Source organism: Phodopus roborovskii, unplaced genomic scaffold, assembly GCF_943737965.1.
Source record: "Phodopus roborovskii unplaced genomic scaffold, PHOROB, whole genome shotgun sequence".
NCBI classification, from domain to species: domain Eukaryota; kingdom Metazoa; phylum Chordata; class Mammalia; order Rodentia; family Cricetidae; genus Phodopus; species Phodopus roborovskii.
Window position 1 is genome coordinate 14,565,230 of NW_026126511.1, and position 144,179 is coordinate 14,709,408.

Sequence of the window (144,179 nt, forward strand, 5' to 3'; positions counted from 1 at the left end):
GACAGGACAGGATGAAAATGGCAGGTTTGTGAGGTGTTGGGGGAGGGATTCAGAACCTGATGGGCCAGAGCTTCAGCTTTGCCAGATGAAGAGATCTGGAGAGGGTCAGAGGTGATGCTTGTGTAATAGCAGTCTCTCACAGCGATACATTTAAAACGGCTAACGTGGTAAATTGTGTTATGCATACTTTGCTACAATAGTACAAGAAGTTAAAGGAAAAAAAAAAGTTTAGCTTTGTCCTATTCGCAACAGAAAGCAAACATTATGCTTGCAAAGGGAGAGAAGATAGGTTGGTAAGTATTTAGTGCATGGGTTTGCAAATCCGCCGTGAACACACAGCTGATCCCAGCACACCTGGAAGAACGAGGCTGTCGCCACTGCTGCAGGGAGACTTCATTGTTTCTGCTTAGGTGGAAAAGCTGACTAATAGTTAAAAGGATTATAAAAACATAAAAGGTCAGTGACCAATGTCAGCAGAGGTGGGGAGGAATGAGCAGATTCACCCAATTAAAAACACTCCATTTAGGGTAAAGTAAGAGGTAAACGGTGGAGTGGGCAACTTTTGGCCCACTTTGCACAGAGGTTCAAAGCCAAGCATGAACAGACAGGACATAGTAGCCCTCAAGTTAAGGATGTTGGTTGGATTTGCAGGATGCATCAGGAAACTTAGCCACCATCATAGGGAGGAGAAAGGAGAGTCTAGAAAGCCAGGGTACAAACGCAAACAAGCAGAAGAAAACAGCCCAAGAAGCAGCTGAGTACACCATCAGTTGGTTTTGATGGAGTGTATACATAAGTTTGAGTCACATGTTATACTTTAATTTTTTTAATCCCCAGGCTCTTGTGAAATGGAGTTTATGAACTCTGAAATTTTGTTTAACTTTCAAGTACAGTTGAGCCGGGCATGGTGGCCCGTGCCTTTAATCCCAGCACTCAGAAGGGAGAAGCAGGTGCATCTCTTGAGTTTGAGGTGTACATAGCCAGTTCCAGGGCAGCCAGGACTACATAGGGAAACCCTGTCTTAGAAGGAAAAAAAATTTTGAAACTTAGAATATTAGACGTAAAAGTGACCCTTTGAAATGTTAATTTGCATTCTAATGCTTCCTTCTAGCACATACCTTGTTGACTTATAAATATTCTTAATGTAGTCATTCAGTGATTTATACAGATACAAAATGAACTCCAAGGGTATATTTATAGATTTTTGTCTCATACTGATTTGTTTGGGCATCTTATTGTAGATTATAGCTTCCAATTTTGTGTTTTTATGGTGTGTGTGTATACACCCGTTAGTGTACGTATTATGTTTCTTGTACTTTTTCTGTGTTTTTCATCTTTGCTGTTTTTTATTGGGATTTGTTTGTTTTTTCTCAAAAGAGAGAGAGGAAGAAGGCATGGAATTGGCTGGGTGGAGCAGATTTGGGAGAATCTGGGATAGGGGAAACCACGATCAGAATATATTGTATAAAATGAATTGTTTTCAATTAAAAAGAGAAAGCACCTGTAACAACCTGTATGGCCCTGTGGTGTCCTGTGAGGACCTCCCCACCCCCGCCTAAGGATCTCAGCACCAATGGCTAGAACAGAAAGGCATCTTTGCCATCCCTTCCTCTAGGGAGTGAGGTGAACAGTGGACTAGAGGTGTTCAAAGAAGCAAGGCGTCAGGGCTGCACAAATAAGACCTGAGAGGCAAGAATGAACAGTGCCAGAAGGAATCACAGGTGTAAGCATTTTGGGGGAAGAGTGGTGAATGATTGGGTTGCTTGGTTAGTAGTAGCCATGTAATTAGGAGCTCTGTTCGGCATGCTGAGGTTTTGGATTTGGTCCTGAAAGCAAAGGGTCTCCTTTATTGCCTCTAAAATATGATTTGTTAACTGTGTGTCTGAGGTTCATACAGGACTGCAGGAGATTGGAGACACAAAGAGCCGCTAAAGAGAGTGACTACATTCCTGGCAGGAATCTTACTTGTCAGCCCAAGGCAAGGAAGGTGTGGCCTTTCGGGGGTGGGGTGTGGCAAAGACAAAGCAAGGCGCCCAGGAAAGAAGGATTTCCAGGTAGCAGTGGCCTGCCTGAGGATTCAGTGTGTCTGCAGAAGGATCTCAAAAATGGAAATTTGAATAAAATGCTCAGATAAAGCTAGTGGTCAAACCAGGTGTGGTGACCCAGCACTCAGGAGGGGGACGGGCAGATCCGGAGTTAAAGACCATCAGGGATACATAGTGAGATCCTGTCTTGGAAAAAAAGAAAAAAAAAATCAAAAGAAAAAAATGTTAATGATTAGTCAGACTTGAGGCCCGCCATTACAAACTCCTTATCAAAGAGTTTGAATGTCATAAAGGGAGAGAGGGGATGCCACTTAGAAAACCAAGGAGAAGGCTTTGATTAAACATCAAAGTGTCTCAGTTGTTCCAAGGCAATCAAGACGCCAAAGGGAAAAAATCAATAGAGAACCGGAGAAGGACTAGAAGGGATGCAAGTCAATGCCCCAGGAGCGGGGAGAGTGCCTGTCATTCAGGGAAAAGACTTCAATAGGAACAAAGGGCTAAGAAAATACAGACAGGAGAGGGATAGGGACATGGGTTCAGGAATTCTAGGTGTCCTTGCTGGGCTAGTCCCTTTTTCTGGTAGTGAGAAGCCAAGTCCTCAGCAAAAGCAAACGTGCTTGGAAGCCATGATAATGGGGGGGGGGGGGAGAAGAGGGAGGAGAGAGAGAGAGAGATGAAAATGGCAGTCTCTTGGGGAGTTCCACTGAGTTAAGATTGTAACAGTTCCATGTTGCATTGTAACAGATACCAGAGGGCACAGTTGTGTTCTTTCCTTCGTGAAAGGTTGCCCACATACATTTGAAAAGATAACGAATACATGAATACATTTTTAGAATAAGTATGTTCTGATGATGTTGGAAGCATAAACTCAAGATAGTTCCTTAATTATTTGAAATTCAAATGTATCTGACCATATATTTGTTCTGGCATCTCTACATAATGAGAGCTTGAATAAATCAGAAGTAAGGATTATGATGTTATACGTCCAGTGAAGTTAGGAACTTACTATGCAAGACATCTTCATGTATTAGTATTTATTATTTGTGTGGTGTTTTGAAAGAAAATGGCCCCCAAATGGAGTGGCACTATTAGTAGGTGTGGTTTTGTAACAGGAAGTGTGTCACTGTAGGAGATGGACTTTGAGGTCTCCTATTCTTAAGACACTGTCCAGTGTTTCAGACCTCTTCCTGTTGCCTTCAGGTCAAGAGGTAAGAAGGCTCAGCTCCTGCTCCAGCACCATGTCTGCCTGTACACCACCGTGTCACACCATGGTGATAACGAATTAAACCTCTGAAATAGTAAGGCACTCCAATATTAAATGTCCTTTCTAAGAGTTGCTGTGGTCGTGGTGTCTCTTCACAACAATAGAAACCCAACTAAGACAGTTTAGAAGCATGACTCACTGTTAGCCCAAACAGCCACAAACACATTCATAGCAACAACCACAAACAACAGTGATTAGGTCATGGCTACTGTGTCTCTCCTTTCCACCTGCTCCTCTCCTGTTCCCAAAGGCATCTACCTACCTTCACCCTGGGCTGTGGACTCACTGTTTCCTGTATGACTCTTGATTTGACCAGGATGGAATCATTCGAGCCAGCAATAGCCTTGTGTTCATTGCAAAGCTTGAATTCTCACAGAAGATTATATTTCTAGTCAAGAAAACACTACCCTCAACATTTAAAGTTTCTGTCTTAAATGTGGAGACTTTACCAAGATACATTTGTCCTGTCACATCACAGCTTAACTGTTAGAACATTATTTCTATAAGACTAAGAAAAGCAGATCAAATTATGTCAATAAAAATTATGTATTTCTAGGCTAATTATTAGTGCTACAGTTTTAAAACGACTGGGCCAAGAGTCGATCCTTATATACAGGCTGGCTTCCTAAACTACCACTTTGGAGATAGTCTATGATCCATAAATATATAAAATGACAATGTATGTGTATTTATCTATACATCTGTGTACTAATCACCAGACTCAGATGGCTAGCAATCTATCTTATTCTCCGAACTCAAAAATCTTAGTTATGTTGCTTCAAGCGAATTACAAGCACATAAACAAACTTCAAGGAAACCTACATTCCACTGGTCCAGGTGTACCATTACCACTGGGTAACAATGAAGACCACATGGTTTTGGAATCATGCTTTGATCAACTCAGACCTTCATTATAATGGCAATGTTCATGTCCTGGTCCATCATTAATCAAAGAGACACACTTTGTTAGGAAACAAAGCCTTGGCTTTTATTGAAGGTACAGACAATAGACTAGAATGCATTTCCTTTGGCCTCCTTTTAAGTGGATATCTAGCAGAAAGGCTTGTCAAGAGAACAACCACTCTGTGGGTCTTTCTTGTACTTTCCATTGCTTCTGGTCTGGGAGGTCTAGCTTGGTGTCTGGAGTCCAGAAGTATTCTGGGACCATGAGAAACTTTGAAAGTAATAGCTGACAATTGCATAGTAGAGATCCAAGAAGCTGGTCCCCCAAAGACTATGGTGACTGGAATCTAGACCACTCACCCTCAGTCTCCTTTTATTTGAGGGAAAACGTATTCAAGGTTGTCACTCTTAATGCTTGCTACTAAATGTCAACCCTAGCCAATACAACTGTTAATTGGGAATATTAGTAATCCTAGGTATTTCCTGGATTTTGCATAAAAACAAAAATTTTGAGTACTTATTATGTACCAATCTCTGAAATATCCTAAATATTATCCTATTTGATATTTATACTACTCTATAAAATGGGTATTATAATTAGCGGTTCTATCCTAAGAAAACTAGGTTTGGAAATGTTAAGTAACCTGCTCAAGGTTACATAAAGAGGAAGAGGCAGTATTAGGACTCAAACCCAAGCAAACCCTCTCAAGGCCTGAGATGAAAGGAAAAGCATTCCTAGGCAAGAAAGCAAATGAGGATTTGTAAATGTTTAACAAAGTGGCCATTCATTTGGGAAAATGTCACTGAGCATTTCTTATGGGCTGTGCTTGTTCACAAGCTACATGTGTGTAGAAATGAACTAGACATGCTCCCCATCTTTTGTAGTTCATAGGCTTTGGAAAGGTTTTCTTCCCCAATTATGACTTTTGTTGTTGTTCTGTTTTGTTTCACTTGCTTTTTCGAGACAGGGTCTCACATAGCCCATATTAGCCATGAACTCACTGTGAAGCCGAAGGACCTTCACCTTGTTATCCTTTAGTCTCTGCCTCTGAAGCGCTGGAGAATCAGAGACCTTCGTCCTCACTCCATCTGGTTCTAATGCATTTACTGACATCTACTGCAATCCCCTCGGACTTCAGTAACACTTGGGAAAGCATGAGACAGGATGGTCTCCTTCAGATCCCTCAGAGTCCTTGGGAACTGCTGCTTATAGGCAAGGGTGTTGTGCACAGCTGTGCAAGCTTAAACACTATAGGCAGGGCTGTTGTATACAGCTGTGCAGAGTTAAACATGGAAGGATCCAAAGGGTTCTGTTTACACTGATCTTTATTATTGAGTACTGATATTTATAGATACAATTTTCTATTAATGGCACCAAAATTTCATAAGAAAATATTTGTTTTAATTTGTTCAAATATATTCCAAGCTGATTGCAAGGCTTCTATGAACTTCTGCTCCTGACTTCATGTTCCCTAGCAGATGAACCCCCCCCCCCGTTTGAGCTTGCTCTAGTAGCCTAGCCCCAGTCATACCCTAATTGAAGCACCTCTGTCCCAGATAACTAGACACTATAATTTATTTATTTCTACTTTTTATTGTTTTTCTACTGGGAATTGAACTTGGGGCCCAGAGTATTACAGCACTCACATGATGACTCACAGCTACGTGTAACTGTGATTTCATAGGAGCAGCCACCCTTTCCTAGCCTGTGTGTACTAGACACTCATGTGGTGTTCCTAAGTTTGTGCAGGCACTCACACATACAGTACATATATTTATAAATAGCAGTGGCTCAATAGGTAAAATCACTGGGACTCACATGATGGAAAGAAAACAGACTCTCGAAAGTTGTCTTCAGACCTTCACACATGTTGCGGCATGTGCATGAATGTACACACACACCCACTTACATGAGCACATTCACACATACACACACACAAATAAATAAAAAGTAATAAAATAAAGTTGGTTTTTAATAAATTGGCTGAGACAACTAAATAACTATAAAGATTTCCATCTTACATCATACAGAAAAATAACTTCTAAGTTGACTACAAATCTTAGAAGAAAATATTGGTGAATTCTTCTTTAACCTTGATATTGTGAAGGGGTTCTAATTATGTCTCAAAATCTAGGAGCACTAATAAAATAGTGAATTTTACTATATAAAAGCTTAATTTCTTTTTTATGATCAACCAACCCCAAACCACAAGCAAAGTCAAAGTATACTACCAAACCAAGAGTACATACACTGATGATGTGTGATACAGAGTCTAAAAGTCCAATATACAACCAACTTTGAAGTTAAAGCAGTGCTTACTGGGACATTTACAACATCAAATATTTATGTTTGCAAGGAAGAGATGTCTCAAATCAATAATGTTAGCTTCCAATTTAGGAACAAGCTAAGGAAGAGGAAAATAAACCCAGAGCAAGAAGAATGAAGGAAATAGTGAAGATTGGAGCAGTAATGGAGTTTTGAAAACAGGGAATAGTCAGTGTTAACGAAACAAAAAGGCAATTCCTTGGAGGAAATAAAAGTAACACTGATCACCCCGAGCAAGACTGGCTAAGGAATAGAGCAGGATACAAAGTATCAACATCAGACACAGAAGAGGAAAACTGCAAGTGTAACAAATCCTAACACTTGGACAGAAGGGTCAGGAGTTCAAGGCAATCTTCTGCTGTTGGAGACCTTGTTTCAAAAGTTAAAACAACAAATCAAAGCAAAACAACCCAAAAGCCATGAAAGAGAATATAGTACTACAGACCCCACAGACAGCACAAAGATCATAAGGAAACATTAGGAACAACTGTATGTACACACATTTAATAGCCCTTTTGTAAATATAAATTCTTTGAAAACCACACGCTACAAAAAAGAAAAAAGAAAAGAAGAAAAAAAAAAAAAAAACAGTTAAGTAGAAATAGGCATCCTGAATACTTCCACAACCACCCAAGAAATTGGAGTCACAGCTTAAAAATCATGTGGAAAAAAAAATCTTTAGGCACAGAGTTTTCACAGGGGAATTATTCCCAGTGTATGGAGAAGCAACTGTTAATCTATGCAATCAGAAATCCTCAACACACTGGGACACCTAGTTGTACCAACTGGACTGACCAGCTCGTTCCCCTTCCAATACCTCACCTCACATAGTCCCAGGTTTCCTGGCCACTCCTGCTATATAAGCACTCTGCTCTCCCTCTCTCTCTCCCTTGCTTTCTCCCATCTCCCACTCTCCCTCCCGCCCTCCCGCCCTCCTTCTTAAGCTTGCACCTACAAACCTGCAATATGCTCAGCAAAATCTTAGCAAATAAGATCCCCCCCCCAAAAAAATATACAGCAACCAAGTGAGACATACTGGGAAAATAAAAATTCAGTCATGGTAATTTAGTGCATTAACAAGCCTAAGGAAGGCACAACATACATTTATTATTGTTCTGATAAAGCTTGATGGAGGGACCTTGTGTGGGGGACCATGGCAGATTCCCTGGCAGGCAGGGTGAGAGGTGGGGGAAAACGCACCAGGCAGATAGAGCTTAAGTGAGTTTTATTAGAGAGGGGAGGGGAGGGGGGAAGGAAAGAGAAAAGAGGTAAGGAGACACAGAGAGAGGACAGAAGAGGGAGACAGGAAAAGCCCTGTCTTCTCAGGGGGACAGCAGGAGAGAGAGTGGAGAAAGACAGGAGCAGGAAGAGAGCTGGAAAAGAGAGAGCAGGAAGAGCAGCAGAAGCATAAGTGGGCAGAGGTCTTTCTTTAAAGGGTTCCTTTGTCCCTGCGAGCAGACTAGTACTCATGGTGAAGGGCCAGGCCCTCACCCAGCATTTTGGGCATGTGTCTTCTTCATTAGTGGGAGTGTCAATGAAAAAGCTACATTTATTTCAATCAAAGAATTCTATATTTGTTTATGTGCAAAGTTTGGGAGCTGGGGACTCAGTTCATCTCATAAGCCTCTGTTAATTCAGTTTACAACAATTATAACATTGCCATTGGAACACAACATTTTCCAAACCAACGACGACAAAAAGAATGCTTTCATTTTCATATCTCTTATTTAAAAAAAAAAAACTAAGGTACTTTTATATTTTCTTTTAGAACATAATCAGAGTCAAAATTCTAAGAACAATATAAAGGAATGTAATTGATTCAATTTAGTCCCCTCTGAAAATTTCAATGTTGGAATCCTAATCCTCAGTATCTTTTTGTTTGTTTGTTTCAGAGACAGGCTGTCCTGGAACTCACTTTGTAGCACAGGCTGGCCTCAAACTCACAGAGATCTGCATGCCTCTACCTCCTGAGTACTGGGATTAAAGGTATGTACTACCACCAACAGGCTAATCCGTGTCATCTTAAAGTGTGATACTGAAATGGGGTATGTCTTGTTTTGTTTTAGATATGATTCCAATATATAGCCCAGCCTACTCAGAATCTACCTGCTGATATTAGATGTATATGCCATATGTGTGCCCTTATTGTGGAAAAATAAGGATCAGGGAAAACAGACTGATGGATGTTTATTGACAAGACCTTTAAAAAGTTAGGTTTCTATTGCTGTGAAGAGACACCATGAGAATGTTTAATTGGGGCTGGCTTTTTTTTGGGGGGGGGTCTTGTTCATTTGAGACAGGGTTTGTCTGCATATCTTTGTAGAGCAGGTTCACCTTGAACTCACAGAGATTGGCCTGCCTGTTCCTTCCAAGTGCTGGGATTAAAGGCATGAGCCACCACCACCTGGTTGCCTTACTTTCAGAGGTCTAGTCAATGAGTTTACAGGGACCAATTACATTCGAACTACAACAATAAGGTTATGTGGGTACACCCTAATTAAATCTCACTTGGGAGGGGTTGGGGATGTAGCTCAGTGGTAGAGTACTTGCCTAGCAAGCACAAGGCCCCTGGGTTTGGTCCTCAGCTCCAAAACCAAAAAATATGACTGGGCTTCTCATAAACAGGAAATTTGAAGACAAGCATGTGGGTACATAGAAGCAAGACAAGGTGTAGCCACAACGAGAAAATGACCTGTGTTTTGTTTAAGGCAGCCATCACAATAGAATACAAGGAATTTTTCATGTTATCTTCAGTGAGGATTAAAAAAAAAATGTTTAAATTATGCTAGACACTATGGAAAAGACAAACATTTAAGTAATTGTTTCATTTCTTAGAATACTCAAATTAGGCCAGATGTGATGATACATCTGTAATCCCAGAACTTGGGAGTTGGAGGCAGGAGAATCGGGAGTTTAAGGTCATCTTTAGCAATACAATGACTGAAGGCCTGCCAGACTGCAAAGACTTCGTAAAAACAAAAATCAAAACACAGAGTTCATGTCAGGTATAGTGGCACACTCCTTTAATCCTAGCCTTAGCACTCAGGAGGCAGAGAGGCACTGACCTCTACAAGTTCAAGGCCAGTCTGAGCTACAGAATTAAGATGGCTGAAGACTGCATTTATAACAAACAGAAAAGAAAATTGAGTTTTAATTTCATACTTCTAAAATAAATTCACAATGTGTGCTTGACCTATATTCAAGAGGTAAATGTTTAGCTTCAGAGAAGGTATTAATGGAAAGTAATTTTTCTAGCTCAGCTGCATGGGAATCATGAGAAATGCAGAAGTAAGTTTTGAAACTGATACTTACTATGTTTAACTGGAATGCCCCCAATAATCCCAAAACAGGTGATCTTTATTTGTTGAAAACTCATAACCTGAAACCAGGGAACTGGTGTCTAGAGTTAAACAGAAAACAGAGTCATAACACGAACGGAGCTAGCAGCCTATCGGTTACACATAGACTGTCACTGTTTTACAAAACAAGATTTCTCTTGTGCTTGCAATTGTTTGGGGGAGTAATATCAGAACATTTCTTTCCATTAAAAAGTTTTATAAGTTGAACAACTTCTTTCCACTTTAAAATTATCCAGGCAATTACTTAAAAGAAGAAATGTTAATAAATCAGAGTTTTGCCTAATCTTTGTGGGTCTGGTACAAACTATATAATGTGTCCCTACTCACTCATCTGCATTACTCATCTGTTACTGAATAATTGAAAGTTGGCCTCACATTTGAGCACTTACTACACTGTCTTCTCATACATTCTTAATACGGTATCACTTATTAAGTTGATGATGTACCACCCTTAAGATAGAAATAAATAATTAACCCGAGGTGCTGAACACTGGTAATATGAGCCACCACTCTCTCTGTGTCCCCAAACACTGAGCTCAACCTCCCCTCACTTTGGCCTTTGATGAACATTCAATAAGGGCTTTTGATAAGGCTTCTTCTGGAAATGAATTGATTTTAATCAGAAGGGAACAAGGGCATATTTACAGACATATTTGTAGTACATACTAAGAAATATTCCCAATATAGAGTTATTACTGAAAATGTCATGAAGCCTTCCCAGGCTGTTTATACATTATATGGTTCACAACTACATAGACTATATTTCTTCCTTTATCCAGACACTTCATAAGGCTTACTGAATGGATAGATACTGTAAGATAGTACTTATTGGGGCTGGAGAGATGGCTCAGTGGTTAAGAGCACTTGTTGGTCTTACAGAGGACTGGAGCTTGGTCCCTAGCCACCATATGGTGGCTCACAACCATTCATAACCCCAGGTCCGGAGGGTCTGATGCCCACTTTGCTTCTGACTTCCACAAGCACCAGGCGTAGATATGCTGCACATACGACAACGAAGACAAAACTCATAAAATTAATTAATTAATTAAATATTTTTTAAGGAAGAAAGCACTTATCAACTAACATGTAGATGTTCTTGTTGAAATGATTAGCCGGGAGTGTACTCCCAGAAGGAGCAGGGAGGAAGAAACCGGAGCTCTTAGAGTGTGTCTCATGGGGTTATTACATTCAGCACAGCTTAACGGAAAACTGGCTTCCAGGGGAGAAAGTGTGAATGAAGCCCGTTTGTTACTAAACATCAGCTGCAACTCTTCAGTGGGGTGCCCGCTTAGGTTTTTCTATTGTATTAAGAAAGGGAGAGCGATGTTTCTGGAATGATAACATATTTAAACAAGAAAAAGCTGGAGGGGTCGCATGTGCCCCAGCGCGCATGTGGAGGACAGAGGACAACTTGCAGGGGTCGGCTGTCTCTTCCACCACGTGACCCGGAGATTGAACGTCTTGGCCAGTGCTTTTATTACAACAAAGTTCCCAAACAGCTGTGGGATAGCCAGACCAGCCACTCCCATGCAGCAGAGCACTGGCAATGTCCTCAGTTTCCCTGGATGCCTGTGTGAGACAGTTATGACTGACTGGGCCTTGGAAAGTATGGAGCAGCTTACAGGTGAAAACATCGGAAACCACCGTTCACTCTCCACGTAGGGTCTGGAAATACAATAGTAGTGGAAACTATTTGCTATAATGTGAACTAAATCGCAGATGTGACACCCAACAAGTACAGCTTTATTATGCCCCGACTTACTTCCAAGACAATCTTAGCTTTTGGTTAATGCATAAGTAGCAGGCACCTCTGTCTACTCTCCACGCCCTCTCCGACTTTTAAAAAGAACTAAGAATCTGACATGTCTTGAGCCGAAGTATTATATTAGACAATAATCCACTACTCAAAACTAGAGAGCTGGATGAATTCATCTTGCAGTGAATTTCAGAAGAAATCAATAGCAAAATTTAGATGAGAATGCAAAAAAGAAAGAAAAAAGGGGTTTTCAACTAGAAATAACAAATGAGAAATCAATTTCTTCCTACTATAAATGATGAGGCAGGAAAACCCCAGGTTGGAAAAATGCCCAGGAACAAAAGATCTAGAGAGCGCAGAGAGCCATTTTTTTTTAAAGCACCACTGAATATACACATTTTATAGGGAAGGATCTTGCAGGATACAGAATTGCGATTCTATTTTCAAGTCACTAGAGTTGACATACCAAACCAGAAATGTTCTGCTCTTCTCTTCGGTTGCTTTCCATGTGCATTTACTCTGTCAGAAGGGTTCTGTAATAGTATCAGGAACAGGATGTGAGAGTCATAAATTCTGTTAGGAGCTCTACCCCTGCCGTTCTTAAACAAATCCAGAGGATCTCCCGACTTGATGAAAATATTGCACCATTGTTTCCAGTAACATTTAACTGAAATTTAGATACTCTTTTAGGTATGGACATTAGCAAGTATCTTGGTCTCTTTGACTTTGCCACCAATAGAAATCACAGATGTGTTCACACCACAGTGAAAAGTGTTGTAGATATCTCAAAGTATTATTTATTAAAATCATAATTTTATTATTAAAATTATTTGTTGTTATTTATTTATTAAATTATTATTTACTCTTGTCATTCAGTCAAACACACTCTGCATTTAATCTTACAACTCTGCCTACAGACACACTCACACACTGTCCCTGGGTGACTAACAAGGAGCACGGGGCCCCCACATGGTGATACTGTATAAATTCATAATAACATTTCAACTCAAACAGATCCGGGGGATTTGGGCATTGTCAAAGGACTAAACGTTTGTGTCCCCTGCCACCAAACTCTTATGCTGCAATCCTGCTCCCTGAAGAGAGCCTGTCAGGAGATGAGTAAGTCAGCAGACACTCACATAAATGTGATTCCTGCCTTTACAAAAAGACACAAACGGGCCAGAGAGATGGCTCAGCCGATAAAGCGCTTGCCATGTACAGTGGTTTGAGTAAGATTAACCCCCATCAGCTCATACATTTGAAAGCTTAGACACCAAGGAGTGGAACTATTTGAAAGAATTAGAACTCTTAGAGATGTGGCCTTGTTGGAGGAAGTGAGCCAATGGGGACAGGCTTTCAGTTTCTCTCTCTCTCTCTCTCTCTCTCTCTCTCTCTCTCTCTCTCTCTCCCATACTCCCTGCCATGAAATGGACTAAACCTCTAAAACTAAGCAAACCTCCAGTTAAATCTTTTCTTTCATAAAAGTTGCCTTGGTCATGGTGTCTCTTCATAGCAGTAAGATAGCATGCATGATTGATGACCTGAGTTCGATCCCCGGAATCCACAGTGGGAGGAGAGAACTGACTGCCACAAGTTTTCCTCTGAGCTCTACACACTTGCAACTGCACACACGTGTGCACATTGCCCTGGCAAATATATTGCACTTGTTCATGCTAAATGACAGCAGCCTTTATACAGGATAAATTGCAGAAAATAAGCTTTTATAATAACTTGACATAAAATTTAATCTACTGTCATTTAGCATGTTTTAAAGTCACATGCACTATTGTATTGAAGGAAAATTGCTTTTTTTCTTGTTATTGTTGTTTTGTTTTGAGACAGGGTCTCACTGTGTAGCTCTATCTGCCCTGGAACTAACTCACTCTGTAAACCAAACTGGCCTCAAACTCACAGGGATCTGCCTGCCTCTACCTCCCAAACGCTAGAATTAAAAGCATGCACCATCAAGCCAGGCCCAAGCATTATTGTTAATGAGGATCAAAAGCATTACCATACCACTAAATGGTCCCATTCTATAACAATTCTAAGAAACTCTGGTTTAGATGTAAATGCTTATATAACTCTGATTTCTGGCCACTTTTGTATTCTTACTCAAATCATTCTATTACTTCCATAAATTGATTTTCCTACTTTTATTACCTTTAACAAGGTATATCCTATATCATATGTCTAAAATTTACCATTTCTCATATAAAATTCAATAATTATAAAAATTGCCATCAAAAGCTACAAAGTATCACTATAAGCTGCTTGAAGGCAATTTTTACTCCCCCTTTGAGATCCCTCATACATATAACTAAAAAAATAAAAATGGCATCCCACCTGTATATCCAATTGCTTAAAATTTTCCTGAGTTTTTTTCCATTTTATTTATTTATTTATTTTTCTTATTTTACATATTGATCCCAGTTCCCTCTCCATCCCTCCCTCACTCCCATCCATCCATGCCCCTGACCACCCTCCCATCCCATCCCCCCCCCAACTCCACAGGAAGGGTGATGCCTTCCAGGAGGGGGTCAACAAAATCTGTCAAGTCATTTGGAGTAGGGACTAGACCCTCCCTCCTGCCTCTATGTTAATGGAGTATCCCTCCATGGGGAATGTGCTCCCAAAGTCCTTTTGTGAACCAGGGATACATCCTGGTTCCACTGTCAGAGGTCTCTTAGACTGCCCAGGCCTTCTAACTGCGACCCATGTTCAGGGGGTCTGAGTTGGTCCAATGCTGGTTTCCCAGCTATCAGTCTGGGGTCCATTAGCTCCTCCTTGTTCAGGTCAGCTGTACAACTGACTCTTAAATGCTTCAGAAAACTGTGTGCGTGCGTGCGTGCGTGTGTGTGTGTGTGTGTGTGTGTGTGTGTGTGTGTGTATACAGGTACACACAGAAAGAACAAGAAAATGAATGAATGGGACATAAAGAAAGGAAACTATAAACATAACAAAAGTTAGCTTTGGGAATCTGAGTGGAAGCTATTCTGAATTCTGTATCCTGGTCTTAACATTTCATTAGTACAAAACTGTGTTAAAAGGGAAATGCGGTGCTTAGTCCTAAATATCATACCAAACACCATAAATCCTCACATAAATCCTCACTGCCATACCAAACACCATAAATCCTCACAATGAAATTTATCCTCCACAGTTAGTTTTTAGCTTCTGGTAAATATTCTACATAGATTTTTTTTACCATGAGTCCCCCTTCTTCATCTCAGAATTTGTTTTTCCCTAGGGCAGGTGATGCTCATTTTTAAACATATGGTGATTTTCACTTTCTGCCAATCACTTACAAAAACACAACAAATTAGACCAGTCATTGCAATAAGCTAAAATAAGATACGGAAATGGACAAAAAGGATGAGTCACAGTATTTTTTTAGGAGTCAGCAGCTTTGGCTGGTCACTGATTGAATTCATGACCTTGAGCAGGGGGAGGGAAAACATTTCTTGCTTTGTACAAGTCCTATCCTCAGGGCCTGTTCCTCGGGAGCTTGTATTACAATGTTGAAAGGATCAGTTTGTGAGTGATCTCTTTGGATCTCTGGGATTCAAGTGTTAAGGAAGCTCCCTCAAATAAGCACCATTGTAAACAGCACTCTTCTGCAAACCCCCTCCTTGGACTTTGCTTGCAGCTTTAGAGTAGCACATGCTTTTCATGAAGCTCAAAACAGGAGGAGCGTAGGCCTGCTGTGCGCTTTCTCTCTGTGGACAATGCCAGTAAATATCAGGAAAGGAAGTTCGATATTATGAAAGGGATCCATTAATCTTCAGTATTTTCCCTTCATGTTTCTAGGCTGGAAATACCTATTTTCCCCCCTTTCAAGTCTTTGCCTTCTCTACCAGTCACGCTATCTTCGTCTGCCTGGAATCTGTGCTTTTCTGGCACCAACCAGCAAGTTTCCTTCAGGAAACTGCTCCACTCACTCAGTGTGGTGATATCTTGCTCCTACAAAATAAAGCCTGTCTGAAAGTCAGAGAATGGAGCTTGCCACCTCAGCTTGGTCAATACGACTTAGTGGAAGCTGACCTCAGAGGGTGGGGTTCATGCAGTAAACATGAGAGCAGTCTGAGCGACACTTGTGTGGTCTACATCGATTGACTCAGGAATGGGCATACCCATGGCCACAGTGCCTTTCACAATTCACAACAAATTACTAAGAAGTAGGTGATTTCTTTCCCAAACTAGAAGAAAGCAAGCTTTGTGTTCCTATAGCTTTCTTACTAGTCAATGGAGAGAACATTTTAAAATGTATTGCCATCCCAAATAAATGGCAGAACAGAGAGAGAAAAAAAAAGCAGTTTCCAAATGACCATTTAATCACCAAAATTTGGTCTGCCTGCAAAGACATACCTGATACTTGTGAAAGGTTTTAACTTTAACATAGGACTACACACAACAAAAGAGTTATCAAGTAAGAATTACATGTACAATATTCACTCCATTTGTATTGAGCAAACTCAGAGAAAATACTCCATTATCTATCTTACCTTAGTGATTATAAAGTTGTATATCTAATTTACTTTCTATCATGAATAAGTAAAACTGTAACTCTAATAATTTAGTCTTTAACTCTTATCAAAGACACCCTCAGAATAATGTAATATTACCTAATCTTAGAGACATTTGGCTTCCTGGATAGTCACCCAAAGTTTTTCTGCAATGTTGGGACGTCCATCATAAGCATAAAATATCTGATGGACTTTTCAGTAAAGCAAGAAATGTGAAGAACTGTCTCATCTTATCTTGGGAAAGTTCAGCAGTCACTGTCCTGTGGGTCCAGCTTGTAAAGCATATTGTCAGCAGTCAAAGGCAAGAACAGTTTCTTTGCCCAGTGCCTGACCTCGCCATACATAATGAAAGCAAACTCCATATAGAGGTTCGTTGATGCCCACCATCTTTTTATGAAGTAAATTGGTACTGCCAGAAACAGGTGTTTCCCATTGTCATGAAAAACCTTAGGTTATTAGACATCTTAAATGCTATATTCTGCAGGTATTTGAAGTGTCTGAAAATCATCTGTCTAAAATATACCTGTTTAACCTTGAAAACATACCTAATGTGGCTACAAGTTTGATTATTATAGATTAACTATTAACCTCATTTCTTACTCATACATTTCATTTTCCAGTGAGCTAGGAAAGCACAGTACCTGAAACAAGAATATAAACATAAATACAGTATCAGAAAACAACTTTAAATTTGTATAAGTATACCCAAATCCATACCAATGCAAAATGTCTGAGATTAATGGTTGTCTTTTTATCCTATATTCCCCTAAATGATAACAAACATGTATAATCCACCAAATAACCAAAGACCATCCACACCCTCCAACTCTTGGGAATGTGGGCATCCTGTTATCTGGGGGTGTGTGTGTGAAGGCATCTTTAGGGGTGCCTGAGAGAAACTGAGATAATGGCCAAGTCCTGGGAAGGGCATTGGCAACATTTGTTGATATGCATTACCTGTCAAGATTCACGAGGTCTCCCTTGATCAAACCTGATCCATTTAAAAAAAATGATATACATTTTTTTAAAACTTCCATGTTAAGGTTAATGCATTATTAAAATATCCAGGCTGGTTTATGTCCACAGTCCCTCTTTCAATCCCATGTCTCTTAGCAGCTGTTGTTTGCTTATCAGCATTCAAAAAATTCCAAATCAACACAGTGCTACATGGGATCCAGACTCCCTATGTGTTTCTTACCTTACGTGGTTTTTACTTTTATATTACTTTTACTCCACCTTTAAAGTCTTTTGTATTATTTTAAAAGCTTTTTATTTCATTCAATAACTGTTCATACCCCCTTTTTCTTTCTTTCTTAAGCCTAGACACTTTGTGAAACACTCTGGAACCTGTTTAGAGGTTGTGTCCATCTGGTTCTCTTTTGCTGTGTATCTCTAGTTTTCTTTGACCATGGGAGCAAACTTTAAACTGCTAAGCTACAACCGGGTCCTCCTCCATGCTCCATCTGCCGGCTCTGCCTGCTTCTTGGTTCTTGAAAGCCAAAGCCTAAAACGGGCAGCCCGGTTGGAGTTCCATGACCAGGAACTGCATTCAACCTTCCCATCGGTAGGAAGTCTGTACCTGCACCACTACCACAAGCGATTTATACTTAGCTTGCCCTTTCTGTTTAGTGCTGCAGACTGATCAGCAGTGCCTCTTAAAGGAGTCATGTCCTCCTCCCCTCTCCTCCCCTCCCCTTCCCTCCCCTCCTCTATTCTCCCCTCCTCTCCTGCCCCTTCCTCTCCTCTCCTCCCCTCTCCTCCCCCTCCCTCCCCTCCTCTATTCTCCCCTCCTCTCCTGTCCCTTCCTCTCCTCCCCTTCCCTCTCCTCCCCTCCCCTCTCCTCTCTTTTCTCCTCTCCTCCCCTCCCCTCCTCTATTCTCCCCTCCTCTCCTCCCCTCTCCGCTCTTTTCTCCTCTCCTCCCCTCTCCTCCCCTTCCCTCCCCTCCTCTATTCTCCCCTCCTCTCCTCCCCTCCCCTCTCCTCTCCTCCCCTCCCCCTCTCCTCTCCTCCCCTCTCCTCTCCTCCCCTCCCCTCTCCTCTCTTTTCTCCTCCCCCTCTCCTCTCCTCCCCTTCCCTCCCCCCTCCTGTATTCTCCCCCTCCTCGCCTGTCCCTTCCTCTCCTCTCCTCCCCCTCCCCCTCCCTCCCTCCCTTTCTTTCTTTAGCTTTCTCGGGCCCTAGGGATATTTGAGCCCCACATTATGTGCCAAAACGTAGTTGTTTTTATTTTACTTTTTGTTCTTTGCTTTTTTGCAGGGCCCACCGCCCAGATCCCAAATAAATACACACCGAGGCTTATTCTTTCTTATGAAACCCACACTTAGCTTCACTTGTTTCTAGCCAGCTTTTCTTTACTTAAATTATCCCATGCATTGTTTTGTTTTGTTTTCCTTCTGGGCTTTACCTTTCTCTACTTCTGCATACCTTTTCTTTCCTTGTTACTCCGTGGCTTGCTCTGTAGCTGGGTGGCTGGCCCTGGGGCCCTCCTCCTCTCTCGATCCTCTCCTCTCAGATCTCTCCACCTATTTACGCTCCCTGCCTCCCGCCCCACCTCTCCTTGCTCCTGCCTTGCTATTGGCCGTTCTGCTCTTTATCAGACCAGTGGATACGCATAACTCCAATGAGGTGTTTCGGACAGGCAAAGCCCCACAGAGAGAAACACATGCAACACAAAAGAACGTAACACATCTTCGCATCCTTAAACAAAACGCCCCACAGCATAAACAAAGGTAACACGTGTTAAAATAATATTCCATGACAATGTCTCCTTTTCTCCTTACTTTCATCTTTTCACACCACCACTTTTCTTAAGTTGCTTGCAAGGCTGGAAGTCATTTGGAGTATGTGGCAGACGGTGGGCTGTTCCTTTTATGTCCTCTTTTTAATCTTCCTTCATTCTACCTAATGTCATTTTTACTTATTCAAGGTCCAATGCTCCCAGCTTAAACTATGTACCTCTCATCTTTTTGTATATGTAGATATGTGTACACAACTGGCCAAAGTGGTATAGGCAAAGGTTATGAGTTTCCCTGGATGTTCTTATTTTTATTTTCATTTATGTATTTCTATTAAGTAGAGGTTTTTCTATGTAGCCTTCTGCTTTCCTGGAACTCACTGTGTAGACCAGGCTGGCCTCATACTCACAGAAATGCAAATGCCTCTGCCTTCTAAGTGCTGGAATTAAAGATGTGTGCTACCATGCCTGGCTAGATTTTTTTTTATTATTATTATTAATGGAGAACTTATATTGGTTCATCTGTTCCCTGCCTTCCTGGTTGTTTTTACTTGGATTGGACACGTGGTGGCCATAATCCTAATGTTCCCTCTTGAAGCAAGAACATGTATATTATCACCAAATTGTCAGCCCTGAAAACACACACACACACACACACACACACACACACACACACACACACACACAAAATACAATACAATTTATACAAAGAAACATGGGTGTTTTAGTTAGGGTTCTATTGCTTCAATGAAACACCACCACCACAACAACAACAAAAAAGCCACTTGGAGATGAAAAGGTTTATTTTAGCTTGCAACTCGCAGATCACATGCCATTCCCCAGGGAAGTCAGAACAGGAACTCAAGGTAGGAACTTGGAGGCAGGATCTGATCCAGAGGCCATGGAGGGGTGCCACTTACTGGCTTGCTACCCATGGCTTGCTTTCTTATAGAACCCAGGACCACCTTCCCAGGGTGGCCCCACATACAATAAGCTGGGTCCTCCCCGATCAATCACTAATTAAGAAAATGCACCACAGGTCTTCACACAGGCCAATCTGGCCCAGGTGTTTTGTTTGTTTGGTTTTTGTTTTCTTGGTTTTTTTTTTTGTTGTTGTTGTTGTTTGTTTATCAAGTGAAACCCCCTCTTTTCAAATTGCTATAGCTTGTGTAAAGTTGACATAAAAGTACCTAGCACAAAAAGCCACTGCCATTGTGTTTGGCTGTCCACCATAACTAGATGGGAAGGACTTACTTGTAAAGTTGTTGACTGAATATTTGCGTTGATGTCCGCCGTTCTGTGTTGCTGTCACTGTTGGTCAGAGTAGCTCTTTTTTCCAGTGAGTAGTGGTTAGTGCAGAGCATCCTAACTCATCGAAATGCTAAGTATAAGGAACTGAAGTGCTCAGGTGACTTCTGGAGTCCACATGGCCGAAGCCATGAGTGCAAAGGGTTCACTAGACCCAAGATAAATGATGAGTGGGAGTTTTATTGTGAACAACTTACACAGATCAACAAAGAACCACCACAGAGAGGGAGGAGTGAGTGATGAGCAAAGGGGTCAAGACCAGGCTACAGAAACCCAGAGAGACAGCTGACCTGAACAAGGGGGAGATAATGAGCCCCCAGATTGACAGCTGGGAATCCAGCATGGGACTGACTCAGATACCCTGAGCACTGGTCTCAGTTAGAAGGCCTGGGCAGTCTAAGGGACCTTTGACAGTGGAACCAGGATGTATCCCCTGGTGCACGAAAGGACTTTGAGAGCACATTCCCGATGGAGGGATACTCCCTTAACCTAGAGACAGGAGGGAGGGCTTAGTCTGCACTGACATCCTAAAAAATAATTTGTTGTGTACCCAGAATTGAAACCGCAACAACACCAGCTACCTAAATTAACCAGAGAGTAATCAAACCCTGCAAAGACACTGTAATGATTTGATTGAGAATGTCCCTGTAGGCCCAAGCATTTGAGCACTGGGCCCCCAGCTGTTGGTAGCATTTGGGGAACGCCGAGGAAGTCTGTCACTGGGGTAGATTCTGAGGTTGCAAAGCCTGGTGTCATCCTCGGTCCTCTTTCTGCTTCCCACCTCCTTCCCTCTCCGCCCTTCTCTGTCTCCCTCCCTGTCTCTGTCTTTCTCTGTTCTTGGTGTTGGCCATCCACGATGTGCGTTGCAGCTTCTTGCTCCGGCCTCCACGCTTTGCCTGCTACCTCTGTTCTCTGATCCAGCATGCCGGGCAGACTCTTGTCTGGAAGAGCAAACCATAATCAACCCATTCTTGTATGAGTTGTCTTAGTCAGGGGTTTTGTCACAGCAGGCAACTCTCGAAGGAAAATAATAGTAACAGATAAGAAGTAAGATTATAAAGAAATGAGCTGTGGAGTCCGGCGTGGCAGTGGGCATGAGACACAGGGTCTTTGCATGACAGTCAAGAACTTTATCAATGTCGTTGGCCCTTAAATACATATTTCTCAGTGAAAGAAACTATGTGAAGGAGCTAATATTCTATTATACGCGTGCGCACATACACACTCACGCACGCGCACACACACACATGCACACACACGCTATTGGGAAAATAAATTGAGAGGATATAATTTTAAAACCACCTCTTAAATACAAGTAACAATATATTTTTACATTGCAACAATTTTAATTTTAACGGCCTGTTTTGTTTACTACTGCATTTTTAGTGTATCAATAATAATGACATTCAGCAGTTTTTAAAGGAGGAAATTTTCTTTACTAGCTAACAAAAATATGTGAGCTCCCTCTACTGGATCTATAGTATCATAACCAAATATACAGTTTGGTGTGTGTGTGTGTGTGTGTGTGTGTGTGTGTGTATACAAACAGGCACTTTGTAATATAATCTAAAAGATAATATAAAAGAACAATTTTAAGCAATTTTTCGTATATTTATAAATGTGAAATTATTATATATGACATTGGAAACATTAACATTTTAATATAAATGTTAAAGTTTTATTTGAATTGTGATTGAACAGTTTGATACTTCTCCAAAAGTAATATCATATAAGCATATTTTCCATACAAGGTTTCTTTCCTTATATGAACAAGAGGATTGTAGTTTTTTAATTTATTGTGACTTGTAAATGTCAGGAAACAGAAATCCTGTATGTTGTATCCATATGTTGATAGTTCATAATTCAAACTGAATATGAAAACAAAGAGGAATATAAAATATTTGTATAGTTAAGCAGTGACTCCCATAACTCTGAGTATTGTGAATGAAAGTTTATGGAGAGATGTTGCACATTACACCTTAAGGAAGATCAACGGTGGTGATATTTTGTTTATGATCTAAAAACCTAAGCTTGCCTGAAGATCAGAGTACAAAGCTAAGTGCACTCATCAGCCACACAGGCCAGGCCGCGGTGGCTCACACCTTTAATCCCAGCAGCCACACCGGTTAGCCATAGAAGCTGGGCAGTGTTGGGGCACGCCTTTAATCCCAGCACTGGAGAGGCACACAAGGCGGGTGGAGGCAGGACTGCAGTGTACTCAGTCTGCAGTCACACTGAGGACAGGGTCATCCCACTTTGCTTTTCTGGTCTTCAGCTTGCATCCCAGTATCTGTCTCTGGGTTTTTATTATCTCAGCTACAATTTGCTGATTAGAATTTCAAAGGTTGTTGTATATGTGCATAAAATTATCAAAGAATAAATATACAACTGGCACTTGGAATTGAGAGTACTTTGGGGACAATAGAGGCAGGAAGAGGCTTCCTGTGAGCTTCCCATATGTCCCCAAAAGTGAGTCCTTTAAGAGGAACACGACTGTGGTTCATCCTCTCACCAGAAACCTCATCTGCTAGTGAAAATTAACTGGGGCCACAGAAGAGACCAGAGTCCCTCATGTTGTGGTGACCCGCCAACCATAAAATTATTCTTGCTGCTACCTCGTGACTGTGATCTTGCTGCCGTCACGAGTCTAATGCAAACATCTGGATATCTGAAATGCAACCCCTGGGAAAGGGTCAGCCGACCTCTGAGGGGGTCACGGCCCCCAGGTTGAGAACTGCTGGACCAGAGGGAGATGCTGTGTGCCCTGTGGAATCACTGTTTCTTCCAAAGGTTCTCAAGGGAGAATTTCTATCACCTGACCTTTTACTGTCTAACAAGACAACTTTTATCCTTTTTTTTTTTCCATTCTCCGATTTTCGTTTTCTTTCTGTCCCTAGGTAACTGGTGCTGCACCAGTTACACCACCACCAATAGCCCCACAAACTTGTTTCTTTCTGTGACTTCAGGGTGTGATGTGGGCTTTAATCGCCTGTTCTTGTGTAAGTCTATTCTGTGGGATGCCTATGCACACACACGAAAATGTTGTTTTCCTTTTGAGTCGTACTATGTTAATCAAAGAACTTTGGAGATCACAATGTATTTTTAAGTTAGGGCTTACCACTGTTGGTACATCTTACCCACATTCTAAGTGCTAAGTGGCCATACATTGTTGATGGCTACGACAGTAGACAGCGCAACTTTCAAACCTCATGCACAACGTCTCACAGGAGCGTTTAATCTGAGCAATATATGTCATCTCAGGGCTACTGTTTTCTTTCGTTCTGGTTCTGGTCTTCAAAATAATGGCCTTGAGTGTCGAAAGCCGTAATTTAGGTTCTACATCATTACCTTCGTAGCAGACAGCTCTGTCCTAAGGCTGGCGGAGACCAAGAATGACGTGCAGAGGTGGACTGACTTCAAAAGAACAAAAGTTACTTCCCCATTGGAATTAGAATGGGAGGAAATGGAAGGGAGCACTAGGGAAAAGACACACTTTTGTTTTTTCAACTGTTTTTTGGCTTGAAACATGGAGGCACTGCCCCATAGCTATTTGGTGAAAACTCAGAAAGGATGGAACAGAGTCCCTAGAATCGACTCTGTCGAGATCATGTGTGAACCAGCTTGGGAATGGCTACTTGGCCTGGGATCCCAAGGTAGAAGGGCACATTTGGCTTCCTTTGGGGAACAGAGAGTTTTCTTTGAGGGCTTCTTCCTTTTTCTTCCTTCCTTTTTCATTTCCTTCTTCTTTTCCTAAAGACAGGCTCACAGTGTAGTGTCGAACTCCTTTTGCAATCAAACGTGGCCCCACTGGAGATTCCGCCTAAGCCTCCAAATGCTGGAGTTACAGGCATGAACCATCACACCGGACTGAACTCTTTAAGCTTAAGGCATACAGTGGGTCACCAGAGATGGCTCAGTGACTAAGAGTGACACCCCTCTCTGACATGCTTTCCAGAGGCCCTGAGTTGGTTCCCAGCATGCAAGCCAGGCAGCTCACAGTTGCCTGTAACTTTAGTTCTGAGGAGATCTGACTCCTTTAGCCTCTGAATGCATGGGCACCCACATGCACATACACAATTTAAAAAATAAAAATAAAAACATATAATGGGGGCTGGTGAGGTGGCTCAGAGAGTAAAGGCACCTGCCTAGCAAACCTGATGATCTGTTTGATTTCAAAATCCCACAGTGCAAAGAGAGAACCAATTGCTGAAAGTCATCCATTGACCTCTTCATGTATGCCAAGGCACATGTGCCTACACGCACACACACACACACACACACACACACACACACACACACACTCACTCACACACACATGTCACACACAACAATAAACATATAGACAATGAACCATCAGCTGCGACATGCCTGAGGAGTGAACCCCAGGATATTTGTTTCTCATTTTGAGCGATCGGACTCTCTCACAAAGTCTGAGTTTTACTCTCTAGCATTCCTTCACTTAGTGCGCAGTGAGCCTACTATGTGTTATGCACATTCCCCAGCACTGAACACACAGCAGTCCTCCAGAAAGCCAAGTCTCTGCCCTCATGGCCCTTATACTCCAGCCTTGTAGGAAGTCCATTTTATTTGGGTGGGGGGGGTCTCTCTTCCTTAATAAAGCATTTCAAAGCCTTTCTTATTATGGAACCTTCAAATATACTCAAAAAGTGAAAGAAACTTAATCTTTCCTCATCATATATTTTCATCAATAATGGGTACATGGCCAATTTTGTTTTCCTGATGTTCTACTCTTTCTGCTTACGTTCTTTCAAACGAGTGGGACAACAAAGACGTTGCACTTCACTGACAGATGCTGTTGAATGCCACTGCACTCTCCTCCCTTGGTTATTACGATTTATACTTCTCTGGCATCATTGTGAAAGTTTGTACACTAGACCGCGCGCAACGACTGTGAAACACATGCATATATGCATCCATGCTCTTTGTGTTATTGCAACCCACCATAATGGAGAGTAGCTCCATGACACTTCTGACTTAGAGAAGTAATTATGTCAATTGTCCATGGGCAGGAAGAGAATGCCCACTGAAGAGCTGATGATTGGTCTTCAAGCCTCTTATACGGGAAGAACCATAGTCTGGTGAGAAGGAAATGCCAGTCTGCCTTCTGATTCCAGTTTACATCAACAGCAAGTTGTGAGGTCCTTTCCTTTGCATCACTTATGTTCGTATTCGGGCATCAGTATTGGGCTGTCCTTGGGGTTCTGACAGGATATGTCCTCAGCTGCAGCCACTGTGCATATTCACTACGTTCCTTTTTAAAAGGGCCCTGCCCACCTCCCATCCTTTGCCCTCTCTTTCCTTCTCTGTCTCTCTGTCTCCCCACTCCCTGCCTCTTTTCTCTTCTGCTGCTCCTGTCCCCAGAAGCCACTCTCTCTTCTCCTTTCCCCATTCCCTTTCTCCTAATTAAAACAAACAAACAAACAAACAAACAAAAAAACCCTCTATGTCAGCTCTGTCACAAGGCATCGTTCTCTCTTGAGCTGTTTTTTAAATTACTCCACTTGCCACAGAAAACATTCCTTTATTTTATTTATTTATTTTTTTTTGCTAGCCAGCAGCAGTTAGTCTGGTTAAAAAAAAATATATATATAGCCCCATGTGTATATACATATACATATAAATACACATATATGTGTGCAACGCCAATTAGTGAAAAGGACCATGGATTTGAAGGAGAGCTGGCAGGAGTATATGGGAGGAGGGTATGGAGGGGAGGGAGGGAAGAGAGAAATTTGTCAACAAATTGTACTAAAATAAAATAAAAAAATAAAATAAAGTGAGAAGAAAAAGAAAGATATATTCTCTTAATAAAGATGACCTTGACATTATTTATAAGTAAACAAAAACTCTGATATTGTTAGGCTAAAGAACAGTTTGCCTGGGTTTCAGATTTCAGCTCTGCAAAGTAGGTACAGGTGTTTCCATGACTCTAATTTGCCCTGCAATTCTGTGCATTCCTCAATAGCGTCTCACCACCGCCTAGTCAAAAAAGATCTTGGTACACTTTTTAACCTCAAAATGGACTCAGTAGCCATTCTCCTCCTCCACCCAACTTCATACTTTCCTACTTCCTATACCTTTTCAAAGACCTTGGCTTTTGAGCCGGTCGGTGGTGGTGTGAGCCTGTATTCCTAGCACTCAGAAGGTAGAGGCAGATGGTACTCTGTGTCTTCAAGTACAGCCAAGAATATACAGAGAAACCCTGTCTCGAAAAACAAAACAGAAAAACAACAACAATCCCTCCAAGCAATCAACCACCAAACAAACAAAAAGATCCTGGCTTTTATTGTATCAGGAACATCCTACAAAACTATCACATAAGCCTGAAATGTTCTGGTATGTGCTTTGTTACACATGGCTAGTTTCTTTTACAAGCCATCTTTTGTAATCATTAAAATGTTCATATCCTTAACGAAACTGTGCATGAGCCTTCCTCGTCTTCATAGCTGTAATGATCTACATTTTCTCCTAAGCCTGATGTCTACATATTTGTAAAATTAAAGGTTCCCATTTAGCCAGGTTGAATTTGAAAAAGAAGCACAGAGAAGAGGAATTAACACATCAGAAATCAAACAACTCGTTATTGATGTTATCATAGACAAATAGACCAAGTAAATAGGAAGCCATAACGTGACTTGTGTGTAAATGGGAATGCAGTGTATGATAAATAACATTTCCCATCCATGTAGAAACAATCAGCTACTGAGGGGCAGTGGAGAGAAAAACTAGTTCTGCTCCAGAGCAAAAAAGGAGGCTGATAGCAGTCTCTGCCATCAGTGTGGTGCACCGCTCCAGGAGAAGAAATACTTAAGTGTCATTCTCCAGAGAGAATGAAGAGCTGTAAGACGAAACTGAAGAAAATACAGAATACCTTCCTAATCTTGAAATGCAGACGAAGTTTCTAAACAAGGCCCTAAAAGCACTGTTGAGAGCGATGAGATTATATTCACCACCTAAGAGAGAAAACTGACAGACTGAAAGAAGTTAGGCTCCCCTGACTCCTGGGAAGGGGGATGGAAAGACATGACAATTCAGGACAAAAGAGCATAAAAGGATACAGACATGTAGAAAATGTAACATTATCGCGAGTAGCTGAAACAGTTTCTGTTACTTCTGTTTCTTTCCTACCTAAAGTGAAGACCTTTTGACAATCTTTTGTCATTTCAGATATTATGCTAAGTCAAGAAGCATAAAAGAAATAATTTGATGCTCAACATATTTGAAAATGACTAAGATTAGGAAACTAAATGAAAAAAGAAACTTAACCTTTAATCTACACCTAGAAACCAAAAGGCTATTAAAACCACTGCCTAGGCTGTCAGTGAGGAAACAGAATGTGATCAATGAGGAATATTATCCTGTGTGAAAGGAACCGCATTAACAGTGACAGGGTCTTGAGAGACCAGCATATGTTGAAAAAAAAATCTGTAATAACCAATGCTGAGTTCTAAAATATCCGCTCTGGTGGGTTATTACTCTGGGAGTAGTAGGGATTACTGCATCAGCCATGTTTCTATGTTTGAAGCTAGGTCTAAAGAAAAGGAAGTAATGAAGTAACATAGATTGACCCTAGGAAGAGCAGCAAGGGGCAGCAGTGATTAACTGTGGAGGGGCACTGTCCCTAGGGAAGGGAAGGACCTGCCACCACTCTCAGGAAGTTTTCCTGGAAGCATAGGGCTTCACTTTATCATTCAGAAATACCGCTGACTCTTGGTACTCACATACTCTGTAGCCCTGGGTTTCCTTACTCTTTAGAGTTTATTTGGTGCTTTTGCAGTGGACGTTTGTGTTCAATGGCTGAGCGGTTAAAAATCCAGGTTCAGTGACGTATGTTCTCAGCTGAGGCTGGGCAGGGGGATATCCTGCTGCCTTTTCAGAGTTCACACAGTGAAAACAAGTGCCTGTTTTTGTGATCATTTTGGTGCCATGTTTTATTTTCTTCAGTTTGCTGATGATTTCACTGTTTAAAATGCCCCAGTACTCCGTATGCAACAATGAGCTAGTATCCATGGTCCCTAAATAAGAAAGATGTGACGAGAAAGGGGGGGGGGATAAGGGCTGGGTGGTGGTAGTGCAGCCAGGTGGTGATGGCACACACCTTTAATCTTTAATCCCAGCATTTACAAGGCAGAGCTCTGTGAGTTCGAGGCCAGGCTGGTCTATAGATTGAGTTCCAGGACAGCCTGTTACACAGAGGAAACCCTATTTCAAAAAACAAAACAAAACAAAAACCAAAAAACAAACAACAAAACTAACAACAACAACAACAAAAGAAGTATGTGATGTATTTTGCAGAGAAAAGTACATGAATTATTATAAGGGCTTTCTTCACACATATGCCAGTGAACATGAATTCAATGTTAATTAATAATATATAGCACCTTTAAACAGAAACACATGATTCAGCAATATTTACAAACAAAGTTTATATGTAACCCAAAGTTTACCATTTTAATGATTGTAAGTTTATAACTTTATGGCATTAGGTATAGTCGAACTATTTAGCCATCATCAACAGCCATCCCAGAACTCTATTTTCATTCCAAATTAAAACTCTGTATCAGTGATACAGAGTTTTAGTTTGCTTCACATTCTGCCTGTCACTCCTGGCAACCACCATTCTACATTCTGTCTCTCCTGTTCCTCCAGCAACCTCTATAAAGACATTTGCCTTGTCATATCTGGCTTATTTCACTTAAATATCTGTAATCAATAACTTGGTTTTTCATTAGTTTTGCTATAATTAACGTCTAACGTAAGATACCGTATTTTAGAGCAAATGCCTAGCTTTGTATTTTGTAATCTCACTTAATTTTAAAAACACACCACTGCAGCAAATTACAAATTCTGTCTCATCAAAAACTTCTTTACGGTTCATCGTGTCTTTAGATTGTGAATTATTTTCATTTCTCTTGTAGCCTATGGACTTTTAGATTCTTTGCTTGTCTCTTAGTAATATTAAACAACAGACAGAATCAAACTCGTTGGGCCACCCATGATACAACACAACATGTCTGCTCTGCAAACTCTGCTTTGGTACATTGTAATGTCTTGGAGAAAAGTGTCTGGTCTTTTCTAAAGGGGCGGAATTTAAAACGTAACAAAATTGTCTTTAGCTAGGTTGGAAACCATCAAGGTTAACTAACTCCTGTTTGCGGGGCATCCATGGGTCAGGTCATTGCAACCTTTGCCGAAAAGTCTTGCAGTTTTTGGACAAGGACACTAATCCTCCGGAGGTGTCAGCGGGTATCAGAGCGGTCTGTGTCGAGGCAGCCAGCGTGTGCACAGGGCAGCGCACGCGAGAGTACTGTCCTGGGAGGGTGCAGGGACAGACAACGGCGCAAGGAAGGGTGCATGGTGCAAAGCGCAAGGCAGGCTGCACGGCGCAAGGAGGGTGCGTGGTGCGTGGTGCACGGCGCAAGGCAGGCTGCACGGTGCACGGCGCAAGGCAGGCTGCACGGTGCAGGACGCCTGCAAGCTGCCGGCCGCCTTCTCCAGGGCGCTCTTCCGCCTTGCCCGTCCATTCATGCAAGCACGCCCCTCTCCGTGGCCTTCCCGTCCCCGTGGAATGAGACAGCGCTGCGGTTACTGGCGACGAGGGCGGGCGGGTAAAAGGCGACCGAGGCCTGGAGCCGCGCAGGCACAAAACGCACACCCGCGCTGGCCGGGCCGAGCGTGCCTGCGCCTCTCTCTTCCCGGCGTGCTCCGGGGCTCACCGCGAGAGCCCAACAAGCTCTCGCGAGACTTGGCGGCAGCCATCTTCTCGGGGGTGCCGGGAAGCCGGGAAGACCCCCCGAACCGTCCCCATTGAGCCAGCCTGCGCTCCCGCCGCCCTCACCCGCGCCCCGGCCGCGTTTGCCGCCGAGCACGCAGCCGCGCCCGAAGCTGAGGGCCGAGGCCGGCCCGGAGCGCGTGCGGCCGTCCTTCGGGAAGACTCACCGGGGCGCCGGGGCTCGGGGGAGGAGGGCCCGGGGAGACCGTTGCTGCCGAGCGGCCGGCCGCGCCCGCCGCGTCCGCCTGGGCCCGGCGCCCGCAGACGGGGAGCCCCGGGGCGCGCGGCCTGCGGCGGCCCCGCCGAGCTGCCCCGCGGGGAGCCTGCCTGCCTCCGGCACCTCCCACCGCGGCCCACGCGGACGGCGCGCGGAGGAGGGGGCGGGCGGCCGGGGCGGCCGGGCGGGCGGGCGGGCGGGCGGTGTGAGCGGCCTCGGGGCCGCGGTGGATGCGGTCGAAGATGATCATTGAGAACTTCGAGGCGCTCAAGTCCTGGCTCAGCAAGACCCTCGAGCCCATGTGAGTGCCGCGGGGAGCCGTGCCTGCAGGGATGGCGGCGGGCGGCGGGCGCTCGGGCCCGGGCCCTCCGAGTGCCCGAGCCGGGGGCCGGGGGCCCGCGGGGCGGAGGTGGGGGTCCTAGGGCTCGGGCTCTCCCCTTCCCCCGCCCGCCAGCCCTCGCGTCCGGGTTCCAGCGTAGCCAAAGCCGGCGCTGGGCGTTTTTTTGTTTTTGTTTGTTTTGTTTTTTATTTTTTGTCCCCCCCTTTATATCTTTTGTCGTTGAGCCGATCTTTGGACCGGGCGTCTGCCGCTTTTGTTTTCCCGTTACGTGCAGACCGGGATAGCAAAACTTCCCCACACACCTGTGCTCTCCTCTCGCCCTGCGGGCCCCGCGGATGGGTGCCTTTGCCTTTCCTGAATGCTGGCGTCCTACCGTCCTGGCCACAGATTCTTTGACATTGTTCCCTTGGACCAAGTGAATGGCGTTTATTAGGGACCAGGGCGGTTCGAGGTTAAACTTGAGGCTTCACTTAACATACAGCCCCTTAAAGAAGGAAGGCCGCGTCTTCCATATGTCTGGCTCATAGGCACCTCTCTTAACTGACTGAAGATGTAACAGGTGTGAATGTGCCCAGTAACCCTCCTTACCCCCTTTCCACTCATACCCTACTCACTTGGAGAAGGAAAGGAAAGGAAAGAAAAAAAATCAAGTCTCTATCCATATGGAATATTTAGCAGCTTAAGGAGGAATTCAGTAAGTAGTTCGTGCGACTGTTGAATTGTCTTAGATTGAAACATTTTAGGGACGTTTTATAGATTTGTTCAATGCAGAATACATCCTAGACAAATTTCTTTTCGGTACGGTTGAGTTACAATAACAAAATGCAGCGGCAGGTGATTCACCTATTTAATACATGTATTAAGTTTTTTACAGTGTGCTGAGGGAAGCTTCGGGGCTAGAATTTTAAAATTCCCAGGTTAACAAGATGCAATAAGATAGCATAACAGATATGACCACTTATGACCGTTGTAATAGTAAGTAGGGGTTCGTGTAAACATAGTTATGGTGGGCGCAGTTTGGCACTTGCTGGAAGCTGTCAGAGCAAGTAGTATTTAACAAAACGTAAGAGGAGAAGGACCCGTACAGAATGAAGAGTAGATGGGAAGGCCTGGTAGCACACATGATCCTTGTGATTTGTGTAGAGAAGAGAGGAAAGACAAGTAGAAGTAGGCAGGGGCCACACTGAAGGGGAGCTTTTAGGTCAAGGTCAGGAATTGAGTTTTTATTTAACACATAATAGAAAGATAGGTTATAAAGCAGGCCAGGAGTGGTTTGACTTTACATATGCCTGTTTTGTGGAGACTTAAGGGGATAAGGGTGAAGTGAAGGGAGGCTCTTTGATGGTATTGTAGAAAGAGACTGTATTGGATGATAGTGGGGACAGGACCAAGTGTACTTCGCAGATAGATCTGGTAAAACTTTCTGATAGAGCAGATGTGGAAGATGGGGACAGGAAAATCAAGTATGGTGCCCTAGAGCTAGTTTTATTAGCAGCTGGATGGGTGATGTAGAAGGTTGGGGTGGGGTTACTAACCGGATCATACTGTGCAGACTGACGCAGTAAGTTAGAAGCCTTGGATGGGGCAAGGGAGGAATAGAGAGCTGGAGGGTGTATCTAGCCTGGTGGTGGCATAGGCAGAGCAGTAGATGAACTATTCAGTACCCCTCACCCAAATAAAAAGATGTTTTCTTCCGTGGATCGGAAAGTAACATATGTAACAGGTGAGAGGAAGAGCCCTAGTCCCGGATGACTAGCTTTGAACTGTGCTACAGCCACTCACCTACAAGTTGTGTAATATTGGATAGATTGCTTAACATAATGCATGTTTCCATCTGCAAAGTGGGGGAAAATGATATATATATATATCTTAGAATATTGCCCAATTTGTAATCAGCACTTTTCAAATCAACTTTATTGCCATGTCATGTTTTTTCACTAATCTAAAACATACATACTTACTGTGTATGCCTCTAATTTGTTTTTAATTTTAAAAAGCATACTACTTAGATGTCTGTTACTTTCCACGACTACAATAAACAGTTACTGCTAGTGACCTCTACATGATGGCCCTTTCAAATACACATTGTGTGCAGTTGGCTCCTGTCCTTTTTTAAGTTGCATGTGTTCTCTACTCTTCTAGGTGATGACCTACAAAAGCTTAATTATTTACTGCTGTTGGTTTCTTTTTTCCCTCCCCTCCCTCCCTCCTTCCCTCCCTTCCTTCCTTCTCCCTTTTCTTTGAGACAAGGTTTCTCTGTGTAACAGCTCTGGCTAATCTGGGACTTGCTTTGTAGACCAGGCTGGCCTCAACCTCAAAGAAGATCCTCTTGCCTCTTCCTTCTGAGTGCTGGGATCATAGGTGTGCACCATCACTGCCCAGCAAATGTCTTTCTGTGTGTTTTATGTAAAGAGTTTTTTTTTGCTTAATGTTGACATGTAATTATAAAATAAAAGTCATATTATTTGAAAAAGAACTATCTGAAGGAACTTTATATAGTTTTTAGCTATTCATAATGACGTATCACTTGATTTTTTTTTTTTTTTACTAACCTGTATTTTGAATGTATTAGCAAACATTTTGTGCTAATCAGAGTGGGAAATAGAATGCAGCAAGGTGTGAAATTGCTGTTTCATTTGTTAGGGAAGAAAGATGCTGAACAAGTAATTATAATACTGTGTGTGGTAAAGAAGTCCAAAATGTTTTAGGAATACTGTGGGTGGAGGTGAAGAAAGGCTTTGAGATTGTAACGACTCAGCTTGGATGGGGAGCAGCTTTCTAGGTTTTGGAGAACAGATTGTATGAATGTCCTAGTGAGTTGAGGGAAAACTAGAGGATCTGAAAGAGATTGAAAGAGCAAAGGAAGGATAGAAATGCTTAGGGACAGAGAGGGGCCAGGTCACACAGGTCTTTGTGGGGTCAAGTTCATTGTTTTGTGATCATTGAAGCTTTTTAAGGAAGCTTGGGAAGGGTTAGGATAGGTGAGTTTGTAGAGTGGTGGAGAGTGAGGTACACTGGGTAGCCTGGCTGCATTTCCAGCCTGAATGACAAATGTCTGCATCGTTTATTCCATTACAAGTTCCATAGTAGCAAATTATTGAAAGTTTAGATATTAAAATTTCCTCTTGAAGTACTTAGAATTGATGTCTTTTGATTTCAACCATTTGTAATCAGCCCTTCCTCCACTATTAAATGTCTTTTTGGTAATTTGAAATCCTACCCCTCTCGTGGTGACTCAACCTTAGCATAGAAAGTAATAGGCTTTATTATGGCATTTCCATGTTTGTGTGTCTTTGTACTTTGCGCCTTTGACCCCACTCTCCCCATGTTGAATTCTCTTTTTCTCCTCCAGAGAGTCTTCCTGTCAGTGTTCATGTCATGTAATCCTTTACCTCCCCTGTTTTTACCCTCTCCGAACCTAAAATCTCCTCCCTCACATGGTCAGGTGGCATCTGTCTGCCTGTCTGTCCCTCCGTATGTACAAATGTCTCCTTTCTATGTTGAGTTGAAGTCCTGGTGTATATGTAAATATGGTATAGCTGGGTCATACCCCTTAAACTTTTGGGAACTTTACACTTTCTTCCATAGGGGCTGTACCAGTTTACGGTCCCACTGCCACTGTAGATGATTTGTTCCTTACATCCTTACCAGCTTATGTTGTCTTTTGTTTTCTTTATGTAATATATGTATATGAGCGCTCCATTGCTTGTATGCCTCTATGTCAGAAGAGGGCGTCAGATCTCTTTATAGATGGTTGTGAGCCACCATGTGGTTGCTGGGAATTGAATTCAACCTTTGGAAGAACAGCCAATGGTCTTAACCACTGAGCCACATCTCCAGCTTGTCATTTGTTTTGTTTTCTCTTTTTGAGACAGAGTGTTTCTGTGTAACAGCTCTGGCTGTGCTGGAGCTCACTTTGTAGACTAGGCTGGCCTCGATCTTACAGCGATCTGCTGCCTCTGTCTCTGCCTCCTTAGTCCTGGGATTAAAAGTGTGTGCACCACTGCCCAGCTCATTTGTTTTCTTGACCCTGGCTATTCTGCTTGCGGTGAGCCCGAATCTGGAAGTCCATAGTCCATATCAAGTACCTTTTCCTACTGCTGTACACTTTATGTATCGAGACACTGTTTCATTGGACCTGGAGCCTCCTTGGTTTGGCTAGGGTTAGCTGGCCAGTGAGCTCTAGGGTCCACTTGTTGACCACCCCCAACCCAAGCTCTAGTTTATGTCTTCATACTTTAAGGCAGGCATTTTACTGATTTCTTCAGTCTCCTGAAAGCACTTTAATTTGTTTCTGTGATGGCTAAGGTTATTTATTAGCCATTTGTATTTCTTGCTTTGAGAGTCACCTGTTCATTTATTGGTTGAGTACTTTGTGTGTGTGGGGGGTGAGTCTTGCGGTCCTTCATACAGTGTAGTTATGAACCCTGTCTGAGTACAGTCGGCAGTTCTTTCCATGTTCTCTAGGTTGTCTCTCCACTCTGGTAATTGCTCCCTTTGCTATGCACTCTAATTTTAGTTAATCTCATTTGTCAATTCTTGGGATTATTTCTGGTGCTGTTACATTCCTTTTCAGAAAATCCTAGCCTATGCATGAATCCTAAAGTCTTTTACCTGCTTTTCCTCCAACAAGGCTTCAAGTTTTTTTAATAGAATTTTTTTTTCTTCACTAATATCCTGGGAACATGTTACCGTACATGGTAATTTAAAAAATCAAATTCTTTTATATGAAGGTATTCCTTAAGATGCAATCAAATCCTTTGATTTTTAAGAAAATAAAATTGAGAGACAGACTAACGAGCAGACTTTGGAGTTTAGTTGTAAAGATGGGAACACCTTAGTTTTTGCTTTTGCAGCTGTGCATTGCTGTGAAAGTAGGTTGTGTGGAGGGAAGAAAGCAAACTTCTTGACCTCATAGATCAGTATTCTCATTTCTGCCATTGGTTAGCTTAGTGATCTAGGCAAGTGAACCTCCCTTTCTTTACTTATATAGTGGGGGAGAGCTGTTTCCTTACATAGTTAGAAGAGAAGGAGACACTTTTAAGAGTCTACCATCTCCCTTTATCCCTTAAATACTGCTTGACTGAACACAAATAGCTTACATGACTACTGCTGCTGCCCCTAACATTTACATGCGTTGCTAGTGTTTTCCATCGCTTTTATTTGATGAGTGTTATCTCTGTTTTGTAGGTGATTATGACTGTGAGACACTGAAGTGTGAAGTTAAGATGCTAGTAGTTCACAGTTCAATTCAAGCCTGCCTTATACTCTAGAGCAGCAGTTTTCAACCTGTGGATCTCAACTCCTTTGGGTTTCAATGACCCTTTCACAGGGGTCATCTAAGACCATTGGAAAACAGATCTTTACATTGGGATTCATAACAGTAGCAAATAGCCATGAAAATAATTTTATGGTTGGGCATCACCACAACCTGAGAAAATGTTTTAAAGGGTCACAACGTCAGGAAGATTGAGAACTGCTTTATTGAGCAGAACATGCATGGCTTCAGAGCCCTGCATGTTCTTAATATGCTGTTGCATGGTAGTATGGTTAATGTTTTCTTTCTAGTATGGCATACTTTCTTTTTAAAATATTAGACTTTCATTCGCAGTAACCCTTTTGAAAAGGAACAACGTTCCTTTTCATAGTTTGGGAGATTTCCCCCCTTGGAGTTTTGTAGTACTTTTTTCTTTGCTTATATTTGTTACTAATAAGTACTTTTTCAAAAAAACCTCATTAAAATTTACTTTTTATCTTGAATTATGGAAAAATTGTTCTTTTGTGCTTGGACAGTGATCTTTTATCCCTTAACTTGTTTCGAGCATGTTTTCCCACCAGCCTGGTCCCAGAGCCGCACCAGCCCCAAATAACACACAGAGTCAGCTGTATTAGATATAAAGCTGTTGGTCTGTAACTAGCGTTTCTTATTGGCTAGCTCTGTCTTAAATATTAACCCATTTCTATCAATCTAAGTGTTTTCATGTGGTCTTATCTTACTGGAGAGAGGATCTGGACCTCAAGTCTCTACATCTTAAATCCTCACTACTACACCTCCCAGAATCCTCCTTGTCTCCTAGTCCTTCCTATTTGCCTACAGTGCTTTATTCACTAACCAATAAGAGAAACATATTTACAGAATGACATCTTCCATCACTAACCTTAATTAGATTTTCTGGTTAGTTTTTGCTCTACTGCTGAGTAGTTCCTTTGGCATAGTAAGTCAGTTTGCCACATTAAGAAAGAAAGTCTACGCAAAAATAGCAAATACTATACTTTTCTTACAGTTGCATCCACAAGACCATATTTTATTGCAGAATCCTATTTGAATTTTGAGTTACTAACTAAATTTAGTCTTTTTTAATTTGAGGAGGAAAGGGTTTGTTTGGCTTACATATCCTGAATTACAGTTACTGTTGATGGAAGCCAAAGCAGGAACTCAGACCAGGTGGGAACCTGGAAGCTGGAGATGATGCAGAGGCCATGGAAGGTTGTTGCTTAGTGACTTTCTCATGAAACCAAGGGCCACCAGCCCAGGGAAGTCCCCCCATACAATGGGTTTGGCATTCCCCCATTAATCACTAATTGAGAAAATGTGTAACGTGAGTTTTCTGACCTGGCAGGTCCCACAGCCCTTCTCAGCCCCAAAGAAACACTCGGACACTGTATTAGTTATAAAGCTGTTGGTAGGTGACTAGCATTTCTTATGGCTAGCTCTGTATTTCCAGATGGTCTTATCTTACCCGGGAATGCAGGGCCTGCAATTCCTTTTCTTGCTACATGATGACAGATCAGTGTCTCTGCAGAGAAGCGGTGATTTCCTGTTTGTCCCTGCTTATATTCTGATTCTGCTCAGCTATGTCAATTCCTGCCTGTCTGTACAGACCTGCAGACTTCTGTGGTTACCTAATGCCAGGCTTCTGCCCAGCTACATCACTTCCTGGAATCACATGATGACTCCTCTCTGCCTATACTTCCCAGATTCCTCTTTGTCTCCCAGTCCTTTGCCTATCATACTGCCTGGCCAATCAGTGTTTTATTCATCAACCAAGGAGACAAACATATACAGAAGGACAGTCCCCATCACAAATGCGTTACAAGCTGGCCTGCTTTTACCTAGTTCCACAGTTGAGGTCCCCTTTTAGATGACTGGCTTGTGTCAAGTTACCATAAGACTAGCCAGAACAGTGTTCATATAATCATTTAGTACCAAGAAAAGTTTATTTTTAATTTGATTTGTTTGTAAGCAGTGGAGTAAGTTTGAGATTCCTTTTTTCTTTTCTTTTTTTTTTTAATGTAGCTGCATCAAACTTTTCAGAAATAACTTGATGTATTTGAAGTTTGAGATTTCTTAGTGCACATTTCTGAAATTTTTTTTACTTATGTGAAAGCAATTATTTTACCGTTTTCTCTGGTGAGGGCTTACAAAGGTTAGATTTTTTTCTTCATGTCTTATAACTAGCACTTAACAATTTCATTTTGCAACTGTTAGTATTTATAAGTACAATTGAAATGTATATAGTTCTGAAACATTTGGCTTGCTTCAGACTAGCTAAGATTGCTTTCTAGTGGGTGACCTTTTAGTCAGTATAGGTGTGAACTCAAAGGAGATGGTGGGAACTCAACTCCTGTTTTTCTTTGGCGTTCGCTTGTCAGCCATGGAGTAACTGGCACCTCTTGTTTCACCTGGTGGTCTCACCTGGTGCTACTCTGCCCTAGGACAAAAAGCCTCTTGGCAATTGTATGGGCCCCACCTTGTTAAGGTGCTCCTGGAACCCTAATTACTTCTCCAAGGCCCACCTGGTTCCACCTTATATAGAGTACCTCACAGTGAGGATTAATTTCCACTTTCAGTAGCGACACCTAAGCCATAGCAGGTTTCTTAGATTTTTTTTTTTAAGTTAATCACTGTACAGTAAGAATGAGAACTTCCTTGAATGCTTTAGAGTGGAAAGCACTTTCCACATTTTATCCTTGCACATTCAGTACCTACATACTTTTTCTACTTTTTAAAAGTAACAAAACTAGTACTACCCCATGGTTTACACACTGCTTTTTTCTTATCTTTATTTTGACTATATAAACAATTCTGCAGTGGACATTTTCTCCTATGTAGTTTCCATGTGGGTGCATACTTTATTAGGAATTGGTTGACTAATGTGCTGTTGAAAAATTTATTAAGATGTAGATGCTTGAGCCGAACTGTGGTGGCACATGCCTTTTAATCCCAGCACTGGGGAGGCAGAGGCAGGTGGCTCTCTTTGAGTTTGAGGTCAGCTTGGTCTACAGTGCCAGTTCCAGGACAGCCTCCAAAGCAATACAGAGAAACATTGTCTTGAAAAAACCAAACCAAACCAAACCAACAGGCATAAACATCAGCTGGTGATTTCTTCATTTATCTAACAGGCATAAACATTCACTTCAGCAGATAATTTATGTTCCTTCTAACACCTCTTTTAAATGTAGTAACATATACTTTGTGGTCTGCTTGTATGATTTTTAAAGATTGTAAGTGTTCTGGCTTTGGTAGTTCACATCGTTAATCATAGCAGTCTTGAGGTGGGGTGGGGTGCAGAGGCCAGCCTGATCAACACAGTGAGTTCCAAAATTTGAGGTCTTGGAGGAGGAGGAAGTAGCAAGGAGGAAGAATAGGTACAGTGATGGAGACAGTCACAGACAGACGGTGCCTGACTGACACTGCTCCAGTTTGGATCTGGAATGCCTGTGAAGGCTCATGTGAAGGCTTGGCTCCTAGAGAAGTAGGATGCTGATCCAGGAGTACCAACTAGTGAATGAAGTAGAAATAACCACAAAGAACCTTAAAATCCCAGTTATTTTTTTTGTTCATTCTTCTGCTGCTGCTGCTGTTCCTTCTCTTCCTCTTTCTCCTCCTCCTCTTTCACTACCACTAGACTACTTCAAGGAAAGGTTAATAATACAGTGAGCTAGACACGAACAGGTTTTTAAAATTAAAGCATGATCTTAGGGGTATTTTTTTTAAATCATAGCTCACTCATTCTTTGGTAATTCCTAAATAATAATAACAATAATTACTTTTTTTTTTTGTGACAGGGTTTCTTAGTGTAGCCTTGGCCATCATGGAACTCGATCTGTAGACCAGGCTGGCCTAGAACTCAGAGATACGCCTTCCTTTGCCTCTGAAGTGCTGGAATTAAAGGCATGTACCATCAGTGCCCCACTGATAATTCCTAAATATATTTTACTGTGCTTGACAACTTAATAAAAAATGCCTTCTTTCTTGTAATTTGACTTGTAATTTCAATTTGGCAGAACATCTGTTTTCTCAGAAGAAACTAAAGATTAATATACTTAGTCTTTAGGTTTTTTTTTTTTTTTTTTTTGGAACATACCTATAAAATTTGAAGTGAAAATATTTATGCATACAGATGTTTTCCCTGCATTTATGTCTTTGTACCATGTGTGCATTGGCATTGAAGACCAGGAGAGGGATTTGGAGTTATGGTTGGCTGTGACCATTGATGTGGTTACTGTGAATTGAACCCTGGTCTTCTGGAAGGACAGCAAGTGCTCCTAACTGCTGTTCTCTAGCCCTCAAATCAAAACTTTTTTTTATTACATCTGTGTGTGTATGATCAAAGCAGGTTATATAGCACAATTTAATGAGATTGTGACAGCACAATTTTAAATACATATAAAAACATCTGTTTAATTTGTAGTGGGTTTATCTGTAATCTTGGAATGAACAAATGAAGAAATCACCAGCTGATGGATGAATGACAAATTGTCTTCTAGTGACATTGTTCTTTTTCTGTTTTACAATAGTTTTAATAGATTTACATAATTTGTTTCCTTTTTTAAAATAACATAATTCTTTATTGATTCCTTGGAAATTTCATGTACCTAAATCCCACTGACCTCCCATTTCTTTCATCTGCCCCTGACAGAGGATTCTAGAATGCTAGGCAAGCATGCTACATATCGAGTTTTATCTCCAGCCCCTGCCTTTATATTTTAGTCTACAGAACCATTTCTCTTGGATAATTTTGCCTTTTCTTCATAGCATGGCAAAATGCTCCTAGTCTCTTCTCTCTCCTTTTAGTTCCTGAAAATAATGAATTACCTCTTAGCTTCTTTTGTAGTTCAGTAGAATGTTAGTAAACTGGTGGTCTACAGGAAACAGTCTTCTTCATCTGTGAATGGGGATGAAAACTAATATATACCTAGATGCTGAGTTTTGCTTTGGGCTTTGTAGTGGTTTGAAGGATTAAGAGGTGTGGTCTTGTTGGAGTGGGTGTGTCAATGAGGGTAGGGTTTGAATTTTTAAGAGTTGGCATCATTCTGTGTGTTCTGCCTCCTACTTGCTGATCAAGATGTGAGATCTCACCTGTTCCTGCAACCATGCTTTGCTTAGCTGTGCTTTTGTTTATCCTCATGGACTCTAACCTTCTGAAACCATAACCTCAATTTAATTCTTTTTCAAGATAAATTGCTTTAGCCATGGTATTTTGTCAGAGCAATAGAAACGTAACTAAGACAGGCTTCCATATGCCATCCAGTTTTATTTCTAGAGTGTGGCTATATTTTGTTAAACTATTTGCATTTACTTTGCAATTTGTGGTTTTCTTCTTTAAAATTTTTTTGAGATTATAATTAATTTCTCCCTTCTCTTTCATCCATCTAAACTGCCTTATTTACCCTCCACCCTTGTTCTTTCAAGGGACCTTTTTTATGTCTATGCTTTCAGGGCTGACCATTGAGTATTGGATAACCAGTTGTCCTGCTCTTCCCTGGGGAAGACTATTTCTCTTGTTCCCAGCATTTCTTGATTGTCTGTCTTTTTTTTTTTTTTTTTAAAAGGGGGTGGGGAGGTTATTGTCTTGGAGTTAAACCTTGGCGTTAAATCACTTAGTAAGTGATTCTATAAGAATTTATAAAGCAGCACTTCTCAATTGTGGTGTCCAGTTATTTACTAAAATTCATGGTGTTTGTGAGATCTTAATTTGACTTTTCTTTTTACCCAACTATATGTCTGCAGGACCAGATTTCCTTTTATATGTCAGTTAGGTCAGTGTATTCTGTATTCTATTAAGCCAAGCCTTTAAAAAATATGTGCGAAAATATATAAAGCACCATACTCTTCTCAATTTTTTAAAAATACAATATTTAATGTCCACCGAAGCTGTCAGTTCTGGTGTTCTTGTCAGCCAGTTGCATGTAAAGTCAGTACTAACTTTGGATTTACACTTATTTGCAGTAAAGACTTCTTTCTCTTAATTACTGAAAAGTATTTATGCTACTATTAATTTTTAAAATATTGATACTGGTAGATGAAACTCTTAAGCACTTTGGAGTTATAATATTCAAAGTGTAGAGTAATGCTCATACAGCATTTGAAGAACCATTCTTATAAAAATAAGGAATCACTATTTCTTGGGATGATTTAGGGGAGTGAAAGAACTGACTAAAAGCTTATTGTAATTACAAGAATTACGTCATAATTAAAAGAATTGTGATAAGCTTTGGCAGTGAGTGAATTTAGTGAAAACTATAAAACACTGAGTGCAAGTTGAGAAAGGCAGTAGAAGATAAAATGTTCTTGTGTTTACAGAAGGGCCATGTTTGTTATTGTAGGAATAGTACATTACCAAAAATAATCTGAGGGTTAACTTAATAGCCATCAAAAGTCCATTAACATTTCTTGCAGAACTAAAAGGAAAATTCCCACAAATTTATGTGGAAGCACAAAAGATAATGAAAAACTCAGAGCAGCCCGAGGAAAAAGGGAAAGTCAGGTATAACGATACCTGACTTAAAATTATATTCAGAGCTACAATCAGCAACAAAAAGCAGTACGGTACCCACAGAGGTTTATCAACCTACACAGCTATGGCCATTTTATTTTTAACAAAGTGTCAAAAATTATTTTTGAAAAAACAAAAACCTTTTCATTGTATGGAAAACTGATTAGCCACATGAATAAAACGAATCCACCTTTATTATGTGGTATAAAAAAATAAATAAGACTGAAGACCTAATGTAAGAGTTAAATGTAGAGGAAAACACAGCGAAAATATTTCAATATCTAGGCACAGGTAACAGTTTTCTGAGGACAAGCTTGGAATAACAAGAATTGACAAGCTGGGTGGCATGAAATTAAAAAAACAAAACAAAACAAAACAAAAAAAAACCCTATGTATAGCAAGGAAAAGAGTAGAGTGTAGAAACAGCCAATAGGAGGAAAAGTTGATGCCATTAGCATGACTGGTGGGCTTAGTATACCTAATATGTAAAGAACTCAGATCACCAAACACCAAAAGAGTAAATAACCCAGTCAGTAAATAGGCAAGTGAATCGAACAGTTCAAAAAAGAAGTACTGGCTTCTTGGTCCACTGAGATCTTAGCAAGCAAGATCATTTGCTGCCACAAAATTATCTACCACCATACCACCATGATAGACCGGATCCCTTAAACCAGGAGCCAGAATTAACATCTGCTTTAAGTTGCTTCTTTTAAGATAGTCACAGAAACAAGGAAATAACTAATGTAGATATCAGTATCAAGAAGTGGGACTACTGTTGGCCAAAAAAAAAAAAAAACCCCAAAAAACCCTGATCATGTGACTCGTAAGCCTTATATACTAGTTTGTTGAAAGAATGCAAAAGAGTTTGGACCTGCAGGCTAGTGAACGCTGTAAGCAGTTCTGGATGGGCCTTCCTGGTTGAATTCAGAAGCCCAGAATACCAAGAGACATGGGCAGTGAAAACTAGGGGAATTAGGCCAGGGGCTGTTTGTATTATGATAACAGCTACTTTCTGCTTGAGCAAAGCTGATTTCAGAAGTAACCCCTAATTACCTCACCGCAGACACTTCTTTTTGCAACGAGACCATTTCAGTAAACTGCAACCTTTCAAAATGCAAAGAGCAACCAATTCATGGGATGCCTAGCCCCAGTGGGTACATGTACCATACAGCTCTTGTACCTAAGGTTCAAGGAAGGATCTTAAGAGCCAAAGGACCCCAAAAGCTGCTATGAGATTGTGTCTCCTAAAAATAACAGCAAAACCTGCACCATGACACCTCAACAGGGCCTTAACTAGGAACAACACTAATTAGACAGGCTAAAGTGGAAAGGCAAAATCTCATGGGACCCTACCCCTAGAGAAAGAACGATAGAGGGATGCTGAGAGCAGGGGAATTAGGATACATCTCTTCATTGGTATTCTATATCAGGTGATCAGTCTTGCAGTCATTACTACAAGTAATATTAAATGGGCTTGTCTGGTTGTGTTTGTATATTGTGTTTATATATGTATGTAGCAGTAAAAGAAAAAGGTCCTGATTTGAGGGCACATGGAGGAATGGGAGGGGGGAAATGATGTCATTATATAGTAGTTAAAAAAATAGGTGGAGAGTAATCAGAGATGATACCTGCTATTGACCCTTGCCTCCACATGCCACACTCATGCAAACTTACACCACACAAAGAAAGGCTGGCTCTGGTGAGTGGACAGGGTAAAGAAGGATTATGTATTGTTAGCCTTGCCATTGTGGAAGTCAGTATGGAAGATCTTAAAAAACAAAAAAACAAAAAAACGAAACAAAAACAAAACAAGACAAAAAAACCCAAAAAACCCTACTGTACAACTCCTGGGTAGACCATCAAAATCAGTAGTGATACTTGCAGTGCCCCGTTACTGGAAATACTTGCTGTAGCCACTTTACAGGATCAGCTTATGGGTTCATCAGTGGATGAATGGTATTTATATAAAGGAATAAGTTATTCAGCAATAGAGATGAACAAAATTCTATCATTTCTAAGAAGATGGGTGGAACCAAAGATTATATGTTAAGTGAAGTAAACGAGACTCAGAAAGAAATTATGGCTGGTTTCCTGTCTTACTCACAGTCTATGTTGAAAAACCAAGCCTGAAAGTATCTGGGGAAAGGAAGGAGAGTAGCAAGTATATAGAGGGAGGGAAATGGAGTGAATATGATCAGATTATACATTATGCATGTATGAAATGTCAGTGAAATCTACAGTTAACAAGTCAAAAATGGATTTTGATGGTTATATATAGACTATATAAATGTATTTGATAATCTTACTTTGCAATGCAGGAACTTCATAATTTTATAGCCTTTATTATAAGTGATATGTAAAACTTTTTGCTTTATTTGAATGGTATAAATAATTAGATTTCATATTCCATGTGTTATGTCTTTTGCAGTGAAATTAGTTTTGTTTTTAATTTTTTTGTGGGGGTGGGAGGTGAATTTCTTGGTGTAGCCTTGGCTGTCCTGGGACTCTTTGTAGACCAGGCTGGCCTAGAACTTACAGAGAGCTACCAGCTTCTGCTTCCCAAGTACTGGGATTAAAGATGTGAGCCAATATCACCTGGTTTGAAATTTGGGTTTTTGATAATCCTAAGTATAGAATATAGAATTATGATTTTGATGTAAATTAGATACCATGAATATAAAGTAAAAAGATTGATCAGAACAGATGTGGTTTATATCTGTGTTCATAAGCTATTGAGATAATGAAGTTTTAATTCCCACTTGGGTTAAATTCCGTCAGTGTTCCACTGAAATTCAAAAAAGTTCAGGACAGTTGAACAGGACAAATGTCTTTTAAAGGTATTGTAGTGACAGCCGAGTGGTGGTGGTGCATGACTTTCATCCCGCAGAGGGAGACAGACAGCCGGGACTGCCTAAGAGAAGAAGCCTTATGTCTTCTTTAATCCCAGCTCTTGGGAGGCAGATGCAGGCAGATCTCTATGAGTTCAAAGTCAGATGTTTTATGTTCATTTTTATTCCATTTTGCTGGAATCTTTCTTTGATGCAACTGTTTCCCACCTTGGGTTCTTTCTTTGGGATCTGCTGGCCTGGGCTATCCTTTTCCAAATAGTCACGAAGTATGCTTACATTCACTTCTGATCCTTGTAAGAATTCAGCCACCATGTAATAGGAGCCGATCTTGTTTACCTCTGGAAGAATATAAGTTTTGCAAAGAAGTTTTCATAAAAATTCTCATGTACCATTAAAGTGCCCCTCTCCCCTGATTATAACTAACTTCAGGTTTTGCTTAAAAATGGAAATAGAATTATAAGAAAAATTGATTTGTAATTATTGAGTAGGAAGTTACTTAGCAACAAAGCAGGCATTTATGATCTTGGAACTTTTATACATCAGGGATTTAGGATTTGGTTAGCTGGCTATTTCTGTCTCTCGTGGGATTGTGGTCAGATGCTGTTGGAAATACAGCTTAGGTTGTTCTCTTGGGACTTCAGAATCTGTTTCCAGGCCTATTTATTTACATGGACTGTTTGCAAGTTCCTTTCTAGCCATTGCCTAGTGCCCTCATTTCATTGTTCTGGGATAGTCTCCATGATACTGGACATCGAATATTCAGATGCTAAAGGTGACCGGGGGGGGGGGGAGCAAGGGTGGGGCCACAATGCCTTTTTCATCCCTAGCCCAAAAGTCAGACACGCTATAATGTGTGCCCTGTTCAGTTTATAAGCAGGTCTTTAAACTGACCTGTTCTCAGTGGGGAGAGGGTTAGGTGGTAACTTCAAAGGGAGGGATGAAGAGCTGGTGGGTGTTATTTTAAAATCACCACAGTGATGTAGACTGAGAATTCCTTACAGCAGAGAAAATGAATGTATTTTTGGTATTATGTATATGTTTATGTGAGTGTGTGCCCATTGCATATGGAGCTGAAGGTCTGTGGTGATTCTCTTTCCACCTTATGTTTTATTTTTAGTTTTTGAGACAGGGTCTCTCCCAGACTGGCCCCAGCTACAGTGATCTGTCTGTGTCTGTCCCCACAGTGCTGCAGTTCAAGTATGCCATGGCAGCCTGTGTTTTATTTCTTTTATGTGGGTGCTAGATATCTGAACTTAGCTCCTCATGCTTGCGCAGCAGGCCCTTTGTGGATTGAGCCGTCTTGTTTTGTTTTTAGATGTGAATCTCTATGTAGTCAGTCCTAGGCAGACCTTGTACTCAAGAGATCCACCTGCTTTTGCCTCTTGAATGAATGTTGGGACTAAAGGCATGCAACACTATACCTAGCTAATCTCTTGTAACTTTGATCTCTTAATATCATATATTTAAAAATTACTGTTAAATTTTTGTATCATCAGTATCTTTAAAGAAAACCTTACTTACATTGTTCGTATGAAATAGGTAGTTGTTTTTGTGCTAAGCCTTCACATTAAATTTAAGCTAGGTATCTGTTTCTAGGATTTTATTGAGTGGATATTAGAAGGATCCTGGAAGCAAAGGCATGGGTATTGGAATTTGAAGAATTTAGAGGCTTTGTGGTTTTTGAAAAATAAGCTGGGGAGGATAGATTGTATAATGTCAGCCAAGGCAACTGACTTGGGTTGCAACTAAGGCTGTTGAAAAGTAAAGCTACAGAGGGTTTTTACAGAAAATAATGTGGGAGGTAGGTAGGAGTTTGTGGTAGTAACACTGGGCATTTAGAGAAATGGTGAGTTGCTATCTGGGTTCTGGGCATTTCATTGTAAAGGGGGGGGTCCTCCATAGTGGTTAAAAGTATGAGCTTTAGAGTGGAATATTTTAGTTTTAAGTATTGACTCATTTACTTACTTGATTTAACAGTCTTAGGAAACCTGCTTTGCTTTTTCCCCACTCAGTTTTTCAGTAAATGAGAGCTTTCTGTGTAATAGAGCTGTCCTAGTTTATGGAACAGAATTGAGTTCATTCTGTTCCATAAACTAGCTATTGCTATTATTTTGTTGTTTTATCTGTAAAGTGATACTTAATTAAATAACATTTTATTTATGTGCTCTTAGTCACAAATCCATCTCTCCAGCCCCAGTGACGTGCTTTTAAGAAACTATGTTTTTAAGAAGTGATGCAGCATGTTAAATATATTAATATAAGGAAAATATGTTCATTCATGGCCTTTCATGAGCCTACTGTTTGTGTGTGTGTGTATTCAATTATATGTCATATTGCAAGTTTTAACTCAGTTATAGACTGTGAAATTATTTATGGGTAAGTTTCATTCAGCATTATGTTTTTTTTTCCTTTAGCTGTGATGCTGATCCATCAGCCCTAGCAAAATATGTTTTGGCTCTGGTAAAGAAAGACAAAAGTGAAAAGGAATTAAAGGCATTATGTATTGATCAGCTCGATGTATTTCTACAGAAAGGTAATAAATACCTTTGGTTTTAAAATACTATTTGAGTAAGTTATTTAAAATAAAATTATGTACAGAATATTAAAGGAATTTAGCCCTTAGTTGCAAAAAAGCTTTTAGCTGTAACAATGTTGAATACACATGTTAATGATTATATAAATGGCTTGTTTCCGCAATATCTTTTATCCTTATTTTGTTGCATAGATTAGCATAGTAAGGAAACGACTGCCTATTTTAGACAACACTAAAGAAACTTCTTGGAATGTTGTATAGGGCATGTTTTTTACCTTTGTTGTACTTTTCCTCCATCTAGCTAATGGCTAATTTTTGTGTCTATATATTGGAGAATTCTCTCTCTCTCTCTCCCTCCCTCTCTCCCTTCTTTCCTCCCTCCCTCTCTCCCTTCTTTCCTCCCTCCCTCTCTCTCATTCCTGGATGGAAGCAGCTGGCTAAGAGGCTTTTGTCATTCTTGTCTTGAAACGTGAATGAATCATTGTCATGGAACTTGTACTATGATACACTGCTTGGCAAGCTATTGGTCAAGATGTTAAGAAATGTGTAGAATTGGAGAATTAAAGTCTTATTAAATATTTTTTGTTCTGTGCATTTTTGGTTTTATTTGTAGAGACACAAATATTTGTGGAAAAACTTTTTGATGCTGTGAATACAAAGAGTTATCTACCTCCTCCAGAGCAGCCATCATCAGGAAGCCTGAAAGTAGACTTTCTTCAGCACCAAGAAAAAGATATAAAAAAAGAAGAGGTGAGAATTTGTTATATTGTATTTATTCCTTAAGTTCCTAGAAGGAATAATCAGTTGAATTTTCTTTTCTTTTAGGAGTCCTAAATACCTCTTCCTAAGTTCAGGAACTTCTCTAGGAATATTTTAGTGAGCTTAGAATTTAGTTGTAGTCATGGCTGTGATTTAGTTAATGCAAAAGAATTAAAAGTTGCAAAGAAAAAGGTTTGAGAGGAAATACGGTGGAAAACGAGTATGGGCATCTAGACTCAGTGGGGGTCACATGCAGTGTGCTTATTAATTCCCCCAAAATGAGTTGTGGCAGCAGCATTTGTTATAAGGAAGAAGTCAGACTTAGTGCTCACTTTTTTGGAAAAAAAAATTTTTTTTTTTCATTCTGTTTGGGTGTGTGTGGACCATGTATGTGCCCAGTACACGTAAGCCTATACTTGGATTGCCCCGAACTGGGGTTATAGATGGTTGTGAGCCACCATGTAAGTTCTGGGAATTGAACCCGAGTCCTCTGTAAGAGCAGCAGTGCTCCGTTTTTATTTGGAGTGGGCACCTTCTACTGACATAGAACAGAATTCCAGACTCCCAAGAGAAAAGCAAGTGCTGGCAGAAACCATTGTGTTTTCACAAACAAGTACAGCGAGCTGTTCTTACCAGGGCACCATAGGCACCAAAGTTTGCAGCAGGTGGCTGAGGACCAGTCTTGTAAGTAGCCCCTTTTAAAGCTTAGCATTCCCGGTCTGCTCTGAGCTCTTCTGCACTGTCGTGGAGTCTTCTAGTTGTATTCTTTGGGATGGTAGAAAATTTGTGTTTTGCTCTTCATATGTTTATTCAGAGAATAAAGTCAAGGTAGTTAATAGGAATTTTCACAAAGCAATAGAAATGACTGCATACTTCAAAATTTTTGGAAGTTTTAAACTGTATTTTATAATTTGTGTTTACATTTGCTCAGTAACCTCAATTATTTAGATTTTCTCAGTTTGACAAAAATTAAAATTACTGGGGATGGTTGTCCCATAGGAAACAGTAGTTGGCATTAATGCCATAATGCTTTTTTTTGGTATTCAGCTAGTTTTAGTTTGAGTGAGTGTTGGTTTTGGTTTTCTTGGGGCAGGAACTAGCTGTTCCTAGCTTGACTGAAACTGGAAGTGTATACTAGGGTGATCTCCAGTGCATTGATAATTCTCTTGGTTCTGCCTCTTACTGCAGTCATATGTCACCATACTTGACCCAGTCTTTCCTTTAAATTTTATTGTTAATGGTGTCCATGCTTGTGTGTCTGTGAGTGCCAGTGCCCACGGTCAGATCTGAAGTTACAGGTGGCTCCGAGTTGTCTGGCAGGATACGGGGAACCAGGCTCAAGTCCTCTGTACAAGAGCAGTGTATGCTCTTCCCCACTGAGCCACCTCTTCAGCTCCTACATACCAGCCAGTCTTACTACAATCCATGATGTTGAAAATGTTAATTTCCTGAGCTTAGTTCAATTTAGCTGTGAAATGGAAATGTTACAGGGTTATAATGAAGAACAAGTAAAATAATGTATGTACAGCAGTTGATATAATAATTGGCACATGGCAAGTTTCAATGATAGTGCCGTTACTATTGGGAGATCCTTGTACTGTGGGAGAAGTAGGTGTGGCTTTTGATTTTTTTTTCCCCTTCCTGCTAATTGTTTTTAGATAAATAATACAGCTTATTGTATAATGATAGATATATAATAATGTGCAGTAATTCTCAAAATTATTTTTACTCTCTTTATATGACTGTATATATTTTACACACATGCACACACACCATCCAATTTAGTTTTATCTTCAGGAGAGGATCATAATATACTCTTACAATTGTTTTGTATTGCCTGACAGTATAGTAGATGAAATGTAAGGAAGAAACCATTGTGTACTGATCATCACTTTGCCCACATAGAGACATAAAAATGATTAAGTTTTTGCCTGCCGGTAAAAGTTTGGGCTGCTTCTAGTTAATTTCGTGTACTTAAATGTCCATGTTTACATACACACATACTTATGGGAAGGGAGAGAGTGTGAGGATGAGATCAAGCAGTACCCGACATTCTGTGTCAGCTTCTGACATATCTGCAAGTATAGGCACATGCCACTACAGCTCGCTTTAAATCATATTTTAATTCTCAAGAACTCTTGAGTTTACGCTGGGCCCTTATCAAATACATGATGATGGTAAAGGCTTAGTATCCTATCTGTTGCTAAAGTTGTTATTTGTAATGTTTTTCTCAACATTTTATGGCAGGTGTTTGTAGATGAGTTTTTAGAATTATCAAAATTGCCACATGGTGTGGAAACTCCATGTTTCTGGCTGGGCATGTATTATGGTGTGTGTGTATGTATATGTGTATGAGTGTATGTATGTATGCATGTATGTAAGTATGTATGTAAAATACCTTGCTGTGAATGTTTGTAGGATGGAATGTTACTTGTTTTTCTTGAAAGAATACATTGTGGCAAATAGGAGGGAAGTGTACCAGGAGATTTGGATATCCCAAGCCTTATAAAACCCACATTTGAGGCTGAGCTAGAAGGGCTTTAAGTTTCAGGTCAGCCTTGGCTATATAGTGAGTCTAAAAGTCCTAAATAAAAGTGCATCTGATAGACTTTGTTAGTACTTGCTTTCTGTATGGATTGCCAAGAGAGTTTGAAGTGAGTAGGAAGAGAAAAAATTGATGGGGGTGCAAATTGTTGAAAACAGCCTTTTCTCAGGCTAGGCTTTTGGTAGGTTTCTGTTTAATTCATGTGGCATACATTTCATACCAGTGGGCTTTTCTGGGTGCTGGAAAGGCTGACATAAATTTGGATGTGTATACTCATAGATTGTATCAGATTTCTTTATGTCCTTACTTAAAATACACAATCTTCAAATAACTGGCTTATTTACAGAATCTATTATCAATATCCTGAATTTGTCTGACTTCTAAATTCTTTCTAATCACCTACTAATGTCCTGTGGAATCAGTGTTGTGAGAAGTATTGTTTGGATGGTGTAGTAATGACTAAAGGGATGGATATTCCTGTAATTGCTTTCTTGTAGCTATAAAATGTGAATAAGAGTCTTATTTTCTATTATTATTGGTATGTTGTACTAAAAAAGTTTCATTTCATGTTATTTTCTCATGTGCTCTTTTATGACTCGATTAGTACTAGTGTGTTCTGTGTGCTCTGATGTGCGACCAAGCCCATGAAATAGAAGCATGACTGTACATTAGACTTCTGAAATAAGGAGAAAATTGTGTTAAAATGAAGACATTTGCCTAAAATGTCTTTTTGTCACTAAGGGTTTATGACTTTACTATTCACTTTAATTTTTTGACAGTTATAGGTTATGGGTTAAAGGGTTGTATTTGGTAGAGAAATGAATTTTCCTTGAATATTTGTGATAATAATTAAAATAGTAACATGACAAAGAAATGCTGTCAGTAAAGTGTCTATTTTTTTTTTCTTTTAATATTAGCTCACAAAGGAGGAAGAGCGAGAGAAAAAGTTTTCCAGAAGGCTGAATCATAGCCCTCCCCAGTCCAGCTCCCGATACAGAGACAATAGGTGACTTACGGAGACACTCTTATGTTTATATTTCCTTCTCTTTAGATTGACTATATTTCTCATAGGGGCAAGTAGCATTTATTATATTTTCTTTGTTCTCTTTTTCCCCCTTTGTGAAATAGGCCCTTCCCAATTAGGTGGCGGGCGCACCCTCAGGCAGTCCCGCCTCTGCCTCTTGGGTGCTAGGGTTGTGTTGCAGGCGTGTGCCACCGTTAGTCTCAGCACTGCTACTCTTTTAGTGCTTCAGGAAAATAAAGCTAGGGCCTTTTCTACCAGGGACATGTAGGTCCAATGTATGTGCTAGGGGTGAGATTGAGAGCAGTGCTTTGTATATCAGTTGCTGTTAATACTGCTCTTCTTAACTTCAGATCCAGTGGCTCTTAATGAGGGATTTTATTTGGGGCTTGAGGTTTTTTTTTTGGTGGGGGTATTGAAAGTTCTCTTTACCATGTTTATTTTCCTGTTATGGTTTCAAAAGTGTTAGGAGTATGATACAAGTGATACTTGCAAATGTCATTGTAAATATATACTATTTATAATATAAGATGCATGCAGATGTCTGTCCTCTAGATACATAATTGAATATTGTATATGAGACTAAGAATTAAGAAACGAGTTGATTTTCTTTTCAAAAGCATTTAGAATAAATAATCTCAGAGTTTGCAGTTTTTTGAAGTTGCCTGTGTTTATATTATGACAGTGACACAACTTACTTATTCATATGTGTTGATAAATTTTTAGAAGCCGTGATGAGAGGAAAAAGGATGATCGTTCTCGAAAAAGAGATTATGACCGAAACCCTCCTCGAAGAGATTCATACAGAGACCGGTATAACAGAAGGCGAGGGAGAAGTCGCAGTTACAGCAGGAGTCGGAGTCGAAGTTGGAGTAAAGAGAGGCTTCGTGACAGGGATAGAGATAGGAGCAGGACCAGGAGCAGAAGCAGGACACGGAGCCGGGGTTAGTGGTCCCTGTATTTGTGATTTTGCTGCAGTTCTTTGCTGTGAAAACCCTTCCATGTGGCTCAGCGTCTTGTCTTTTATCTTTCCTGTCGGCCTGCCTCTGCCTCCCAAGTGCTGGGATTGAAGGCTTGTGCCATCACTGCCCTGCCCAGACTCCTACTCTGATTTTTGAGAATGCCTCTTTTTTTTTTTTTTTCCCTTTCTTTTGGATACAGGTTCTCACTGTATAGACCTGACTAGCTCAGAACTGTCCTCAAACATCCAGAGATCTGCATGCCTTTGCCTCCTGGCTACTGGGATAAAAGACATTCTCCTCCATGGTTGGCTTCTGGGAATGCTGTTTTAAAAACTTTATCATTGTTTATTTTTGTTTTTATTCAAGACAAAGTCTCACTATATAGTTCTGGCTGTCCTGGAACACACTTTTACATAGAACAGGTTGAATTTTGAACTTAACCTGCCTTTGTCTTCCAGGAGCTGGGATTAAAAGTGTGCTTGTGCACATTCTTTAAAATTTTCTATAAAGGATTTTTATTTTATGTAAATTGGCTGATCTTGACATAATGTATATTTATTGAGCAGCTTTGTTTTTAAAAATACTTCTTGGTAGTTTCATGGGTAAATACAATATGTTGGTACTTTTATACTCCCAACTCCTGCCACATCTATTGCCCTCACTTTTCCAACTTGATGTCTTTTTAATATTTTAAAATAACCCATCAAGTCAAATTAGTGCTGCCTGGGTGTGCATTAGTCTACATCACCATCCATTGTAGTGCGGCGAACTTACTATAGGCCTATAGGCCGTGCTACCTAAGTAAGCTGACTCCCAGCCCCTGCAGCTGGCATTGGCAGCTGATAGCTCCTGGGCTAAGAGTGGGGTCTTCTGAGTCTCTGTTCTCTCCGTGCTAGAGATGGCCTGCTCTGCAGGCACCCACATTAGCTGTGAGTTCATGAACACAATGGCCTTACCATGCCTAGAAGGCATTATTTGACATTAGTCTCCCTTGTTTTCTGGCTCTTGACAATTTCTTTGAACTGTGGCTCTACAGTCCTTCTGTCTCCTCCTCAAATGCTTGGAAAAGGCTGTGACATAGCTGTCCCATGTAGGACTGAGCAGTCCAGTTACTTATTTTCTGTACTTTGACAGTGAGTTATGAAGTAACTTTTAAAAGGAGAATATTTGTGCCCAATTTGAACTATTTTATATGTTTAGCAAAAACTGTTTTCAAGATCTATTTTTTTTTTTTAAGAATATAGTTTTATAAGTCATTTCTATTTTATTTTAGAAAGGGATCTAGTGAAACCTAAATATGACCTGGACAGAACAGATCCATTAGAAAATAATTACACACCAGTCTCTTCGGTGTCTAACATCTCATCTGGCCACTACCCTGTGCCTACTTTGAGCAGCACCATAACTGTAATCGCTCCTACTCACCATGGTAATAACACTACTGAAAGTTGGTCTGAATTCCATGAAGACCAAGTGGATCACAACTCTTACGTGAGGCCGCCAATGCCCAAGAAACGTTGTAGAGACTATGATGGTGAGTCACTCAACTGTCTTATCATGGGTTGTTTGTATTTTCACCTAATTTACTTTGTTTTTATGTATTTTATAGGCAGACATTTGTATTTTTACCTAAACTATTTGTTTAGATTGTATAATTCAAAATGAAGGAGTTACCTATGAATATTAGAAAAGATAGATTGGCTTTTATCACTTTATGAATTTCATAATATCTTCTACTAGTTCACTGCTATTAACAATTTGGATTGCTTATAATATTGTTGAGGTTTACCAAAAAAAAATTTGAGTTACTTTTAATGAATCTGCTCACTTTTGAACATTTTTGGCCAAATCATTCTTTAAAAAAATCAACGATTATTAGAATATATATATATATATATATATATATATATATATATAATATATATATATATACACACACACACATATATATATGTATATATATATATACACACACATATATACATATATGGGACCTATAAAGTAAACACATCCCATGTACAATTTTTCAAAGAGAATCAAAGGCTTTTAAGGATTTACTATAAAAGATTATGTTTAGTATTAAAAGCATAGTTTGCAGTATGGTTTTAGTGTAAAACGAGATTTCAGTAATAGGTGTGTTATTTAATTATAAATATTTGAGACAAGTTGTATGTAAGATGATATTATATTACTTCATATGCTTATTTGCTGTTTGTTAGCTCAGAGATAATTGTATTTCCAGAGTTTTTCACATTTATTTCTAATAACCCTTACAGAAAAGGGGTTTTGTATGAGAGGAGATATGTGTCCTTTTGATCATGGAAGTGACCCAGTAGTGGTAGAAGATGTGAACCTACCTGGAATGTTGCCTTTCCCGGCACAGCCGCCTGTTGTTGAAGGACCACCTCCTCCTGGACTGCCTCCACCACCTCCAATTCTTACACCCCCACCTGTGAATCTCAGACCCCCAGTTCCACCTCCAGGTCCATTGCCACCCAGCCTGCCACCTGTCACAGGTCAGCAGGTCACGTTGTTTTCTGGTATTTATTATTAGCTCACTTACAGTCTTTTTATTAAACTAATAATCTCATGCTCGTTTTTGTTAACAATTTCTAATGTAAACCCACACATGGCTGGTAGAAATCAAGTGTCGTGAACAGTTCAGCCTTTAGTGATTTGTAAAAGCCTATGACTTACGTACGTTATGATAATACTTCCTCTGCTTATAGTCCTTCATAGTTTACAGAAAAGCCTGCTTTGGAATAGATTAAAAAAAAAGAAGATTTTTCATAAAAAGTTAACTTACTTAAAGAGCTTGCTCTTTATAGAAAACATTTTAGTTGATAAAAGAGAGCATTAGGTTTGAATGTATAGTAAATATTTCATTTGTTTGCTTTCAGCTGATATTTCTTATTCTTTGGTTTTGACAGGACCACCTCCTCCACTCCCTCCTCTACAGCCATCTGGCATGGATGCGCCACCCAACTCTGCAACCAGCTCTGTCCCTACAGTAGTAACAACTGGCATTCATCACCAGCCTCCTCCTGCTCCCCCTTCCCTTTTTACTGCAGGTGCAGTTTTGGTCCCCTCTAAATTAATCACTATAATTTTAAAGCAGAGCTATAAACATCTAGTGAGTTAAAAATACTGGACATGTCTATTAATGATAAGTTATATGCTTTACTTTTTGTATTATCAATGTTTAAAAGTTATCAAGTAGTTTTCTTTTTATATAATTGTTGTGTAATTACAGTTTTTGTGTTACCAGATACATACGATACAGATGGCTACAATCCTGAAGCACCAAGCATAACAAACACTTCCAGACCTATGTATAGACACAGAGTGCATGCACAAAGGCCTAACTTGATAGGACTGACGTCAGGGGATATGGATTTGCCACCCAGAGGTATTATGATCAATCTTTTCTTATTTCACAATGTTAATAGTGGGAAAAAGGATGGGGTGTAGCTTAGTAGCAGGATGCTTGCTTATCATGCACAAAGCTCTACACTGATCTGTAGCAAAACAAACAAATGACAGAGAAAGGAGAAAACATAATAAGGGAAGCTGATGGTTTGCTTACCTGGTTCTCTGGTCTGTTATCAGTTCCATTTTATGAAATTCCCCCAAAGTATGTGTTTCAGATAACTTGTTTGTTTGTTACATTTTGTTTTATTTGTAATCTCTCTGCTTCACTTAAACAAGAGATCTTCAACCTGTGTGTTGTGACCCCTTTGACAACCTCTATCTCCAGAAGTATTTATGTCATAATTCATAACGGGCAAAATTAGTTACGAAGTTACCATATAATTTTATGGTTGGGGGTCCCCATAATAGGAGGAACTATTAAAGAGTCACAGCGCTAGGAGTGAGAACCACTGATGAGTGTATGATAGAATTCTTGAAGGCTATCCTGGTTTGGATAATTAAATTAATTACCCAAAACTTGTGCTCTATTGCATTTTTTTTTTTTTTGTACACTTGACATGTTAAAATTTTATACTTTTTTCAGCATAAGGAAATATGGGCTAGCAGTAAATTCACGTTCTAAATTAGGAGAGACATTTTTACCTAAATTATAAAAAAACTAGAGTTTAGTTTGAGTCAGGCCAGCAAGAGTTCTTTACTAGCTTCCCACTGTGGTGGCAGTTCAGTTTGAAACAGTGTAGTGACAGATAAATAATAAAGGAGACGAAAGATTGTTAGACAAAATATTATGGAGGTAAAAATAGGTTTTTTATTTTAGTCATGTCATTTGAAATTTGCATTTCAATTTTTTTCTTGCTGTTGTAAGTATAATAAAATATGAAGACTTTTCAGTTGCATATAAAAGTCCAACTTAACTGTACCTATGTGGATTTAGGATTTCTTATAATTTGAGGGTTTGTGTTTATTGTAACCTATCAGATTCTGAGTATCTTCCTTCTATATTTGAAAAGCATGTTGTGGCTGGATATTAAGAACATTCTAATTCAAATTTATGTCACAGAATCTGTTCATATGTTTACCCTCTTTGAGAGCCTTAATGTGTATCTATCGCTACACTGTTAAATTCTCCCTAAGGTGATTCAATAATTAGTCATCAGTGGTAGCAGGAAAAAAAAGATTTCTTTTTTTAGTTGATTCTATGTATGAGATATATACATTGCCTATTATGGAAAAGTAGCCCCTTATGATTATAGTTGTTTGTAATGTTTACTAATTTCTGAATTTCTCTCCTACCCTGATTGGTGTACAGAATTTTTTTTCTTTCTTCATTTGGGTCAGTTATTTTTAATTATGTATTTTTGTACCTGGTTATATATGTGAATAGATGCGCCCAAGCAGTCCAGAAGAGGGTGTTGTTTCCTCTCATGCTAGAGTTATGGGTAGTTGTGAGCTGTCCAATGTGGGTAGTGGGTACTGAGCTCAGGTTATCTGCAAGAGTAGTACTCACTTTTCAACGCTGAGCTATCTGTCCAGCCCTGTATTTCATTAAAAATTCTTTCAATATTCCCTGCTTTTACTGGCAACTCCTACTTCATTCCTGTTTTGCTTCTTTGGATTGATATAGATACATGCTGATACTGAGTAATAGTGTTTCTAAACCCAGTTCAGTGCCTGATTGATTTCTAGTTGTGATTGAGGGAAGGAAGAGAGATTAAATCCTTTGCTATTAAATCCTTTACCACATAGCCATTGGCATCATGGTAATTTCAGCTCTTTGTGAATAATGTTGCATAATAAAGTACTCTTATTGAGAGATACAGGTACACTTACTTAGAAATTTGAATGCCTTTTCTCATAGTCATAACCGTGTAATGATTATTTTAGTACTATGTAGATAACATTGTGCATATTTTGTGTGATAGTTTAAAATGCATTTTATGTTACTAACATGGCTTTTAATTTGTCAGTTGATTTAGGAACCCATTTAAATTGAGGGTTGTTTGTATGAATGCCATGTTTTCCTTTTCAGTCCTTTTTTTTCATCCCAATGTGTTCTTATCAATCCCCTTTTTAGGTTTCAGTTTTCTTGTTCTGGGTTGTGACTGTTGTATAAAAAGCTCATAGTAATATGAATTATTTAATTATTATGCATTTCTGGTAGCATGAACCGTGACATTAATTTATCATGGGGTATTATTTGATAATCAGGCATAATCTTCATACTTTAAATCTTGGTATGGAGTAATCATAAAACAAAACATTTTGGACCCTTTTGATGCTATGGAGTTCTAATATAAAAGTGATGTATTTGCTCTCAAAATTCTTTTTATATTTCTAAGGATGAGAATTGGATAGATGTTTCCCACAGGTGGGTATAGGCAGGAAGAAGAGTTTAATAACTTAAGGCAACTATCTGCTCTCAGTTTTAACTAGAAAAATATTATAGAACTGATAATATTGGTGGGAAGTGGTGTGTGTAGCCTATTGGATACATTTGCTAATTGCATATCATGTGGCACTTCTTTGTTTTTAATACTTATTTTCAAGTAAATCTTAATGAAAGTGAATCTGAAAGAGAAAATAGAGGTGTAGCAAACACATCACTTACTGGGTGAAAAACACTTTATTGTGTTTCTTAGCTTTCAGATAACAGAAGTATGTAAAAGTGGAAAAGGATATCGGATAGCTCAGAGATTCTCCAAAAGAGCCAGTGAGCTAAGTATGGGATACAGGACTAAGACAGTCCTGTTGGAGAGCTGGTCATGTGAGTGCACTCCTACCTACAGAAACCACTGCTGCCAATGCCATCTTTTCCCACTGAGATCAATATGGCATGGCATTCGTACAAATAGTGATACCATACACTGATGAGTCAGTCAGCCTGAGAAAGGGGCCAGTTAAAGCATACACAGCTTGCAACTTACATGGCTGAGAAACTCAACTCCGTCTCAAAAAGGAAGGAGAGCATGTGGGAGTTCACAGGATAGTGATGACATTTGAAGAATTTTAAAATGTGACAGAGCTGGTCTAGCGTAGCAGCAGTGGGAAATGAGAAACAGAAAATTGACATGGTTTACTATAGTTATTAGAAGAGTAATGTAAAGGTTGAAATCAAATACCAGTTTCTGTGTTGGTAATTAGCAAGTGATAATACCATTTGTTACAAAAAGAATAGATAGGTAGGAAAATCGTTTAGTTATTATGCCTGTAAGTCATCTGATTTTTAGAAATACCCAAATTTGAAGTCTGAGACCGATAAAGACAGTTGACTAGAAATTACTTCTTTAAGAATCTTAAATGTAGAGGTAAAGAGTGATAGAATGATCCACTCTGCGTTCTGCATGGTTGGCTAACAGAGGGACAAACAGCTTTTTTGTTAATTTTCAGGTCCTTCCCCCATATTCCCCTGAACGCCTGAGAAATGCTGAGAAAGATAGATAAAAGAAGGACCTTAGGGAGATAATGGAGTGAGATGAGGGAGCCAAGCTTACATGGGGACTGAAAACAGTGAAGCCAAAACTACAAACTAAAGGGATCCCTGAGAGTCCCAAACTGGTGCTGTCTAAGAGGGGAAGTAGTCAACAATAACTGTCTCTCGGAGGCCAGTTACAAACTGTGAAGTAGGGCTGCGCAGGTGGCTTACACGTTAAAAGCATATACTGCTCTTGAAGATGACCAGCATCCACATTGTAACTCACATCTGATTCCTCCTTCTCTGCAGGCACTAGGCATATACATAGTGTACAGGCAAAGTATGCGTACATAAATAAATACTGAAAGAAACCCAGAGTATTCATATTCTTAATTATCAGATAGTGGTATCGGTTTGTTTCTATTTTCTTCCATGAACAAGTTAAGTGTAGTAATTCGAGCAGTTGCCAATTTTCAGAGAGCTAGTGCATGAGTGGGCGTGGTGGGGAGGAGAGGCAGTGCCGGCTACAGTATATGTAAATGAGTGGGCGTGGTGGGGAGAAGAGGCAGTGCCGGCTACAGTATATGTAGAGAGAAAATAGAGCAGTGAAAGGAGAAACTTAGCGAATTTCCCTTTTTAAATGCGGAGTAATGTGAACATAGAGGCACGTAAGCTGTAATAGCAAGTGTTGATGGGCTGGGGTGTTCCAGTGTCATCATCGGAGAGCTAGAAAATGGAAGAAAGCAGCAGGGCTTTGGGACATAGGTTGGAGCCTCAGTCTTTGTGTTTAAATAGATGACCAGAGAAATCTGGAAATAGAAGCCCAGTTAAGACAGCAGGCTACATGAAAAGTAAGACAAGCTGGTACTATGATTGCTTTAGCAGAATGTTTGTAAAATATTGGTTAGGAGATGTTTATAATTCTCTAGCACTACAGTCTTGGCTATTTCCTTTAAAATATATCTTCATTTATGTTAATATAGTGCTATTTAAGCAGTATAATCACAATTTGCTAATTTGCAAGGTAGTTTGATTGTTATGTTTGAGCTTATTAATTATGTCTTTAATTTAAAACTATGAACTTAAAATCTCAAGGTGACTTATTTGTATATTTATATTTTGGTTTTATGATGAGAGTGATGGCAAATTGGAGGAGTGGCATGGATTTTGCCTTTAAAGAAGTAGCCTACAGATTCACATTTGGCATGTGAACTTTATTAAGTCTTGGAGCTAAGTGTGAAGTAAAACTATGTGAAGTAGATTAAAATTTCCTTGGTCTACTGTATTTGAATGTATATTTACTGTTTTGCTTATAAAATATATTTATTTTGGTAGAAAGCCTGAACACAACACTTTTATAGAAGTACCTGAAATAAACACAAAATATTAATGTCTTCTTTCTTTTGTTTTGACACAGAAAAGCCTCCTAACAAAAGTAGTATGAGGATAGTGGTGGATTCAGAGTCAAGGAAAAGAACCATTGGGTCTGGGGAACCTGGAGTTTCTACAAAGAAGACATGGTTTGATAAGTAAGCCGACAGAATATTGAAAAATTTTTTTATATATTGATTATTGCTGTATATATGTAATATAGCTGTATTGCTGTATTATTATTACCATGTAATCTTTTGGAATGTGTGAAAATGGTTATTTACTAAGTTGTAAGGATCTGTAGACTGTCCTCAGCCTGTAATTTCGGCTTTTTCTAGAAATTTGTAAGTTTGGTTTATCAGTACAAAGCTATTTTCTTATAAAAGTGGAGTGATAATGGAGGTCACAATTTTACTGTTAATTCTTTCACCTCAAAAAGAAACTCCTTATACATGTTAGATGTATATTGAGTAGAAGGTGTGCACATACATGATAGTTATCAGCCCAGTGCCAAAGAGGAAGGATGTAGAAGCTCTGGGTGGAGACTTCAGCACATATTATTTGCATATGTTTGCATCCATGAAGAGAGGTTAGGGCCACACTTAGTAGTTCAGAAGGAGTAGTTTTTAAATCTGGTTTTGTGATTAAATATGTGATTCAAGGTAAATGAAGAGGTGATTTTATTCGATCACAGATTTTTTTTTTCATGTACCAAAAGTATCATGTGTGTTCCCAATAATTTTATTTCTTCTTAAACTAGTAATAGGTTGAGGTGTCATCTTTATATCAGAAATTGAAGTTACAAAAGTCTTAAAATGCAAAACATTTTAGTATGCTAACTTTGTAGAATAGAAAAAGAATTGTATGTGCATTTGACTAAATGCAGGCTGTAGTATCTTCTTGGATAAAAATAACAGAAAATGAAAAGTGTATAAAAAAATTACTTCCATAAAAGACACTAACTACTAATTTAGAAACTGAAGGAAAAGTTAAAATTTTCTTATCAACTAGTACTTCCAGTTTTGGAGAAAAATTGATTACATTAAGAACATCCATTTTACTTGTAAAAATTTATTCCTTTGTAGTAGTTGGAGTCGGGATTTAAAGATATATTGACCAACTTATTTTTGCTTACAGACCAAATTTTAATAGGACAAACAGCCCAGGTTTCCAGAAGAAGGTTCAGTTTGGAAACGAAAATACTAAACTTGAACTTAGGAAAGTTCCTGCAGAATTAAATAACATCAGCAAACTTAATGAACATTTTAGTCGATTTGGAACGTTGGTTAACTTACAGGTAAGAGGTGTGGAATGATATTGTTGTCAGTAATTATTTAAATACTTAAGGAAACTTGTAGAGAAATTTAGAGAATTCATTTAAATTGTTACTATTATGCAATACCCGGAGAGGGTTAAGTAATAAAGAAAGGAAATATTATAAAATGAAGTGATGCTATTGGTTTGGTCTTTGAGAGAGGGATTCAGTGGTCAGACTCACTCCCACAGGCTCCTCTCGTGAGAGCTCAGGGATCTCTGAGAGCTTGTGCCTTGGTTAGGATTACTGTTGCCATGATGAAACACCATGACCAAAGCAACTTGGGGGAGGAAACAGTTTCTTCAGCTTATGCTTCCATATCACAGTTCATCATCAAAGGAGGTCAGGACAGGGCAGGAACTATAGGCAGGAACTGTTGGCAGAGGCCATGGAGGAGGACAGCTTACTGGCCGTCCTGCTTTCTTGCAGAACCTGCTCAGCCTGCTTTCTTACAGAACTCAGGACCACTAGCTCATGGAGGATCCCACCACAGTGGCCTGGGCCTCCCACATTAGTCATTGCTTGAAGATAAAGTCCTACAGGCTTGTGCACAGCCTATGGAGGCATTTTTTGAGATGTCTTCCTCTGAGATGACTTTAACTTGTGTCAGGTTGACATAAAACTATTCAGTACAGCTTGTAATGACAACTCCTCTAAATGATCTGATAACCTACCACTGGCCTCTTCTTCAAAGATTCACACCACTTACCAGCACTGCTGACTAATGACTTGCTTTGACATGTCTTTGTTCTGTAAAACTAAAAAATCATGGAACTGCTTCCACACTGAAATCTAAGTCTTTGTTTCATGGCCACTCAGATCTAGCCCCCAAATAAACTTTTCTCTTACTCCCTTAAACAAGTAAATAAGTAAAAAGTAAAGAACTTTCCCATGCTACTGGGAAATAACTGCGAGAGTGACAAAGTTGGCATATTGTATAGCTAGCATAGGTATAAGGAGCTGTGATAATAAGCTCTTACATGAAAGGACCAGCATTTCACAATTGAGAAATTGACTGTCTAAAGCCATGTATTCCTTTAGAATTCCTTTAGAAACTGTCCTCACATGTTAAATCTTAGGTTGCCTATAATGGTGATCCTGAAGGTGCCCTTATCCAATTTGCAACATATGAAGAAGCAAAGAAAGCAATCTCAAGTACAGAAGCAGTATTAAATAACCGCTTTATTAAGGTTTACTGGCACAGAGAAGGAACTACTCAGCAGTTACAAACCACTTCACCAAAGGTAAGAGAGAAATTAGTGTGAGGTCTTAGTTTCTTAGGCTCTTCTTATCTTACATATCAATCCCAGTTCCCTCTCCCTCCTATTCTCCCATGTCCACCTCTGACCCCCATCCCTTTCCTCTTCTCCATAGAAAGGGTGAGACCCTCTGTTGGAGGATCATCAAAGTCTGTCACATCATTTGGGACAGGGACTAGGCCCTCGTCTGTGTGTCTAGGCTGAGAAAGTGTCCCTCAGCTCATGGTGTCCATTCATACATGGGGGTATAAATGCTGTTCCATTACCAGGGTCCCCATAGATTGTCTTGGGCTCTTTTAGTAGAGCTTAAGCAGAGGCTTTTGAACCAAGTGGCACCTTAGTTTTACTACTTTAGGGTCTTGAGACAGTTAACTTATCCAGCTATTCTTTCATTAGCTTGTGAAGTTAATCGTAATTTAGAGAATACAAGATGGTATGTGTAAAGCGTCTAGAACAGTTGCTGGGAAAGTAATCACTCATTAAATGATGGCTATATATTTCTTGAGTTTACCCTAAGTGGTTATCTTAGGAATTCTTTTTTCTTTCTCTTGTACTCCTCCCTCCCTCCCCAAAGAGATATAGAATAGTCTGTTTTTCTTTTCTTTTCTTTCTTTTTTTTTTTTTTTTGATTGATTGTTTAAACAAGCAGTGATGGATTTAATGAATTTTCTGTCCTCATAATTTATTTCTGACAAAGAAAATGTATATACATTGAAAAGAATAGAAAGAGTTGAATTTGATTATAAAGCTACATTTTAAAATTTTCTTTATATGGGTACTGTAAGTACAAAATCATCCTGGTTGGATTTTATCTTCTTTTACTAACTTGGTTGCTTTATTTTTTCTTTTTGCTCTGAGGTAATACAGCCATTAGTTCAGCAGCCCATTTTACCTGTTGTGAAACAGTCGGTAAAAGAGCGATTGGGTCCTGTACCTTCAGGTACTGTTGAACCAGCAGAAGCCCAGAGTGCTACTTCAGACCTTCCCCAGGTAAATAGAAGGTTTTATCAACAGGTCTGTCAAATAGGTTCTCAGTCAATTAATTTTCCTTCGTTGCTAGTTGCTAGAATTGTAGTTTATGATGTATGTTCTGCACCTGTGTGTGAATTCCACCTATAAGTTAGTTTTAACATAACATCATCTTCATTGTGTTCTGCTAGAGAATTTAATCTTAAATTCTTTTTCCTAGTTAATACTTACGAGAAAGGCCTCTTTTTCACTTTAAACAAATTTGCCAGAGAGTGAATTTCAGTATACTAAATCTTATTTTTTTCTATTATCTTTTTACTTAGAGTTCTATCTCCCGATAATTAGGCAGTAGAGTGAACAGGAAACATTTGGGAAGGGAAGATTTAAGCCGTCAGGTTCATGTGCTCGACTGAGAATCTTAGAACTCTGCATCACTTATTACTGACTGGGGTTCTCTTCTCCATATGTCATTTCTTTTCCAGTTCCGGACTTGAGAGCCATTTTCTTGTTTCTACATGCTCAGAAATTTAGCTTTCTTTTTCTCTAGGTGTTTCATGATTTGCTGTAAAAAATGGGGTAGATACTGTTTTTGATAATTCTTGATGCATAAAGTAAGATAATGAGATTCTGTATGAAGGTTCAGAGTGCAAATTGATGAACTGTTACTTTTAAGTTATATCTAAGTAATTACTGAGTATAGTGTATTTAATTATAAACATTTTCAGAACGAATGACCCTTGTTTTTAAGCTTATGAAACAGGCTTATACTTTGAATGTTCACATCTATTTTAAAATGTGCAGACTCTCTACTTGTTAATGTACAAGTCCAGGAAGGGACTTTAACAACCAACTACTTGAGGACAGATTTTACGTTGTAGTTTTTTGTGGTTAAAATTAAAGACTGTTTAGATTTTTGATACATATTTCCTTCTTATCCTTTCCCCTTCCTCTTCTTTCTCCTTGTTTCTCTCTCCTATTTTTTTTTTTTAAGGCCCAAGTTTCTGTGGCTAGTATTGTTATGCAGTAACTCAGTATATATTAGTAGAATCAGGATGTTCAAAATCCCAACAGACTTAATATATGTTTGGGGAAACACTGAATATGTCCGTTTTAATCTTTTTAGAATGTAACTAAGTTATCTGTGAAGGACAGGTTGGGTTTTGTATCAAAGCCATCTGTTTCAGCAACTGAAAAGGTAAGAATAGCATGATGTGTTTGTCTTGGCTTCATAAATGTTTTTCAGGTGGCATCTTCATTTTTAATTTTTTTCATAGCTCCAAACTCCTGCTTCTTAATAGTATTGGTAGCTCTTACTCCTGCCTATTTGCTGAAAAAGAATGCCTTCTTTTTTACATCAACATTTCAGTACTTGCTTCTCTTCTATGTGCTTCATTCTTTGTTTTCTTTTATGTTTACTTTCTTAAGAGACATTGTGCATTTTAGCTTGAAAACTCTGGTAGTGTAATAGAAAGGGTCATGAGCTAGGAATATTACCAGAATTTGGTCCCTAGCTCTTTGTTTCCTAACTGCATGGTAATTGGCAGTGTATTTAATATTTCTAAATCTTTTTACTTATTGGTAGGCTGGTGATGGTATTATGTGTCTTGCTTTATTTAATTAAAAGTAGTTTTAAATGGAAAGGATGGTTATTATTATTTTATTTTGGCCAGTTTAAAGTTATTGCTGACAGTTATTTATAAGAAGGTAAATAAAGATTGTTAAGGCTGTTTATGGATCTTATAAATAGATGTGTGGTATGTTGTTTCCATGTTAAGCCTTCCCCGATAATATTGTTTTGTTTGAAATATGTGAAACTATAAAATAATAGAGTTGAATGATCTAAAGACCAAGCGTAACAAAACCCCAAAAGATTTGTTTGTCTAGTTTCTAGCCCATGTTCTTTCTAGTTTGAAGATTACTGGGGAAATTCATGTTGAAAGTGAATCAGGCATCTAGCTGACCTGCCATCCATCCATTTGTTCTTTAGAGTACTGTTTTATTTGTGACTTACTCAATAAACTTTGACATTTTGAGAAATTTGCAACTCAGTCTGCATCAGACCTTTCTTTTGGGCATCTCAGTGCCTAAAATGCACTATTTTCCATACAGAAGTTAATTTTAATTTCCAGTCCTTATCTCTAGAAATAGCTGTCAGAAGTGTCTTAAGCCTTGAAGGCATGGCACATGTATTTATAGTGTATTACTTTTTCTCTATTGCCTTCAGTTTTCTGCTTTTGAGTGACTTAGCTGGTGTGTCTTATTATTCTCTTTAAACTTTGTTGCCATTCTGTCAGTACAATGTTTGTTTATTTTAGAGAATTTGAATTCATTGGTTACAATTACTTCGTTTAGTTCATAGTTCATAGACCTCCCTCCTCCTCCCAGCAGTGTATGTTATCTGCCTTGTGTGAGTTTTTGTGTGTTGTTTTGTGCCCTCCAAGCCAAGTTTTCTGTCTTGTTCTCTTCCAGTTTCTTTCCTAGCTCACCCTTTTAATCTTGTGTATGTTCTATCTCAGTCTAGTTCTAGCTTCTTTGTGCTACTTCTCCTTGATTGCATTTACGCTGCCAGTCAAATTTCCTGATGTCTAATATACCAGTTTTAGATACTAATTTTGTTATATGTTCTTTTCTTTTTTTCTTTTTTCTTTTTTTTTTCTTTTTTTTTTTTTTTTTTTTTTTTTTTTTTTTTGAGGGGTGGGGGAAGTATTTTCAAGATACGATTTCTCTGTGTAGTCCTGGCTTTCTCGGAATTCATACTCTATATAGACCAGGCTGGCCTCAAACTCAGAGATTGCCTGGCTTTTGTCTCCCGAGTACTGATTAAAAGCTTAATGAATTTTTGAAAAATCTGAGACTTTATCCTGTTTTCATAATGAAAGTTAACATTTACATTTGGATTTTTTTTTAAAATGGGAAAATAATTGAGCTACATTTATAATGAAAATTAACATTTACATTTGGAATTTTTTAAATTGGGAAAATAATTGAGCTACATTTCAGTTTTTTTTTTTTTTTTTTTTTTTTTTTTTTTTTTCATTTAGCCATTGGAAATGACATTGAACAAGTTCTCTTGACTCTATTTTAAAATAGAGGTGTGATGGGAGAGGTCATTCTGTATGTTTCTCATACTGGTTAATAATAAAGCACTGTTGGCCAATAGGAAAGGAAGATAGGAGGGACTAGGAGACAAGGAGGAAATAGGAAGTAGTAAGGAGGAGTCAAGATGGAGAGTCAGGAGAGAGCTGGACGCCAGCCGCCTCCCCGGTAAGAGAAGGCCATGTGAAAATACATAGATCAGCAGAAATGGGTTAATAATTAAGGCAGAGCTAGCCGATAAGAAACAAGTAACCGGGCCAACAGCATTGTATCAAATACAGAGTCTCTGTGTATTATTTGGGGCTGGCGCAGCAGCAGGACAAGACCAAGCGGCAGGCAGAAAAACCCTACTCGTTACAGAGGTGCTAATAGCCTTTTGATTTTACTTTTGAGTTGCTGTACAGTTTTGCTGATGTAAATCCAAAGATTGGTAGACTACATAAAGCTTTTCTCTCCCACTATTTATTATTTTAATTGTTTTTTAGTAAATTGTTCTCTGTGAAGACTTTCTTAGGTTATTTTTTTTATTAACTTGACTTATTTAAAAGATTGTACTTTTTTGGGAATTATAATTCATAGAAAAATTGATTATGAACTGTAAATAGCTTGTTTTTTGATGTTTAAAAGGTTTCTCTGTAAGATAATTAAATCTCTTATCATATATGGAAGATTAAAAAGTTGAACTCATGGGACAGAGTAAATGATGGATGGTTACTATGGCTCTAAGGTGAGGAAGTTATGAAGATTATGGCTACAGGTTGTCAAATAATACCAAAATATGTCAACATGGTAACCTCAGTTAAAAACCATGGTTATAAGTGTTCTCAAAACAAATTATCAGCCAGTGCAAATATTAGTTCAGTTTATCCATTTTATAAGAGATACACACACACACACACACACACACACACACACACACACACACACACATATATATAATGTATTGTGCATAGCAGATAAAATTTTTTATGTTTTTTAGAACTACCTAGTATTCTTGAGAAAAAATTCTATTATATATGTATGTATATACATGTGTGTATGTGTTTTTTTTTTTCTTCAGAGACAGGGTTTTTCTTTGTAACATCCCTGGCTAGCCTAGAACTTGCTTTATAGACCAGGCTGGCCTCGAGCTCACAGAGGTCTGCCTGCCCCTCCCTCATGAGTGCTGGGATGAGTGGCGTGTGCCACCACTGTAAGTCTAATCAGAATACTTTTTAAATGAAACTTTAAATCTTTTCATCACACCAGAACTCACCACTTACTTGGTCAGTGTTGCAGAATGCTTATCTATGTGCTATGAAATAGTATTGTAGATAAACATTACATTTTACTGAATAGGTACATACTTTATCAAAAACATTGAACATACTAATCTTCCTGTCTATATAGTGCCTCACATACTTTTAAAATTAAACCGAGTTTCTTTTCTGCTTTAAATACCTGCTAGAGCTACTTACTTTAACATGTTAGCATTCTTTTATATTTTCAGTTTGAGCATTACTTATTTTAAAAATGATGCTTAGATGACTTCATAGGAATCCTAAATAGTAAATAGGAGTCTTTCCCTCCCATCCTTAGCAAGACAATGTTTGCGTTTTTATACATACTAATGCTAGGTATAGGTAGGAATGTTGTCCAGAACAAGAAATAGAGATGTGGGAACAGTTGAGAGCACTTGTTGCTCTTATAGATGACCCAGGTTTGCTTCCCAGAACTCATGTGGCAGTTCACAGCCATGCTAACTTCAGAAGGTCCAGGGGATCTGGTGCTCTCTTCTGACTTCCTTGGAAACCAGACATGCACATGGTGCATATTTGTAACGTATAGACACAACACTAATACATATAAAATAAATCTAAACAAAAAAGGAAAATGATTAAATGGATTATAATCTCTTAATAATTTAGAGAAGTAACTTTTGTCTTGGTCATAGGATATATTAATAAAAACATAGCACGTGCTAGACCTTTTAACTCATCTTCTGAGTAATAAATACATCATGGCCAGGAAAGATTAAGTCTAGAAACTCAAGATGATTTAACACCAGGAAAACTGTTTAACTGACTACATTTGTAGTCAGTTTCCCTTTGTAAGGGAAAAGGAAAACCTTGTGTAGTCTACTATCTTGGTAGAAAAATGTTTGGTGAAATACTTCACACCAGAGTGGAATAGATAGAGACTTCCTACCTTGATGAAGAATGTTTGCACCTCACCTACCAGAACTAACATTAAACTTCATGATGAAACATAGTGACTATCCCCCATCTGTCCAGTTCAGGAATGAGACAAAGATCTCTCATCACTTTCATTTTTTTCTTCTGGGTTTAAAATGAAATAAGCCATTATAAAGATTTGAAAGGAGGAAATAAAACTGTTTATGTATGGGTGACACAATTATTATATGTGTAGAAAATCCAGAATAAACTTAGAAGCAGTTGAGATCATAGGTGAGTACAATTAGATCATGAGAACTTAGGCTAGTGTTATGTCATCGTATAAAATTAGAGTACATGAAGAAAATTGGAAAATTAACATTCCTGCAAAGGCCATGCTTTATAGTCTTAGAAATTGTAACTTAGTATGTTGGTTGGATTTGTTGGCTTCTTCCACTGTTTTTGTTTAAATGTATTAATTTATTTATTGACAGTGCTAGAGGTCGAACCCAGGACTTTGAGGATTGAAGCATTGCATTCAGTTTCATATGTAGTTCTAAGACTGGCTTTTAATACTGTCAATGCTTCCAGCTTCCAAATGCTGCATTTACAGGCATTTGCCACTAGGCCTGGGTAAATTTTAAATCTTGAAAAATGTGGAGTTTTTTTTTTTTTTTTTTTTTTTTAACTATTCTAGTATTTAAAACTCTGGAACTAAATAGATTAGAATAAAAAAGCAATATTTGTAGTCCTACAGTTCATTATTTCCAAGACACATTCTAATTTTACATCTTGGCACCTTTGGGCCATGTTTCACCATTGTTGAAAATGAAGTTATAACTAACTGTAAGCTCTTTGCTATTGTTTCTTTATTGTTTAATTTTAAGTCGGAATCCTTGAGATCGAGGCTCTGTGTAACAGTTTATCATATATAGTTGTGATGTACACATTTCCAAGTTATTGAGTTTGGAGAATTTTTCTATTCATAGTTGTTTAATTTGTTAGGGAATTCTTATGAAGAAATTGTATACTTAAGTAGTTAATGTATACTTAAAACAATGGAACTGTTTTATGGTTTTCATAAATTATCTCTCCTTCATATTCTCATCCAGTTTAGCATTTGTTACATGGTAAACTAGCATCAAAGAAGTTCTCTGGAAGTATTCATAGTAGTCACTGAAATTAGACTATGACCTAAATCTGTGTTTTGTATTCTAATTAATATAAGTATTTCATAGTTACTATTTCATGTTTATTAGTGATAAGTGGCTTTTTGGTCATGAAGAAGTTTACACGTGAAGTTCTGATACATGTAGAATACCATTTTCTTTTACCTTTTAAATATCAGGTGTGGACTGTGGAGCGAGAATAGTGACAGCTTTTATTTCATTTAGATTTTGAGACATTTCATGGATGCTTAGAATAGTAATGAGTCACCCATGTTTTTTTCCTCTTATTTCAAGATTAGAAAGTGGTCTCCAGAATGCCACTATTATGCTTTATCAGATGTTAACCTAGTAGCTAAAAATAGGGTAATATTTCCAACTTATTCTCTTACTACTTTTTGTATCATGTTTTAGCCCAGAAATTCTTAAGGCATAAAAAGAAGGAATGTTGTCCCCTGAAAAATCATGATGTGTGGTTATTTGTTTAGATTTCATAGAGTCTGTTGATACTGTCTTCTCTAAGAACCCATTACTTCATGGAACTTAGTGAAGGAAATAAATAGCCTCTCAGGACTGTCGTCGTCCCCCCGCCCCCTCTCCCCCGTCCCCCAATTAAACCTAGTGTTTTAAAGTGCATCCCACTTTAATTGATAATCATTTTTGTAAGTTAGTGTGAAAATGTTTATTATTTCTCATGTGTGATTGTATTCTTTTAGATACTGACAGTATGGTGATAAGGCAAGTGAAAAAATAATGTTTGCTCAAAGAGAGAGCTTTGGGTTTGTGTTTTAGATGCTGTCAAGATGACCCTCCCAGTTTTATAAATGAGCACACTGAGGTTCCTTCCCCTACCTCTCATTCATAACTCAGGGTTGATAAGACTTAGACTCAAGAGTCACAAAGAAGAGAGAAACTAGAAATTATTTCAAGGGTCTTACAGTGTAGATAGGAAGGAATACCTCAACATCAGTTTTTTTTTTTTTTTAAATTAAATAGTTAATATTACCTAACTAGTGGTATTTTTATATCATGGCTTAAGGAATAAAAATTTGTAAGTATTGGGCAGAAAAGAAAAATGTTTAGTGCTTTGGTTTGTGCTGCATCTGAGCGTGGCTTAAGAGGTTAAGATCACTTTAACCAGGAAAAATGTGGCCTTCAAGGAATGGAGAATGATTGCTGCGTTTATTTCAGAACTACAAATCACAGTGGTTATACCACTGTAGGATGACATGCAGTTTTTCTCTTGTGCTTTTTTTTTTAAACAATATAGATAATATATTCACAAATATTTTCTGAGAAATATAGTAATGGCAGTGTTCTTTTCCTTTTTCAGGGTTACATGTTTCGCTTTGCTTTTTTTGTTATACCTATTAAGTCACTTATTCACTCATACTGTTCAAGTCATGAAATGCAATTGTAGTTATATAATACATTTAGTTCAACATGCTAGTTTTAGGTGCTTTGAAGTTTAAGTTTCTTAGAAAGCAGGACTTAAATTATGAATGATTACCCTCTGTTTTAAGACATTGAATTTGTGTTGGTAGGTGTTGTCTACATCTACTGGCCTTACAAAAACGGTATATAATCCAGCTGCTTTGAAGGCTGCACAAAAAACCTTACTAGTTTCTACCCCTTCAGTTGATAATAATGAAGCACAGAAAAAGAAACAGGTAAGCACAGATAGTATAACAAATCTGTAAATAGGAATCCACCACCCGACCCCCCTCGCCCATGGGTGTGTTTGTACATGTGTGCATGTGTGCATGTAAAGGGACTTACTCATGGAGAGATGGGATTGGTCTGTGTGTAGCAATAAGCACCAACACAGCTTAGTGTATTGCTTTTGTTGCAACGCTTCTTCAGTGAAAACTGCTTTGCTTTTGTATTGTTTTATCTTTAGATTTCACGCAAATGATATTTTGATTCTTTTAGGAGGCACTGAAACTTCAGCAGGATGTAAGAAAAAGGAAGCAAGAAATTTTAGAAAAGCACATTGAAACGCAGAAGGTAAAATAGTAAACTTATAGGCAGAATTACCAGTGTTCTTATTTTTAGTGAATTTAATCTAATTAGTTCATAGTGAGAAGCAGATTTACTGTAATTGGTAGTGGTAAAAGGGGAAAAGTTAGTGTGTCATTGTTATGTATTAATATTGGAGTTGAAGAAACTTATGAAGTGTGGGAATAATTTATTTGGAACTGGTTCTCAACATGATTGAAAATAAATTCATTTAGCTCTGTTACTGTACAGTAGTTTGGTCAGTGAATAATATAATGAAATGAAATATTTTTCTCACTATTGATATGCTCTCCACTAATTTAGGATCCTCTACTCCTGTGTTATACAGTAGAGAGTAGTCAAATGCTATATCTGACTGATATGTCTCGTTCAAATTGAAGTGAAATGATAGTTACATACCAGATTTCAAAGATATAGTTTGAGGGAAAAAAAAAAATCTCAGGAATTTTTTGTTGTTCTCAGAAACTTTTTGTTGCTGTTGAAATGTGCATTTTGGTACTCTAGGCTAAATTACTGAATTAATTTTATTTTTCCTCTTTTATTTTTTTAACGTCATTGATAAACATATTATGTGTAGGCATGGAGAGATAGTTCAGTGGTGAAGAGTATTTGCTACTCCTATTCCAGAGGACCTAATTTTGGGTTCCCAGTCATGTCAGGTGTCTCACAATTGCAGTTAATTCTACCTGTAAGGTACCAGACTTTTTTTTTTTTTTTTTTTGTCTTTTTCAAGGCAGGGTTTCTTTGTGAAACAGTCCTGGCTGTCTGGGAACTCACTTTGTAGACCAGGCTGGCCTTGAACTCATAGAGATCTGCCTGCCTCTGCATCCTGAGTGCTAGGATTAAAGGTGTTTGCCACCACCGTCCAGCTCAGACCTCCTTTTCTGACCTCCATGGTCATCTGTCTGCATGTGTATGGCACAGGCACATATATCAATTATAAAGTAAATCTTTAAATCTTTTATGTGGCTGGTATTTCTTAGCTGTTTTTGGGGCAGATTGCTCTAATTTGTGACATTTAATTAGAAGTTAGTTCTTGATGAATGTTGGTAGTAGAAAAATGCAAACATACAGAAACAATGTTTTGTTGGCAGAGTGGTGCATTACTGTAATCTCAGCACCTGGGGAGGCTGAGGCTGTCAGTTGCTGAGTTTGAGGCCAGCTTAGGCTACAAATTAACACTGTCTGAAAAAAACCTACATTAAGATTAGAAATATGGCCTTTTCCTATTTTTGAATATACTTCCGTTAAACTGAAATCACAATGCTTTATATAAAAAAGTGAAGCTGTCTTAACTTAGAACATAATTCCGTGTGGTCTCCCATCCCACTTCTCTTGTTCAGGGCTTATGTTCTACGAGAGCCAAATAATAGTAAAGTTCGGAACAAGTAAACTTGTAATTACATCCCTGTCAGCTAGCTACCAAGTATGCTCCTCTCTCTTTATAACTTGAGAACAATAGACCAAGAATAGTATTTGTTTTAACTGTTTGACTGTATTTGCTTGGTTGTCTCTTACACTTCTTCTTTAAAATTTGCCAGATGCTAATTTCAAAACTAGAGAAAAACAAAACAATGAAGTCTGAAGATAAAGCAGAAATAATGAAAACATTAGAGGTTTTGACGAAAAATATTACCAAGTTGAAAGATGAGGTCAAATCTACATCTCCTGGACGCTGTCTTCCAAAAAGTTTAAAAACAAAGACTCAGGTATTCTGTCTTCTTATCCATAGGACTACTTGTTAATACTCTCAAGCATGGATCCCGAGAGGTGGCCTAGTGGTGTAGTGCATTTGTTACTCTTCCAGAGAACCTAGTTTCAACACACTCACTTTGCACCTAGTTCCGGAGGATCTCACACCTTCTTTTTTGTCCCACAGGCACACTGAATGCACTAAGTGCACAGATATATGTGTAAGCAAAATACCCGTATATAATACATACAGATCTTCAAAAAAGAGAGCTTTACCATGAACATCTCACACTATCTTTAAGTTGTTAATTTAGGATATGTACTTTTCTTCATAACTCTCCTGTTTTTGTTTTTCACCTTTATTTTTATTTGTTGTTTTTTTTTTTTCCTTCTTCTTCTTCTTCTTCAAGATAGCATTTCTCTGTGTAGCCCTTGGTGTCCTGGAGCTCACTCTGGAGACCAGGATGGCCTTGAACTCCTCGGCCTCCCAAACTCTGGTATCAAAGGTGTGTGCCCCACTCCTGTCAGGCAACTCTCCTACTTCTTACAGCGGTGATATCTGCCATTAGAAAATGACTGGGATCACTGCCAGGCAACTCCCCTACTTCTTACAGCGGTGATATCTGCCATTAGAAAATGACTGGGATCACTGTGGGAAGTAGTTTGGGACAAAGTGATAAGGGTTGTATGGTGAAGAAGTTTGAAGTATGTATTGTAACTAGTTAGTGACATAAAAGGCCAATGACAGGAAGTAACCTAGCATCACTGTTCAGAAGAATTTGTAATAAGAAAAATTCAGGTGTATTTACTCAGAATAAAATAAAGGTGGTACAGTATTTTTACTTCGTATGTGTATGCACACACCAAACACACATTTATATTTCTAATTTAAACCTAAATCACATGCTTATTCCGTTTTAAAATTCAGTTTCCATAATGACAACTTGGTCTCATAACATTCATTCAAATAGACCTACAATACATTCGGAATAGTTCCAAAATTGTTGCAGTACTGATAACAACAATTAAGTTGGATTCAAATTTTATTTATATTCTTTACAAACTAATTGTATTCCATTAAATAGTAGGTCAAACTATGATGTTGGTTTACTTCTAGTTCTTTTTGTAAATACTGTTGATTACATAAAGTTAGGTATATTTCTGTTTTCAGTTTTGATCAGTTTTGAGTTCTTCTTGGCTGTAGTTTTTACTGGTTTAAAATTTCAATAATAATATTAGCATGGTTCAAAAGTACATAAAATGATACACATAGACTTTTCTCCTACTTCACCCCCTGAGCATCCCTAACAGCACTCCTTGCATGTAACCATCATTAGTTTGTGTTTTATCCACAAACCTAAGACATAAAGACACACTGTATTTTGCATGTTAGCTCTTTGCTTCCCCCCCCCCCCCCCCCCCCGGAATTTATTACATTATCAGTTCATAGAACTCATACCTTGGCTGTGGTATAGACAATGACTTTTAGGGAAATCAGTGAGGATAAACATTAGGGTATTTTTTATTAGAATAATATTGCATGTAGTAGAAGAGAAATGTTTTACACATTGACATGTACCTTTAACCTTGACATTTGTGAGGACAACATGAGAATCTTGACTGGATTACTGGCCCTTGCCAAAAAAAAAAGGGGGGGGGGAATGACACAAGTGGACATGAGAAAAAATATCTTTTAAAAATTTTACATAAGTTCAGAATATTGTTATTTGAAACATTAATGACTTTTTCAGATGCAGAAGGAATTGCTTGATACAGAATTGGATTTATATAAGAAAATGCAGGCTGGAGAAGAAGTCACTGAACTTAGGAGAAAGTATACAGAATTACAGCTGGAGGTATGTTTATTACAATTATACAGCTTGCTGGCTTGGGAAAACATACTGCTTCTATACACCCTGGTATCTCCATTTCTAGTGATTTTTTTATTTCTTTTTTGATTTTGTTCTCTTCTGCGTTTTGGGATTAAATACAATTAAAGGCTTTTTAGGTATTTGTATGAAAATAGTCTTTTTATGTGTAAAGTCATACAGGCATTGTGTTGAATTACTAAAAAATAGGTGTAAATCTGTTTAAACACATGCTTATTTAAGTTTTGCCTATAGATGGTGCTGTGGGTGTTTTATATGAGAAAATAAAACTACTTTATAATTTAGTTATGATTAAATCAGAAACTAGTGAAATTGATCTCTGTTATAAAACATGGATGTTTAATACTCACTTAAAATGTTTAAAAATTTGTTATATTACAAAACATAAAGCTATATATTAATGTCTAAATTCACCATTGCTTGACAACATCTGAGATTTTTTTTTAACATTTTAGGCTGTTTCTCTTAATTTGAATATATTTTCTTAAAAGTTTGTTGACACTGTTTTTTTTTTTTTTTTTTTTCCTTCTCCTGACAATGTAGTAGAAGTCTGTTTAGTGCTATGCAAGTATTAAAGTCTTGACTTTTGGCATCTGCTGGACACGTCTTAGGCTACATTTATCTTGAGAGTCATAAAAAGCTAAACATGCATACATCTGTATTTCTTTGAAACATGATCTGGTTTGTCTCTATGTTCTACCCCAAACAATGAGTTTCTTATATTAATTTTAAAATTGTTTTCTCCTTATGAATATTTCTGACATGAATTTAGTAAATAGGTAATATAAAAATGTACTGTTCCATGTTTTGCTTGTTGTCATTTAGCCAAAGGTGAAATGGTATTTTCTGGTCTTTTATGATGACCCTCAGCTTTGGTTTTCAGTAACACTCATGTATGCAGTAATGTAGTAGATGCCAGAATATGCTTGCTCATCACAGAAATTCCGTTATCATTAATAGAGACTTGTGAGCTAAGATTTTTAGATCAAATGCATTTTGAAAAGGTCATATTGAATATGCTGTTTGACTGTAGGATTTCTGGGAAGCTTTTAGTTTGAATTCTCAAATTATAGACTTGGTGAAGCTTAATTTTCACACAGTATCGTTGTGTCTTTAATACTCTGCAGGGTATACTTTTGATATGTTTAATCTTTATAATCTTTCCCCTTTAAAGTTTGTTTTTTATTTTAATATTTAATTGACCAGTTAAGAATTATACGTGTGTATGGTATATAATATGTTTCAATATATGAATACATCATGGAATGACTTATCAAAATAATGTATCCATCACTTCATTTTCTTATGAAAATATATTTAAAAATTTTCTTCCCTAGCTCTTTTCAAATACATCATCTGTCATCATCAGTTGTACTCAATGTGCTATACAACAGATGCTAGACTTTATTCTATTGTACATTTCGATTAACATTTCTCCATTTTCTGTTTCTGTGAAGAGACACCATGACCACAGCAACTCTTACAAAGGAAAGCATTTAATTGGGGCTGACTCACAGTTCAAGGGTTTATAGTTCATTGTTGTCATGGAGGGAAACATAGTGGCTTGCAGTAGACATAGTGCTGGAGAGACAGCTAAGCATTCTACATCAGGATCAGCAGAGAGCAGGAAGACATAGGGATACATTGGTCCTGGTGTTGAGCATCTTAGATCTCAAAGCCCAACCCCAGTGATACATTTCCTCCAACAATCCCACACCTGCTCCAACAAGGCCATATCCATCTCCATAGTGCCAGTCCTTATGAGACCATGGGAGCCATTTTCTTTCACATCATTGCAGATGCCCTTGTTATGTAGGGTGCTGGGGGTTGGACTTAGTTCTCTTGCTTACATGGTAAGCACTTAATGACTGTGGTAACTGCACAGCCGAATTGTAGTGATATTCTGTTTGTAATCTAACAAATAAAGCTTGCCTGAAGATCAGAATGCAGAGCTGAGTCACTAGTTAATAACATACCTAGTTAAGAGCTAAGCCACTGGTTAGCCACACACCTAAGCCACTAGTTAGCCATAGAGGACAGGCAGTGGTGACCTCACCTTTAATCCCAGCACTCAGAAGACAGAGGCAGGTAGATGGATCACTGAGTCCAAGGCCACCCTGGACTGCACAAGAGTGAATCAGTCTAAAAGAGATACAGAGCTCACACCTTTAATCTCAGCATTTGGGATGACACATCTTTAGTTGGAGAGAATGCTAGGCAGGAGCTCAGTGCAATCTTAGGGCAGTCTGAGGCTTGGTGGAGAACATTGCAATCAGCAGTCACTCTGAGGACAGGATCTGTCCCCCTTTGGTCTGAGCCTTGTTAGAGGTAAGACCTCTCTGGTGGCTTAGCTGCTTTGCTTTCCTGATCTTCAGCTTGAACCCCAATATCTGTCTCTGGATTTTTATTATTTGTGCTACATGAAACTGCGCTTGAGATTAAGGACTACTCACACAAGTCTTGACGAAATATTAGTGTAATGAAGGAGCGGTGCTCTACACGAGAGCAGCGTTGTGGTAGGATATTAATATTCTGTGTTCTGTGCTATGCTGTGTCGTGCATTTGAGAAAACTTACTAAACCGGTTGAGTCAACAGACAATGAAACAGAAGTATTTATTTAATAATTATATAAAACTTGAAGGGTTTGGGTACAGTTCAGTGTAAAAATGTCTTTATTATTTATGTAGTTCCTGTTGCAGTCTGTATTAACTAGACTTTTCAAGGAATTAAGAAACCCAGAGTTACAAGTCCCTTTGTTCTTATTTTGCTTACAGTATGAACTTAGTTTGGGAGGGAGGAGGGTGAAGTGGCATATGGCTCAGTGCATGAAGCTGGCCTGCTGACTTGAGTTTGTTCCCTGCGACTTATTTGGTGAAAAGAGATGGGAAATAATGTAATAAAATGGTAAATGTATTTTAAATACTTTTTAGAAAGAATGCATTTAAGTTTGTTTTTTTTTTTTTTTTTTTTTTTTTTTTGAGATGGGGTTTCTCTGTGTAGCTTCTGAGCTTGTCCTGGAACTTATTCTGGAGACCAGGCTGGCCTTAAAGTCACAGAGATCATTCCTGCCTCTGCCTCCCAAGTGCTGGGACTAAAGGTGTGTGCCACCACTACCAGGCTAATTTTAGAATTTTTAATGTTATGTAGTTATGTAAATACTTTCTCAGCTATCATAAACGTTTTGAACCATTTTTGAAATTGTAACACTTGGCTTGAGTTACCACAGGTGTAGTATTCCTAATTTGAAACTTGTTATACTCAATAAGTGAAGAAAGTCAGTGCAAATATTTCAAAATCTGAAACTCTAAACTCAGGAACACAGAGTATCATGTATAACCTCTGCTCTTTTCTAGGCTGCTAAAAGAGGAATTCTTTCATCTGGCCGAGGTAGAGGAATTCATGCCAGAGGTCGAGGTACAGCTCATGGCCGGGGCAGGGGTAGAGGTCGAGGACGAGGTGTGCCTGGACATGCTGTGGTGGATCACCGACCCAGAGCATTGGAGATTTCTGCATTTACAGAGAGTGATAGAGAAGATCTTCTTCCTCATTTTGCGGTACTTTATCACCTAGCAAAATAATACTAATAATTGTTACTTGGGTTATAGATATGATTAAAGAAAAAAATGAACATGAATTTAAATCTGTTGATATACAAGACTTTCTTAATGTATTAGTTATAAAACAGGGTGTTTTTGCGTGTTTGGAAGTAATTTTATGATTTCTTTTTTTCCTTGAGACAGGTTTTGATTTCTCTGTGTTGTAGATGGAAGTTTCTGTCCTGCCTGGTCCTGCAGACATTTAATCCCAAATAAACACACAGAGGCTTATATTAATTATAAACTGTTTGGCCGATGATTCAGGCTTCTTTTTGGCTAGCTCTTAATTATTAACCCATTTGTATTAGTATATGTATCTTCATGTGTTCTGGCTTACTGGAGAGTGCCTGGGTATCCCACCTTTCCGGTAGCTTCATGGCGTTAGCTTCATGGCGTTTTGCTCGAGACTCATTTTCTGCATTCCTCTTCTCAGACCTGTAGTCTGGTAGCTCTGCCTGTACTTCCTGCCTGTCCATTCGCCGAAACAGTTTTATTCATCAACCAATAAGAGAAACATTCACAGCATAGAGAAGGACATCCCTCATCATCTCCTTTTTTTTTTTTGTTTAAATAAAAAGGAAGGGTTTTAACTTTAACATAGTAAAATTAAATATAACAAAACACTTATCAAGCAAATTATAATTAACAATATTTAGTTCACAAACATTTGGCAAAATTTAAAGAAAATAGTCAATCATCTATCTTTGTGAGTCTAAAATTTTATATCTTCAACTCCATCCAAGACCCCAGAAGGATAATATATAAACTCTAGAATTGACAGAGACATCTCATTGCTTGGACAGTCACCCAGTTCCTTTGTAATTTTGGGGCATCCTTCTTCAGCCCATAGGCCATTGTGTCTGGCAGACTCTTTAATGAAGTAGGAAATTTGAAGATCTGTTCTGTCTTGTATTGGAAGAGTTTGTCAGTTGCTTTGTTTTGTAAAGCAGGAACCCTGAGGGCCCATCCTGTCTCTTGGCAAGTTCAGCAGTCACTTTTCTTCTAACCTGCTTGTCCAGTTTGGACAGCATTCTGTCAAGCAGTCCAGACAAGAATAGTTTCTTGTTCAAATGCCTGTCTCTGCCATGTTCAAGGCAAATTCCATAATGAGTTTTTTTTTTTTTTTTTTTGATACCCATTTTCCTCTCTGACGTAATTGGTGTTGCCAGGAGCAGTTGTGTCTCATTGTCATGAAAAACCCTAATAAAACATTTTAAATGTTGGATTCTGTAGGTCTTTGAAAGGTTTTGAAGAATACCTATCCATTTGAAATATATCTCTGTATATCTCGAAAACCTAACTAACCCAAGTTTTGACTATTATAGGTTCCTATCTATAATTTGTATTTAATTATACGTTACGTATTTAAATGAGCTGTATAAACCCAATCAATACCTAAGCAAGAGTAGAAATATACATATAACAAAATTGACCTTAAATTTGTATCAATGAACCCAAATCCATACCAATGTATTCATTTCTATGTCATTCCCTTTTTTCTTTAGAGAGATTAGCTGTGATTATTAACCGTTTATAACCAACCCCATTTAAACAGTATTTGGGAATATAGGTGTACTTCTCATGTAGGCGGAAATTTCTATACTTACCTGGCTACATCCTGCTTGTCCATTTGCCGAGACAGTTTTATTATCAGTCAATAAGAGAAACATATATTCACAGCATAGAGAAGGACATCCCCTGCCACTGTGTAGCCCTGGCTGTCCTGGAACTCAATCTGTAGACCAGCTTGGCCTCAGATTTAGAGATTCACCTGCTTCTGTGTCTCAAGTAGTGGGATTAAAGGTGTGGATCACCACCAACCAGCTAAAATCTTATAATCTTAAACTAGATATGCCTGTAAAAATTATAAGGTTAATGATTAAGCTTTGTTGTTTTAGAAAGAGACCTTATGAGTAGGTTTATATTGGTAATTTAGGGGGAAATTGGCATATTTATATAGACCATTTAGATTTTTAAATATGAAAGTAAACATTAAGCTCTTGATAAAGTTGACTAGAACTGAATGAAGCAAGATACACTCTTGATGTATGATCTAAAAAGTTGTTGCCTTATTCAGATCAAGGGTGTAATTTAAGAGAGTTTATCTAATGATGATAGACTGGCTTAAAAGAGAAGGAGATTCTAGTTCCTGTTCATTGTTTATTTGAACTTCCTGAGATTTAGTCTAATATGCAGAATGGAGATCATACCTACCTTAGTCTTTCATCTTAACTATTTCAATTTTTAGTGTTATCTAGAACTTACGTTGCTAAACATCACTATGACCCTGGGTACTCTGCTAATTACATCACGGAGAGGAAGGGTCGTCAGTTCTTTACTCCCAGAGCTTTAGATACATTGGTTTGCCTTGAGGGATATGTGTGACCCTGGAATGTGATGGAAAATTGAGTGGAGGAAAGTTTAACAGTTAGTGAAACTGAAATTGAGAACTAGAACAGGTATCCAGATGTTTTCATGTTTCAAAAATTTTCAGTGTTTGGCACTCATACCAAGCTTTTAGTTAATACCTATTTGAGTATAAGGAAGTTTTAAGAGAAATGCTTGATGCCTAGGAAATAAAGTGGTTAATATTTGGGGGTGAAGAGTCTGGAGAGTCCTGTGCTTGTTGGATTCAGAGGTATAAAGATAAGAACTAGAAAGGTGCTTGGAGGGCGATACAGCCCAGCCCTTCCCTACTCTGTCCCACTTCCACAAAGGAAAGGATCCTCAGATAAGTGAAGTGTCTTTCGTATAGGTATTCAGCTGATTAGAGGACTAGCAGTCAATATGCTAAAATAATCCAGTTTGTTATGATTGTGTTTTGCATTTGAGAAATATTCAGAAACTTAGAGTGGAAGTTGTTCTATAAACTTGGGAGATTTTGAGCTGTAACTTAGTAGTGATAATTTACTCATGAAAAATACTAATGTTAAGCAAAGAGTATACATTTCAAAGTTTAGCTTTTTTATCTCTGAGCATAAGAGCGGGATAGAGATAAAAGGCCCATTGACAATTAGAACAGTCATGGTTAAGTGCTTTTTAAGATTCATCTGGTTAAACTGGTAATAATAGTAATAAAAACCAGCTGAAACTTAAAGGGGATATTAAGAACCCTGATTTAGTCAGGGTTCTCTACAGAAACAAAACTTATAGAATGAGTCTTCTATAGAGAGGGGATTTATTAGAATGGCTTACAGGTTGTGGTCCAGCTAGTCCAAGAATGGTGTCTATACCAAATGGAAGGTCCAGGAATCCAGCAGTTGCTCTCTTCTCAAGGCTGGTCTCAGCTGGTCGTGGGTACACCAGAATTCCCCCAAAGTAGTCCATCACTGCTAGGGAAGAAGTAGACTTGCTGGCAAGAGAGGTAGTGAGCAGGCAGGGAGAGCTAGCTTCCTGCTTCCATGTGCTTTATGGACTCTGTCAAATAAAGTGTTGCCCAGATATTCCTATGCCAGAATGTCTGGGTTAAAAGTGTATTTTTTCCACCTCAGAGGTATGTTTTAGAAGTGGGTCTTCCCACTTTAAATAATTTAATTTAAAAAAAAAAAGTTTTTTTTCCCTCCTCACAGGTGTGTTCCATCCTTGGGTTTTAGTTAATTCCAGATGTAGTTAAGTTGCTACCAAGAATGGCCTCTTTTAATCCCATTTTTTTAGATGAGGAAATGAAACTGAAGAGATTAAGTAACTTGTTCAAGTTTAAATTAGTGTATAAAAATTTGTACTTAATGAGTTTATGGCTGTAGTTTTATTTTGGGATAGAAGGAAAGTATTAATAACATACAAAGAATTAATCTTTGTTGTAAAATTGCTGTTTAGAAAAATCTTCATTTATGTGGGAAAAATGTAACAAGGCCCACTTAGGCATCATATAATATACTTAGTATTTAGGTTTTATAAATTGTGTATGCCATAATTGAATGCTCAGTTAGGCATGAACCTTCATCTTGATCATTTGTTGACTGCTTGAACAAATTGCTTGCATTCTCTGAGTATTCCTCCTTTATTGGAAGTGATCTCATAGTTATGGTGATGCAGCATGTTGTTTAAGAACAATTTACCTTAAGGTCGGGGCAAATAAGGTTTGGTAAGCAAGCTCAGGCTTTGACCATTTCTTCATCCATTATTTTTCAAACACAGCATAATGTCACTCAGTGTGGAAAGTGCAGGATAAGAGCTGAAACGGAAGATAGGACTAAAGGAAAAAAGTCTCTTAATCTGTATGAATAATTATGTATTCTGGATTCTGCTTTATTACTATTCTAATGCAGTTGGGGGTTTTAGATGTTTCAGAACATTTATTTTGAGGAAATAATTTGTTAATTTACAGCAATATGGGGACATTGAGGATTGTCAGATTGACGACTCTTCACTTCATGCGATAATTACATTCAAGACAAGAGCAGAAGCAGAAGCTGTAAGTGTTAACATAACGAAAGCTTCAGATTTAAATGATTGTCATTTCCTTACGTTTTAACATAAATTACTTTTCAAGTTCACTGAATAACTGTACTTTGACAGAAGGTAGAATATTTGTAGTGTAAGTTTGTTTCTACAGAAAAAGTCAATTTTCTTAGGAAATGTGTATATAATTTAGTATAATAAATACAGTAATAGTGTGTATAAATTATACACCAAGATGAATTTAAAATTGCATTAACTTGATGATGTTGTGAGTTCTTTTTACAGGAGTTAGGGCCACCACTCATTCCTCTGTTCACTGTTTTATCTGGCCCAGAACAGAGTCTGCATTAGTAGAATGAATGGTAAGAGTTATCCAAGAGAGATGCAGAGAAAGAATAATTCTGTTGCCCGCCCTTTTTATTTATCCTTCACCTACTAGTTCCTAATCCCAACAGGATAAGTTCTAGAGAAACATCTCTAGTTTAGCATATGCCTGAATAGAGTGCTGGTATTTGTTCAGAGATAAAGTGTGGCTCTAGCATTTAGAGTTCTTGTGATATTGTTATCTTTATCTATAGGTTTTGAGGTTTTTAAGTTTGTTTGTTTGTTTGTTTGTTTGTTTGTTTTTGTTTTAATGGGATCTTTACTGCTGTGTAGCTGTGGCTATCCTAGAAGGAACTATGTAGTCCAGACTGGCCTTGAACTCACGTAGATCTTTCTGCCTCTGCCTCAAGGGCTGGGATTAAAGGCATGCATCATCATGCCTCTGCCCTGCTCTTGAATTGACTTTCAGAAGATAGCCCAGAAATACCATCACCTTATGTGTGCATGCAGGTTTGCATTATGTGATCACACATTTGTGTGTTTGCCTGCATATGTGTTCATGTGCTTGTAGAGACCAGAGATGTCTGATGTCTTTTCCTTAATTACTCTCATTTTTTATGTTGAGGTAGGGTCTCACTGAGTTCAGCTTGATCCAAGGATTCGCTGAATTCTGGGATTGCTGCTGGACTGTGATTACTTCCTGGCATTTACATGGGTGATACTGTACTCAATGCTTATGTGGGAAGGTACTTAATCCTGTAAGAGTACCCACCTTGGCCTGCAGAGCATGTTTCAGGATAGCCAGGGCTATATAGAAAAACTCTGTTTTGAAAAACAAACAAACCAAAAAGATCCTTTTTGAAAATATTGCGATCTTTTAGAAACATTGGTATATATGTGTTAGGTAGAACCTTAATAAATTTTCTCTGAGATGTGTTAGTAAGCACAAATTAGAAATAAGCTTTTGTAGAGGGAGAGTTTCCTATTTTCTAGGGAGTAGTGATATTATTAAAAAAAATTGTAGTTGTACACTGTTGCTTCAAATATTACCAAGTTTGTGAATCTCCTGGGAACTGTGTGTGCATGCGTGCATGCCTGTGCATGTGCTTAGAGACACAGAGTTTGATGTCTGTTTCTCTGTTTATCCATCTTGTTTTTGGAGGCAGTGACTCCTGCTGTTTTGGCTGGACTGACCAGCCATGAGCCCCTGAGTTTGCTGCCGTGGCTGTCTCTGTATCCCAGTGCTGTTTTACAGACACCTGCAGCCATATCTCACTGTGATGTGGGTATGGGAGATGCAAGTGCATGTCCTTACAGTTGCTCAGCAAGCCCTTCGCTAAGTCATCCCTGCAGCCCTGAGCACTTCATTTAGATGTGTACTGCTGTCAGTACTCAACATTACTCATAGTGACACCTAATTGACAAGCAGTTCTTCCATTGTTCTGCCCTTGTACCTTGCACGTTTTGTATAATAAACACAGTAACATTTAAAAATGAAGACTTATCCCTGACTCATGAAGGTTTAGTAAGTGACTGATGTTAAGCCTACTCATGTAATGAAAGTACTTAACTATTTCTGTTATATTTACTTAAGGTGTAAGGGGAATAGCTACACTGTTACATAAACATTTGAAATTAAGTTCTGAAGCCAAAAAAAACACCTTGAAAGTAATGAAAAATTAAGTTGAAACTTAAATAAGCAGTGTAGATAAATTATTTTGAAACTTACGAATTCCAAAGAACAAAAGTTTTAAGAAATTTAAAATTTAATACTTTGACAAAGTTATGACATTTTATTTTCCTAAGGAAGAATATAAAATACATAACAAGACTATCATTTTCATTCATCAATGGTTTTATAAAATGAAGGAAATTCTGTCATAAAAGAAAGCACCATAAATTCAGGATAAAGGATAGGATTGTTTGAGAAAAGAAAGTTGTTAGCTTTTGCTAATGGTCTTATTTTTTTGGTTCATTTTTCTGTATGAGTCAATGAACATTTCAACTTTCTATGTCCAATAACATATCAGAGTGAAAGTACTGTAAGAATAGTTATCACTGAGATACTGAATTTAAAAAGCAAGGAGGGTCTGCCCAATAAAATTTGACATGATTTGAAAAGTAAAAGTGTAACCAAAACACTTAAATTGTGGTTAATGTTTTGGCTTGATTGACCTTTTTTACCTTTGTAAATTTATTTGTTTTTATTTGTATTTATTCTGTATGTTACATAAGATAATTTCACGTATTCCAAACTGGTCTTGAACTCACTGCATAGCTAAGGATGATCTTAAACTTCTGGTCCACCTCCTCTACCTCCTGGGTGCTAGGCTTACAACAGTGTACCACCATGTGTGGCTCATGCAGTGCTGGGGACCAGGCACTAGGATGTGGTTAAATGGTAAGCAGTTGATGTGTGAACTGAGCTATCCATGATTTTAAACATTAAAATTGGCTTCAAACAAGAATTTCCCTCCCATATTAATATTAACTTCTTTAAAAAAGCATAATTAGAAAATTTAGTACTTTTTCTTTTTTACTATAAATACTTTAATTTTTTTGGGGGGGGGTCCCTAAAGCGTGGGTTTGATGACACATAAAACCTGCCAGGGTTACATAGCAGAACTACCTCAGAGCAACACAGTAAGAAAAACCAAACCAAACAAAAACAACTTCTGGATAAATCTTGGTAATCTGGAAGATTTTGTAAACTGGAGTTTTTATACTTAGATGAGTTTATTTCCTGCTTTTCTTGTTTTGTGCATTTTTTTAATATTTAGTCCTAGTTCCATTAACATTCCTATTCTATCCTTCTTTCCTGAAGTACCATATAAAAGTGTATGTAAAAATACTGATGTGATACTTGTTAACATTTTAAAAACATTTATGAAGTTCCTTCTTTAATGTAAATTTCTGTGACATTCTTGCAGAACTCTTGCTGTTCTTACTTAATATACTGTATGAAAACAGTACAAAAGCTCATAGAATATCATTAACTGACACCTGTTAAAGGTCATTTGTTAACTAAGTGTATGAGAAATCTGAGAACAGCCTGACTTAAAACCCAGGACATTGCCATAAGAAACCCTAAAGCAGTGTTGGAATGATGTCTCCACACTTAAAGAGTGCCTGCTGCTCTTCAGATGACCCAAGTTTGACTCAAAGCACCCACACAGCTCATTATAACCACATGTCACTCTAGTCTCCCTTTCTGAGAGAGAGACAGACAGACACACACACACACACACACACACACACACACACACACACACAAGAACGAATCTAAAGCAAAAGTGCTTGTGGAGATGGCTCAGTCAGTAAAGTGCTTGTTGTGTAAGACATGATGGAGCTTCTGGTCTCCAGCACTCGGCAAAGCTAGGCATGGCAGATGAGAGTCTGTAACCCATTGGGGTCGTAGACGCAGCTAGAACCTGGGGCTTGCTAGCAATCTAGCCATTCCTGCCAGGTGGATGAGCTTTAGGGTTAATAGGAGATCGTGTCTCAAAAAAATAAGGTGGGGAGTGACTAAGGAAGGTATCGTGTGTCAACTGCTGTTCTAGATGTATACATGTAGATGTATGTATATCTATATACATATAGGACAGCTGTTCTATATAGATATGCGCATATATATGTATATATATATCTGCATATGCCCAGGCATTCAGACACACATACAAATAATAAGCAGATACATACAGATTGTTTTTTTTTTAAAATACTATCTTAATGCAGTGCAGGCTTTTTAAATCATGGCATGATATTCACAAAAGAAAACTCTGATAACTTTTAAACTTTATGTTGAAATGAAAGAATAATGACTTTCTAAAATTATAACAAAACAAATGATCTGGCAAAAATATGTTCCCATAATTAAGATAAATTTCTATTCTATTGGAAAAATCCAAACAGGCTGCACTGTTTAAAAACAGTGGGACTAGAGAGGTAACTTGATGGTTAAAAGTGAATACTGCTCTTGCAGAGGACCCGAATTCAATTTCCAGCACTCATATCCTTCAGCTCACAACACCTGTACCTCTAGCTCCCAGGGGTCCTGTGTTCTCTTCTGACTTCCACTAGTACTGTTCTTGTCCCAAATTATTTATATAATGGTGGCTATCTCTTAGTCTGATGATAGTGATAATCATGAGTAATAATTTTTTATACTGTGTGGCTTAATTTTGAATTTTTAGAAAATATAAAATGAAGCTGGATGTGATGTGGTACACTCCTTTAATTCCAGCACTAGGGAGGCAGAGGCAGGCAGATTTGAGTTTGATGCTAGCCTAGTCTGTAGAACAAGTTCCAGGACAGCCAGGGCTACACAGAGAATCCTTGTCTTGAAAACAAACAAATAAATGAACAAATAGAAACCCTGTCTTGAAAAACCAAGATAGAGATACATAGGTAGGTAGGTAGGTAGGTAGGTAGGTAGGTAGGTAGGTAGGTGGATAGAATGGCTAAGTTAAAAAAAGAATTTTGTTTTAAATTATCTGAAATATATACTAATTTCTTAAAGGCCTATAGTAGTTTTTACTACAATGAAAATAATTGTGGAACTTAATGTTTTTTGTAAGAAAAGCTTAGGTTTCTTGAATTAAATTTTCACCTTCATGGAACAAAAAATTCAAAGCTGTTTTCACAGGGTTATCTAGTCTGAATCGTTAACAGTTTCTAATGAACAAATTTCATTAAAAATTAACAACACCTAGTTTTTAAAAACCTCCCGTAACCAAGAGCAATGGTAATAGTGATGTTTTGGATATCACTGGACCCTCCATACAGTTTTTTAAATAATTAAAACTGTATTAATTTAAAAGTTCACCTTACAGATTTGAAAAATGCATGTTGGATATAGAGATTGGATGAAATTAAGTCGTTTGAAATATTTGTCAGGTATAGTGTTTTTTGCAAGGTATAGTGTTATAATTCAGCAGGAGGATCATGAGTTCATGTCTAGGTAGGGTTACACAGCAAAGACCTTTTTTTCTGAAGCAAAACCAACTACACACCCAACATTTACTGTACATATTGCTGATCACAGTTTTGTACTTTTTATATTTTCTTTTTTGGGTAAATAGAAAGAAGTTTTGGGTATTTTGCATGTGGCATATGTCATTCTTAATCTGATTTACTTTAATGATATCAGCTTCAATTTTCATTGTTTTCTGAACTAAAACATGCATGTGTATATATTTAAAATTTGTACATGGGGGCATTAATATTATATCAACACAAGTTCAATTGTCATTGAATATATAATTGTTTCTACAGTTCATATTATTCTGTACTTTGGATCTGTGCTGCAAATCTTTTGTGAGCTTGAGTTACTTTAAAATGTTGCTAATGTTGATTTATGTTCATTCTTGTTACTTTAAATGGTGTTTCCATGCCAGCTACTGAATGTAGCAGGAACTTGGAACTGAACATTTATTGAGTTCAACTGTCATCAGCATCAGTTACAAAATGTTTTCTAGAACCTGTGCTTTTCTGTAGTAAGCTCAGAGCTGTGATCTTGCTCTGTCCTTGAGGTGTTTACTATTTGTGTTAGTTATGCATCATTTTACAGTGGTTTTGATCATTAATTTGAAAACAATCTTATACTTTATATGCAATTTACTTTTGTTAAAAGTTTCTAGTTACAAGTCACTATATATATATACACACACACACACACACACACACACACACACACACACACACACACACCAGTTGTGAATTAACAGTTAAAATGAAGTAAAATTCATGTAGTCTGTTGATTTTAATAATAGATATTGATTCAGAAACTAGAGCCAAAATCTTGATGAATATTGGGATTGTCTAAGTAGTAGTTATCATTGTACTGAAAACTGGCAAACATACTGTTTTCTACTCAAATTTTGGCCAAGAGTAAAACAGTACTTGATTATGAGAAATATTTTACCTCACTAGTATTGTTTTAAGAGGTAAATAAATATAAAATAAATAGTAATTATAATAATAAGTTGAGATAAATGACCAAACAGCAAACAAACAAGCAGCTGTCTTTGAGTTTTTCTTTTTAAATAGTAGATATTAAAAAATTTAATTTTTCTTCAGAAATTATTAATGTTCTTCACGCCCGTATTTTTAATTTTTAGGCTGCAATTCATGGAGCTCGTTTCAAAGGGCAGGATTTAAAACTGGCGTGGAATAAACCAATAACTAACATTTCGGCTGTGGAAACTGAGGAAGTGGAACCTGATGAAGAGGAAGTATGTTGCTTTTTTTCTTTTCACTTGTTTTCCCATCATTCATAATTTATTTATTAAAGGTGACTTTTATGGCTGTGATTTTTTTAACATAATATTTTTATTCCTAAGCCATATTCCAGCCAGGGGAGATCAGATAAATGCAGACAACTTTATATTTTATGGATTAATGAGACTTTTGGATTGCTAACCCCCAAAGAATATATGATATATCAGTTTTCAGTTCCTCTATAAGATAATAATTATTCATTAGATTTTTATTCACAGGAAATCTTGTACTAATATGTTAAGTTTTAGGGTATTTATTTTATTCAGTTGCTATATCAATATTTCAGCTTTCTTTTAAATTTATACTGCTGTAGTACATCAGAGTGACTGCCTGCTATGTGGTAGATTTTGTGATAGACACAAAAATGAATAAGACACGGTCCCTATCATCAAGGAGCTTATAATCTGGAAAAGAAGGTGGTGGCAGAAACAGAGGAAACTAATTACAATAACAAGCATAGTGATGTGCCGAATGAAGATTTGAACAACATGCTCTGGGAGCCCTCAGGAAAGAATGATTGTGTCTCTCCAGAATAATCCTAAAGGTCTTCTGCCAGTAGAACCGAGCCCTGAATGACAAAATAGTGTTCTGTAACTACGTGCTGGGCCTGGGAATGAGTTGAGAAAGGCATTTTCAGCAGAATTCTAGTTTCAGGATAAGATTGCATTTTTCTCAGGTAACAGCAGCTGTTGCGTGGGCTAAAAGGTATGGCAGGTAGGACAGTGAATCAAAAAAGCCCCTGACAAAAAGATTTAAAGTAAGCATTCTATTTGCTTAATCATGAAAAAAGTTATAGGAAAAGTTGAAGAAGTTAAAAAGTAAAGGTAAGGTAAAGAAACAAAGACTCTGCTTACGATTTGTTAGAGTACCTTAATGATGCTTCATTTCATTTGAAGAGCATTCCAAGTATGTTATGCATATCCATAGTCAAATGCAAGAATAAATGTGTATCTGAAACTCATGTACATGATTTGTCATTTTATATTTTAGATTATACCTTTGTCCTTCCATGAGTTTGAATTGAATGGGGAGAAAAGCAGGAGAGCTCCTGGTATTAGGTATTTTGAAAGTTGGGAAAGCAGTCTGAGAAGAGTTTTTGAAGGGAATGGGAAAAGAAAGATTTTTTTTTTGTTTTTTGTTTTTCTTTTTTTTTCCTAAAAAAAACTTTATATATAGCAAAAAATTTGAAATTGTGGTAGAATTTTTATAAGCCATTGGTTGCTTGAGTGCTGAGGGTTAGGTTGAATCAGGGAAAATTGATGTGTTCCCTTTTTAAAGAAGCACTGAGCAGTATTTTGAAGTATAGCAGACGCATGATTTGTTAGAGTAGAAGTGGCATGAACACAACCTTAATTTGATATTCATTGCTTACTTCATGTAAGCAGTAAAACTACTGTAGGGAGATTGAGTGGGTAAGGACTGCTTTGTGTTCTTAAATGTTCTAGCTATAGAGATAACCATTTGTATTCAACTCTTGAGAAAGTGTTTAAAAGTGTTACTTTTTTTCTTTTTCTTTTTTTTTCTTTTTTTTTTTTTCTTTTCTTTTCATTTTTTTTTGGGTAAACTCCTAAATACATCTTAACCTAAAGTTTCAGGAAGAGTCTTTGGTGGATGACTCATTACTTCAAGATGATGACGAAGAAGAAGAGGACAATGAATCTCGTTCTTGGAGAAGATGATTTGACTGATCATTGATCTGCATATGCTAGAACTCTACCTGTGTTCCATTAGTATTACCTAATGTACTTTTACATATTTGTAAAAACAATTTTTGGTAAAATATGAAGATGGATTTCCCAAATAGATAAAAGAGAAGAAAACTACCTTCTGATCTTGTATTTTGAAAGATTGATGTTTGCATTTTATTTCAGTAAACAATTGCTAAAGACATCACAATAGAACATATGCAATGTTTTTATTACATACTTCTATTGAACATTACAGAATTATTTGGGTTATTTGTAAATTAATGAATAGATTTGAATACTTACGACCCATTACTTGTTATAACATAGATTTTGTTTTACTCCAAATAAGGAATGAATTTGCATTTAAAATCTTAATGAATGTTTTCAAAAATGAATAGATGACATAGTACTCTTAACTAAAGTCTCCAAGTTATGTATTCATAATATTACATAGTAGTATGCTTAGGCTTTACTATGTATTAGCCATTTGTTGGATTTGTGTCTGTATTTTATCACATGGGTGTCAATGATAATGGTGTATGACTGCTTTATGAGTCCTTATGCATCTGGATGCTAAAAATAAAGTGGAATGGTCTCTTAAAAGAAAAAAGAAAAGAAAAAAAAACAATGAAAAAAAATCCATGACAATGTTCTTTGATTTAAAAAAAAAAAAGAAAAACAACAAAAAAAGATAAACAAAAAAAAAAAAAAAGAGAGAGAGAAAAGAAAAAAGAGAAAATGAAACAGACCATTCCAGATGGTGATCTACCTTTCCCTACCTATCAAAAGGAGCTCTAATCTCTAAATAATAATGGTATTGGTACTTTTATAATGATGTACAATCCAATGTTTAAAATTATACCACTTCAGTTTGGTTTGATCATATAAATTTTCAACAGATGTCTTAAAATTTAGAAGCAGGCTGATTAGTTTGGAACCAGACTTCAAGTAGCGCTAACATTTGGTGAATAAGACAACTTCATATTACATTTTGGATGTATGAAAGAAAACTTGACCATTTGAAGATGTATGAATAAAGAAATGTACTATAGATACTACTTTAGGAAAACACTGTTTGGTAAGTGTTCCAGTCTGATATTTTAAGTGTGCATTTACTATACTTACATAAAAATCTCTCACGTTTGCAACAGTAATTGTGATTTTTTTTAAAAAGTGGAATTCTCTGGCACGTGAATATAATTATTGAAGTTACTAAACCATTTCCAAGAATTATAAATATGTTATTTGTAGAATAAGGGTAGGAGATTGCTCATCTTTTTAAAAACTTTATATTCATTTCAAGTATTTCTGCTTCTCAAGATTATAGTGGGTTTTTGTTTTTGTTTCTGGTGTGTGTGTTTTTTTTTTTTGTTTTGTTTTGTTTTGTTTTTTTTTTAAATAACACATTGTAACAGAACTACTTTTTCCATTTTGGGGCCAACACAACCAAAACCTAGTCTCTTGCCATAACTCATAATGATTTTGTGTCTTTTTCCCCTTAACATTGGGGTTATAGTTGTATGTTTTTATGGCAGTACTGTTTTATAGGAATGTTTGAGTTGGAGTTAGTACACATTTATACATAAAATTTCAAACTCAGATTCCACTTGATGAAATAATGACTCTAAAGTTTACTTAGACTGTGGTATATTTTTATGTAGTCTCTTGTGTGTTTACTATGTGCTATTCTGATTCATTAGGTAAGTTTGTTTTCTTTTCTTTTTAGTAGTCGTGAAAGATGCCAAATTGGCAGAGGCTCACGTTTCTTCTCTTTACACCAAACAGGTATTATAAAGAAAGTAAATCTTTCCAAGGCCAGTTAAATCTCCTTTCTATTTTTGGCTTTATGATTTGAATATAGTTTCAAATTTTATTGTAAATTTCCCTAGAAATGTAATAAAATTACCAGCTTTATCCAATTAAGCTCATAAATAGCTCATCAAGTTCTCTAGCCTGAAATTGCCTAATCCTTAAGAATTGAAAATATTTTAAGGTGTGGTGCTTTGAATGAATCAGAAGACCAACTATGGCTCAATATGGTTCCCCTAGGGTGAGGATTGCATATCCCTAATATTTGTTAGATCACAGTTGTACTTTTATAGTAATTAATCTGGCTTTAATTATGTGTTATTTAGTGATGCATTGCTATTTGGCTTTTAATTCATAAGTATTTTAATTCATAAATACTAGTACTCTGTCCACATTTATATTTTTCACTTAAAACTGAAAATGCCTTCTAAGTAGATGGTAGTTCTCATTTTATTTATAAGAAAACAAGCTGCTAGAAATGGAGTGTTTACCTAAAGTCATAGTAAGTGGAAGTACTAGATACAGGCGTGATTTCAGTACCAACTTTACAAAAAGAAAAAAACTACACAATTCTGCTGATTTCTCCTTCCTTTTTACTGATGAACCATGAGATTGTGCTTATAATCACCATGTTAGTCTTTAATCTCAAAATACTGCACAGTATTAGTGGACTTCTTGGTCATTAGACAGTTCATATGTTTACCCTTTTAAAAAGCATTTTGTTCATATCTCTGTTATAATATTTAATGTTGTAATATAATTTATATGGTTTATATGTTTGTCTTCCCTGCTAGATTGATTGCAAGCTCCTCTAGGAAGGGGACCATGTCTTATTCATCTTTTTATCTCTAGTGCTTATAGAAAAGCCTTGCTCATGTTAGCACTTAGATGTTTGTTGGATGAAATAATGAATGGATGCATATTTAAATTTATAGTAATGAGATTGACAATTAACCTCCCTTGTTAATTCTTATCAATTTTCTAAAATATCTTTCTGGATAGTTTTCTCAGTCACTGGGGCCATTTTATTATATAGGGTTATGTGTTTCATCACTGGGGGGTTACAAGTAGTGATGGAGGTAGACACCTATAATCAATCCTGACATATCCCCCAGTTAAGGCATCTGTATTGCCTCATATTAAATATTGTAGTCTTTTCTAGGGGTTAATTTGGGTTTTTTAATGGAGTGCATTGTTAGAAATGCTGAGAACCTCCAATCTAGACCATTTCACTAAATTTGTTTTGTAGAGAAGTGGACAAGGATTAAGAGATTAATCTTTTCTTAAGCTCTGTTGTAGCTAACTCTGTGGACAGGTTTTATGTCTTACATAAGAGTTTTTTCCTTATGCATAAAATGGAAAGAGTTGGACTGGATGATCTCTAATGTCTCCTTTATCTCTCTACTGTCCCTGGTGATATACATTAGTCTATGTTTCCAAAACAGTTCTGTTTCTATAAGTCAGTCTACCTGATGTTCTGTTTCTCATTAGTGGAAACAGCTTAGCTTTGATTACAATAATTTACATGATACCTCTTGCTAAAGTTTTGTATGTATGTTTTCAAACACTTGCATTTGCCAAGTAAGTTGCATTTAGCCTAAAAGTTCAAGTAAACTTCTGTGTTTACAAGTTCTTCCCATTCCCATTTATAACTTTCACTTTGCTTCTCAACTTGGTTTGAGAAGTATTAACCTTTTATACCATTTTCCAACAAATCCAGATTTATGTCCTCTTTTCCATCTCCATTTTTTCTGCTGCAGTATGTCACCTAAAAGTAGAACCCTCCTAAGCTTGGTGCTTTGTTTATATCTGGTTACCTGTCTGGTTGTCCAGGTAGGATTGAGAGTGGGGAAAAGGGTTAAAGGCAAGGTAGGCAACTACAGGGAATATTGTATATTTCTTTTTAAAAGATTGATTAGGATTACTTCAAGGGATGGTTGTCACTTTGCATATTTTTAATCTCTAAACAGTGTATAAAATGTTATTGGATAATTGTAACTTTTTAAAACAAATAAGTAACTGATGCCCCAACACATAATGAAAACATGTTGCAAGAAATGGAAGACTATTCCATAGGTTCTGTTTTATTGTAATATGGTCAAATGTAACAAACCAGTAGTTTACTATGAAGATAAAATTTCACTGTTTTAGCTGTTAATTTGTAGCAAGTATGGCTAAGCCTCACTGAAGAAGGTATCATGTTACCAGAACTGTTTTCTGGGGATTGGGAAAAGGGGCTGTTTTCCAGTTTGTTTGGAACACTAACCATTGTGTGTAATGGCTCAAAAAGAAATCAAACATTTACTTATTTAGTTTGCTATGGCTGCCTCAGAATACTATACAACAGATCTTATCAAGATATATTTTCTCCCCATCTCCCCTACAATGAACATAGGCTAATTATAGAAAACTAGTTCTAGGATTTATATAGCTATCAGTAACCCTATCCCCTTAAAGAGTCAGTAAGCCTACAAAACAAGCTGTCCTAAAAGATGATTGGATTACTCACCCTGGGTTTTTCTCCCAGGACAGTTTTTCTTCTAAAATTCTGTGAACTAAAACATAGACACAATAACAGATTGTAAATCACTAGTATAAAAGCCAGAAAGAAAACACCCTTCTCTTAGACATGAAGAGCTCAACTTTTGTCCGTTCTTTGGACTAAAAGCTTGTTTTACAGTATGCATGTGATACTATAGAAAAGAGGTTGGGTTTTGGTGTTTTTTTTTTTTTTTTTTTTGTGTGTGTGTCTGTGTTATCACACAGAATTATAATCTTTTAAATAGCTACCCAGTTCTCCTAGGAAAGGAAAAAAAATGGCTGGCCATGATTGCTATTATCAGTAATTTGTAATGAAAACATATATGCTTAGTAAAAAAAGAAAAAAAAATCTAACTTGACATAGTTTGTTAGTATTCTGTGTTCATTACTTAAGTGAAAACATTTTTAAATTTTACTTCTTTATATTAACTTTTTATATTTGATCTTTTCTAAATCTCCCTTCTATTTCTTTGTTTCACCCACTGATAGTACCCACCTAAAGTTTTCTTCATATTCCAGGCACTGTTGTTAATGTGTTCTTTTTAACTTTTTTATTGTTGCACTCAGTGCTTGGTTTAGTATTTTGTGTCATATAGTATGATTAAAGAAAGAAATGATCATTGTATGGACTTCAAAGAAATAAGGTATCACTCCAATTATTTTGAAACTCTTTGGAAAAACTTATTTTTGCTAGCCAGGCAGTGGTAGCGCACACCTTTAATCCCAGCACTCAGGAGGCAGAGGCAAGTGGATCTCTGTGAGTTGGAGGCCAGTCTATTCTACAAAGCTATGCAGAGAAACCCTGTCTCATTTTAAAAAAAGAAAAACAAACAAACTGTGTTTGCTTTTGGTTTATTTACCGTGACTTGGCTTGTACATGATTTTTAAAAATTTCTTTGCCTACTCACAGCTCTGTATAAAAATACCACCTGACCAGTTAGTAGATTTTCTAAAACCTCCCCACCCCACCCCCTACCCCCACCCCCACCCCCAATGCATACACTAGTTTCAATGATAGCTATTTTGTAGTGCTACAATCTTGATACCTAATGTTTTTGGAAAGCAAGATGCAGAGAGGTTTTGTTAAACATCACTTTAGTCCAAAAGGTAATCTTTGATACAGTTTGTCTGCCACTTTCATTTTGATTCTTCTCAAATAAGACTTTTTAAAATCTTTTAATGAGTTAGAATTAGTTGATACTGCAATTCAGTTTTTAGGTTCTTCTGTTACTTATTTTTTTAATAAGTGTTCTCTTTTTTCAGCAGAGAGAGAACATCACTGCCTGACTTTTAGCTTTGTGACTACATGAGCAAGCCTTGTCCTGTTGGAGGCGACTGTTAATACCATCACCCTGTCACTCGGTTTGCCCTTTTCCAATCTGAATAGATGTTTACATATTCTATGGTGACCATTTTATCTTTCCAGTTCTGTACTAGTACATCTCAGTCACGGGTATCAAATGTGTCATCTTTCTGAACTTAGAAATACACAATGTTGTCTTTCCTTATTTTATAGCAATTTAATGTGTAAAATACCTTAAGGAACAAGGCCTTTTGCTTTCCTAATGACATATATTACATCTCAGCCAAACTGAGAATTGTATCTGAGAAATCTATATAAAGCCATGAGAGCATTAATTGAACAGTTTAGAATGAAGAAAATGAATTAAAAAGTTAAAAATAAGTTTGGCTTTAATTTTTCTTATTTTTAGGATGTATTTATTGAATTAGGATAACCAGTAAAAATGATTTTGAGAAGACTATAAAGTACTTTTTACATATTGTAATTAATTTGTCTGTTCTTGTGAGTGTATTAATTGATATAATTGCTAGGGCTATTTAGTCCAGTAAACTGTTGTTCTTAACTCTTCAAAAACAAGGAAAATAATTTTACTTCTTTTCAAGTAATAAATGATGATCTATGGGTTCTAAAATTGAACATCTACTAAATTTGTCTAATTTACACAATTTTCATCATTTGTAATCAAGACATCAAAGACAATCTTACAAGCAAGGGGAAATAGTGTTACGTGTTCTTTTTTAAAGATTAGTTCTCAGCCGCTTTAAAAGTATATGTACTAGTAACAAGCAATATAGCTTAAACTTAGAAAGTGGACAATTAAAATTCTCATTCTAAAGATTAGCAAAATCCTTTTTATAGCATACCAGAATTATTTTTTAACTAAGTTATTTTGAGTATGCATTAATAGATCCTTACAGGTATTTGAGAAATCTAATACTATAGTCACTCTTACCCAGGAAAACCCAAATTATATTGCGTCTGCTTTTGTTTTCTTTCTTTTGAAAAGTTGTACTGAGTCATAATTTCTTACACAAAGCTGGTATCTTACAAACACTTTTTCCTCTTGAGTGTGCATTGTGATTGTCTTCATGAATAATAAAATGTAACAAAATCATTAGTCATGTTATAAATTATCTGTCTTGATCCACATTGACTTACACATGCATGGTTAAAGGACAAGCATATATTTTAAGTAATTATTACCTAAGAGCCTACAAGATATTTTGTTCACCCCACACACAATTTTTTTTGTTGTTGTTGTTGTTTTTTAAACAAATTGTCAGCCATGAGGAATTTGTACCAGAATAGTTGTTATTTTTTATTTTCAAACAAGTCTTACAGTAGTAGTGTTGTAGCTGCTTAAGTTAGAGCCAAAGAACATGGTCTGAAGAGTCCATAACTGCCAGTAACTCTTTTGATGGATTAATTGGTGAATGCTACATATTGTCACCTTAAATTTATTTTGCCATTCCTTTTTTCTTTTGCTAATGAATAAAAAAAGCAAAACAAAATGGAATTTGCCCCTGGGAATCAGAAGTTAAGTTGATGTCTCCTTAATTAAGATCAGTGTATTTCTTTGAAAATTGTTGGGCGAATCAGTTGGTCAGTTACATTTAAGTCCTTATCCATTGTTTATGGGGAGTCTTCTTTAAATGTGTTCCCGGATAAACTTGTAGTGGAGCTCTGTGTACATAAATGTACAGAATCATTTTTGTGTAATTGAATGGAGCAGGTTACCTCTGCATGACTGCATTATGGAAGCCTTTTATATTATCTTTATATTTTTCAATATACTTAGATTTTACACTATTGGTCGCTCTAGTCATGCTATATTTGTTTTTTTTAATAGAATTTATAAATATTTATGCTCAGAATACAGATCAATTAAATATTTTTGGTCTTGTTTACAAGATACTACTTTAAAGAGATGTAGTCCCCTCAAGTGTCTTAGGAAACAGTCATTGGTGCTATAAGATCTTTCAGGGTCATTGAACCTGTTGTCTAATCTTTGCTAGGCTTTAATCTATTATTGCTTACAATAATCCAGCTAGCTGCAGAATTATAAAGTGGTATATGTTGAATCGGGGTAAGAGCCCAGCCCCATTAGAGAACACCTAATAATTTAAGAAAATGATGCAGAATGACTGTATCCTTATTTGTGCCCAGCTTCTCCCAAAAGAAAATAGTTTATTTTGATAAGAGGAAGGCTATTTCATTTGGTTAGAATTTTAAAATGATATATTCAAGCATGGATTTTCCCTCATATTTGAAATTGAAAACTTTTCTAGGCCTAAAATAATTATGTAATTCTGCTCTGCTTTAAATTCCCATCTGTCCTTTACTCAACTGAAGGCAGAGTATTTCTTACAGATATTCACAGAATATTTGAGTTACAAAGAAATGAGTTGTATTGTACAAGTTTTCCCTTGATGTGTACTTTTTATTTTGCCCCCAAGATTCTATTCTAGCACCTTAGTGAATGTTCTTAAGATACAGTTAGGTTATCAGCAAAGCATTCATACATGTTTACTTTTGATTCTCGGAATCCTAAACCTGTAATAATACTTCAGAACATACTGTCTGGCACAAGATTTCCTTTAATAAGTGATTTATTTTAACTCAGTTTCTATGGACTGTTGTTGAATCTGAAAACACCAAAGGAGTTTTTTCTTGTCTGAAGACTGGGTTGTTCCAGTGGTTAGTACCTGTGCCCATAATTATCCCATTTCATGAATGCGTGTTGGCATGGGGGAAATTCCCTGCTCTTTGAGTGGAGCGAAAGTAACTGGTTAAGCTGTAGCAGCTTCCTTGTTTATTTTTAAAAGTGATGATAAAACTTGAACTGAAAAGGTAAAACTTGAACTAGAAAATTACTCTTGTATGCACAGAATGTTTATAGTGACTGTGTTTTTGTGGGTTGTCAACACTTCTATTATTTATAGTTGAATTATGTTGTTTTGTTTATTAAATATCCATGTTTATTATTTTTATATTTTGAAACTTTTAAAAATAAAAGTCTTAATAAAAACAGTTGTTAATGTTTTAAAATCACCTTACATCTCATAGAAATTATATAACTAAGTTGTCTCTACCATGCACACACGGTTGAGACTTGTGAAACTTTCAGTGGGGAGTCACATGTCTCTTCTTTCACTCTCTGCCCTCTGCTCTCACTTGAAGTTGTTTAAGGTCAACCATTATTCCAGTGTGTTACTAGCCCCCGTGCACAAACCTTAATTATCATTTGTCCTTAGTTCTTGCTTCTGTAATGCTGAAGTTTCTTTTTGTTCCATTTGGTTGCCAAGCGAGTTCTTCCTGTGTTGAATGATAAGTACAGACATGCTCCAGTGACGGATAAGAATGGCTGCCGGGGCATGTGACGTGAGATTATGTATAAAATGCTTTTGAGCAGTGATCCACACACTCACAGAATGTTTTCAGGAGTTACCTTGTAAACGCATGGTCATTCATATTCGTCTTTCTTTTCTCACATTGAGCATGTTCCTTTCATAGTTGATTGATTCTATTGCAAGTATTCCATATTATTTTGGGTTTCATTGAACTATATATATACATCTATCACAAAAAGTTTGAGGGTAACTTCTACTTGAGACAGTCTGGGGATTAAAAATACATCTTTATCTTAAAGGGTATAAATCTTGATAATCTATATAGAAGTTTAGTTTTTAAACTGTAAAATTTAATGGTTCTTGATAATATTACTGCTAGGTTTGTAGCTACATACATGAAGACACACACATGCACACAAATATACAGCCAGTCCTTTGGGTATTTTTAGATTGTGTTGTCAGTTTCTACTTCACCCAAAAATATTTCTTCAAAAGAATGATTTTTTTTTCTTTTTTGGTCTTTTTAAAAATTACATGTAATTATGTATTGTAGGAAAGCTAGAATTTCTTTTTATTCTCTACCATAGAGTATACCCTATGTATACTCTATTCATAGAGGATACCCCTCCCCCACCCCTCCCTCCACTCCTCCCTCCCTTTCTCCCATACCCACTGTTCCTCCTCTTTGAGAAGAGAGCAAGACTCAGTGATGTCATTGGAAGCCTGAGTACCACAGAGCAGTGAGACTAGGCAGGGACCCTCATGCTAGGCTGGGTGAGCTAGCCCAGTGCTGTAGGAGAAGGGTCCCAAGAGCAGGCAAAAGTGAGACCCCTCTGCTCCCGCTGTAAGAAGGCCCTCAAGGCCCTCAAAGCTAAACAAGCATACCCTGTATGCAGAGGGCCGGGCGCAGACCAATGAAGGCTCCGTGATTCTGGAGAAGCTAGAGACACAAACAGTGAACTATCCAATTTATACTTTTGGCAAGTATATAGTAATTTTAATCCTTCAACTATGAAGTGGAATGAAGTAATTCCTGCTTAAGCATCATAGAGTGGGCAGAAAATCTTTTATTAGCTTTTCCTTTATGGTTGTTTCTTCATGACATTCTTAACTACTTAAAAGTATACCTAGAGATATACTTTGCATAGTATAGACATGTAGGTTCTTTAATAATTTGGATTTAGGTGTTTCCTTTGCATTTTAGTAGAACTCTTTGAATTCATTTGTTCCTGTCACAACCACAGTATTCCTGTACCTAAGTATTGATGCAGGAGTGACTCTTGCTAGTGATGTTTTTTACAACATACAGTTGCCAGGATTACTTTTTCTTGGAACTGCAGTTTTTAGTAATTGTTCTAACAGTATTACATATTTTAGTAAAAGATGGATGGTAAATGCTCATGGAATTTCCATCTCTAAACCATATTCAAGAATACACAAAGATAATTTTTTTAAAAAAATGTTTTTTAATCTTCTAGCCTGCTTTTCTTTAGGAAAAAAAAAGGTTGTATTTTTGATGAAGTACATGGTGATAAAAACAAAGCGTCAAATAGAGAGTAAAAGAACATTAATGAGTAGATAGTTGTGCTTCTGTGTCCTTTTTTTTTTTTAATATCATCAAATTCCAGTGTGTTATTAGCCCCCGTGCACAAACCTTAATTATCATTTGTCCTTAGTTCTTGCTTCTGTAAGGCTGATGCTTTCCAGGAGGGGTCAACATATCTGTCACTTGGAGTAGGAACCAGGCCCTCCCTCCTGCCTCTAGGTTAAGGGAGTATCCCTCCATGGGGAATGTGCTCCCAATGTCCTTTCCTGGTTAGGTTGCACTGCTCCTTACCTATCCGAGGAAGTGGCTGATAATTAAACTAATGAATGTTTGCTTTTCCTGGCCTTTGGAAAGTTGGGAGTCATCCAAAGGTCGGAGAGAGAAGCAAATACATACTTGCAACTTACTTGCTGGAAGAAATCAAACGGGGTACTGTGGAGCTAAACTTGGGTTGGGTAAAAAGACTTCCTAGTGGAAGTTCAGTTAATACCCGAAACCAGCAATAGTTCAGTAGGGGTGGGGGGGGCAGTCATAAAAAGCTTTTTATTAGTCTATGGTAATACCTAATGAATCTCACTTGTTTTTATATGTGTGTATGGTATACTGATAAGTACACCAATCCTATTTCTCTTCATTAGCTCTCTCTCTCTCTCTCTCTCTCTCTCTCTCTCTCTCTCTCTCTCTCTCTCTCTCTCTCTCTCTCTGTGTGTGTGTGTGTGTGTGTAGCCATTCTCCACAGTTTTAATTATGACTGCTTACAGGATTTTGGGTAGGGTAGCTATATCACCAAAGAAAATATCCCTCTTGCAACCATTAAATAACTTGTCGTTATTGAAAGTGGTTGAGCCTCACGCGCCCTTCCCCGCCCATGTTTCCTGACTCAGTCCTTTGTAGGTAATCATTGCTGCCAAAAGTTCAAAGCTTCAGTGGCCTTGTAATACCTAAAAGACAGTACTATTACATTCTCACTTCTTCCTAACTTTTCTACTTTATTTCCTGAACCTGTGGGGGTGGGCGTGGGGTGGGGGGGTATGGGTGGAGTGCAGGTACAAAATCCATTTCAGCCTACACCCTGAACAGGCACAATCTCGACAGTTACACTAGTTGGGAATTGCTGTAGTAATGTAGTCCCACTGTAAAAAGCTTCTCTGAAACTGACAGCAGCACACCTATTGAAATAAAAATATTTAGAAGGCAATTGATGTGCACAGTATGGCCATTTTGCAAATAACAGTCAGTAGTCACTGCTGTCCTACATACTATGGCCATCCCAGCCATGAGCTTTTGATATCATTTTACAGTGCCAGACCTGAATTCCCCCCTGTGGAGCAGTCCTCAAATCAAATAAGTGTTGGTTACCTCCATAACTCAGGCCACTATTACGCTGGTGTGTGCACATCTTGCCTAGCAGTCAGTAGTTGAAGCATTCAACATCCACAGCTGAGTAAAACTTGGTGGTAATTCTCCCCAGCAGTCTTCATAACACCTTTCAACACCAAGAAAGTTAGCTAGTAGGGAGCAAGCCTCTAGCTCAGCTTCAGCTTTGTATCTCTGCAACAACAAAAAAAATGTGTCTTCAACAATAAGATGTTAATAGTCTACTTCTGGTGCGTAACCAACAGCAGTTTAGGAGGACCCAGGGGCTTTTCTAGCCAAAAACTCACATGTAAGTAGCCCATCCCTGTTGTTGGAGGACTTTGGCTTAATAAATGGTTTCTGAGAGAAGCTTTATAGAAAATATGTTCTAGGTTTGTTAAAAAAAAAAAAAAAAAAGACTAGGGCATCAAATATAGTGCATTTCAAACACTGAGAGAAAGCCATTATAACTCTAGTGTAAAGATGAAAACCAAGTTTCAGATGAGAATTTAACCAATAAGGATGAGAGTCTGGAGGCTAAGGGTAGAAGGAATTCTCCATTTAATCTAGGTAGGATAGTGTATGTCATGAATTCGAAGACATTGCCATAGAGGGAGAAAGATCATGGATCTAAAATGAAAATGTTTTAGGGATGAGAGTGATAAAGTAGAAGCTTCTTTTGTTAAAAAATGTATATATCCGAGATCTCACATCATACTGTCAAAGCTGGTCTCAAACTCAACTGAAAAGATAATTCTGACTCAGCCACCCAAGAAGCAAGTACCTAAGACCACAAATGCAGGCCACCATGCTAAGCTTGTTTATTGATGTATTCTTAAAGGTTTATTTGTAAAATGATGTTAGCGTTTATGTGAACTACAGGCATGCAGAAGCCCACGGAAACCAAAAGAGGGTGATGAGAGTGGGATTGATGGTTGTGAGCCTTCATGCAGACAGAAAATATAACGTTTAAGTTTTTTTAAATTACTTTTTTACTTTGCTGTGTTGCTTCAGCTGTCGCACTCTGAAACTCAAGTAGTCCTAGTGCTTGGGCCTTCTATATAGCTAAGACCACAGGTGTGTAGCATTGAAGATGGCCTTCTTTGGAATTTTTAAATGTAGTGGCAAAATAGGAAATCAATTTGCAAAGTGGGAGAAACAAAGGGAAGCCAAAGACTTTGTAGTGTAAACAATTGAGGGGAGTAACAACCACTCTGATTAGAATTAAGGCCCACTCCATGAGAGGGATTCCATGTCTGCCACTGCCCAGGTGGCCAAGAACTTAAGACTGGATAGGCCATGGGCATAGGGGAAAATTCAATACTATTTTTCTAAAGAAATAAAACAATAAAGTGACTCCTAATGGCGTTCTGCTGTACTCATAGATCAATGTGTTATGCTCAGCCATCATCAGGGAACCATCTTGACAGGTGAGAACACAGAACCAACTGAACACTGCAGAAAGTGAGAGACTCTGGAACGTCTTCCTGAATGGATGTCTTCATTAAACCCCTCTCCTCAGTTCAGGGAGCTATGTGGAAAAGGAAGCTAACAGCCAGGGGATGAATGTCTCCAAGGAAATAGTGTCCTTCGGACACAATAGAACTGATGCACATAGGATAAGACAGGTACTGGCGTCCGGTTTCTGTTTCTGTGAAGAGACACCATGACCACAGCAACTCTTACAAAGGAAAACATTTAATTGGATGGCTTAAAGTCCCTAAGTTCAGTCCATTATCATCACGGTGCAACATGACGTGGGGTGGACATGGTACTGGAGGGGTAGCTGACAGTCCTGTACCTTGCAAGCAACAGGAAGTAGTCTTGAGTTCCTGGGTGTGGCTTGAACATATTTGAGACCTCAAAGCCCACTTCCACAGTGGCACACTTCCTCCAGTAAGGCCACACCCACTCAAAGCCACAACTCTTAATAGTGCTACTCACTTTGGGGTCTGTTTTCTTTCACACCATTACAGGCAGCGTGGACAGTGCCTCCACAGGTACAAACTAGTCAGGAAATTCTACCCTTGATCAAGAAGCTGTATGCGGTTGACTCCTGCCTTGCTAGATAATATCAACTTGACATAAACTGGAGTCATTTCAGAGAAGGGTGCCTCAACTAAATACGTATGACTCCCTAAAGATGGGGTTGTACTCAAACCTGTGGGGCATTTTCTTAAGTAATTGATGGAGGGCTCAGCCTATTGTGCATGGTCCTGAGCCCTATAAGAAAGCAGATTGAGCAAGCCCTGGGGGACAAGCTTATAAGTAGCAACTCCACCCTCCATCCCCAGCCAGCCTTGGTCTGCATCATCTCCCGCCCTGAGGCATCCAGGTTCCTGCTCTGTCTGTGTTGCTGTCCTGATGCCTTTCCATGAACAGCTATAATAGAAGTATAAACCAAAATAAACCCTTTTTTCCCCAATTTGCCTTTTGATCATTGTGTTTCATCATAGCAGTAGTAATCCTAAGACACCTGCTTGCAGAGGACAAAAACAGTTTTCTCCACTGGAATTTCACATTAACCACTCTTAAAGGTAGGACTCATACCCAGGAGTAGATGACCAACACAAAATGAACTCAATGGTGCTTTTGTATTCTTTTCATTTCATATCACTTTGGCCTTTTTTTTTTTTTTTTTCCCCTGTCTTACTGATCTTTTGCTTGTATTATTGTTTTTGACTTTGTGTTTCTGTGGTGTGTGTTTGTGTGTGTGTGTGTGTGTGTGTGTTGGGCTTGGTGTTTTATTGTTTGGATTTTGAAGTGAGAGAAAGGGCATGGAGTTGAGTGGGTGAGGAGGGTCTGGAAGGACTGGGGAGAGGAAACATTGCTCAGAACGCATCGCAAAGTTTTCTTAACAAAAAAGTATGTTCTTTGACAATTTTGTGTATGTGTTACATGTATTGTGGTTATTATCACAATAATAGCCTTCTCTAATCTTCTCACCTCTGTTGACCTCTCTTCTACCCTTAAAGTCCTTCCCATATTCATGAATTTTCTTTTAATAGGAAAGTAGTTTGCTGCATAGTTTCCATGACTGCTGACACCCCCTCCACACACTTTTTACTGTCCTTCCTAGTTACACTTGTCCAGTCTTGTCTTGTATTGCTTTGTTTGGGCATTTTTCTGTCTCGCTGATCTTTTGCTTGTATATTATTGTTTTCAGTTTGGGATTTTTGAAAAAGTTCTCTCTCTCTCTCTCTCACACTGTGTGTGTGTGTGTATGTGTGTGCGGGAGTGTGCAGATGCACACATGCACACAAATTTCTCATGGTTTTCCTTTTTTTAAAAGTTGTTTTAGAATTACAGACACAGTTTTTAGTTATCTCACTGATTTAGAGGAACCTGGTCCCTCCAGAATTGGGTTCCATACATGTGGCAAAATACTGCTATGACCTGAGTTTTAGGATTATTAGTGAAACTAATAATTTATTACTGAAATAATCTGTGTATATTAAGGTTTAAAAAACTTAAATTTGCTAATGTTTGATGCAAAAAATGTTTCTACAGTTTACATATTTACTGTTTGGATGTGCTTTTTTCTTTCTCCAGAGAGCACATTTTCATGGCATTAGTAAGAGAACGTGGTGTGTGTGTACGAATTTCTTGTGGTTTTCCTTTTTTATTTTAAGATGTTTTGTTTGCCTGTTTGTTTTCTAAAGAGAAAGACAGAAAGGTGGGGAGGATATGGGAAGACTTGGAGGGAGGGAAAACCATGATCAGAATATATTGTAGGAAAAGAACTTTAATTAAAAAGAGTGCAGCAGCCTCGACTACACCCCTTTTCTATGAGTGTTCTCTTGCAGCCTCCTAGGGATCTCTCCTTGAGTCTCCCTGCCAGGCACAAAGCTTTAATCCGAGTAAGTGAGGACTCCATCCCTAACTCCGCTGTCAGTGTGTTCCTGTGAGCCAGGGCACAACACTTTCAGAACCAGCCTTGAACACTTCTATTTCCTATCTGAACTCCTCAAATTAGATGATATACAACCATTTTCTTACCCTTCCCAACATGGGAGCCATCTCTGCCCTCTCCATTTATTATTATTTATTTATTGCCCCCTAATCTCTTATTTAGGGGAAAAACCCTTATGAATGTTCGTATAATTAAGTACTCAAAGGACTAGTGAGAATCAGGAATGACTGAAACGTGAACGGTTTTTAAGAAAAACAATGTGAGAAAGGAAGAGATAAGATAAAGACAGAGAAAGTCTTTGAAAGAAGTTTTTGTGTGTGTTAAGAACTTTGAATTCATCTGAGATTTTGCGGAGCCACTGGAACTCTTTGAAACTTGGGAAAGAATGGAAGGGATCTGAAGAATCATTCTGTTTTCGTTAAAACTGAACTTTGTAGTGGTGAGGAGGAGGCACCAGAGGCTGTTTTGGGAAGTCTGGGTCTCTGGGTTGAGCAGTGGAGTTATTGATTATGTGGTATCCAGATATATCATGGGGCTGGAAGCCAACTTGCCCGACAAAAGAATGAGTTGACTTAGTTTCTGGCATATAGCTCTTTGTGTCCCTGTGGGATTTCAAAGTGGAAATACCCTGTGGATATGTCTACAACAGTCTAGACCGAAGATAGATTTGGTGACCATTTCTATGGGTGAGATTGTGTAGGGTGCACATGTAGCAGACTAAGAATAGAAGCCTGGTGAATTCCAAAAGGGCTAGAGGAAGAAAGCGTGTGTGGAGTAGATACAAGAGTTTCTAGCAGAAACTAAATGCAGACCAGTTTCTCTCCACCCACCAGATCCTGACAGCCACCTATGAAATGACCACCCAGAGACTTAATATATGCTTATAATTTTTTGGCCATTGTTTTAGACTTCTCACTGGCTAGCTCTCTTCATTATTAATCCATTATTAATCTATGTATTACCACATGGCCTTGGCTTACCAGTGATGCTCTGACATCTTGACCCCCTACATGGCATCTGCTTTTTGCCTTTCTTTTCTCGCCTAGCCAAATTCTGCCTGTCCATTGGCTGAATCAGCTTTATTCATGAACCATTAAGAGAAACACATAGTCACAACACACAGAGGACATCCCCCATCACAGTGGTGTCCAAAAAGTCAAGGAAGGAGGGAACATTATAAGTGGTAGCTTGCCAAGCAGGCCAGCCCTTAGCAGGTCAGGTACTAAAGAGGAGGCTCGGAGACGGTGCAATTGCATACACACAGGAGACATTCTTGAGGGCCAAACTGAGTTCTTCATTTGATTTTTCTTTTTCTGCTATTCCTACTTGGTTCTGTTATTTTTACCCTGTTGTTTCCCTTCTTTCTTTTTTCCTTTTTTTCTACTTCTCTTATTGTGACATCTTGCTTGTACAAGTAAAGCTTGTCTGAAAATCAGAGGATGGAACTTACCACTAGATCTGGAGTGAGATTGCTGGGCAGAGAGGCTGTAAGTGGGGAGAAACAGAAGCTCGCTCACTTTCTTGCTGGAAGATAATGGGATAAAAGTGACTATGACTTGTTCTTTCTCTGTGATGTCTCAGCAGTCTCCTCCTTCTCTAACTCCGGTTTTTATTATTTAGACCAATTAAGAGCTCCATTTACATTTTATACCTCCTAAAACACAGCTTCCTATGCAAGAAAAGATTACCTCACAGCATAGTTTCCAAAATCAAATTAAAATCTTTAGAGAGGAGGAAATCACATTATGATCCAAAGTTACATGTTTTTTCTTAGAAGCTTGCAAGTAGTTAAACATTGTTCTTTGTATTAATTTTCCCACCTTAACATCTTCACAGCAAAGGAATGATTCTTTTATAATTTAACAAAGTTTTAAGTAAACCCAATGTATTTCAACCAGATCCTTTTGCAGCTACAAAGAAGGGTTAGTCATTATTTATCTCGAAAGGCAATCTTATCAAAAAATTAAAAGAATCACAAATGTAAGCTTTTATGTATGAAAAACAATCACTTCTGCTTTAAGTCTATAAACCATACCAGGAAATTGAGGGAAAAAACGGGTACCCAAAATTAATCATCACCTTTGGTTACCAACCCATCTTCAGCAATAAAGGCATCTCAGCTAATAATGGCCAGGCTGCTTTTGTTCTTATTCCTTGACCTTAATGATTCCTTACTCAAATAATAAAAGTGTGCCTTCTACACCGAAGCCACTCACAAAAACATCCTCACTTCAACTTTACTAACAATCTACATCTCTAAATTCTTTCCAAAATTGGTGGGTGAATCTGCTCCAGCAGCAATGCCTGGAAAGTGTCAGTCACTGTTATTATAAGTACCAGTGACACTGCCCAGTAAGGGGCTAGAAACCCCCTTAGAGTTTCCATACAACTCATAGTCTATGAGGGGCATGGAGACCTTGAGGGCAATAAGGTCTTCTGCCTCTCTTAAGGCACACCCATTGTGTCTATGCTGACCACGGCTATTTTTCATGAGTTCTGAAGCTATTTGTTGTTCATCTCACATGGCCCCATGACTTACTTGTGTAAGTAAGATGTCAAATTTGATCAAGCTGGCCAGGGCCTACAGATGTGGAAATGTGTAAGCTCCATGGACGACAGAGTGATGGTGTAGAATGAAGAGTAAGTGGGAGAAGGTGAGAGTAGAAGTTGGAAATGATGTGCACAGGGAAGGGAAGGTAACATTAAACTGGTGGCTCAGTGATTGTGGGTAGCTTTTAGGATGTGGGTAGATGCTTGTGAGCATGTTTTACAGGTTGAAGGGAAAGGGGGTGGAAGGAGGGGAGCCACTCATGTTGCATTGTTAAAAGGGGTGCTAGACAAAGACTATAAAAACAGCTATAGATAAATGATGGCCAAAGCCACATCTTTAAAGACATGTTCAGACACTATTGAATGTTTTTTTTTTTTTTTTTTTTTTTTTTTTTTACTGCTAGCGTAAAGAAAATTTCCAGGTTAAGAATTGAGTTATGCAGGCCAGGTGGTGGTGGCGCACGCTTTTGATCCCAGCACTTGGGAGGCAGAAGCAGGCGGATCACTTTGAGTCTGAGGCTAACCTGATCTACAGAGAGAATTCCAGGAGAGCTAGGGCTGTTACACAGAGAAACCATCTCAAAAACCAAAGCAAAGATTCATTTAAGCTAGGTGCCCCCCAAAGAGCCGTATTTTCACATGAACAAGCAGGCAGTCCTTGCATTAGGATATTCAGATGCTTGTATCAGATAGCCATGGTTCCTTTACATAGGACCAGCCCCTCCTCCATCATGTTATTTCTTGTTTTAAAGTTTGTTAGGTAGATCACTAGCCCTACCTTAGTCTGATTAAACTACTACTACTACTACTACTCACAGAGAGAGAGAGAGAGCAAAGCATGTAGTTGTGTTGACCTCCTGTCTCCCAAAGATCAACTGAAATATTTTATCAAAATAGATAATTAAAATGAAGTGCTTTGGCAGCTTAGAAATGTAGGATGAGAGTTGCTGCTGTCTGGGGGCTGAGAATAGTTTTTCCTGGAAGACAGTTGACAGTTTGACTTCCAAAGGGGCTGCACAGGGCTGGTTGGGAAAGTAATAACACATGTGGAAGTACGGTGCCTAAGAGCTGGAAATGGGAGAACTTATCTCCTTCCCCCTTGGCCTCTGCTTTAGAGTCTTTTCAACTGGAAATCAGATGTCAAGTCAGTCTGAGAATGTTCAGACACCAAGCCCTGTTTATTACAGGAGAGATGTTGGGAAGCTTGTCTGGAGTCTGAGAGACGGTAAGTATCTGATACAGTTGCCACCAGTGTCTCCCCTGTGACTGCTGGCAAACTAGGGCCACTAATATCTTAATTTGGAACCCACCCTCCGCCCCATGCCTGAAAGGCGCATCTCCAAGGCCACTGTAATGAGACTTCACATGTAAGAAATGGATACAGATGGACACAGAGAGCCCAGGAGTTAACCAGGCATCAGTGACAACCATTTCTTTCACAAAAATCAGCCATTTTCTTTACAAAGCTGTCATTACTGTTTTTAGTAGTTTATTTTATTTCTTTTCCTCAGATGGCAAGCCTCTGTCAAGTTCTGTGTCCAAAATCTCTCTCTCTTTCTCTTGTCTATTTGCAGACAGTGGGGTTGCTTTTCTTTACTTTTTGTTTCATTTGCCTTTTTATTTCTAGTAATGAGGTATCTTGGGTTTTAATTCTTAGAGAGTATTTTTCCATTTCTCTTCTCAAAGCAAAGGAGGTTAAAGAATGATATTTTATTTCAACCCCCTCCCCGTGGTTCCCCCCCCCCCCCCCCCCCCGTTGACTGACTTGGAAGAAACAAGTCTATTCCTCTGGAGGATCTTAAGCTTGTGCTGAACAGAAAATGGTACTTTTGGTAATCTCGTTTTCTTTGGCGCACATTCTTTGACAGGGGCACATCTGTGCATGGCAAGATAGGAATCTATAGGAATTGAACAGACTGAAATACAACTAAAGCTGTTCTGAGCTCCCAGTCCCTCTTTGTACTAAGGATCAGTGTTTGCTCAGTGGAAAGTAAAAATTAATAAATTGCTGCCTCCATAGCAGTGGAAAAAAACCCACACTGTACAAGACTTACTTAGTGTTTTAATTTTATACCTGTTTTTCTGAGCTGTGTCTTAGGCATACCAAGAATCTATGAGAAAGATGCAAATAGTTATACAAATCAGGGTTTACTTGATTTCTTTTATCTTTTACTTCCTGTCAAAGATTTATTTTTGTTTTATGCATGTGCATGCTTTACCTGAGTGTATGTGTACCAACTACCTGCCTGGTGTCTATGGAGGTCATCAGGGTTTGGATCCTTCAGAATGACAGGCTGTTGTGAACTTCCGTATGGGTGCTAGGAACTGAAAGCCGGTCTTCTGTACGACAGCAAGTTCCTTAACTATTGACCCACATCTTCAGTTCTTAATTCACTGTTTTTAGTGGCATGCTCTCAGAAAGTATTTTATATTTGATTAAAGTAGAATGTATACAACTGTATGTAGATATATGATATAGTATATACTATATAATATAGTAGCATGTGCACACATATATCTATTTTCTGCTTCAAAGGGACAAATAATCATTGGAAATGTTCCTCTTTTTTTAATGATTTGTTTATTATGTATACCATGTTTTGCCTGCATGTATCACTGCAGGCCAGAAGAGGGCACCAGATGTCATTACAGATGGTTGTGAACCACTATGTGGTTTCAGGAAATTGAACTCAGGACTCTGGAAGAGCAGCCAGTGCTCTTAATCTCTAATCCATCTCTCCAGCCTCCAAAATGTTACCTTTTTTGTAGTATATGTACTTATATGTATATATTTACATTATTGAGCAGCTATAGAATTAAAGTATATTCTAATAACATATAATGTAAAAAGAGACAGGCTAGTTGGGTTCTAGTTCAGGGTCTGAATACTAACCAACTCTGACTGAAACAGTAATTTAGTTTTTTGGAGACTTGTTGGCTCTGTGTAGCAAGAGAAAAGGAACTAGATCAATGTTGTGTAGCATTCATCTTGAGAATCAACTTCCAAAAGTGGCCTGCTGAGTGCTAAGCAGAAAATTCTAAGGCGGAGTCAAGGCTTGATGAGATAGAGCACTATAAAGGATCATGATTATGAAGGACAGGCCTTATGTGTCATATATTGCTGTCTCCCTAGAATACATTGCCTTCAAGGCTGCTTATACTGTGCTGTATAATTCATTTTATTTGTCCTCTAAATTTATAAACATAAAACAACCTGAACAAAGTTTGGAGTTCCTTCATCTAAGTATGGATTTTGGGAAAACACACTTTTCTTAGAAGTAAGAATTTAAAAAGTAGTTTCTGCCAAAACTTTTTGGGAAGTATTTTAAGATAATGTAAATTTATCTTCCTTCACCCTTTCATTCTCTCATGAAATATTCATTAAGTGCTAACTTTGAAATTGACACAGTGCTGGGTATTGAATATTTGCTGAATTGAATTGAAATGGGGATTGAAAGGTGAATAAGATGTGGTCCTTGCTCTTGTAGAGTTCACGGCCCAGTGGGGAAGGCAGACGTCCTGGAAGACAATTATAACACAACTTATTAAATGCTGCGTTAGTCTTGTGAAGCTCAGACAATGAAGTGACTAACTTGTCTCAAGGAATTTGCTGCAGATCCCCCAGAGGCAGTGAAATCTGGGCTCAAAACCAATAACAATGTGTCCCTTCAGAGGAAAGCTTATGTGTTTTGACACTAATGAAAATAGAATTTCTCCCTACAAATATATGTATTTTGGAGGGTTATTTTTGGTAAAGACTGAATCAAGAAAATTGAAGTATCGTTGTTAGTAATAATTTCGGTAATTGTGGAAGAAGCTATGGCCAGGTTATACGGGTCTGGAAATGTGATCTGGCCACCTGGGAGAAGAAGGACTTCAGATGAACACTGGCATCCCTGGATGAAGATTCTGGAAAAGCATTAGCAAGGTAGGAGACAGAGGTATGCACTAAAACCGGAGGTCAGAGGGAGAGGAAGGACATAGGCTGGCTGAGAAGAGAAATTGTAGCCGAAACAAAGGGCCTCTCAGAACACTGAGCTCCTCCTGGGATGTGACCATGGAAACAGCATCATATTCTGGAGCATGGCATTAAAGCTAAATATGAGTGCCACCACCAGGAGTCTGTCTTCAGAGGAGTGGTCATGTGGTCACCGTGGTCACTATTATGTACCAGCAGCTGAAAACCTCAAAATTGATATGCGTGAGAAAGATGACACACAAAGGAATAAAACACTCTACTATGTAGATATCTCCAGAGATGTGGGGAAATTCTTGGACCAGGGGCCGTCTTAGAGGGAAGGGATCCAGGTTTGCCTCCCCCTGTGAGCGATTGGAAGCTATGTAAACCAGAAGAAACCACTGTCCTGATCATCACCATGTGGCAGATTTGTCTGCTCTAGATTGTCATATGATTAAACATATATGACTAAAAACTATATCCAGTATGAATGGCTAACTGTATTAGGTAGACATTCACCAGTATGAGCATGATTTCATGGCATGATTCTTAGTTTTTATTAAGTTATAGTTCATTAAGAAGGTAATATTACAGTTAATGCATACATTGTTCCTCATGGAGGCTCTGAGTTGTGAGGATGTGTTGGTATACCCATAGACTACACTTAGCAGCTGGATTTGCTTGTACATGGCCTATGTCCATCTTGGCGGCAGATGCGCCTGCACAGGTCCATGTTTTTTTTTTTTTTTTTTTTTTTTTTTTTTTTTTTTTTTTTGTAGTTGCCTGGTTCCCCTCTCATCTGAGAAGCCATTCCATTTAACCCACGTGGGAAAACACTGAAAGCGCAGCAGGTTTTTCTTTTCTGAGAAGATAAAACCAGCTGTGTTTAAAGAATGACACACACCGCAGACTCCAGATGTCATGGCCTGGGTGCTGTGTCTGCCACGTGAGGTTTCTGGGTATATAACCTGCTTTGGAAGCTGCTCAGTGAATGATCATTTTCTGATACAATTCATGATCTCCTTTTGTAGATTGCCTCAGAGCTGATAGCCAAGTCAGGGCCCTTCATTTCAGTAAATCATGTATAATTAGGCAGGGCTAGAAGCAGTTCAATTAAGCTTTTAATTCACATACACTCTGTTCATTTGAAAGTTTGTGCGTGTGTCTATGAGATGTGTGTTTAATTTTGGCTGATTTTTTTCTTGCCTTTTTTGTTTTATAATGGGAAATAAAATTCTACAGAGCAAAAAATGAGTTTTCTTTACTATATAAAAATGTTTTATTTCATTCCCAAAAAATTTTTAGAAACCACTGAAGCTATAAATTCACATTATAAAATGTGTGTGAATCTAATGGCCCAGCAATCCAACTCCTAGATAGATAATACTCCTCAGAAATAAAATACACCCTTACCCAAGTAATGTGCAAGCAGGGTACATTCCAGAGCAAATGTGTAAGCGAAATTGTAGCTCAAACCAGAAAAACAACTCCTGTGCTCATTAATGGTATAATATTCTAGATATGTAATAAACTGTCATATAATGAGGAGTAAGCCACCATTTACACAAAACTGAGTAAATTAATAAAACAAGCAAATAAAATATTCAGCAAAAAGTCACCTCTCTCTAGACAAAAAGGACCCCAGACCACAGTGTGCAGATTTTATATGACTCAGTTTACATGAATTTAAAAAATAGGCTCAGTCAAAGGGTGCACATGGGGTTAGGTGGACAGGTCTGCTCAGAGTTCCATGGTTATATTTCCTGTCTTGATCTGGGTGGTGGGCACACAGCTGTATTCGTTTTACATGCTTCACTTATAAAACGATGATTGTGCAGGTTGTAAATGTTGTACTTTTCCCCCTTTGGTCATGGAGGTTGAATCTGAGGCCTTATACATGCTGGGTAAAGTACTCTACTGCTCATCCACATCCCCGGCCCTGTTTTATTTGACGTTTATGTAAATTTTTCTTTGCAAGGGTTAAGTAGCAAATATATTATTCTTGCCCTATAAGATTAATAATTATTTTTAAAATTTATTTTTTATTTTACAAACTAACCCCAATTCCCCCTCCCTCCTCCTCTCCTGCCTCCATCACCTCCTTCCCACTCCCCAAGTTTAATAATTCTTTTTTTTCTTATTTTACATATCAATCCCAGTTTCCTCTCCCTCCCTCCCTCCCTTCCAAGTTTAATAATTCTTATTTATTTATTTATTTATTATTTATTCATTTGGAAGAATTGAATCTGTAGACCAGGCTGGCCTTGAACTCACAGCGATCCACCTGTCTCTGCCTCCACAGTGGTGCACCACAACCGCCCAGAGTATTTCATAATTATCATAAGCTCACAGACTGAAGCTTTTTGCGGAAGGGGTGACCTTTGCACCCCTCCCATTTTGTGCTTATTTTAAAATGGAATCTCACCGTATAACCCAGATTGTCCTCTGTTTCGCTGTGTAGCCCACCCCAGCCTCAAACTCAACATTCTCCTGCCTCACCTTCCGTAGTGATGCACGGCAGCTGTGTGCTACCATACTCAGAAGCAATGACACATTTTATTGTTGGACTATGCAAATAAATTATGTCAAGGTTTCTTACATAATGAGAAAATTGGTATTGGCTGGTAGAATCAATCATAGGACATATAGCATTCATGTCTTTATTGTGTTGGATGTAGATAGTCTACAACTCATGCAAACAGAGTTTGCCTTTGTCCTGTCTCTGCTGTCTGCTTCTCTTCATGCTGTATTAGACAGTGTATTATCCTTTTTTTTTTTTCATGAAAAAATTTAGGCTCATGTTCTCCCTTTATGGGTATTGCCATAAAATACATAAATGTGGGTATTGTTTCTGTTTTTGACTGATATCCCGAGATTTTTCTCAGGAAGTCGTGTGTGTGTGTGTGTGTGTGTGTGTGTGTGTGTGTGTGTGTGTGTGTGGTGATAAAGGAATGAAGTCAGTCTGGTGAGATGGCCCAGTGGAGAGAGCATTTGCTGCACAGGCTTCAAGACTTGAAGTAACCAGAACCACCCAAAAAGCTGAATGTGGCTGAATACACACAAACACACACACACACACACACACACACGCACGCACGCACGCACGCACGCACGCACACACGCACATGCACGCACACGCACACACACACGCATGCACGCACGCACGCACGCACACGCACACACAAAGACAGAGAGGAAGGTAGAGAGAGACTGTAAAGCCGTGTTGAACTGAGAAGGATGGTTCCGGCCACTTTCAGATTAGCACTGACTTGTTAAGAAACTGAGCACTGCAAAGCACTCTGCTAAGCACTCACAGGAACCACATGATAGAGGGGACGCAAACGAGGACAGGCTCTGTTGTGTTTCAGCCATTTAACTTGACAGAATCATTGAACATTAGAGTTAGAGGATGCTGGAGAACAACCCCTGAAAATTCAGGGACATGCTCCTTCAAGTTCCCCACTTGCTGGTCGTCGCGTGCCAAGGCCCTATGAAGGAAGGGGATTTCCCCTCTGCACTCTCTGTACAATGGAGGAAGGATGCACTTAAAGGTGACTGGCTGTGCAGGCTTCACAGAGGGACCCTGTCTTGCCTTGAATTAGTTTCTATTATACTTCACTTCCAGATTTCCAGCTTTCCTCCATTCCCAAGGCTGGTGGTCCTCGGGGCTCAGCTTTGCAATCTTAGGTACCTTCCAGCGCAGGATAAACACATTGGGTTTAGCTAAATTACGGATTCCGATAATACAGACTTGGTACAATTTCTCTTTTTCTTTTATCTTTTTGACAGTTTAGGCCGGGGCATAAAGCATAATTATATCCTTACCACCCTCCCTGAGAAGTTTTAAATCAGTTCATGAGGCTTGCAGCATGGCTTCTGCCATTTATCCATCAGCATCCAGTCCATTTAATCCCGAACCCTCAGCCCAGCAGCCCTAGCCCCTGTTGTGAGTGATTGGCCCGCTCCAGTGCTCCCAGCTTCCGCTGTCACATCGCATTTGCATAAAAGAGGACAGATAACCAAATTTGAGCACACAAATGAAAACGCTAAGCGCTAAACCTGTCACAGTTGTTGTTCAACTAATTGTGAAAAATTTGATTTGCTCGCCTTTCACTGTTTGTCATGTGGACCCCTTCTCAAATGCACCTTGGCTCCAGCCTCTGCCTGTGTAGCTTTGAAACTCTTGAGTGCAAACAGCCTACCCCTGGGGTTACTTACCTCTCCTTCTAGCTTTTAATGTTGGCTCGTCTTCCGGACTAAATTAGGCCACCATGGCAAACAAACACATAATTAAAAGAGGAAGAAAGACAACTGCACTTACACTTCTTAAATTGATTTCCATAATGCTAGTGAATGGCTCTATGTGCCTCCATTTCAAATTGTTCTCTCTTTATACAACCTTTTGGTAGGGGGAATTTAAGGATGGGTGTTGTCGAAAGCTTTATGTGATTTTAAAACTTATGTGCTATTTTGTTTCTTATTTTGTGTTCCTTAAATAACAAAAAGTGTATAATGGGCCCTAAAAAGCGTATTCCTATTCCTTAATACCTGACCTGACATAATGGTATACATTTTTAATCAAGGTTTAAAATGATTCCATTTGAAATAGTATTAGAAACAATGGATAAAATTCCTTTGCCGCCAACACTCAATCACAGGAGCTGTGTTTAAATGGCGCGTAATGTGAGTGTTTTGAAAATTTGTACTTGTAATATGCACAGTCTGTTTCAGTATTTGTTATAAGGATGCCCGAGCTATTTTCTTTTTACAGGTATTAGTTTGGTAATGTCTGGATGCCCATTAAAACAATACATGTGGTTTGTCTGTAGTTAGTACTTACTTTCTATAATCACACAGGAAAATGTCCCTGTTGTTTAAAACAACACCTCTCCTTGGTTTCTGGGTTAACTTTCCCCCCATTGTCTTAGATGTGTAAGTTCAATGTCAAGATGGCATTAACTACAGTTGAAATGTTTTAAGGTTGACTATGCCTTATGTTGCCTTTGAGGATTGGAGAATGGTAAGCTTGAGACTGGGTTAAAAGTAAATGTGACATTATAGTGACAGTTGGCCTGCTAAACTTGAATGTAACATCCTTTGGGAATTTACTTTTTAGCAGGCCATGAGAAGTGGATCTTACCTGCACAACAACAACATCTTTCTTTGTAATTTTATGATATTCCAGATTACTGTTTATTTATAACATAGATTTTTTTAAAAAAAAGCATTTAGCTTAAAATGTGGTAAATACTGAAGTAATCCATCAATTAATATGGAAATATGAGTTCTTTCTCTGGAGAAGAGATGGAAAAAATTGTTTATGGGATCACTTCTCTTCCTCATAGAAAAACACAATTTCTGCACTTGAGTAGCTCTAACATATATCCACAATCTTTGTATGGACAGGGAATATGGCAAGAGAAATAGTTTCTCTACCTCTTTGGCTACTTATGTTTACAAAATACTGTCTATTCCCCTTGTCCTGTCTAAAGTTGTCATTGTAGAAAACTTTAATCTAAGGAAACATATAGGTAAGAAAACCTGTAAGTTTGCAAAACATAATACGCAAAGATTATGGATAATGCCTCTATAAAAATGTGTCCTAGACTAGGATGTGCAAACTAAAGTGGTAAGGGAAATGTAGATTGCTCATGAAAGCATTAAGAAGGGCCTGGTGGTGTGTGCTTTTGATCCCAGTGTTAGGGAGCAGAGGCTGATAGGTATCTGTGATTTTGAGCTTGGTCTGCAGAGTGATTTTAGACTAGGTAGGGCCACAAAGTGAGAACCAATCTCAAAACACAATAAAACATTAAAAATTTAGCTTAAACAACAGTAAAAACACCACCACAATGTTAGCAACTGTAATGGCTATACCTAGCTGTCAATCAACTTGACTACATCTAGGATTAATTAAAACCCAGACAGCTGGGTATACCTGTGAAGGATATTTATCTTAATTAAATCATTTGAATTAGGAAGACCCATTTTTTATTAACATAATTCTTTTTATTGATTCCTTGGGAATTTCACATCATGCACCACAAGGCCATTCATTTCCCAGTCCTTCCATGTCTGCCCTCCATCCTTGTCGCCTCCCCGCAAAAAGACAAAAAAAAAAAAAAAAAAAAAAAGAGAGAGAGAAAACTCTGCCCTCCTCCATCTTTCCCGCCTCTCTATCTTGAGAGCTCCAGTGTGTCGCGAAGTTTACCTTTGGCCCAAACAGCTTTACTTTGAAATATTCATTCCAGCGAGTTGTTGGTCTGATTCAAGGCCCGTGGCTTCTGGTGCACCATCAGTACTGGTCCCTCATGGAGAAACTCCTCTTGGACACCCTGCTGCTGTCCTCCGTTATGGAGACCCTGCAGCTTTGGTTCCACAGGTCCCTTCATGTGCTCCAGCAGGTCATAGAAGGGCAGATGTTGGGGTGGGCCACCTCAAAGCCTAGAAATGGGCCTGGACAGTAGCTGAGTTGGTCAGTCCACAGGCAACCCCCACAGACAAGGGTGAGGGCCAGCTCTCCTGAGCCCAAACCATTGTGTCCAGCTATCCCAAACACATAAGGGGCAGGGTCAGCTCACCTGAATATGAAGCCGGCTCTCCCACTGTGCGAGCTGGCAAGGAAGGACAGTTCCCTCAGGGCTGTCAATGACCAGCTCTCCTGTGCCCACACCACTGGGGCTAGTTTTCCCAGGAGGGGGGAGGGCAGCTATTCCGCTGATGTGGCCTGGGGCTGGTGAAGTGTGGGACCAGTGCCCAGGCCAGTGGGCCAGAGCTCCCATGTCCTCTGGGGGTAATGTGGGCCATGGATATCAGCACAGACTCAGGCTGCAGTAGAGCAATGGGTCCAGACGTGACCGGTTGGCTGCAGCTCAGGCATGGGCATCATTTGGCTCTAGCAGCAGTATAGGCCACTGTTTCCCATGGCCCTCGCCTCTTCAGTTCACTTCTCCCCATAGTGTACAAACCACTGTGTTTCTAATTCTCTCCCATTTCTCCACCACTTAGCTGTTCAGCATAGTGGCACTTGGCATGAGGTACTGGGCAGGGCCGTGGCTGTCTTCCGCCAACCTGGGGCATGGGGCACCAAATGGAAAGGCCCACTTTTAATCGAGATCTTTTGCAGTAGGAAAAGATACACTAATGGGAGATGTCATTCTGTATATATGTTTCTCATACTGGTTAATGAATAAAGCACTGTTGGCCAATAGGAAAGCAAGATAGGAGGGACTAGGAGACAAGGAGGAGAGGGGAAGTAGTAAGGAAGGGTCAGCATGGAGAGACCTGGGAGACCAGATGCCTGCTGCACTCCCCGGTAAGGAGACCACGTGGAAATACATAGAAATGGGTTAATACTTAAGACAGAACTAGCCGATAAGAAACAAGTAACTGGCCAACAAAACTGTATCTAATACAGAGTCTCAGTGTGTTAATTGGGGCTGGCACAGCAGCAGGACAAGACCGGGGGCAGGAGAAAAAAACCATACTCCTTACAATACACCTTCTGTCTGAGCCACACCTCTGCTGGCAGCCTGTACAGAGAACATGGGAGAAGGAAGCTTCTTCCCTTTGCCTGCTTACTTTTGCTGACAAGTCCATCCCTTCACTGGCATTAGAGCTTACTTATTTGGAATTCTAGTGTATACCAGCTGAGATACCCAACCTCATTAACTGAGCAACTACTGAATTCTTGGACCTTCCATTGGTAGACTGCCATTGTTGGGCTAGATGAACCGCAGCCTGCCTGTAAACCATCCTAATAGATCCCCTTTCTCTCGATATATAGATTCATTCTATAAGTTCTGCTCCTCTAGATAACCCTAACAAATACAACTGTAGCAAATAAAAGGCACAGAGACAGATATTGGGGTTCAAGCTTCAAGCTGAAGATCGGAAAAGCAAAGCAGCTGGCTACTCAGGCTGAAAGGCTATCCTGGCTCCACCAAACCGCATACTGAAATCCCAGACTGCTATGCTCTCCTCAACATGGCTGGAGAATCCTGAGACTGAATGTCTGTCTTCCTATCTTCAATATGGCTGGAGATGCATTCCAGCTCTGGGACACTATTCCTGTCTTAAATACTTCTCATGAATCCTGGGAATAAAGGGGTGAGCTTTATTTCCCTTTTAGACTGATTCAATCTTGTGTAGGGCTAGGTGATCTTGAACTCAGAGAGATCCATCTGCCTTTGTCTCCTGAGTACTGGGATTAAAGCTGTGTGCCACCACTGCCTGACCTGTATACCTTGTAGCTGGCTTTGCTTACTGAACCTTCAGGCAAGCTTTAATAAAAAAATATATCATCATGTACAACCATTAAAATATATCTGATTGGCCTCAGGAAGATAATACATTTTTCCCCAAGTGTGTGTGTGTGTGTGGACATACATGTAGGCCAGAGGACAATGAGAGCGAGTTGGTTCTTTCCTTCCATCATGTAGAAATGAGGTCATCAGGCTTGATGGGAGGTACCTTTACTCACTGACCTGTCACACCAGACCAAGGAGAACAGTTTAAGAAGAGAAAAAACACATTTGACTGGCATGTGGGATACTACTCTGTGAGTACTTATACTTGGCTATATTATATTTTCAGAAGTGCCACAGTTCAGAAAGAGTTTATCCCCATAAACTTCTGGGACAAGTCTAAGTGACAAATAGAAGATGAGACGAGAAGCCAACTAGGGAGAAACAAGGATGAAGCGTGGAGAAAGTAAACAATCCTTTGGATATGGGTTGAATGTGAAATATGCCCACACAGCCTCCTATGTTTGAATGTTTGGTTCCTGCCTGGTGATGCTTTTCTGGGGGTGTTGTGAATCCTTTGGAAATGTAAAACCTTGCTGCTGGAAGTAGGTCACAAGGGGTAAGGCTTGAAGTTGCACTCACCTTTGGTGTCTGACTATTTTCTGCTTCTTCCTGGTCCAACTGCCATGTGGAGTGCTCCAACACATGCTCCCAAATGGAGAACAACTGGAAGATGATTTTTGACCCAAGTAAAATGGTATTGAAAAATTGAAAAGACACATAAAAAAGATTTCATAAAAAGAATTAATAGACCTGCAAAACAGACACAAACCGGAACTAAGACAACTGGAAGCTTCAATATTCATTTATTTCCAACTTGAGAAAAATGTATATATAAGGCAGAACTAGCTCGGGAGAGGATTATAAGCATGCCTTTTTTTTTTTTTTTTTTTTTTTTTTTTTGTATGTAAGTTAAGGCAGTCAGGGAACATAGTATTTCTTTTGCTGAGGTAAGTGATGGGAGGATTTGGAGACTGAATGTGAGTGGTGCGTAGAAGGGGAGTTAGAAAATGAACAAGAGTCAGGGGATAGACTTTGGCTCTAGCCATTTGACAGTAAAATAGGCTACTGAGGCAGCAGCGGAAGTGGGAAACTTAACTAGAAAGCATTGTTTTGTAGACAGAGTTTCAGTTCTACCTGGTTCCATAGCTGTTTAGTCCCAAATAAATACACAAGGGCTAATAGTCATTTTAAATTCTTTGGCCAATGGCTCACACTTCTTATTGTCTAGCTCTCTCTCAATTATTAACCCATTTCTACAAAACTGTGTATGGCCACGAGACTGTGGCTTACCCGTAATGTTCTGGCATGCTCCTCCTTTGGCGGCTACACGGCATCTTCCCTGGTGATTCCCAGAATTCTCCTAGTCTGCTAGCCCACCTATACTTCCTGCCTGGCTATTGGCCAATCAGCATTTATTAACGGACCGATAAAAGAAGCATATATTCATAGCATTAGGACGACATCCCCCACCATCCTTTTGTCAGGAAAAGAGAGTTTGAAGAATCCAGCGGAGTAGGGGCACTTTTTTTGTATATGGGGAAGATGGTTTCTAATTGGTTGGTCCCCAGTATAAAGCAAATTATATCAGTCAGCCTCACATATTGAGTTGGATTTGAGAATTAGGCAAAGATTGCATTTTCGCCTAGGGATGGAACTCCATTTCTTGAATCTGGGTCACTGGGGGGAAGCCATTATAGATGTTTTTGCAGTGTCTTCTCTCAGGTTACTGATCATCTGGAATCTGCTTAAGACAATGGCAGCTTCTTCTTGAGAAGTCATAACTGCCAAGACCCAGTGACCTGAACAGTGATTACTATAGACATTTGTAGCAGACACCCCCATGTCCTCATGAGAGCTGGTTCCCTCCTTTATAGGAAGATGAGTGAGCTGCTACCCCTACTGCTTTGATAACCCTAAGGATGACTGCTAAGCAGCGTGTCCTCGCTACAGCAAATGAGTAGAAGTACTGTATGTACGTAACGACAGCATTCTGGCCTGCTCTTCCCACCCACGACAATCAAGCATGGACAACTCACTCCATTGGTTTTTTCCTTTGCTGTATAGGCACTTTTTATTTTCATGTAGTGCTGGTTGCCATATCAGAGAAACAGCAGATGGCAGTTGACTTCAGGGTGTCAACCCCCCCAGGAGGCGAATGCATGATGGGTGAATCTCAGATAAGCAGGGCTCCAAGACCACAGACTCCAGAGTGCCTTTTGTTTCTATTGTGCCTCTACATGCTTGCTGATGCCATCTTTCGCTGGTATCCGGGATGGTGTGAATGGGTGTGGGGAGATTCCCCACTGCCTGTAATGCAGTGTGTTTATCTCATGAAAATATCCCGTCCTACTGGGCGTTTTTACCTGTGGGTTATTATGATAAAAATGATTTCTTCTTAAATCTTACTGTCTGATTCATAATAATAGTGTTGGTTTAAATAGAGTTTTGATGATGAAAACAGTGGAGTGTCGCATAGCCAGAGCACACGAGTTCCTACTGTGGAGGTGCATAGACTGTGGCTTAGGTTAATGGTCAAGAAAAACAACTGAGACCCAGAAGCCCAGCTAGCTTAAATTCTTCTAGTCTTAGTGTTGGGAGATGTGTTCACAGGTTTCAGAGTGCACTGCAGGTGAAGCAAAGCTTTGAAAATAACTTAAAGTCAGACTAAGAAGTTTTGTTAAATAGCTTTCAGGTGAAAAACCCAACTATGTGTGGCCCAAGAAGGTCATACATAGTTTAGTAGAAATGGGTAAAGTTTTAGAAAGGAACACAGTTGAATGAGGAACTTCTTAAGGTCAGGGAACAAATATAAAACAGCACAATTATTACTAGCTGACTGACATTTCTTTCTAGGGTTGGTTGATGACCAAAGGTGATGATTAACTCCTTATACCCATTTCTGCCCTCAAACTCCTGATATTAAAAAAAAAAGTATTGATGAGTAGGCATTGCACCCTAAAGATTTAAGATAGAGCTGGGTGATTTTTTTTCATATATAACAGTTTAGATTTTTGATGCTGGGTGATTTTTTTCATATATAACAGTTTAGATTTTTGATTCTTTTAAGATTCCTCATAAGATTACCTTTTAAGGTAAGTAATAAAGTGATTGGTCCTTTCTTTGTAGCTGCAAAACACAGCCTGCCAGTAAAAGAATACTTTGCTTACTTTCCCTGTTCATCTACAAGTTGCTCGGGTATGAATGTATGAGGGGTTCTTGGGATAGTTTGTTTTTCACCTGTAATAGGTAAAATGATTAATCATGTAAGGGATATGGGAAACATGCTTTTTTTTTTTTTTACTTTTATTCATTATAATCATTCACTTGAAAAACAGAATGTAGCAACATTGTAATTTTTATATTGCCGGAAATATTTTTGCGGGGGTGGGGGGTATATAAGCTGTGAGGGAGAGAATAAAGATGGAGTTAAGATGAGTTAGATGGGAGACATCAAGAATGGGAGTGTTAGAAGGAAAACATCAGGAATAGGAGAAAGGAAATCACCAGGGAAATAAAGACTAGGGAATGCAAAAGGTCTGAAGAAAAGCATCAAGAGAGTGAGTGTCTCTTCCCTTTACCCCTCAGAAAAAAGAAGCTGTAGTATACACCTCCTGACTCATGGATTCCCCCTTGAGACTTGCACTGCTGGAGGCTGGCCCCCAAGACAGCAATAATATAGTTCCATCTTTTGATACTTGGAGTTAGTTTCTGTAGTGTTGATGTTCTATTAAGAAAGTTCTTGCCTACTCAAATATTATGAATGGTATACCATATGTTTTCTTGTAGAAACATGCTGTTGATTATGAGAAAGCCCAGTCCCAGCGTCCTTCAGGGAGACAAGAACATTTTTCCAACCATTTTTTAAGCTCTCCAACTTTTTGTTGGCTACTCTATTGGTACCTATCCTACTACCTTTATTTATCATCTTCTGGAAGGGGTGTATTCTCTAGTAATTCTTTAAGGACAAAGGCTGTTATCTTTATCTTTCTATTATCTGACAGGACCTGGCTCATAGTAAGTATTGCAATAAATGTTTGCTGAATAACTAAACACCTTCTTGAATTTTTCAAACCAAATTTCCAATGCAAAAGGCTTTCCCTGTGAGTTTTACCTCAGCTACTCAAGACTTTCTTTTCAATTTATCATTCCTTCTCTTCAGATTCACCTTCGCTAGGCTGAACACTTAATTCTAGGTAAATAAGAAACTTCCAGAGAGCCAAGACATCCCTAAATTGTGGATTCTGTGACTGATTGAGAAAACATTAGTGTATCCATACAGTTAATACATTCTAGGCAACCTCCACATAGTTGCCTAGTTTTAAAGCACTAAGAACAAGTCATCAACCATTACACCGTTGCTAAGCACTAATCAAGGTCAGTTTTCTCCTTCGTGCCAAGCAAGTGAGAAGAACTGTCATTGTAGAGGAGCGCCAGAGCCCCTATCAGAGTGCCTTGAAGTGCCTGTGGCTCTGTGTATCGTCTCTGAAGAATGTATGCTGACTGCGTTTAAATGCCAGTTTTCTAAAAGCCACGTATCTCAAGCGAGACTGTCAAGTGGTAGGATGCAGATTTGCAAAGAATCGGTTTCTGGTTTCATGTTCCCGCTTTTTTGCGGGCATTTGTTTCTTGGAGTAAATTTCCATCACACCTCGTTTCACCGCGAAGGGATGTACTGAGGCACAGGGCAAATTCTGTACCACTTGCGCTACTGGGAGCACTGGTTCCCCAGCGCCCCTTGTCCCCTTGATGTAAGTTGACGCATCAGTCCACATCCTTGAAATTCATGTGACAAGACACAAGTGTGGCCATGTTTGCATTTGCCTGGGAGAGTACAAAACTCACAAAGCAGTAGGGAGCAGATGCATCTGGCTTACTTGGATTAGCGCTCGAGCTCAGTAATAAAGGACCTGCCAGTAATTAACTACCTCAGAATAATGACATGATTGCAGAGAGCACCGAGAGGCCCAGCATAGCTGAGGAAGGCAGGAGCTGGGCTTTGAAGTACCCTTGCCCTTCCAGATGTTTGCTTTGGGTGTTTGCAAACGAGGTTCTTCAAAAGCGCTTGGGTCAGGTGTCTTTGTTTAGATAAAATATACGACTGGAGTCCAGCATTAGTTAGTTGTAAGTTGTACTTCTGATATGTTTTGGAATGTTTAGATCAGGATCCTCCTTCCTTCCTTCCTTCCTTCCCTTCTTTTCTTTCATTCCTTGTCAAGCAGAAAGGATCCATACAAACCAAATTTCCAGTGAGTAAAGGTATGCAGGGGAACCAGCCATTGTCTAGCAAACAGGCCTGCAGATCTTCCCAGCTCATGTTATTGTGGTCTGTTTCAAACAACACTTAAAGCCATTCAGATGGAGGGGAGTGAATAGGGATGAAGAGACCAATTAACCAATTTTTCTTGGCCTTTCCTCACACACAGACACATTCTGTACAACACCCCAGTTTTGATGTATTATTTTAATTAATCCTAGTCTTTTGATTCCTGCGAAAAGAAGGTTAGCAAATGTAACAGTGCTCGGGAGTTTCTTTATTGTAAAAGACACATAATTTCAAGCATTTAATAAGGTAGATTTATTCTGGGTAGTTTAGCTTGCACATTCACTCAAACAGCCCTCCCCAAAGACAACATTAAAAATGTGATTAGTTAGCTGCCATCAATAACACAAAATAGGAAAATGCTCTCTGAAGGGACAGCTTTGTGGAGGGCACTGCACAGTGTGTAGTAAAAATATATGGCCTAATAAGTTTACATTTGCAGGCTCATTTGTTAAAACTCTTGAATTTCTAATTTGTGTCGGAAAGATAAATGGATGGAGCCGCAGTAAAGTGTGAGATTAATACTGATGGATGGGGGACTCAGTTTTTTGCTAGCTTCTTAGTTCCACACAACCCAGTAGGCAGTTTACAGGGTAACCAAATGTAAGTACAAAGAAGGGCATTATTTACTCTGGTTGAGACCAATTACTGGCTATTTTGTTCTGGTCGGCCCCATAGTTAGGGAAATTCTACATAATTTAATTACTGCGTGTCAGCAATCAAAACTTACATTTATAATTTGATGTTTCTAGTGGTGGCTCCCAAGCTTCCTTCTGTAAGGAGCAGTTACTTTCGTCTGACTCTTTAGATTTCACAAGACATTTCCCTAAATACTTTTGGATGAAGCGTGGGAAGAAGGTGGAGGTTCTAAGGGATCATATAAGAAGAGTGGATTTCTCTATAACCAAGGGGGCAGGATAACAAAAGGAGAGTTCTGCAGGAAACTGGTCACAGAGGGGGAATTGAATGCCTCTTGCCACTCTATGCCATGGACCCACTTCCAACCAGAGCACAGGGGCACAGCCTGCAGAGCCTCACACAGTGCCCTTTGCTTGGAGTTTCCTAAATGTCTCCTGAACTTCCTGCAGCATGTCCCTTTGAGGCCTCAGAGCAGGAATGGAAACAGGGCCCAAAGACAGAGAAGGAAGGAAACCAACAGCAACGAGTACAAGCCAGGTGTGGTGATGCACATCTTTAATTCCAGCACTCAGGAGGCAGAGGCAGGTGGATCTCTGTGGGTTCAAGGCTGGCCTGTCTACAGAGTGAGTTCCAGGAAAACCCAAATGACACTTAGAAGACATGTGTATTGTTGCTTATTTATTTAAAGTCAGACTTTTTTTAAATTAGGAAACTTGTTGAAATTTTTGTGCAAATAATGTTTGCTTAGAGAGCAAATTTCCCTTCTTTCCTTTACTTCCTTCTTTTTACCTCCATGCCATTATCCTCTCCTTTTCTCTCTTCTTTCTCCTTCCTTCTCTTCATTACAAGTACATACATGGTGTGAGTATGGGTATGATGTGTGTGTGTGTGTGTGTGTGTGGTTCACGGTGTGTATAAGTTTCAAATCATTCCTGAATTCTCAGGAATTGTCTCAGCAGATTCCAAAAGGTAGCCTAGTGCAGAGGAATTAACTAACTAGAAACACAGAAGGAAATCTAGGATCAACTCTAGTTGCATGGCATATGAGCTGTGCCTTGAAAATCTTACTTAGATTTTCCTCATTACCAGCATGGGAGAAATACTTTTATAAAGGCTCTGTGAAGAGAAATGGGATAAATAGAATAGTGGCTATGGTAATTTGAATGTAATTGGCCCCCGTAAGTTCCCAGGGAGTGGTATTATTAGGAGGTGTGGCCTTGTTAGAAGTATGTCACTGTGTGGGTGGACTTTGAGGTCTCCTTTGCTCAAGCACCACTTAGTGTGACACTCAGACCACTTCCTGTTGCCTGTGGGTCAAGATGTAAGAACTCTCAGCTCCTCCTCCAGCACCGTGTCTGTTTGTACGCTTGCCTTGCTTCCCGCCGTGAAGACAATGGGCTAAACCTCTGAAGAGTAAGTGAGCTACCACAATTAAATGTTTTCCTTCATAAGAGTTCTGGTCATGGTGTTTCTTCACAGTGATAGAAACCCTAACTAAGACAGTGGCTTGGGACACATTCAGTTCCCTATCTAGCATTAACTATACTGGAAAGTAGTCTTAAGAAAAATGAAAAGCAAACAAACAAGGGCCATTCCCCTTAAGGAGAGTTCTTCCTCATTCCCACCCCATCGGAAGCCATCAACTGTGAAGAGCTACACATCAGCATCCCTATCACAATTGTTAAAAGTTCTCTTTGATAGCTTCCTGTCTAGTCTATTTTTGAGAGGGGGGTTGAGATGGTGGGAGAAGCCTCTGTGTCTCTTATTCTTACTTTGAGTTTGCAGTCATTGATACCACTGCAAATGGAGTTTCCTTGCCCTTTACAGTCAGTAGCAGCTCAGACCACAGACATCCACATGGTTTCTGGTGACAGAATGGACCATGGACCTCAGCATGGTCTCCATGGACATCCGAAGTTGGACCACAGACCTCAGCATGGTCTCCATGGACATCCGAAGTTGGACCACAAACATCACCATGGTCTTTGATGGCAGCATAGGCTATGGACAACAACATGGCCCCCACACCTGACAAATTTTGATTGATAGAACCCACATAAAGATGGAAGAACTTGACCAACACATACACATACAACACAAAGTGAAAGGAAATGAAACAAAACAACCTTAGTAACTCTAACAGGGAAATTCAGAATCAGCCGCTGTAAAATTGTGGTGTAGCCTTATGAGCAGGTCCTCATGGGAGCCATAGCATCTCCACTGATGCGTCATTCAGTTGTTCACACTTGTTGGCTGACTCAGAGGGCCTGCATGGTGGGAGTTGTTTCCCATCAGTTGTTTCTCCACATGTAAGAAGTTTGGGTTGTTATTCTTCAGTGCACTGGCCTTAGGCCTTCAGGCCTGCACTGTTTCTTTGCTGAGTCCTAGTAACAATTTTATTTTGCTGTTTTTGAGACTACAGGATCCCACTTTGTCAGTTCCAGATAGTTCTGGGTATCCTGTAACTTGCAATGTAGACCAGGCTATCTTTGAATTCCTGGAGATCTACCCATCACTGCTCCACAAATGTGGGATTAAAGGTATGTGCCACCATGCCTAGCTCTAGTAGCAATTATTAGTCTGCTCTATACATGGAGGTGTTTGAGTAAATTACATCTGTCTACTGAGTCCAGCGTGGCTTGGTCTTGAAGCCTGAGTGGTGTGAAGAAATGACACACATAAAGAAAAGCTGGGATCAGTGGGCTGTGTTCTCTCTGATGCAGGGTACCTACTGTGCAACTCAAGGACCCCAATGCCATGGACATATGGAAATGGCAAAGCTTTCTTCAGGGAAGACTCAGAAGAATGATATTGGAACTTGGCTATGTATATCAGGATGGTCTTGAACTTCCAGAGATCTACTTGCCTCTACTGCCTAAGTGCCAGGATTAAAGAAACATTATTTCCTCTGATTGCAGTAGTATGGATGGTTGACCACAGTGTACACAAACCAGCAACCACAGCTTTCTATGCCCAGAAGACTAAACCTGAGTCTGATCTATTGAGAGACCTTCCACTGAGACAAGCTAAGTCCTCTTTGTGCTGTACATAAAGTAAATGGACTAAGTTTTGGAGTCAATTTTTAAAATTTAAAAAATTTTAAAATTAATAATGAAGAAAGTTAATTTTGCTAGCAGTCAGAGAAACTACAACCAAGATTATCTTTCCTTCCTTCCTTCTTCCTTCTTCCCTTCATTCTTCCTTACATCTTCTTTCCTTCCTTCCATCTTCTTTCCTTCCTTTCACCCTCCTTCCTTCTTCTTTTTCCCCCTTCTTAAAATTTGTTCTTTTTTCTTTATCATGTTTTAAAATTTTTATTAGGTTGGCCACAAACCCACCATATAGCACGGGTCATCTTTGAACTGACAATTATCTTCCTTTATTAGCCTCCTGGTACCAAGATTATAGGCATGTGCCACTATACCTAGCTCATTTTTGTACTTTCTTCTTCTCTAAGGATTACCTCAGATTTGGAACAATCTTTGTGCTTCTAGCTCCTACCTTCTGAGATTATAGGCATGTATCACAAATCATGTTTGTTTGACACAAAGTCTCATGTTTCCAGGGATTTCCTAGAACTCTTATTTCTCCTGTCTCACCTTCCCTGGTGCTGAAATTGCAACTGTGTGTCACAGCATGCAGCTGTCCTTTTGTTCCTTAATGAAACAACAGGAACACATTCTTAGGTGACAGTTCTCGTCTTTCATGAGATCAGAAGTCAGTTTACAGTGTTAATCTAAATAAACCTAACCCCAGTGACTGTTCTGTATCTGGAAGACACACTCTGCAGCTGTGAGGTCCTTTGGTCAGACATTCAGAGACTCAAGTTCTTGTGTCAATAATCAATAACCCCAATCCGCCAGAACCAGGCAGCTTGTCAGCCCCTTGCTTAATCAGAGTTTTAGGAAGGATGAAGTCTGTAATGAAGCCTTATAAATTTGCCTTCAATCCTCTCCTGGCTGATGACAGCCTGGCATATGTAGATCCGAATTTGTTGCTCAGTGGGAGAGCATATTTGACATTTCAAAGACTACAAAATATGATCTGGAAAATAAACACTGCTGTAGTAATTTTGATGGTTGATCATCTGTTTAATGTAATGTCAGTTAACTTAGAGACTGTAAACTAGGCTGGCTTGATTTGTTATCAATTTTCAGTGCTGTTTAGCATCCTGAACAAAAAAGCAACACAAAACAACCCCCTCCCCAGAAGATCCAAGGAAGATGAAGCATCAGGAAGGAGTTTTATCTTTATGAGATGAACTGTCAGATGTTTCCCAGACTCTAAATGTAGGTTGCTTTGATTAATTCTAAGACACACACAAAAAGCACTTTATGTTTTCAAATGCAACAGAATGATACTCCAGACAAAGAGCCTATTGATTCCTTCTTCATCTTTGCTCTAATGTTAGTGAGTTCCAACCCAAGGGCACTGGTTTAGGTTGAATTGACTCATACATACAAATAAGCTTTTTGGTTGAGTTCTGTTTGATAACTTTTGTGCTTATATTATTGCTTTTGTTGAAATGCTGACTTTTTTTTTTTTTTTTTTTTTTTTTTTTTTTTTTTTTAAGTGATAGCTTTAAAGACATACAAACTTGGCTTGGAACTGACATTGCTATGTGTCAGTTCTTGAAGACACGGACATGTTACTTAGAATATAGAAACTTTCATGTTCTAAATTCCATTTTTTGAAACTCAAAATATAAATTTCAGAATGTTCTGTGTGACCCAAATTTAAGAAGTACAGATATACACTAATTCAACTAAACCATCATGAGGTATATACTATAGAAGAGAAGTCAGCTGCCATCCTGCTCTTTCTCCTCAACCCTGCTTCCCATAGGCCTCTATTGCATCCACACCGTTTGCTTCTTGTGGCATTTACCTGTGCATTTCTGGATAATATGCTTATATGACTATTTCTTTGATAGAATCAATTTGAAATGTATCAACTTCAGAAAACCCCATGGGTTTACAACTATGGTGAGTGAGGCTATTGCTCTTGTCCAAATCAATGCAGTCACATCACTGTTTCTTAGGATGGTTAAATCGTGATTTTTCACAATCACATTGAGCTCATATACATGCAAAAGATAGAGTTCGTTAGGAGGAAGAGTGTGAATGATGGGAAATGTCGGTCTGTAAATATGTTTCTCATACTGGTTAATGAATAAAGCACTGTTGGCCAATAGGAAAGCAAGACAGGCGGGACTAGGAGACAAGGAGGAAAGAGGAAGTAGTAAGGAGGAGTCAAGATGGAGAGTCTGGAGAGAGCAGGACGCCAGCCGGCTCACTGGTAAGATGAGACCACATGGAAATACATAGATTAACAGAAATGGGTTAATACTTAAGACAGAGCTAGCCGATAAGAAACAAATAAATGGCCAACAGCATTATATCAAATATACCGTCTCTGTGTTAATTGGGGCTGGCGCGGCGGTGGGACAAGACTAGCTGCGGGAGGAAAAACCTACTCCTTACAAGTAAAGGCTAGTGTTAGAGATTTGGAGACATGTAGACTGCCAAATGGTGTGCTTGGTGAGCCAGCATGGTCTGTACCATGAAGGCGAGCTCATGCCAGAATTTCCAGCATAGTCTACATGTTTTGAAAATGAAAATTTGGTGTGTACAGTATACTTGTAGTTTTTCAGACAGGTTCTTACTAAGGTCTTACTAAGTTTTTGAAGTTTTGACCAGCAACTTACTATGTAGCTCAAGCAAATTGAAATTTGGAATGTAAGCTTCCTAGTAGTTTGGATTACAGCCACTAGACCTAGCCATATTTGAAATTACAAGTCTTGCCTTTTTTTTTTTTTTTCTGGATGAGTATGTGCCTATCATTTTATATTAATTTATATATTTATAAATAATCATACTTTATGTTGTCATATAATTGATATATATTTGAAATTTATAGTATTAATATTATACTAAGGTAGTTTTCTTTTTCTTGGCATCTTATCTTAGTTACTTTCGTGTCATCTGCAAGGGTGAAGCTGGGAGGACAAGTTTGTAGTGTCATTTCTCTCCTTCCACCAGGTGGAGTTCAGGGATAGAACTCATCTTGTTATACATGGTGATAGTTACCTTTACCTACGAGTCATCTTGTTGGTCCTCAGTTCTACAAATTAATATACAAAACATATTTACATATCCTAATGCATTATTTACTAATTCTCTGTATTATATTACATATTATAATCAATGTGTTATAAATTTACATATAATATGTAATATGGATATATTACATTTTATGCATTAATGTTATAATCCTTCATTTATGCAATGTTCTATTTCATCATACATGTTTATAATGCTAGGGACTGAATCCAGCTAGACAACTGGTCTACCACGGAGTTACACAACATGCACACAGTTTTGTGACAGAATCTCACTGTGTAGCTCATGCTGTCATCAAACTTGAGATTTTTCTGCCTCTGTCTCCAGAGTGCTGGGATTATAGGTGTGTGCTACCATGCTTAGCTTAAACAATACTTCTTCTTAAGCTTTCAAATCATACCTTTGTTTGATACTCCGTTAGAAAATTCTGTTTTCTTTATTTTAAAAAGTGATGCAATTTCTAGCTCCTTTTTAGCACTTTGATTAACACTATAGGTAAAGCTATCTTTATTTCTTGTTTGATAATAGAGTCCTGACTGCTTCTACTTCTGTAGCTGCTCCCTGTAGCTCATTCTCACTGTAGCTAGATGGTATATGAAGAGTGGAAAGCAGTTTACTTCATATCCTGCTTAGGTGTCCTATTCTTCTGCCTCTTTCTCATAGTACTTATCAGTATTGGATGTTATCCAACTATTTGATTAGTCATTTTACTTTCTTCACTTTTGGAATGTAAGTTTCACGAGAACCAGGGAATCATTGGGATGTTCACTTTCATACCTCCAAGGTCAAGGGGAGACCCCAATGTTACAGGCAGTTTTCCAGCCACTCTGGTCCCAGAGCTATGTCAGCCCCAAATAACACAGAGATGCTGTATTAGATATAAAGCTGCTGGCCTGTTACTAGCATTTCTTACTGGCTAGCTCTGTTTTAAATATTAACCAATTTCTATCAATCTAAGTGTTTCCATGTGGTCTTATCTTACTGGAGAGAGGGTGTGGACCTTCTTCTCTCTCAAGTCTCTACATGTTGAATCTCCTCCTACCTCTCCCTCAATCCTCCTTGTCTCCTAGTCCCACCTATCTTGCTTTCATATTGGCCAACAGTGCTTTATTCATTAACCAATATGAGAAACATATTTACAGAATGACATTTCCCATCAACCCCAATCTTCAGGAGAGATTAGTAAGTAATCAAGGAGTGAGTGACTATATGCTCAGGACATGACCTCCTCCTCCTAGGATCATGTAATTGTTTCTTCATGTAGCACTACCCCCCTCTCCTCTTGTCTCATTCTAAATAGGCACTTTCTCCAAAATCTCTTAATAAATGCATACATATTTAATGTTGTACAATATTTCTATTGTCATGCTCAATTTATATAAAATTACTCCAGAATGTTTAGTAATAGGATAAAGTATATAATAAATATTAATTAAATGAAAATGGCTGTTTATGAACTTCTCTGTTTAACAATCTTTCTTTAGGGGAAAAAAAACTATCATGATAGTTTTAGTGAGAAACAAAATGAAGTTTGATTTTACCTTATAGAAAATTGTCTTTGAACACAATCATGGTACATGCCAAAGTATCTATTTAGTGCCATACACTGTGTGTTTAGGTATATGAGTGTGTGTATATGTTTATATGTATGTGTGTATTTTAAAACTGAGACAGTAACATAGTAGTGAAATACCTGATCTTTATCCATGTAAGGTGCATGGTTTGGATGCATACCCCAAAGGCTCCTGTGTCAATGGCTTGACTCCTAGCTGGTAGCCCTACTGGGAAGGCTTAGAACTTTTTAGATGACAGTCCTCCATTCATTGAGGGTGTGTCCTTAAAGGGAAGATAAAGACTCTAGCCCCTAATGGTTTCACTTTTCTGTTTTTTCATCTCCACCATGAAGTGAATGTTTTTGTCATGGGTTGCTACTGCAATGTGTTGTGTAACAAGTCCTGATGCAATAGGGCCAACCCATAATTACAGAAACCTATAAAGCCATGATCCAGAATAAGACTTCCTCTTTCTAAGCTGGTTACCCTGGGTGCTTGTTACAACAATGGAAAACACACAGCCTGCATTTACTCTGTAAATTAAAAATAGAAGATTAATACTGTGCTGGCTATTTTATGTCAACTTGACCCAGGCTGGAATCATTTCAGATATGGGATCCTCAACTGAGAAAATGCCTTCCTAAGATCAGGCTGTATGCAAGCTTGTATGGCATTTTCTTAACCATTGTGGGTGGGGCTACTCCTGGCCTGGTAGTCCTGGGTGCTATAAGAAAGGTTGAGCAAGCCAAGGGCAGTAAGCCAGTAAGTAGCACTACCCACATGGTCTCTACATCAGCTCCTGCTTCCAGGTTTCTGCCCTAGTTGAATTCCTGTTCTGACTGCCTTCAGTGATGAACAGTGATGTGGAAGTGAAAGCCAAATAAACCCTTTCCTCCCCAAGCTGCTTTGGTCATGGTGTTTACCATAGCAATCATAACCCTAACTAGGACAATTACTTAGTGTTGTTTACTCTAAACAGAACATGCTAATTACTAGAACAGAATCAGAAAGAACCAAGCATGAACAGAATTCATGACCCAGTTGAGTCATGCACGAAGTTTTCTTGCTATGCCTATGTGTCACTTTTCTATAATTTTCTTGAACTATTTGTGCAGTGGGTTGTTACACACATTTACAACAAAACAATGAGTTCTTTTTTTTTTTTTCCCAGACAGTATTCTATTGGTTTAACTTAAGAACATATGGCAATTTACATATAAACTGTTTTATGTTTAGAATAATAAAAATGTCAGGACAAATACGAAATGTTAAACATGGTGATATTTTTATACCATGTAAATTTATTGCTCCATTTAAAAATTAAAATTATGAAGGGACATGATTGATACCACATAGTGCAGTTACCACAGAGACGAGGCAACACTACGGGAGCCGTTCCTTCATTCTCTGGCTCAGTGCTGTTTTTATTTGGTAAATAATCCGACAGCTGCAATGCACTCTTTCATCCTGCAACCCCGTTTGAAGCCCACCTAGAAAGCTGGAGAGTGTGCTGAATGCATTGCTTTAGGTGTGAACACGTTTCTTAGGGATGGAGTGAAATAACCACTCGGCTCTTCCTTCCACTTTGCTTCCCTTCCTGCAGTTTGCTCCGGCGCCTCGCGCGCCCCTGAGGAGTTTTGTTTTCAGATGCTTTTCCCAGGTTAAACAACAAGAGTACAAGGTCCTTGGAGTGCAGACCGAAGAGACAAACTCTGACCTCTTCAAATGGAATAAAATAGACTAGACAAAGAAGGGCATGGGAAAAGGAGACGCGTCTGAACAAAGGATGAGCCCGACAGACTGTAGATCTTGCATGATTTACTCAAGGCTCGTGTTTTTATTCCTTCTAAATTTTGAAAGAGGTGAAAGATATGTGAGAACACCTATGAGTATATATAAAAACAAATGTGTGCATAAAATCCTGTATCTAAACCATCTGAAATAACTCAGGCCTGTCAGCTGGATTCCCTAGGAGAAAGAATTGGTGGAGAGAAATTCTTTAAAGTAGTTATTGCCTCTTTTGGGATCAGAGAATGAATTTTCACTTGTGCTTAGAGACTGCATTAATATGAGCAGTACAAAGATCTAGGTAACATATCCCAGCCATAAAAAAAAGAGAGAGATAAAACCAGAAAAATGGAAAATTTTGCATCAACTTCAGCCTTAGACGGGGGCCAACAGGGAGTTGTGGAGCTGCACTTCTCACTCACAGAGGGCCTCCTGCTTTTCCTCGATGAGAGGAAGTGTGTGCATTTCACACTGTTGGAGCAGGCCAAGGCAAGTGTCTACCCGTGGCATTAATTCCACGTAAACGTCCCCATGGAGTGACTCAGTTCTTAAGTTTGGGTGATCATTCCCTCCCAGGAGTGGGTGCTGTCCCTCTCAGAGTAACCCTGGAGGGTTGAGCTTCGGCACCTCACTTTCTTCTGATGACTTTAGTCTTCTCCAACCAGAGCCTGCTTGACAAGTCAAGTAAAAGAAATAGTGTGAGGAATGGGTCACCCCAAACAGCAAATCCTTCTTGGTTATGAGTCAAGCACTTTCTAGAACCTTCTTGGGTGAAGTAGATGAGAAGGATCTGAAAGGAATATCCCAGGATTCAACAGTGCCCGTTCTCTGCAGCCTGCCGTGTGGATGTGTGGGAAGACCAGACAGGCTTCAGAATATTCTTGAAAGGTTGCTGTTGTTGGTGATGCTATTGTCCTTATCAGCTTTCTTTGTAAAGGGGAAACAGGCTGAGGGACATTAAACACTGGGTGACAACACATGGTTTGCGGCAGATCTGGAAAATGAACCAGCTCCAATATGGAGAATCAGTGGAAAATCCTGACAGTAAATATTTGTGGACTAAACTGACAGATAAGTAAAGTAAATTTTAAGGCAAATCCACTGTTATTAGCATATAAATATTTTGCTTTTGTCCAGATTAAAATCATCTTAAAATTATGGAACTCACTTATCACCACCAACATATTACCAATGATAAGATAATGCATATTCTGGTGCTTTATATAAAAACATACAGATTTGTCTGTATTATGTATTTAGTATTGGCGAGGTAATTAACTATTATTTTCCCTGGTTTATAAAGCTATGTCAAAACCTGCCTACTAACAGTGGCATTTGAAAGGTAGGGATTCAGGATCTTTTAATTTAAAGCTCTTTGCTACTTCTTTCTCTTCTCACTGCTGCAGGTAATTGGTTGCTTAATCCACTATCAGGGATGTGGCTGACAAGCTATGGGAAATAACTTCCATGCCTGTCTTCCAAGAAAGACAGAAGGCAAACAAGCATTTATTCATCTCCTATGCTTTTTATGAGTGGCATCCCAACCTATGGTTTGACCAAGCAGCTAGCTCTAGGAAAGAAGATGAGGAGCACGTGCCACAGAGCGAGGCAAGGTACTTCCTGGTTACACCTGCACAAGTTTGGATGGGGACCACGTAGATATTACTATAGCAACCAGAGAAATAAAGGACAGGTAGGGCAAGAGACTCAGATGTGGTATGTAGGATAGGTCCATACATACTAAGCAACAGGTAAACAAGCAAAATTGAAGAAGGGGCAAATGCAAACAAAAAGATGCTAAAAACAGTCACAATCCAGCTATCAATTACTGTCTTCTTCCTTTTTAAAGGATGATGAAATAGTTGGTCAGAGAGAAGCAGAGAGTAGACAGAAGTCACTAAGAACGGCATGGGGAGAAGAGTAGAAAACAATGACTAATGGGTACCAATGCACAGAAGAGGAAGGTGTGTCTAACATTCTATAGCACAGTGTGTTAATTCCTGGCTGCAATACCAATCACACATTTCAGAATAACCAGAGAAGAGGTTGAAAGTTCCTCTCACACAGAGATGGTAATATTTGAGGAGGTAGGGGTGTTAAGTAATTGGACCATTACGTATTATAGGCATATGCAAAATTATAATATTAAACCCCATAGATAAATACAAGCACCTCATCTCCCACCAGAGTATTATGGGAACTTTGGACTCTCAGGCGATTCTAGTGGACAAAGATAACTAATGTTCTTGCATTTTGGAAATAAAGGAATAGTTGTCAGTATTCCATGATGTAAATAAGGAAAGAACCCTGGTGATAAAATGACGAAATGCTTTGGACTGAATGATAACTATGGCACATTGCACCATGGAGCTGGAAAATGCAGGAGCATGAATAAGTACCCTGAAAACGAAAGTTAAAAGTTCCAACTATGTCAATAAGACAGTGCTGAGAAGCAATTGTTCTTGCTTGCTTTCTGCTGCTGTGATGACATACCAAAGCAAAACCAAGCCAAAGGAAAGGGTTTCTTCCAGATTATAATTCCCAGGCTAGGATAGGAACTCAAAGCAGGAACTGAAGCAGAGACCATGGAGGGGAGCTGCTTACTGGCTTGCTTCCCCTGGCTTGCTCAGCTGCCTTTCTTATTGGTCCCAGACCCACCTGCTTAGTGACTTTAAGCTCCACAGTTGGTTGAGTCCTCCCACATCAGTCTTCAATGCCCACAGTTCAATCTGATGGACACATTTTCACAAATGATATTCCCCTCTACCCAGGTATGTCTAGGTTTATGTTGAATTGACAAAAACTATGACATAGATTGAGTATACTACTAATAACAAGGATGTTCAGATTGAATTTAAAACATTCTAAGTCATATAGAAAATATAAAAGAAAGGTATAGGGTGGTATAATGGACATCATAGTACAAGCCAAGAAAATAATCACCAAAATGAAAGCCATAGATACACAGCACACATAACAGGCTTTCATAGAAAAGGATATAAAAGGCCTTTAAATAATAGCAATATACTAAAATTGCCAAGAAGCTATAGCAAGTCTAAACATGTATATCTCTAATTAAATGTCTTGAATATGTAATACATCTTGAATAGAACCTTCCAGGTCTTTAGATAGTGTGGAGCAGAAGGCAAGGACTAGAAAGAATTCAGCTTACCATCAGCTTTAGGTACCCAGCTTCAGGTCTAAGAGGAGTTACTGGAAACCCAACTGTACTAAGGGATGTTTAGTTTATTAGAGAGGAATGAAAAATGTTTAGATGTTGAACTATGTCAGAGGAGGTCAGATAATATGAGTTAATGTGAAGCTAACCAACTCAGCTATGCGTGTTTCATGCTGTGTCTACAATTTAGGGCCGTTTCTTCCAGGTGGTATATGCTATCAGTACAGCCACATACAATTTTAATTTTCTGGATAATATCCTCTTTTTTTGTGCAGCTTTTTCTAGTTGCCCAATCTGTATAGTTGTTGCAACACTTCAATCCCAAATCCTTCATGTTTCAGGTTTTGGCCTAGTGATATGAGCATGGATATATACACACACTCACGTCTCCATGTCCATGTTCCTTTGATGATTTTTCCTTTAAGAAAGCTGATCATTCTGGGGGAAAATGGATATTAAATGCTGGTTGGGCACTAAACTTTACTACTGATATTACCTATTAAGTATCTCTAAAGGAAATAATAAAATGGCAGCTTTTTAGAGCTCATGTGTGACTCATAAAATATGGCTTAAAACCTTCCAGTTTATTACACTTTTACTTTTGTAATTATTACTGTAAGTGATAGGACTGTGCAGGGCAATCAAGAATCAACTCTCTCAATTCCTACAAAGAGCCAGAGCCTGCACTGGAAGGCTATCTATCAAAGTCTAACGCTTGTTGCAATAAAAGATAACCAGAGTGAGTAGAGAGCCAATAGACAAAAGATATCTCTGAATAAAGAAATGTAATAAACATAATGTTAAAATCAGAGTTTCTGAGCTGGTACAGCCCACGCCTGTCCTCTTTTACACTTATGGGTGACTTACACAGATTGGCTCAGGGTTTTCACCTTAACTTGCTCATCCAGCAAATGAACAATAGTCATTGTAGATTGGTGAATTTGGTGTCAGGACTAAGTGAACTTTTGTATATATGGATGGATGAGTTATATGTGTTCAATACATGTTAAATCATCATGGCTTTATTAAAGGAACTATGATAATTATTTTCTTATGTATGGCCCATCAGATGGCTAAGTAATATGTCTGATGTGAAACTTATGAAGCTATTTGGCTGGTAGTCTGGGTATTTATAGATATGCTTCCTTCCATTTTGATATGTGCCTAAAGTAATTGTCACAACTGAGCTTCTATAGAAAAAAAAAAAAAAGAACCTGCCTTCATTTACTGTAGCTGGGAGTGGCTAGGGAGAAAATAAATAAATTAGATTATAGAAATACTGACTGTGTGAATGCCCACTAACTGCACAGCGTTATTTTTACTTTAAAGAGTACGCCGTGGTCCCTGATTTGCAGTATTTATGGTGTAATATAGTGCACAGACACAGACACAGATGCAAACCCTGCCATACAATAGAGAGAGCTTAAAAGGGGCTGCCTGAGGGGGGAGGGGTATGCTGGGCTAAGATTCAGATTGAAATTAAACCAATATTTAACCAATAAGCTACTGGATTTCAGACACTTTTCTTAATATTCACTGCCGTTCCATATTGAACCAATCACCCACAGCTCTAAATTGGAACATTACTTATTGTGATATGCAGTAATCACTTTAAAATCCCATTGCAATAGCGTTATTTAAGATAGTTCGGTCTATGTTTCAAGTCAGGAGAGAAGATAAAAGGATCCTTTAAGAAACTGCATTGCTGTTTCCTTTCTCAGTTTCTCCTAGTTCTTGTATCATCATTCATTTATTCACTTCATTCACTCAGTCAGCAAATGTTCATTGAGCTTTTTTTTTTTTTTTAATTTCTTTTATGTGCTGGACATTGAAGATTTTCGGGTAAATATTCTACACTCAAATTTACAGT

At 38.6% G+C, this 144,179-nt stretch overlaps 1 protein-coding gene and 1 long non-coding RNA gene across 13 annotated transcripts; both read left to right on the forward strand.

Moving 5' to 3' along the window:
- The first annotated feature begins 30,425 nt into the window (after positions 1 to 30,425).
- Rbm26 (RNA binding motif protein 26) lies at positions 30,426 to 93,290 on the forward strand. 12 transcript variants are annotated; one of them, XM_051195238.1, is made up of 22 exons: positions 30,426 to 30,527; positions 47,610 to 47,728; positions 48,342 to 48,478; positions 51,950 to 52,038; positions 52,780 to 52,997; positions 54,289 to 54,549; positions 55,292 to 55,531; positions 55,916 to 56,086; positions 56,269 to 56,424; positions 61,277 to 61,388; positions 62,368 to 62,527; positions 63,625 to 63,789; positions 64,663 to 64,794; positions 65,897 to 65,968; positions 72,733 to 72,858; positions 73,121 to 73,195; positions 74,749 to 74,916; positions 76,651 to 76,755; positions 80,143 to 80,343; positions 84,713 to 84,799; positions 91,230 to 91,343; positions 92,979 to 93,290. In XM_051195238.1, the coding sequence occupies exons 1-22, from the start codon at positions 30,457 to 30,459 to the stop codon at positions 93,066 to 93,068; spliced, it is 3,069 nt and encodes a 1,022-aa protein (XP_051051195.1). In that variant the 5' UTR covers positions 30,426 to 30,456; the 3' UTR covers positions 93,069 to 93,290. The 12 variants fall into 12 exon arrangements, with proteins under 12 accessions (XP_051051195.1, XP_051051196.1, XP_051051198.1 ...); XM_051195239.1 differs by having other exon boundaries at positions 64,672 to 64,794; XM_051195241.1 differs by having other exon boundaries at positions 56,284 to 56,424.
- Positions 93,291 to 93,752: 462 nt separating this feature from the next.
- On the forward strand, positions 93,753 to 101,760 carry LOC127230117 (uncharacterized). Its single transcript, XR_007835164.1, has 3 exons — positions 93,753 to 94,155; positions 94,804 to 94,862; positions 98,691 to 101,760. It is a non-coding gene; the product is annotated as an uncharacterized LOC127230117 (long non-coding RNA).
- The last annotated feature ends 42,419 nt before the right edge of the window (positions 101,761 to 144,179 follow it).

Coding starts and splice junctions, on each gene's coding strand:
- Rbm26 (XM_051195238.1), top strand. CDS start 30,457: ATGCGGTCGAAGATGATCATTGAGAACTTCGAGGCGCTCAAGTCCTGG. Junction 48,479..51,949: donor AAGATATAAAAAAAGAAGAG/GTGAGAATTTGT, acceptor TTTTAATATTAG/CTCACAAAGGAGGAAGAGCG. Junction 65,969..72,732: donor CTGTTTCAGCAACTGAAAAG/GTAAGAATAGCA, acceptor TTGTGTTGGTAG/GTGTTGTCTACATCTACTGG.